Source organism: Dreissena polymorpha, chromosome 5, assembly GCF_020536995.1.
Source record: "Dreissena polymorpha isolate Duluth1 chromosome 5, UMN_Dpol_1.0, whole genome shotgun sequence".
In the NCBI taxonomy this organism is placed as follows: Eukaryota; Metazoa; Mollusca; class Bivalvia; order Myida; family Dreissenidae; genus Dreissena; species Dreissena polymorpha.
This window is the reverse complement of record NC_068359.1, coordinates 40,817,580-40,961,758: the sequence shown is the minus strand read 5'-3', so window position 1 is coordinate 40,961,758 and position 144,179 is coordinate 40,817,580. Positions and strand designations below refer to the sequence as shown.

The 144,179-nt window shown below is 35.4% G+C and overlaps 6 protein-coding genes across 10 annotated transcripts; 3 read left to right on the top strand and 3 right to left on the bottom strand.

Annotated features, from left to right (window-relative positions):
- The first annotated feature begins 13,123 nt into the window (after positions 1 to 13,123).
- LOC127881041 (integumentary mucin C.1-like) lies at positions 13,124 to 22,347 on the top strand. Its single transcript, XM_052428635.1, has 6 exons — positions 13,124 to 13,191; positions 13,292 to 13,373; positions 17,447 to 17,515; positions 17,691 to 17,975; positions 18,287 to 18,421; positions 20,487 to 22,347. The coding sequence occupies exons 2-6, from the start codon at positions 13,301 to 13,303 to the stop codon at positions 20,573 to 20,575; spliced, it is 651 nt and encodes a 216-aa protein (XP_052284595.1). The 5' UTR covers positions 13,124 to 13,191; positions 13,292 to 13,300; the 3' UTR covers positions 20,576 to 22,347.
- An 18,488-nt stretch (positions 22,348 to 40,835) lies between these two features.
- LOC127831178 (uncharacterized) lies at positions 40,836 to 44,644 on the top strand. Its single transcript, XM_052356172.1, has 3 exons — positions 40,836 to 40,919; positions 43,175 to 43,292; positions 43,548 to 44,644. The coding sequence occupies exons 1-3, from the start codon at positions 40,836 to 40,838 to the stop codon at positions 44,642 to 44,644; spliced, it is 1,299 nt and encodes a 432-aa protein (XP_052212132.1).
- Positions 44,645 to 53,060: 8,416 nt separating this feature from the next.
- On the bottom strand, positions 53,061 to 70,221 carry LOC127831177 (protein NLRC3-like). The gene is made up of 6 exons (XM_052356171.1): positions 70,215 to 70,221; positions 69,637 to 69,803; positions 68,250 to 68,976; positions 54,896 to 55,161; positions 54,261 to 54,490; positions 53,061 to 54,150 (listed from the first exon to the last, which is right to left on the bottom strand). Exons 1-6 carry the CDS (start codon positions 70,219 to 70,221, stop codon positions 53,625 to 53,627), a joined length of 1,923 nt encoding a protein of 640 aa, XP_052212131.1. The 3' UTR covers positions 53,061 to 53,624.
- Positions 70,222 to 79,866: 9,645 nt separating this feature from the next.
- LOC127881026 (uncharacterized) lies at positions 79,867 to 111,648 on the bottom strand. Of its 5 annotated transcripts, XM_052428607.1 has the most exons (4): positions 111,445 to 111,648; positions 101,436 to 101,499; positions 92,725 to 93,941; positions 79,867 to 83,038 (listed from the first exon to the last, which is right to left on the bottom strand). In XM_052428607.1, exons 3-4 carry the CDS (start codon positions 92,861 to 92,863, stop codon positions 80,814 to 80,816), a joined length of 2,364 nt encoding a protein of 787 aa, XP_052284567.1. In that variant the 5' UTR covers positions 92,864 to 93,941; positions 101,436 to 101,499; positions 111,445 to 111,648; the 3' UTR covers positions 79,867 to 80,813. The 5 variants fall into 5 exon arrangements, with proteins under 5 accessions (XP_052284567.1, XP_052284566.1, XP_052284569.1 ...); XM_052428606.1 differs by lacking the exon at positions 101,436 to 101,499; XM_052428609.1 differs by lacking the exons at positions 101,436 to 101,499; positions 111,445 to 111,648 and adding an exon at positions 96,723 to 96,843.
- A 4,850-nt stretch (positions 111,649 to 116,498) lies between these two features.
- LOC127881034 (cyclin-dependent kinase 20-like) lies at positions 116,499 to 131,741 on the bottom strand. The gene is made up of 11 exons (XM_052428621.1): positions 131,574 to 131,741; positions 124,893 to 124,993; positions 122,905 to 122,978; positions 122,612 to 122,651; positions 121,970 to 122,158; positions 121,353 to 121,474; positions 120,892 to 120,954; positions 120,546 to 120,597; positions 119,452 to 119,523; positions 118,410 to 118,565; positions 116,499 to 117,244 (listed from the first exon to the last, which is right to left on the bottom strand). The coding sequence occupies exons 2-11, from the start codon at positions 124,971 to 124,973 to the stop codon at positions 117,056 to 117,058; spliced, it is 1,038 nt and encodes a 345-aa protein (XP_052284581.1). The 5' UTR covers positions 124,974 to 124,993; positions 131,574 to 131,741; the 3' UTR covers positions 116,499 to 117,055.
- Positions 131,742 to 131,779: 38 nt separating this feature from the next.
- On the top strand, positions 131,780 to 143,926 carry LOC127881032 (formylglycine-generating enzyme-like). The gene is made up of 8 exons (XM_052428619.1): positions 131,780 to 132,385; positions 135,108 to 135,182; positions 135,370 to 135,452; positions 136,469 to 136,591; positions 137,389 to 137,503; positions 138,003 to 138,119; positions 140,716 to 140,775; positions 141,333 to 143,926. The coding sequence occupies exons 1-8, from the start codon at positions 131,939 to 131,941 to the stop codon at positions 141,450 to 141,452; spliced, it is 1,140 nt and encodes a 379-aa protein (XP_052284579.1). The 5' UTR covers positions 131,780 to 131,938; the 3' UTR covers positions 141,453 to 143,926.
- The last annotated feature ends 253 nt before the right edge of the window (positions 143,927 to 144,179 follow it).

Genomic DNA, 144,179 nt, shown 5'->3' with positions numbered 1-144,179 from the left:
AGTTTCTAATTATTTCAGAAAAAAATCTATTTGTAACGTGTGCATCAATTCGCTATAAATCGAGTCGATTGGAATATTCCACATTGAACACGTAAGGTTGCACATTCGTTGGTTAAACAGTTTACATCCCATACAACAATCCAAACAATAAGTTACCAGTAGAAATCCATTTTGGAAAAGACAAAAGAACGTTGTACACAAATTTAAGTATTGGCATTTAAAGTATATTTGACAAGATGACATAGTTTTTAAAAGGCAAGCGACCAAGATTCTAGCTCAGCCTAGAAAATGTTAAAATAAACATTCTGACCAAGATTGATTTATAGATTCCACATATAGAGCGGTAACAACCAAGTTTTTCTAAGATTTGACCTCGCTACCAAGTTTTGGAACGAACGTTACAAAGATAAAAACTAGGCCAAAATAGTTTCAAGATATACATTCTGACCAAGATTGATTTATAAAGTCGGACTATAGAGCGGTAACAACTTAGCTATTCTCAGATTTGACCTCGTTACCAAGTTTTTGCACGAACTTCACAAAGATAAAAACTAGGCCAAAATAGTTTCAAGATAAACATTCTGACCAAGTGTCATGTAGTCATTGGTACACGATACACGTAGACAAGTCCATTTAATTTGCATTGCGATATTGGTTTCCTTATTTAATTTTAATACGACGTTTTCCAATGTTGCTACAATATAACAGCAGGACCCTTAACGGGCCTCTTAATGTTCGTAATGTACAAGATAACAACAAGACCCTTCACGGGCCTCGCCTGCGGCAACCAGCAATTACGACTTCTCTGTACAGCGGTCAATCGTGGACTGTCCTCCTTTATTTAATACAATTAGTGACTGGTTAAATACCCATGATACACAATACGATAGAATGTAACATCAGGAAAAGTTCAGCTAAATACCAAAGGAGTGTAACTAATAAATTACATTTTGGCCTTTCTGCTTGACAGTACATGGGGAAGTCGGCTAGGAAAATAAGTACATAACTTGTCATAAGGTCACTCCATTTAATGATTGCTTATTTAAACATAAGGCCACACCATACAGTTGTTCTTTTTGTAAATAAATAGTTGTTCTTATGTTCAATTGATCATGTTCAGATATTCGTTACGTTACTCCATTTTATACATAGATGGTGACGTCACTACGTTATTGTCACCCTTATACTAAGACGCATCACATTCCCCTGGTTTGGTGAATTATTCCTCCGCCAAATAAGTTCTGCGTAGGAATGAAAATGTTAATAATAAAAGAAAAATCATTTTTTTATTGTGTGTTTAAAACGGAATTTTGTTTAAAGAAATGTTATGTAATAATGTTTAAATGTGATTTTGAATCTCTATTAAGACTGATAGCGATTATCGGAAGCACGATTACCTGACCTACTTTCGCTTTTACTTTTCACTCGTTAAAGAAGTGCTTCCCACAATTCCAGTAAGACCGGTGTGTACACAATGTACGTTACTCAAGATTTATCAAGATTGAGCCATAAATAAGGCATCAAGAGTGGTAACATCGTTTTTCTAAGACTTGACCTTGTGACAACAAGCTTATGGTAAACTTCAGAAATATTATCAGGGGAGACATTCTTGTCAGGTAGTCTTTTACTTAATTAACATGACAAATGGCCTCTACAATACATGACAATACCTACAATACAACATTTTTCACACTGCATAAATCACGCTGCAGTCAGCTGGTGTCACCAAATTTGAACGGTCAATGCAAAGTATTTGTGGTTTAATCGGTTTAAATGTATGCCAAATCTCGCACTAAGCCCGCACATGTTCAAAAACCATACAGGCGTTAATTAACATTAGCCTCGTAGCATATAATTGCAAGAACAAACTTTAAATTAAAATTTATAGAAAATATCGATTGTATACCATAGCAATTTAATTACTCAATAGTGTGAAATTCATCACAGAAGCAGGATAATATCATTCTAAGTGTAAGCTTAATCCACTCAATACGCTTCGAACTGTATACCGTTACAGTATAAAAAAAATTGTCCTAATTTTAGGTTATGCTAATAATCGTGTGTGCATTAATATAATGACATTACTTTTTTATATGACATATACACGCGGCACGAATACTAAAAACTCTTAAGTCGATGATAGCGTACTTTTGTTACCGGTCTTTGTCTGTCGTCCGTCCGTCGTCCGTCCGGCCGTCGTCCGTCCACATTTGTTCATAAACACTCTAGAGGCCACATTTATTTCCGATCTTCATGAAACTTGGTCATTAGATTTGTCCCAGTGATATCTTGAACGAGTTCGAAACTGCGTCATGCTGGGTCAAAAACTAGGTCACTAGGTCAAAAAACAGAAAAACCTTGTAAACACTGTAGAAGTCACATTTCATGCCCAATCTTCATGTAACTGTGTCAAAATGTTTGCCTTAATGATATGTTGATTGTGTTCAAAAGTGGTTCCGGTCTGTTGAAAAACATGGCCGTCAGTGGGCGGGGCAGTTTTCCTTATTTGGCTATAGAAAAACCTTGTAAACACTCTAGAAGTCACAATTTATTGCCCAATCATCATGAAAGTTGGTCAAAACATTGGTTTTATTGATATCTCGGACGAGTTCGAAAATGGTCCAGATTGGTGAAAAAAACATGGCTGCCAGTGGGCGGGGCATTTTTCTCTATATGTATATAGTGAAAACATGTGGACACACTAAAAGTCACATTTTTGGTCCAATTTTCATGAAATTTGGTCAGAACATTTGTTTCTTTGATATGAGAGTTGAGTTTGAAAATTGTTCCGGTCAGTTGAAAAACATGGCTGCCGGGGGGGGGCAGTTTTTCTTATTTTGCTATAGAGAAACCTTGTAAACACTCTATAGAAGTCACAATTTTTGCCCAATCATCATGAAAGTTGGTCAAAACATTGGTTTTATTGATATCTCGGACGAGTTCGAAAATGGTCCAGATCGGTGCAGGTTTTTTTTTTTGGCCCGATTTTATAGCCAATATTCGGCTATGTTCCCAATCCCAAAAAGTATACTTTTTTCCCAAAATGTGGCAAAAAATTCCCAATGTCAAAAAAAAAATATTTTTTTTTTAGAAAGAAGTGTCTAATGCGTATTTTATCTCAATTTTAATTCAATTACAACTTACAAAGTATTATATGATTTCGTTCTTTTAATTTGAATGATTATAAAGAGTTATATCAAATTTAGTATTTCCCTAATCAGTGGACTTTTCGTGTGGAAAAAAAAATCTAATCAATTTATTTTCCCAATTTCATGAAAATGCCGATAAAATTACCAATACCAAAACCAAGGGCTATCTTTCCAAAAAGTGAAAAAAAACCTGCTGTGAAAAAAACATGGCCGCCAGTGGACGGAGCATTTTTCTCTATATGTATATAGTGAAAACATGTGAACACTCTAAAAGTCATATTTTTTTCCCAATTTACAAGAAAATTGGTGAGAACATTTGTTTTCTTGATATGAGAGTTGATTTCGAAAATGGTTCCGGTCAGTTGAATAACATTGCTGCCGGGGGGGGGGCAGTTTTCCTTATTTGGCTATATAGAAACCTTGTAAACACTCAAGAAGTCACAAAGTTTGCCCAATCATCAGGACAGTTGGTCAAAACATTAGTTTTATTGATATCTCGGACGAGTTCGAAAATGGTCAAGATCAGTGGAAAAACATGGCCACCAGTGGGCAGGGTATTTTCTCTATATGTATATAGTTAAAACATGTGAACACTTTAGAAGTCACATTTTTGGTCCAATTTTCATGAAATTTGGTCAGAACATTTGTTTCCTTGATATGAGAGTTGAGTTTGAAAATGGTTCCGGTCAGTTGAATAACATAGCTGCCGGGGGCAGTTTTCTTATATTTAGAGATCACATTTTTTGCCTAATCATCATGAAACTTGGTGCAAAGATTGGTTTTATATATATCACATAATTAATGCCATAATTATTGCCCTTAGATTGTCCAAATTTTCACTATATTATACAAAATCGTTGTAAACACTCTAGAGGTCACAATTTTGTTTAAGATTTTATGAATCTTGGTCATAATAGTTATTTTTGTATGCAAAGTTTGATGCTTGGTAAGGGGGGTCAACTAAAAATATAGATCACCAGACCAAATCTTACAAAAAACAAAAAACACTCAATAGGCCAGAGTTTGGGTTCAATAATTATGAAACTTGACCAGGATGTTTGTCTGGACAATATCTAGGTCAAGTTTGACGTATGGTAAAGATTGAATGAACCGACTCCTTTCAGGTGAGCGAACTAGGGCCATCTTGGCCCTCTTTTTTTGTGAATTTACCATAAAGGTAACGGTCTGCCAATTCCCTCGCACCGTTAAGCAAACACAGAATCTGTTCACGTTTAGGTAACATGAATAAACCACTTGCAATATAAAGGAAACATAAAGCATAATATATTTTATGAGGTCCGAAAAGACGCGTACACGACCATAGTTCTTTAATTATAGTATGTGTTCAAAATTGTCAATACCGTTTTAGTCAAAACCGTTCAATGACTCAAATTATTGGAAAGAGAATAATCAAAAATTACAAGTGCAACTTCATAATTAACAATTGTTTCACGATGACTCTCAAACTGTCACAAATTATGTGAAAAAATAGTAATATAGATTTCAAAATATCAGCTGAAAATATATATGAAATGCTAAAATTGAGATGTATTGTAGTAATGTAATTTTATTTATGCTGTTGTTTTTTTTAATTCAAGCACATACTACACTTAAAGGTACGTCTAATGCAATATTTGTTTCATAGTTTCTCGATTATTTATCATTCAATTTCGTCAAAATTTTGAATATGAGCAGATTAAACATATTTTTACGTCTTAAAAACACATTTTACTAGTAAAGATCATTACTATTTCGGATAGTGTTTATGGCAGAGCTAATATTAGAACAGATATGTTGTATCATATGAAAATAATATTATTAAAACGAAAAGCGATATTGTCCGCATACTTCCATTTGCATACGCGCCATAACGAAACCACACCGGCACGTGGTACATAAATTAATGAGTCATAAATGATTGATTTAAAGCAATTTTATAGAAAATATTCTCAAGCAACAATAAACGAAATGTCAAGTTGACAGCTTACGTCGTTTTAAGTGTTTTGAATTATAAAAAGAATGCGTTTGAAGTACCTTTAAGTGTATTTCAGAAATTCACCCAAATATGGGATGATAAATCATAGCATTGACATCAAGCTAAGCAAATCTTCCAACAATTTACAATTTGTCTAGGCGCTGTAACGGGATTTTGGGTTCGATGCAGCGGCGTTTCGAATCGCTAAAAGGCATAACAAAGTGTAGATAACATGCACAATCGAATAAAGGGCAAATACATTAACAATTAGAAGCAATCTAAATGTGCGTTGAACTACATACCAAAGTGAAAACGTTTCCAAACTGTCGAATTGTTTTTTTTTTAAATGACGCATCGCTTTGACAGTAAAACTTGGTTAAATTACGCATTAAAACGTTTTCTATTGGCTACTCATAGAGCCGGTAAACGGGGTTTACATAGGCTCGAGTTCGGATGTACAACATGTCTCGATGTCGGTCCGCCATTTGCATAATGCCGTTTTTATGTCGAAAAATGTATGCTATGGTAATTATGATGATTGTATCAACTGTTGTGATTTCCTGCCTAAATATGTATGTGTAGTACTGTATACTCTGTGATATATACATTTCTGATTTACAAAAACGACACATGTGTTACCTGTACAAAGTTAGTATGATTAGTATAATATAAAATATATATAGGGATCGGTATCTGGTAAATCCGGGCTTAATGCATATGCGTAATGTCGTCCCAGATTGGAACAGTTAAGAAAAGACTTCTATTTAAAAAAAACTTCCATAAAAATCGAAAATATAAGTGTTAACTTTTGAGAAACTTCATTTACATAGTTTACATTGGAGAAACTAATACAGAGAAATGTGCGGGAATACATTTTTTACGTAGCACACTTGCAATATACAATACACTTGACAAATAACTCAGGTTATTTTTCACATCGAGAAGCACTCAAAGTAAACCTTTAATTTTCAAACCGATTGTCTGTTTTGGCGACTGTGTTCTCAAGTGAGATTAAAAGTAAAACTCGCATATCCTGTATTGCTCAAATAAATTGATGTATCGCGTTTTTTTTTTGTAAATGATTACTTGGATCGAGATTTTAATGGCTTTTAGGGCCACTAAACACTGTTGACTTTCTGCATAAGGTGCAGAAGAATGAGTCATACCTTTAGATACAGAACTCAAGTTTAATATTCTCGTTCTTGACTACTGTCCATGGCCAATGCACATGAGAAGTATCAAACCAATCGGTCGATTCGTTGACGAGTTATTGATTAGAAACGATTTTCCCACGTATTGTGACAGTGACCTTGACCTTTGACCTAGTGAACCCAATTTCGATAGGAGTCATCTACTGTCCAAGTCCAGTGCACATGGGAAGTATCGAGCCAATCGGAAAATTTGTTGGTGAGATATTGATCGGAAACAATTCACACTTATTGTGACAGTGACCTTTACCTTTGACCTAGTGACCACAATAGCAATAGGGGTCATCCAAAGCAAATGCACAAATGAATGCAATGCACATAATATAGAACCATCGGACTTCTTTATGTGATTAATTCTAGAAACTTGATTGATTTCAAATGGGATATCTTTATATGAAAATGGTCGGGCCACTTTAAATTGAACATTGAGTTACCTAAGATACATACTTTATTTAACGTTACTCCAACATATAACCAATAAGGAACATGAGTTTAATCAAGGCATCTGTAAAACAAATACAACAAGTATAATTAGCATGTGTTTCAGTAATATCGGCCCTCTTAATAAATGCATCTTAATATTTTAATTTAAAAGATTAAAAACAAGCATGTTTATATGTCAATCTATTATTAAATGTGTACTCTTTGACGCAACAGCAGAAACTGCATTTAAAACGTAAATGTTTTGTCAAACTACTGTGCTTGTTCCATAAATAGTTGCTTTAAAAACGAAACGCTTTCTCATGTTGCTCTTTATATATCTTTTCAAAGTTGTCAACAATAAGCGGCTTATATAACATTCGATTAAGCTACTAATAAACCATTAACAAACTTACACAATAATGTGTAACGTAATTTAAAATTCATAGTATCACTCTGAAGTTTACATTACCTACTTGCCAAAATAAAGGTAATCATTGCCGTTATTGCCATTAATAAACAGTAAATACATTAAAACTTTTTTTAAATCACGTGGATTCGTTCATTTAACGAAACAATGAGGAGGGCCGATACTATAAGAATAAGCACTACACGTAATTCATGTAAACGTGTTCATCCTTAAAGGATTTAAATCAATATTTGCATATAATACAGCTGTATATAGACTTTTTTCACAGTTTGACAGTTTCATAAACAAGTTCTGTTAATTATCTGATAAACTGACCTTGAAGCTGAATATCTATTTAGATAAGAAAAATTAAAATATGTAATATTAAACCTAAAAAGAAATTCAAACAAGAGGACTAGGATGGCCCTTGGTCGCTTACCCATTCTTTGTGAAGAGAACGCTTTTTTCGAAATTATTTTGCATAATATGTCTATGTTAAGCATGTGCCATGAGGCGTAGCCACTTTCAAATCCCCATGGTTAATTTGGACAAACTTTGTACGGTTGTACGTACCAATCAGTAATTTTCTGTGTATTACGGTTCCAGAAAAATACTTTGTTTATATCGTCTAATTATCCCCACGTTTTTTTTTATAAATCGTGGGGATATTGTGGTTAGCTCCGGCGTCTGTCCGTCCGTCTGTCCGTCCGTCCTGGTCACTATCTCCTAATACACTATAAGCACAAGAACCTTGAAACTTACACACATGGTAGCTGTGAGTATATGTGCGACCCTGCACTATTTGGAATTTTTATCTGACCCCTGGGTCAAAAGTTATAGGGGTTGGGGTGGGGCCGTGTCAGAGATTTTCCTGCGACCGCGATTCGAAAAAGGCTCATAACTACTGTGCCCCTTCAGATATTGCTTTCATATTTGGTATGCATGTGTATCTAGACAACACCTATCCATGCGCATACATTTTTTGTACCCCTGTAACCTTGACCTTGAACGTGAGGTCGGTTTTCAGGTTTCGAATTCTGCGACCGCGACTCGAAATAGGCTCATAACTACTGTGTCCCTTCAGATATTGCTTTTATATTTGGTATGCATGTGTATCTAGACTACACCTATCCATGCGCACATAACTTTTATCCCTATGACCTTGACCTTGAACTAAGTGTCAGTTTTCAGGTTAAGAAATCTGCGACCGCGATTCAAAAAGGCTCACAACTGCTGTGTCCCTTCAGATATTGCTTTCATATTTAGTATGCATGTGTATTTGGACAACAACTTCCATGCACATGAATTGTTTTACCCCTGTGACATTGACCTTGAACTTGCGGCCAGTTTTCAGGTTCTAAATCTGCGATTACGATTCTAAAAAGGCTCATAACTACTGTCTCCCTTCAGATATTGCTTTCATATTTGGTATGCATGTGTATCTGGACAACACCTTTCCTTGCGCATACAATTTTGACCCCCGTGACCTTGAACTTGAACTTGAGGTCAGTTTTCAGGTTTCTAAATCTGCGACCGCGATTTGAAAAAGGCTCAAAACTATTGTGTCCCTTCAGATATTGCTTTCATATTTTGTATGCATGTGTATCAGAATAAACCCTTTCCATGCACATAAATTATTTTACCCCTGTGACCTTGACCTTGAACTTTTGGCCAGTTTTCAGGTTTCGAAATCTGCGACCGCGATAAGAAAAAGGCTCATACCTGCTGTGTCCCTTCAGATATTGCTTTCATATTTAGTATGCATGTGTATCTGGACAAGACTTTTCCATGCGCATGAAATTTTTGACCACTGTGACCTTGTTCTTGAATTTAGGTTCCGCGTTTAGATTTTGAAATCTACCACGTTATCTCCGCCGTCTTTCCGTCCGCCCGTCCTGGCCACTATCTCCTCCTACACTATTAGATCTAGAACCTTGAAACTTACACACATGGTAGCCATGAGCATACCGTATGTGCCACAGTGCACTATTTGGAAATTTGATCTGACCCTTGGGTCAAAAGTTATGGGGGTTAGGGTGGGGCCGGGTCAAAGATTTTGATTTATTTTTTTAGGTTATTTTACATTTTACATTAAGTTAACTTCTTCATTTCTACACCCATTTACTTCAAATTGATACAGAATATCTCTTATGACAATACGGTCAATCTCAAGTATGCATGGCCCCATTACCAACCCTGTGGCGCCCCTGGTCAAACATGCGGCGTGGGGATACGCGTCGTCCTCTGCCGCGCCATTTCTAGTTAAAATGTTGACTCCATTGGCGTGTTCAGTTTACACAAATGCTATTTTAAATCGAGTTTGAAAGATGTTCAATTTCTGATGCCAATAATCAAACAACAAAGGTTTTGAGTCTTGTGGTTCGAAAATAATACTTTTATAAATAACTTTTTTTAAATCAACAAAACATTTTACCTTAACCGCGAAGGCAATTTTGTACCAAGGTCATATCTGACGAAAAACCAAATAATCACAATTAGATGTTTAAAATAAAAAAATAACCTATGAGCCTTTGGATTTTATAATACATTGTATAAGGTCCTATTTTTAAAGCACATGTCATGCTCAGGTGTACCAACTATGCAGAGGATAAGAACGATTTGAACAACTTCATTAGATGGTCATCCATTATCATTCATGTGCTTTGACGTCAAAATATGTGCAGTGCTATATGGGGAGACGTCGTTTAAAATCAAATCGAGATGAAGCATGAATCGACACTTAACAAGCGATGGATAAACAGATTGAACACGGATGAGCTTATAAGATTTTGGTAAACATCTGTTCCACTGAGAACACTTGCAACGCTTATCCAACAAACAAATTAGCCTCCAGTGTGACGACATCATTGACTTTCATTGATGTGTTTTGGTTACATGCATTTAGTTCAGGATGCTTCAAAAATGAAATATCAGAAAGTAGGGCTCACACGGGTCAAAAATATTATTCGGGTCGGGTGGGATCGGCGGGTCAAAATTTAAATACCCGAGAAAATTTGGGTCGGTTTGGGTCAGATGATACATAAGTTAATTAAAATAAAACTACATTAATTGTCATAGCATGTTTTAGCGTTCTTTTATATTCAACTGTTTGTCAAGTATAATGTTTAGAATATTATACTTTTTATTGTTTTGATTTATTTAATTATGAATGAAAAACTGAACTGCATATAACCATTTATTATGTTTAAACAACGTTGTTGAACATAATCAGCAAATGTTAGTATTACTTGGAATAGCGATCAAAAGTGTATGTATCGGAAAAAACAACCTGTCGAGCAAAATTAAAGCTTGTCTTATTTTGAGGAGAGAAGCCAAAATTACTTTCACTTTAAGCTCTAACTGCCTTTTCTAATTTGAAGTCGATATATTTTATAAGACAAGCTTTGTTTTTTTAACATCGCCATTTTGGGATGTAAATAACAAATTAAACTCGACGAAAATGCTTTTGGTGCGTCACTTCTATTCTTGTATGACTATTTATAATAACAACAATCCTTAAAAATGATAAAGGATATAATGTTTTCTTCACTTGTTGGAAATAGATGATTTGACTACACGTTCAACATGTTATCTTGTACTTTGTAGATTGCGACCCGAACCGGTATCGTTTGCAGAAACTTTGACCCGGATCCGCCGGGGGGGTGCCCGCGGATTCGGTTTTTTGTCGGGTAACCGTTTGAGCACTATCAGAAATGTATTTTCCCTTACCAAGCAGAGATTTAAGGCCCCGCAAAAACAGTTAGATGAGGACTTTGTAAAATATGCTATCTGTATCATGGGCAAAGTGTTGATGAAAAACGTATACCAGGACACCAGAGAAGTCCCCTACCCCAAAAAGAGGAAATAGTAATTCGGTCTCAGTTCTAAGAGCTAATTAATATTTTACTTGCTCTCTCGCATAAGTACCCCTTACTTATGTCGTAAATCAGCAGAAATAAGCACACCCATACGTATGTAGGTACATGCAAGCATAGCAACTACTCAAAAGACAATGAATGCATAAACAAGATCTATAAATCGTACTTCGAAGTGTGCTTTACTTATTGAGTGCATTGCAAAACAAATATCACCTTAAAAAGTTAATTCCCCGGGCATTGTTATATATTTACTGCTGTTTATTTATCGCATAACCAATTATACTTAAGTTGGCACATGAACGAGCATGATGGTTTTAAAACAGAAAAAGGAACAAATTAATGCCATCTAAGATTTATATTCAATTATGACATATAAAATATATTACCCTTAAACTGGCCCTCATGTGTCTGTCTCTAGTCTGGTTACATCATTATCTACGAAAACACTGTACATAAAATATTGCAAGAATAAAACTGTCGTCTATTCGAGTACATATAAACTGAGTTTTCACAATCCAATATTAAGATATATGTAATGTTTCAATGCGAATACTTTGCTTTACCATTTTGTTGAGGTCGACGAAAGGTTTAGTAGAATAAATGTAACTATTCGTGAAATTGCCGATTAAGGATACGGTAACATTACGCTTGATCATTTAACCGGAACGACATGATATCCCGTCTGGTATATTACATTACTTGAAAAAAGTTCATATTTTCAGTATATTCGGTAATAAAATTTCGCGATGTGAAATCGAAAGTACATTGCGAAAATAGGTGACATATCGATATACACACTATTGATAACGCAAGCAGATTGATCATTTTATATATATATAATATATACAATTCACTACGCATGCACAATTTGCACTTCTGGGTTTACCACGTGATGATGATGATCAATCTACTGGCGTTAACTGGTAGTTACCTGGTACCGGTACCCAGTAAAATTTATTACCGAATATACTAAAAATGTTCATATTTTCAGTTTATTCGGTAATAAAATTTCGCGATGTGAAATCGAAAGTACATTGGAAAATAGGTGACATATCGATATACACACTATTGATAACGCAAGTAGATTGATCATTTTATATATATAATATATACAATTCACTACGCATGCACAAGTTGCACACCTGGGTTTACCACGTGATGATGATGATCAATCTACTGGCGTTAACTGGTAGTTACCTGGTACCGGTACCCAGTAAATTTTATTACCGAATATACTGAAAATATGAAAACTTAACAACTGTTTTCAAGTAATGTAATATACCAGTCGTGATATTTTAATCAATATAAACAAATAATTGTAAAAAAAATACGGTATTTTACAACTTTTCTTTTCTTCGTCGTCGTGGTTGACGGTACCTTTAAACAAATTTGCTATAAGTAAGTTTTTTAAAGACTTGTTCTGTCTACAAATTTGGTTTATATTGCAATGCTCGGATTAGAAAGCTCATCGATTTTGCGACCTAAACATTAAGACGAGTATCTGTAGTTGTTGCTTTGTTATTGTTTTCGATAAAACATTTGCTCTGCATACATATCCAAGCATTTTATTAAATAAATGTGAAAACAAATACCAACAATGTTCTTTTTTGCGACCAAATATGATAATATACAAATAGTTTTGATTCTCTGTATTCCTTTTTTATATTCCATTTTAAAATAAATACAATTCGAATTACAACCTTTCACTCACGGTACATGAAATAATTAAATCAAATAGTTACACGAACATATTTAATTATAAGAGATCAACGGTGTTCTGTAATCAACAACATTAGTAAGTTAAATTGGCATTAACCCGACCAACCCCCCACTGTAACCCAACATTAAGTCATCGCAAAAAATTAATATATCAAAAGTTTCATCAAAAGTTATCCAATAAAAATAATTTATCGACCCGAATCCACGTGTCTTACGCCGCCTCCCACCGTACCCATAACTTATAACATGAATTTTCAACAGTTATTTATTACCAATAATTGCAGCATTAATAAGTGCTTCCCCTGGCTTGTAAAACGACCGCTGAACAGCTCCGTAAACATCCTTGAAACTAATAAGAGTCGCCAAAAAAAAAACGATTTAAAGACTTATTTCTCCAGATACTTCGCAGATAACTGGACGAGGTGTTGTGATAGTGAGTCGATTTTCTTCTCTTCTTTTAATTGGAATAATAATTAAATAAAAAGAATATTGAATTGGTTTAATTGCGTGAATATATACCGTATTTTTTGCAGGAAGTCACCATGATTCCACCGGCGTTCTTGGTGGCGTTTGTATTTCTTTCTGGTTGCTACGTTGTACGATGTGAGGTGTTTGGTAAGGAAGTTTAAGTAATTTTAACTTAGGCTTAACGGTTTAACCATACTGGAAGTACCGAATAACATATCCGATCACATTAATGATCCGAGCGCACGTTTCGGATAAAACAACTAGCTGTCAAATAAAAATCTCGTCAGGAAAACGATGGCTTGTTTATTAGTTTATTTAAGTCTCATCCACAATTAATCATAACAATTATTATTACAATAAATGATGCATAACATGTATGAATGTGGCCATTCTTTGCGAATTATAAGAGACTATCAGTATCACAATCTCATAAAAAACTGACATAAAATACAGCATAACATAATATAATACACTTATCAAACTTAAAAGTACATGTATATGTTTAAGGTTTTATAATTACGGTATGATGTTCACTTTAGAAACTATACTAATGTATTTACATATTAAAAAACTATATTTATTTCTGCTAATTAAGACATTTAGGTATTTGTCTAAAATGGTATTAAAACATGGCATTTACAATGCTTCTTACCGATAATTAAGACCGAGCGGTTGGAACACCTCGACAAGCTAAAATCAAAGTGGCGTCTCTAGATTATGCGATATTCGCGTTAATTTTGGTTAACATTTTGTGGTGTTTCAACCCTTATAAATAAATTACAGGGTTATTCATCGTTTTTTTAATTTTGAAAATAGAAAACAATTCTATTTCAAATAGCATATGCTATGAATGACGGGGATTTCGGTAAATTAAATAACATGTTCTCAGACGCTTGCGTGATTACAGAAATCCTTATTGTTTCCGTGTGTAATGCTGGTATTATCAGTGAATCACATTTCTAAAATGGTATTTACCGATTTTATTTCCAAAAATATTAACAAAACTTGTTTTTAATTGTATCTGCCAAGAAATATCGATTTTGCAAAGTTAAACATGCTTTCCGACGCTATCCCAAATGTTATTTAACGTGAACGTGATATTATTTATACTAAACATTCCTTATTTGATATATATCAATCGTTTTAATGGAAAAAGTTATTCAACCAATCAGTTAGGTCATTTTTTGTAACAAATTGATGTTCAACAATGGTGATTTTGGTAATTCTACATATTTAAGATGCCACTCGCAAATGTCGGGTACCGACATCCACTAGGTTACTACCTGTAATGGTTGTTGACGTCGCTCTGGATAGCAGCGACTAGAATGTAATGCAATTTTTTTTCGCTTATAGTTATTTTACTGATCAATGTATATATTTTTGTTTTAAGAATATCTTGCATAGTGGTGATTTTTTGTGTAAATTGGTGTAAATAAGTACTGCATTTGTGCCTTTTACATCAATTACAACGTGTATTGCCAATGATGCAAAGCTAATTGTTTTAATTAATAACTGATCCACAACTGATCACAGGGGAAAGATCACAGGGACTGGGCAAATACTGGAAACTTTCTGGTTTTGTATAAAAACAAAACATAATCAAACTATATTTATTTTGTGTTTTTTCTAATTTGCTTATTTAGTGGAGAATCAATGTAGTACGATATTTGACGACCCATCGCGCAAGCAAGTTTATTAGAATGCTTAGTGGTACGAAAACGTACAATGTATTAGTTTATTAAAAGGCATATAGTAACGATCGCTACACACAACTTCACCAAATAGCAGTACATAAATTATGTCAGCCGGAATAGCTCAGTTGGGAGAGCGTTAGACTGAAGTTATTTACGCAACAATTATCTAAAGGCCCCCGGTTCAATCCCGGATTCCGGCACGAACGGAACAGCTCAGCGGCCGACATTTTTTTCAGTCAGGTAAATAAATATAATAAAGCTTTATTTTATGTAGACATTTTAAATCCATTTCACTTCAATTGGACATTTTTATTAAAATTAATGGATGCCGCGTGGTGAAAACGTTAATTAAAATTTCTTACATCACTTAAATATCTTATAAAAAATACACGTGTTTTTATATTAACAAATAAATGCAAACAACACATCAATTATCCATGTATTTTTATGGTTGTCTATCATAGGCCCTAAGTACTATCCCTACCACATAAAGAGCGCGAAGCGCGACACGTATTATTGATTGTTACAATGAGTTGCGATAAAGGAAGCAGCCACTTATCAAGGAGGAGCTGTGTCCCAGCAACCCGTTTCCCTAGAGTCAAGCACTCCTCGGAGGTTTTTTTAAGAACCACATATAGAGCGCGAAGCGCGACACGTATTACTATCCAGGTGGTATGGGCCCTTTAGCATTATCCGACCATTACGTCCATAGTTATCTTCCTTAGATTTGAGAAATTTTGAAATCGTTGTTCGAAGTCAAAAATTTTCATCCGATTGTTCCCAAACTTGCACAGGTTTTTTTTTTATAAATGAGGACCCAACCCAAACTTTCTATATGAGCAATATCGGACCATAAGTCAAGAATTATGTCTCTTTGAATTTAAAAATAAAAGTGAAAAACTGCTTGGTTAGGTGATTATGTCAACATTTTTCATCAGATTATTTTCAAACTTACAGTGTCTTTATATCAATGAGCATGTTTACCTCATTAAAAATGAGAAACATCGGGACAATAAGTCCAGAATATTTTTCTATTAAATTTGACAAAATAAACAATGTCCACTTGTTTAAAGATTTCACAACTTTCGTCTGAATCTTTCCAAACTTGTTATGTGTTTTTATATCAGTATTACTCGAACCCTATTGAAAATGATGAATATCGGAGCAATAAATCTATTATGATCTTTTACTGAATTTCAAAGTATTGTGAAATGCAGCTTCTTTATGCAATTTACAGTTTTCATTTATTTTTTTTCAAACTTTTACAGTGTTTTGATATCAATGAGTACTCAACCCCTATCGTAAATGAGCAACGTAAGAATAAGTTCAGAATCATCTCCCCTTGAAGTTGAAAAAAAAATGAAATTACGCTTACAAGATGAAGCAGATTTTTTAAAACCTACACAGTTCTGTTCCACTAATGAAAACTGGACACGGATGCCAGTAAAAAAAAGGAAACCAATGTAAATAAAATGAACTATGAAATATTTGGGAGTTACAACACCAAATCATAGATAATGGTTATATGGGGGTTATAACACAACATCATAAATAATGGTTAATTGGGGGTTATAACACAGAATTGTAGATAATGGTTATACCAGTGTCTTTTTCTATTTTGTTTAAAATAATCGGCCAATATATTAATATTTACAGTAGAAAAAAAAATCGTTCCATGTAACTTCATTGAGTGCCTTTTACACTGAAATTCCCGACGCCCTTTGATGCTTTGCATCAATACTAATCTTGTACTAGTCATAAATAACAATTATACAGTGGTATTTGCCGGTTTTCATTATAAACAAAAAGAACACAACATTCTTTGCACTTGTTTCTGACAAACACTAGCAATACATCATGATTTCCGCAAGTTCCGCAGAACGAGTACCGAAATAAAAAGGTATTACAAACTAGTTCAAACATACGTAAAACGGATATTTAGTTATTCTAAATAGCTGCCACTAGCATTTGTCGCGATCAGATTTCGGTTTCGGGAACGGCATAAAGAAAAAACGCCCACAAGTAATCAACCTGGATACTTACTGTTCGAGTAACATAAAACAGATTGACACCTTTAAACCAAATTTCATTTACATGTTTTCAAAAAAATAAAAATAAACAAAATCGTACCCGTGGTAAAAAATGTGAAACTCAACATTCAGCTTGTCGATCAAAATGGCGGCGGAGCCGATGGCATGCGGCTACCTGTTTTATCGATTGATATTTAGATAAGATTTTGATTGACAAGTGGCGAGATAATAATTCGCCATTTAAGACTTGCAATATTCCGTACTTCCCTACCCCTCCCCCCTCCAACAACAGCAGAAAATAAGAAATGGTATTAAATAAGAAAAAAGATAATTTACTCCAAACACATTATGAAGATCCAGCTGTCAAAGCCTACGTTGGTAGTGTATGAATATTGAGTCCGACAGAGCATTTCTTGAAAATTTTATGTTAACTTATTGAGCAATTAATGACGATATTTATGGACCTTACTGTTCATTCCGTATTACTTTATTTCAGAATCATGCAATGCAACGATAGCATGTGCAGATAATACCACAATTTGTGAAAAAGAAGTCTGCCACATACGTATGTCTTCATAGTTTATATACCTTTTATCAAGCAGTAAAATAAATAAATCAGTACATTTACAATACAAAATTTGCAATTCGTAAAATAGCATTTTCTTCGAATGCTCGTTAATTAAAATGTGCGACATTTACATTCTGGTACAGTATGTATGAGTTTTTACACACATGTTCAGAGGCTGGTAAAGAATGCGTAAATGAAACTACAACAACAACCGTCGCAACAACTGTTACAACTGCACCAACAGTTACTACGGCATCAACAGCTAATACGGCATCAACAGCTAATACGGCATCAACAGCTAATACGGCAACTGCACCTACTGATGCAACTACAACTACTGCGTCAACTACACCTACTGAGACAACTACAACGACGGCGACAACGGCACCTACTGAGACAACTACAACAACTGCCGCAATCACAACTACTGAGGCAACTTCAACTTCTGAACAAGCAGGTCTTTAAGTTTAATACTTGTCATAATATCGGTGCTAAGGTATGACAAAATATACAGTCATGCTAATGCTTATTCGCTATGATTGTTTTGGATACATTGTTAAACCTGAAGCGTTTAAGATAATCAGAAATTATGGCAAATTTTAAGTGCAAATGAATGCAAGTTCTCGTTTGGCATTAAGTGCGTTACATTAAGAATATATTTTCCGTTTACACAATGCTTATAGCACGTTGCTTTTTCGCTGTAAGACGAATGCATAAATAAATACATAATCTTATTCAATAAAAATAAGTACTTGTACAATGCTTCAGCGGGCAGAAAACGAAGAAGGCGCAGTACAGACCGTCAGGAGTGTGTTTCAAACGCAAGTTGTGTATCTGGCCAAAACAACAAACTGGTGTGCGCGTGTAATAATGGCTATACTGCAGATAATGGAAAGTGCAAAGGTAGAGAAAATACTTACAACGCAATACTTGTCTACAAAGAACGTATCGCCGGTTTCTTTCCCGAAATAATGCCTAAATATACACATGTATTAAATAATTCATAGTTTCACTATTGACTCACATTCATTTTACAGCAATAATGACACGATCATCGTTAATGAAAAATATAAACAATGTCAAAACAATTCCCGAAACAAGGTCTCAATGAGATTCGAACTCGCGCATTCGAACTCATTTTCATTCATAACAATTTAACTTAAGGGGTGTTGCTGCAGTTTTGATGATTTTTTTCCATCTAATAACTTTTGCTCAAAATTTTTATTCAAGTACTACATACAAATACTAAATGAAAAATGCAATAAAAACATAGGGACTATGGATTTTATTCACCATTATATAATATGTACTTTTTCATTAAAACTGAAAAATCTCTAATTGCATAATAATGATTAATAACCTATGAAATTGGAAACATGTAGAGATTATATAAGCTAATATATATCATATACCATTTTAGTAAACCACAAACAACCAAAAAAATGGAGAACACAAGTTAAATTTTAAGAAATTTAATTTTTTATAATTTTTATGTCACCCAAAAAACGTAATTTTTTTACTATTTTTACCACAAAAATGGAATTTAAAAAAGTTCTATCTAATAACTTTTTGCGAAACTTCTCAAATATGTTCATCTATGTATTGTTATCATGAAACAAAAATAAAAAAGGGGGTCACCGCACTTTTAACAGAGATTTTTTTATTTAACCATCCCTACCGTCTTGAGTAAAATTTCACAAAATACAGCAATTAGGCCAAACCCAAGTACCAGTACATACATTGTTAGAAATATGCATAAACATTAGAATTTTTTTTACAATCTGAACTGGGATCACAACAGCTTACCAAAAGACATTGATAAAAAACAATATTTAATCACAACCATAATACCATTCAGTATCAAACTCGACCTTAATCATTAATATCTTACATATACTTGTTCACAGATTTCGGCTTGTTTTGGAGTTTGGGTTTAGATGCTTTAAATTGATAAATTTAAACGACATGACTAAAAAGCTCAAGTATAAAACAAGAATGAAATTAAAGAAATAAAAAAAAGTAAAAAAAAAAGTTTACCCCACCTTGGATCGAACCACTGACAATTGAATTATGAACCAACTCGGTCATTTCTGATGATACTGACCACAAGAGTATTGAGTTGTGATAATAGCATCATCGGTGTTGCTATAAATATATTATCGGTTAAATAAACTGCCACAACACCCCTTAAATAACTTAATTTATAACGAAGTTCAATTTAGTTACCATTCCAGGAGTATGAGTAAGGAAGTAAGGTAGAATACGTAGCATATGTATAACCTAGTTATATCGTGTGTTGATCTTGAATCATGACCATTATACAGGTTCTAATGTAAGTTTCAAACGGAGACCTTGAGAAATTAAAAGAATTTTTCAATTTGAAGTTAAATGTGAACATGTACATGTAATTAGGAGTATAACTATATCGACAATAAATATCGTGGTACTGATACTGATTTTATGACATTTTGACATTTCATTTTAAAACATAAAATCTCTTCAGCTTCAAATTAGACACCTTTTTAATACAATATGTTACCTGTCCGTGTATCATAATGTACGTTTACAATGTACTGCTGAGTCAAAATCAAAACTTAATTATGGGAAATATGGTACTTTACTAACTGCTTATTCGAAGTTTCAAGTGAAAAACGTACGTAGTATTGAATTTTTTATCGGTCGCCGCCAGGGCAAGCAATATCTGTAACTGTTTCAGTTGTATGCTCTTATATTTTATCGTTCATGTTTTATTTTTTAATAACATTCAAACAACTTTAAGGTTATGTATATATGTTATGCGCGTATGTTTAATTTTTTATGTAACTTATATTTACAATTTTCAAATCATATATGCATTTATAATTGCCAATTATTAACGTAATGCTCAAAATCTGAAACGTAAAATGCAAATGCGATCGAGTAGTTATCTTTATTTCAAAACTATTATTAACATTTTTTTTTTAATTAGCTTCAGATCCTTACAATGGTGAGGGCTCTTTGAGAGGAACGCTACTTTCAGCTGCCATGGTGACGACATTGATTATGTGTCTCATATAGCAAACCCGTTTCCCATGTTACCAGGATGCAGGATCTACGGGAATCCCAGGGGCTTACACACGGGCTGGACAGAATGAAAACACACCGTTAAGAACATTATTTTTGCAAATAATTCAACTTATTGAAATATGTAAGCAAAAATCTTTAACGCTGAAAAGCCAGTTTTTTCTTGAAGTTTGTGCGGATATCTTAAGATTTTAGAATACATTATTAAAAACGTCTGAAATCGGTTCCAAAATTTCCCGTTGCGTGCAGCAAAACGGTTTAATGAATGTTGCACACATCGAATTGTTGGCCAAGATCACATGATTATCAAATGAAGTAAGTCTGGTGTTTTTCACATTGCCATAAGTCGCATAAAAACTGTCTTCTATTCACTGGTTGAAATTCTTGAGAAAAATTGTTAAAAAGTTATTTTTGTAAAAAGCCGCACTTATCAGTGTGTTTACATCCATGAACATCCATTCCTGAACCCCATAAAGCCACGTGATCCTGCACCCTGGTTACAGCGGACAACCGATTCAAATTCACGCAAACCAATGAAAAACAATCATCTCACAAACGGATAGTATACTTTGAACGGTTCGATTTGCACATGATTTACGCTTGATCTGGTTTTGAAAGTGCGTGTGCCATGTGTCTACAGTATATATCTACGAGAATGTACGTGTATGGGAGTTCCGGTTGTCTGCGCAAGCCTGATGAAGCTGTAATGCCGACCAACTGGCAATGCTTGGTCAATCGGAACAGGGTGTTTTTTTGTAGGCACTTGAGCGCCACTTTTGGCCGGATTCTTTATTTAACGAATAAAATAAGAGATATTAAAAAAAATGTATTCTTGTATATTCGACTAAGATATCCTATAATTTTCATTGTAATTGTATGTAGAGATTAACAGTTTACTGCCTGGTAGTTTTGTAATATATCAGGCGAATAAAAAACAAGATGTGTTTTGAAACACTATGCCCCCCATATGTTTGACCTTTTACCTTGAAGGATGACCTTTACATTGACCTTTCACCACTCAAAATGTGCAGCTCTATGAGATACACATGCATGCCAAATATCAAGTTGCTATCTTCAATATTGCAAACGTTATGACCAATATTAAAGTTTAACGCAAACAAACCAACACACCAACAGAAAGGGCAAAAACAATATGTCCTTAAGACTGGGAGACATAATAATGGAGAGGCTTGCCGAGCCGTTATTTTATTCCTGTCGAGCGAGATATATTACAAAACGACAAGGCAGTAATCTGTTGTTTTTATTTCTTTTATTATACCTCTACGTTCCACTTTTTATAAGAAATAGGGAATAAAATCACTACGACGCTGCATTTTTTGCGGGAATGAATATGAATGTTGACGTTTGTTCATAATGACGCCACGAGGGTTTGAGCTTAATATTTGTAAAATATGTTTTTTGCTGTTAATGTTGCTTTTTGTGTATACAATATATAACATCTTGGTATCAAATTGTTTGTTTTGTTGAATCTGATTTTATTTAACTAAAAATGATGACTTTATAGTTCATTTCGAGTAACATGGCGTACCTCCAAAATTGACTGATTATAAGCCGAGCCGTTATTTCATTTCGTGCCGAGCCTGATATATTGCAATAACATCAGGCAGTAACCTGTTTTTTGTGTTTAACATACCTCTACATTCACGATTTTAAAGAAATAATGTAAAAATCGCTAAAAAGCTGAAGTTTTAGCGGGTAAGAATATGACTTTTGTCGTTTGACGTGTTAATAATGACGTCATGAGAACGCGCTTAATATTTATAAAAAAATGTTTTTGCTGTTTGTGTTGCATTTTGTATTCAAAATATATATCATCTTGGTATCAAATTGTTCGTTTTGTTGATTCTGATTTGATTTCACTAAAATGATTAGTTTATAGTTGATTTTGAGTAATATGACCATCCTCCACACATGACTGATTGATATACGAACTTCTTGATGACCATGATTTAAAAAAATATATCAAGTAACGTTATATCGGATTTGTTTGCAGATTAAAGGTGCTGAGTTTGGATGGTTGGAGATTTATGGTCTTGCGTTTGAAAAATTGACATGTTTAAGTCTTTAGCTTGCGTTTGAATGATTAATGTTTTTAGGCATGAGTTTGAGGCAATAGCCGTTTTGGAAGTATTAATTGTTTGACGATTGACGTTTTCAAGTCTTTGGTTTGAAAGGATTGTCGTTTTTAAGTCACCCCGTGCTTTGCATTGACCGTTCCAGGGTGGTGACCCCAGTTTTATTCTACTAGGTGTGTATGTTGTTTCGTATTGCGCTGTTTTGTACGGTTTTGGCATAAAGGACCACGAAATTGTGTATAATGTAATATGGTTAATGTGTTTAACATACCTCTACATTCACGATTTTAAAGAAATAATGTAAAAATCGCTAAAAAGCTGAAGTTTTAGCGGGTAAGAATATGACTTTTGTCGTTTGACGTGTTAATAATGACGTCATGAGAACGCGCTTAATATTTATAAAAAAATGTTTTTGCTGTTTGTGTTGCATTTTGTATTCAAAATATATATCATCTTGGTATCAAATTGTTCGTTTTGTTGATTCTGATTTGATTTCACTAAAATGATTAGTTTATAGTTGATTTTGAGTAATATGACCATCCTCCACACATGACTGATTGATATACGAACTTCTTGATGACCATGATTTAAAAAAATATATCAAGTAACGTTATATCGGATTTGTTTGCAGATTAAAGGTGCTGAGTTTGGATGGTTGGAGATTTATGGTCTTGCGTTTGAAAAATTGACATGTTTAAGTCTTTAGCTTGCGTTTGAATGATTAATGTTTTTAGGCATGAGTTTGAGGCAATAGCCGTTTTGGAAGTATTAATTGTTTGACGATTGACGTTTTCAAGTCTTTGGTTTGAAAGGATTGCCGTTTTTAAGTCACCCCGTGCTTTGCATTGACCGTTCCAGGGTGGTGACCCCAGTTTTATTCTACTAGGTGTGTATGTTGTTTCGTATTGCGCTGTTTTGTACGGTTTTGGCATAAAGGACCACGAAATTGTGTATAATAAAAATGCAATACTGCTCCAGCAGCTGGAGTTTCACTTCTTTATATTGCGTTTGAAATGATTGCAGATTTAAGGTCTTGAGTTTTAGTGGGATCATATGGTGAGACGATTGTTCACTTTTTGATAAAAGCAACAAACTTGGCACATTTGTAGATCAAAGTATGTTATTCAATTTTAGCTATGGACCCATCTCCAAATTTCAAAATGGCCGCCATTATCATGATGGCAGATTTAAGGTATTCCGTTTGATATGCTTGACATGTTTAGGTCTCAAAATTGAATGGTTTCAGATTCGAGCTATCAAGTCGGACATGTTCTGAAAACGTTTTGGGTAATAATGATTGCTGTTTTAAAGTCTCGAGTTCAAATGATTGCAAATATAGGGCCTTGAGTTTGAAATGAGTGTAGATTTAAAGTCTTGAATTTTACATGATAGGAGTTTTAAAGTTTGACATGATAGCGGTTTGAAATGATTGAAGTTTTAGGGTCTCGTGTTTGAAATAATAGCAGTTCAAAGGTTTTGAGTTTGCAATAAAAGCAGTGTTAAAGTCTTGAGTTTGCAATTAAAGTAGTTTAAAGGTCTTGAGTTTGAAATGATTTAATTTAAGGTTTTGAGTTGAAGATGATTGCAGTTCTTAAAACTTGAGTTTGACATTATAGCTATTTTCAATTCTTGAATTTGATATGCCAGGTAACAGAAGATGTAAGTTCTTGAGCTTAGAGTGATGTTGGATCATTGTGTACAAAATGATTGCATCAATATGCATGAAAATGATGTACAACATTATTTAATTAACAAAAATAACGCACTCAAATGGGCGTGATTTCACAAACTGTGTCAAGATACAACTTGCGAGCAAACTGTTAAAGGTTAATTTGATATCACCATGATAAGTAGATCTTACGTTTAAAGACTATACTCACACCAGTCATGGCACATGATGTGCCCTGTAGTTGCCGACATTCAAGATTAGTGGGCCAAATGCACTAAGGCGTTCACTGGAGACACCGAAGAACATGACTGTTCTGAGTAGGCATTATCCACAACATTTCTGAATTGACTTATAAAGAAAACTTCCCGAACTCTCGATAAACATATTTTAACCCATTTATGCCTAGCGTCTAAAAAAGGCCTTGGCAAACAGCGTAGACCCTGATGAGATCATGCGGCGTCTCATCAGGGTCTACGCTGTTTGCTTAAAGGAATTTCTGTAAGAAATATTTTAGATATGAAAATAAATATACTAGACATCCCTAATTTTGGAAATAAATTGATCCAATTAAGAAGGATGGGAGAGTCCTCTAGGCATAAATGGGTTAAACAAACCACTACATTTCTTTAAATCAGCCAACGTACTTGAACATCACATGTTGTTTTCGTTCTAGCATGTTTCTCGATGAGCGGGTCAACACATGTGACTTTTAAAGTGTTTGAATAATTTTATTATAGCCACATAATGAAAACTGCACCGCCGCATAACGACCGTGTTTTAAAATACGTAAAACCATATCTCACTCGGCGGAAACAGCATAAGAACAAATCATCTGACCAAGTTGAATACAGATTGAGCAACAAATGTGACACGCTTTAACAAGCTCTTTCTTTCATTTGACCTAGTTTGTGACCTTTCTTGGCCAAGTTACATCTGAAATCATTAGGACAAATAATCGAACCAAGTTTAATTAAATGTGGTCTCCAAAATGTTCAAAAGCATTTTGTTTCATTTTGACCTAGCTTCCCACCCCAGATGACCAGTTTTGAAATCGGCCGACATATCATTCGACTTATGTTGTTACACAGTTTTATGAAGATGTGCCGTAAATGAGCTATGTAGTTTTCAGAAGCGTTTTATTCATTTTGACCTTGTGACCTAGCGTTCTACAAATCGTAATCCATTTTCGAATTCGGTCGATATAGCATTGAGACAAAAGTTCTGACCAAGATTTGTGAAGATTTCGCAATAAATGTGTCCTCTTAAGTGTTTAAAAGCCTTTCCTATAAGTAAACGTATTTTTTTTGTTACGTTGAGCTTGTCGCCGTTTTAACAGTATCTCAGTCATATCGCGAAGTTCAGTTAAGCAACTCACACTTTTCTTTCTTATGTGATCTGGTTTACCAGTTTAAGTGCACGTAGTTACGCCCGTACCTGAAAATTGACCTAATTGAATCAGAGGTAAGATGGATTGTATGACCAATCACCACACAACTAATGTGGCGGGGCCGGGGATCGAATCCGTGATCCTCGCATTTTTTAGTACAGTACTCTTCCAACTGAGCTTGTCGACCTGTTAACTATTTGTTGATACCACGTGACCCACGTGATCTTGTTCTGCATTCGGCGAAGATATCAAGGAAACACATATTCTGACCAAATTTGTGATGTGTGGGCAATAAATACAATGCATATATATAAGAAACGTCTACAGATATACTTATTTGTATATAACGCCACTACAATAGGGAGTGTTCGGTTAAAGTTTAAAATAATGCTTGCATATTATACATTTGTAATAATATTATTATAAATAATGAATCATTTTAATAAGTGTTGTTAACTACGCAATGATTTTTTACTTCTACTTCTACTTTGTACTTCCTACAGTCAATTGCTAACTATTACATGATGGCTTGTTATAGGCAGATATGGACACTGTCAAGTCCGTTTCCTGGGAAGAACCAGTACATGGTGTCTATGGAGGAGATATGTTGCCAGGCTGGGTTGCATGGGAATCTTGCGCACAATTTTTAACGATCGGTTTTTCCTTGTTGAGTAAAAGTCCAAACGAACAATAAAATACAACACACATATAGGTATTAAATCGTTTTGAATGTATCGCTTTCATATTGATGCACTAAACAGCGTTAAATTTATTAACATTTGCAAAGACACTTCATGCTCGCATTTGATTTGGTATGTTGTCAAAATCACGTTGAAACACAAAAGGGAGATCACTTTCAAAATATTTCGGACAAAATGTGTACGAGTTATTTTCAAGGAACCTGTGTGTACTTTCCGAGCACATGGCTAACAACAGCACAGCAACATGCTAACGTCACTGATTATTATTGTGAATGTCATTTTTTGCAAAACTTTATGAAGCGATCTATAAGGGTTGTAATCGTTTTAGACCGTAGGGTTTCTTTGTTTTAAGCGTTAAAGGCACGAAGTTCAGATATTTATTAAGACAATATCAAAATTTCCATTTTAAGAAGACTAAGAACGAAACAAATTATTTTGCAAAATTTTACATAGTTCCGATTTGAGTAACCAACTTAAACTATTCATTGTTTGCTCGTTTGTTCATTTTGATTTATTTCGCCGCTGTCAATAGTATTTAAGTCTCTTTTATGAGTACATTGTGCAGCTCAGAGTTCTTCCGGTTAACCGCAATTTTAATGTAAAAAAAATATGTCTCATGTATGACTATAAAATGTAGTTCAATATACCTGATACATCGTAACAAAAACAATATCATCGACATCAATTGGCGCGTCATTTGTGGAGAAATACTGAAAACAAAAACTTATCACAACAAGAGGGCCTGAAAGGCCCAAAGTCGCTCACCTGAAACACAGTGGAACTGACCTGCTCAGTGCAGCCCCAAGATATCATTAGAAAAATGTTCTGACCAAGTTTCATGAAGAGTGAACTATAAATGTAACTTTAAGAGTGCTAACAAGGTTTTACTACAGCCATATTAGGATAAATTCCCCGACCCATGGCGGCTATGTTTTTCAAAAGACCAGAACTATTTTCAAACCAATCCAAGATATCAATAAAACAAATGTTCTGACCAAGTGTTATGAAGATTGGACTATTAATGCGACAATTAGAGTGTTAGCAAGTTTTTACTATCGCCATATAAGGAAAAATATCCCGCCCCCTGGCGGCTATGTTTTTCAACCGACCGGAACCATTTTCGAACTCGTCCAAGATAGCATTAGAACAAAGGTTCTGGCCAAGTGCCATACAGATTGGACAACAAATGTGACTTGAAGAGTGTTTACAAGTTTTTACTATAGTCACAAAAGGAAAAATGCCTCGCCCACCTGGCTCCAATGTTTTTCAACCGATCAACACCATTTTTGAACTCTTCCAAGTAATCATTGGAACAAATCTTCTGACCAAGTTTCACGAAGATAGGACAATCAATGTGGAATCTTAAGTGTTAACAATGTTTTACTATTGCCATATATTTAGCCTATAATGAACTATAAATAGCGCGACAGAGGCCGACGCGTATCCCCACGCCGCATGTTTGACCCAGGGAGTGCCCTAGGGTTGGTAATGGGGTCATGCATAGTTGAGATTGACCGTATTGTCATAAGAGATGTTCAGTATCAATTGGAAGCAAATCGGTGTACAAATGAAGAAGTTGATGTAAAATAACATAACACAAGAGATGTGTTTGTCAGAAACACAATGTCCCCTACTGCGCCGCTTTGATTTTTTTAAGTTATAATTTGACAGGTTCACCAATTACCTCCCTTTAAAGCTTATTACTTCCCTTGGATTTGCTTTTTTAACTTTGACCTTAAAGATGACCTTGATCTTTCACCACTCAAAATGTGCAGCTCCATGAGATACACATGCATGCCAAATATCAAGTTGCAATCTTCAATATTGCAAAAGTTATGGCCAACGTTAAAGCACATAAAATAAAAAAAATGAGTGAAAATCTCTGACCCGGCCCCATCCTAACCCCCATAACTTTTGACCCAGGGGTCAGATCAAAATTCCAAATAGTGCAGGGTCGCACATATGCTCATAGCTACCATGTGTGTAAGTTTTAAGGTTCTAGTGCTTATAGTGTAGGAGGAGATAGTGGCCAGGACGGACGGACGGACAGACAGACGGATGATCTGTTTGTGTTTATTTTTGCCAGAAAATAGATTATGTTGCTAATATTACCGATTAAAGTGCCGCCTGGATTCCGGGCGGCACGTTTCTATGACATATCTCGTTACCAGCTACAAATCCCAGCGACTAGGAGGGTCAAACGCTGGAAGTTGGATTATTGCGACGTCATACAAGTAATACGGCCGGGCCGAGTATCAACCCCGCGATTCATTGGATTTTTTGTCCAACGCTCTACAACAATGTTAGCCGGCACGGATTGACTCGTGAATTAAGTACATCTTTAAGCACATGTTCCTATTGGTAATACTTGAACAATTTTTATGTGAAACCATTATTATTCGTCAGGCATTACTTTTCGTCTAGTAGTAGTATAATGACTGTATTCCTTGTAACCTTGTGTTGCATCAGCACCTCATCTTGATAAGTTACAAGATATTGCAAACAGTCTGGTTGACATCTCAATGTGAAACTTACGCTTTTGCCTCAACAAGTAAGGTCGCAGCTTACGTTTGATTGCATCTTATGTCGTTTGTAACATCGTCATATACGCATTTGATATGCATGGCTTAAACGTGTTCGGATCTTTAACACGTGTTTCTTAAGTTGTGTGCAAACGTATTTTCTGATCGAAAGAAATTTGCAGAAATTATTATATTATATATTATATTTCAGCACGTCAATTATGACATTTATCCTTTTTTTTGTGTGTTAGCGACTTTCAATCCCGCCAAAACTGCAGATAGGCAATGAGAGGCGGTAACATGACACGTATGTACCTATCTATTGTTTTTAACTTCTCGTGTTGGCGCTTCTCATTTGTCGTTCTGGCGTGTTGGCGAGTTTGAAAGGGGCCAACATGTCGTTCTTTCGTGTTGGCGTGATAGTGGGTTTACAATGCATCATCAAAGCGATAACACACAACCACAAGAAAGGAAAATGTCATATGTGTCGTGTTGGTGCATTTAATAACCCATTTATGCCTAGCGTCTAGAAAAAATTGCCTTGGCAAACAGCGTAGAACCAGATAAGACGCCGAATGATGGGGCGTCTCATCAGGGTCTGCGCTGTTTGCTTACAGGAATTTATGTATGAAAAAGTTTAAATATAGAAATAAATATACTAGACACCCCTACCTTTGGAAATAAATTTATCCAATCTAGAAGGATGGGAGAGGCCACTAGGCATAAATGGGTTAATTGATCTTTAGTGCTGGTGTGTGTGCGTCTTTCAACGTTATAGATTCGTAAGCATCCGTGTACAGCAATCTGGGTGGTTTCCGTGGAGGGTCAACCAGTTTGCTCGAAGAAACGTCAGTGTTGTCAACTACATTCGGTAAACTGACGGTAACGTGAACACCAAAGCCACAGTCCTCGATGAGATTTTCCTCCTACTTGTGACCCTGAGACTTCCTTGAGCGGCGCGTTGAAAGCGATCTCCAGAACTTCAAGTATTTCTCATATGTCTCTTGTTCTCTTCTAATTTTGCAATTGTGTCATTATTATTCTTGTTCGGCGTTGATTTTGGAAGATCTGAAAGTAAAGGAGAAATACATTTCAATAGATTTGTGCATGTTCTGTTTTACGACCTTAAAAAATAGAACATAACACGCTTAATAAAACCATAATCAGCTCAAATATTTGCTTATCTCAATGGCTATGCCTTATGCCAGGTGAAGTATCCTTCAGCATAAAAAAGGGGATGGCAAAGCGAATAGTGTTGCAACACCAACTGATGGATATACATCGACAATATAGTTGGCTTTGTTAATAAACATAAGCGGATACAATTCCTCATCGAAACCACATGTAACACAAAACAACAGCACAACCTCATGATTCATTTTGTTGCGAACTTCTTTTTTATCAGGCGTTTCCACCTGACTGCCAAGCAACAATTACTTTTTCTAACCAGACCCATTGTTCCTCGTGCATGCACGTGCACGCGTACCTGTCATTGAAACGCTCTACGTATCGCGGAAAGACGACATGCCAGATGGCGCTTTCTTGGAAAAAATTGAAATCATACATTTGCTGCATTATTTATATGATAAGTACCATTAACCGAAGCGATGTAATTTGTATTATATTCTTCTCTATGGCTCTATGGTTTTAATATGGAGTTTCCCGTTTTTATTTGAATACAAATTTTTCACTAGGGCTATACGGTCATGGAGTCTCCCGTTTGTATGTGAATACAAATTCCATGTATCATGCGTTGCCTGCATAAAAGCAGACACAAAAGCACATATGAAAACTCTTACTACAAACATGATAAACTGGCATAATATTTATTTATCGGCGTGTCTGCACATTAATCCATATATTTGAAACGCATATATTGACTTTTAAGTTTAATTATCCTAAGGGATATTAAATGATTATATAATTATAATCAGAGAGTTATATTGAAATTAATAGTGTGCCAAGTATATTTCCCATTCTCTTGAAAAAGAGCGCTGTGTTTCAAACGTGATTTCCGCATCTAAACAAATACAATATCCGCTTCTAGATGAGAACACGAATCAAGTTGCACCGAGGCACGCATTCAATTATTGTTTCACGTGTTAAACAAGTCACCGTGACAAAGGTTTTGAATGCTTCACGCATTCTACGCATTCTACGCATTCCACCCTAGATCGCCAAAAGAGAAAATAAACAACAGGCGTGCAATATATTTAACTGTAAGAGTTCGTGATTTACATTAGATAAAACGTGTAGCAGTAACAAGTCGTCAGGAAACATAACCAAATGTGAATGACAATTAAAAGCTTCTTGTTAAATCCCAAATTCATTTATAAATTATAATGTTAATGTATACAGTACAGAAACAAACAGTTCAATAAAGTTCAAATTCTAATTCAAACCACGTCTAACCACTTTAAATTAAATAATATTTAATAATGTTATATATGTACACTTTTCCAATTATTATAATATTGAACTTTAAAACGCATTCATAATTGCGACGTCATTACGTCACATATAATCACCGACGTCATATAAACTTCATCACTTCGGAGAATTGTTCAGACATCTAGCTCTATGTTTATCTTAATCATAAATATTTAATATTCGTCAGATGAATTTCAATGCATCGTAATTTTCAATTTATTGAAATACCCAATAAAGACATTCATGTTCATGCAATAAAGCATACATTACCAATGTTGCATATATTAAAAGCAAAGTGCAAATGGATTCGACATCCTATTTGCCCTTAAAGTAACTTCAGCTTTAAAGAACCGTAAAATGTCAACTTATTTACAGAGTGAACAAATCGTGATAATTTTTAATGTCAAAACACAAAAAGTGCTCAAGACGCTTCCAATTAAGCAAATTAGCTGTAAGGAATATAAAGCCCTTATCTTAGTACTACGCAGAATGCATTCTAATTTGGTCAAACACATGCCTTGAAAATACTCTAATGGTAAAGTAGTTATTTGGTACCGTATTACTGAACTAGCTAACTGGTTTTGGAGCCCTGATGTATTTGCAAACATACAGCGTGCATGTTATAACTGAGAAGTAACATCGATTTAGCCGCGGTCTGGGAAAACTGGGATTAACTGACATTTTTCATTTTTTGGAAGGCTCTTATAAACGAAAAGCCAGTCTAGGCGGAAAACTATTGCGTACCAAAGGGGTCGAAACTATAACTTCTGCTGCAGCAGAAAAAAAGATAGATGCTGCTCGGGCAGCAAATTACTGCTCGAGCAGCATATTTATTTGCTGCAGCAGAAGAATCCTGCTCGACCAGCATTTATTTTTCGATTATTGCATCAGCCAATCAGAATCAGATTACACATAGGCATAAATCATGTAACGTTGTTCCAGAGCAATTGATCAACCAAATTTGCATGTTCCTACAAGACTTATAGATTTTAAAGCTTAATTATTATTTTATGAACAATTGCGAAAAAAAGGATGAGAATTTAATAATAATTGTTTGAAACACAGATTATGAGTTTGTTGCAGTTTTTCTAAAGTTATTGTCAAGTCTATTTCGTTTCCGTAGAGGTAGCTTATGTCGTCCGTTTGTAAGCTCAAATTTGATTGGCTGACGGGTTCCAGGGCTTATTCTTAAAATTAATGCTGGTCGAGCAGGATTTTTCTGCTGCAGCAGAAAAAAAATGCTGCTCGGGCAGGAATTTTGCTGGTCGAACAGCATCTAGATACTGCTCGAGTAGCAAATATGCTGCTCGAGCAGTAATTTGCAGCTCGAGCAGCATTTAAATCATCAGCAGCAGCATTTTTTCTGCTGCAGCAGAAGTTAAAGTTTCGACCTCTTTGGTGCGCCATCGTCTTTGATAAGCCTGAGCGGACTCCAAATGTTAATCTGGGGCGACAATTTACGTGCATGCATCAAGTCAAGTTTTCCGAGAACGCGGCGCAATTATGCTTTTTTATACCGAATTCACGCTATTTCCAATTCATGCAGTATGATTCAATGTTCAAAGACATACGGTTTTATATTCGGACTCAGCACGCATGAATAATATAGCAATACAAATTAAGAAAATATAACACAACTTATTCATCATGTCATATACATATATTAACGCTAATTGTATGTACTTTTAGTGGAATAAATGCTCGTAAAGACAAAGGCTTAGATTTAAAAAAATTATGAGTTAACATGTACAGCGCAGGACTATTCCTAAAATGTTCATTATTTTTCGCGTGACATTGTAATACGATATACTATATTAAATTGCTCGTATCCGCAACGATGCCGTTACACATTTTCGAGCACGAGAAAATAATGCAAATGTCGGCATGTTTGCTAATTCATATCTCCAAGCAATAATGCTTACGTTAACCCATCGGAGAGCCAGATGCTTTTGTGTTTCAATAATCGTGTCTATTTCAATGATATCTGTAAATGTTAATGAAGAAACTCGTGCTGTTGTGGATATTGATTTGACGATGAAGATGATAATGATGATGATGATGAAGAAGAAGATGATGATGATGATGATGATGATGATGATGATGATGATGATGATGATGATGATGATGATGATGATGATGATGTTGATTTTGATGATGATGATGATGATGATGATGATGATGATGATGATGATGATGATGATGATGATGATGATGATGATGATGATGATGATGATGATACTGATGATGATGACGATGACGATGACGATGACGATGACGACGACGAAGACGACGACGAAGACGACGACGAAAACGACGACGACGACGATGATGATGACGATGATCTGTGATAATATAGCTGTGTTTTTGTTGTTACGAAAACGATGACTGTAATGATGCTGAAAAAATCAACTCTTTCTTTCAGAATCATAGCTTTCAAAAAGATAACGATCATTGCGATCGTTTTTGTTTTATTGTTCTGGCAATCGATGTAGGCTACGTCGATTTCAATCAAGGTGAAGAGGGAAAAGAGCGAGAACAAGGAGATATATACACTTAGCTATAGTCTAGTAGGAACGGAGGTCCACGGTGCATGATTGGAACCTTTTTTAAATATGCTGATGATGTTCTACATTGTCTTTGGTAAAAGAAAATGTTTGTTCCCAAGAAAAATTTCATGCCCACGGGGTCTAAATCCAAGATGACCGCCAAGATGGCCGACCAAAAACATAGGAAATGCCGTTTTCTCGCAAATGACACAAACAACATATATTTTATGAAATATTATATATTTATATCCTATTGTCCCATAGGTGTTTATAAATGTAGTTAGGATAAAAATTGTATCTAAACTGTTTTTTAGATACAAATTGAAACATGTTAAAAGGACAAAAACGCATGTTTTTTTTACCTTTTTTTCATTGATATTGTCATTTTTTTCATACAATGTTTAATTTTTCACCAAAAAACTTATTTGTTAAATAAAAATAATATGTTCTCAATTGCTTAAATTAAAAAGCTTACCAAAATCATGGAAAATATATGTTGCTTGTGTTATTTGCGTAAAAACGGCATTTCCTATGTTTTTGGTCGGCCATCTTGGTGGCCATCTTGGATTTAGACCCCGTGGGCATGAAATTTTTCTTGGGAACAAACATTTTCTTTTACCCAAGACAATGTAGAACATCATCAGCATATTTAAAAAAAAAGGTTCCAATCATGCACCGTGGACCTCCGTTCTTATAGACTACTAACACGTGTAGCCGGTAAACGTACACGGACCGTTAACAATTGAAAGACTTCTCCACACGTGTCTCGTTAGTTCGGCCACGCTTCATCAAATTCACTTTTCTGGAAAGAGGTAGAAAAACCCGAAATAACAGACTCGATTAGGACAATCATAGCGGTAACGATTTCCCCTAATGTTACATATCCTGTAACAGTGCATGTAAAAAACTTTATCGTATAATGGTGCTAATATGCGGTAGATTCGGCGGTTCGCTGTACTAGTGTCATATTGAAAGTTCAGTTAGCATGAAATGCTGAATTACATGGCATTCACTGGGAATGCTGATTACTTGTTATTATACTAAGTTGTCAAAAAATATAAAGAACTGATGTTGGACATCGTTTTCGTTATCTACTCTCTTGCTTTTCAGAAGGAAATACTATTCGACATTCGACATACGTGTTTTAATGACATCTGTTACATGAGAATAAATTAACACAGTTACATAAATATGCACATCTTTTTGTTTGGCCTCAATGGGTGATGCTATCATATCTGTCTATACGCGAAAAACCTAATTATAAAACAATAGAAACAGTTACGGTCTGTAAACATAATAATTATGATCCCAATCGTAACCTCATTGGTTTTGGTTTATGTTGATAACAACCCACCCGACCTCATTAATGCTAGCATACGTAGATACAAAAACAGCCTCATTAGTTCAAGTATTCAAGGATAACATTCCCTTCATGTTTCTAGTATAGAGATGGATAACATCTCCCCCCCCCCCCTTTGTAAGTTCTAGAATACCCACCCCCACACACACACTCAACACTGGCGATCTATGATCGATCCTTCGTGGACAAAGTACTAATATCCTGATTTGAATATACCATCTTTATGCGTCAGTGCATGAAATGTGTACATACTGGCATAGTAAACTGCATTGAATATAGTGAATATATTAAACTGAAATGCACTAAATTTATATTTTTACACTTAACTGCAATATACAGATTTTATTTATTGCGATTATTTGCACTGAATTTGTGTGAGTCAATCTTGAAAACAATGGTAATTGAAACCTTTAAGCACAAAAATAGTCAATAGATACGTATACGAAACGAATGATACATTGTAGGTAAAATAACTATACTATATACTAGGGATTCACGCCAGATGTATAAAGGCAGTGTCAACTAATGAGCACCGACGAGTATTGGTGTATATAATATTTATCATACCGCTGCATTGATATCTGCCTGATATAACGTTGCATGATATATTTTTATATCAGTGAAACAGAAAGTTCTTATATCAGTCGATGATAGGAGGTAGGTCATATTACTCGGAATCATCTATAGATTAATCATATTTAGTAAAATCGAATCAGATTCAACAAATTTAAACAAAAAATTTGATACCAAGATGTAATATATCTTAAAAACAAAATGCAACACAAATAGCAAACAAAACATGTTTTACAAATATTAAGCGCAAGTGCTCATGTCATCATTATTACCACGTACAACGACAAAAATCATATTCTGTCCCGCTATAAAATGAAGATTGTAGGCGATTTTTTTTCATTATTTCCTTAAAATCGGGGACGTATAAGCATGATAAACAGAAAAGCGTGTTACTGCCTGATTTTTAGTTGTGAGCGTTAGCTCACAACTAATGTTACAGAGCAAGTTTTGCAAGTCAGTATGCGCTTAGCTACGCTAAGAACGATAACCACAGCCTTGTGCACTACCTGCAGTAAAATTATGCAGACGACGAATGCTAGGAGCGTCTTCTCTACTACGCTAGGAACGATAACCACCGCATCTGCCTGTTTATAGTTCACCACTGGTACACTGCAGTGTGTGTGTGTGTGTGTGTGTGATCAATAGTGTTTAACAGCTTGTAAGACGACATTGGCAAGTATAGTGTTTATCATTGAAATCTGTACATATTGGCTGCTTTCAGGGAAAACGGGGCTTAATGCATGTTACATAAGATTAGCCTGTGCACACTGATTAGCCTGTGCAATGCGCACAAGCTAATCAAGGACGACACTTTCTGATTTTATGGTGTTTTTCGTTTATAGAGAGTCTCTGGTACTGGGATGACAATTAATGCATATGCATTAAGCCCTGTTTTCCCAAAATGAAGCTTTAATTATCTTTTTTATTAATGATTTGAAAAAAAACAACTCATCTTGACCTTTGCTTTAAGCGACACTCTTTATAAATTAGAATGGGTTGTGTTCATTTCAAACTTGCGAAATAAAAGCTTTAACATAATTTTGCAAACTGAGTTGCGTCTAAGATTATACATGACAACAGCGACCAACTTCAGTGCCTTCAGCGACACGTTGACAGGTTGTCATTTTTGACAGTTCTACTTTCACTTTCATTTTGTGATATTCATTATCATCAAACTATTAACAATTATGTGGTTGAGAAAAATATCGCCATTGCTTATTTAATATATTTTCTGTACATTTCTTCAATAAACTTACATCAATACACGATTTTCTTCGTTAATTCAAACATTCCTGAAAGGCTACCGCTTTGTTTAAATATTTCGCTTATATTTTGACACGCGTAGGTACGACCGCAACACCGCTTTCGAAATGTGTATTCATACTATTGCCTTCGAGATATTTATCCGATGTTTGGCGGAAAGGGTTGAGAATGTGCGAATGGCCATTAAATTGCATTTACTTCCGGTATTGTCAACAGAAAAAAAACGCTATGTGAAATCACCTGTGTAATCGTTAACTAAAGAAGGCCTGCGGCCGAAATATTTAATAAAAGAGTGACTGTATCAAGTTTTAATAATTTCCTCCCTCTGGAGATCCAATATATAGAGTGTAAAGTAATTTGTTGTTTTTTTGTTATTAAATATAATGCTAAAACTTAAATCAGTGTTTGAGTTTATTTCCGCAAAGGACTTAGGAGTATTACACAGTAAGGTAAGGAACTTCTTTTGTGATTTTTTTAATGTGAAAATTAAAAAAAAAATGTTTCAAGCCCCATTACTTCTCAAAATCAACGAAAATTTCGTACAATATTTCGTAAAATAAAGTTAAACAATTAAAAATCAGTGTTCCGTATGGCAATTGACGATATTTCAACGCAAGATGTGGTCTGGTAAAATAGATGTTTGTAGATACCAAATGCTCGTTTTTATTATTGTTTTGCATAGATGATGAAGAAGAATAACTTTTATTTCGACAAATACATACGGAATATCACGCTAGTCGATTGTTCCAAGAGTTTGTATCACTCGAGTGGCTTGTGTGATGACGTATCACACGAGAGGCGGAGACTCGAGTGTGATGCGAAATAGCACAAGCCACGAGAGTGATACAAACTCTTGGAATAATTGACTAGCGTAATATTCCTTTTATTATATACAACAACTAACGAAAACAGTTAACAAATGTATTTTTTACTTTAACAAAACTGACAAAACAATGACTAAAACGGTACGCCATAGTTTTTAAAGACGCGTATGAATACAGTTTATGTAAATGAATGTGTAAACATTCGAACCGGGAAAACACAGGTTTCCGACAAGCTTACTTTAATGCCATCGTTAATCCAATTTTTATAACAATTAAGTTGACAACTTTAATCCTATGTTTATAACAAAACCGTTTAAACGATATGCACTTCCATTTCTATCTTCCATGTCTTTATCGAAACTTAATTTAAACCACACTATTTTATTGTATTCCTATCGAAATATACATTTACGCATGATAAACACACACTCCAAAATACGTTTTTAGCAAATAGTTTACTGTTAAAAAACACCACGTCCGACAGAGTTTCGATAAAACTATTGTGTTTTGTCACAGAAATGACGTCACACGATGAACTACGTAATATATTTCGTAATATAAAATATTTCCATTTTCGGTGCGTGTAATAATGTGACGTCATAAAAAGGGGTCGAAGTAGTCCGGCTAGTATGGTAATACGGAATTGAAACAGCGAGTAGCGTAATACGGGATTTTTTATTTCAACGATTGATACAACCTGTATTTTGTTAAAAGCATTAAACAGGCATATAATAAATATACATATTTACACAGTTGAAATAGACCTTTATGGTCCTTGTTCAACACATATCTCATATCACATATCATGATGTAATATTTATATTATATTATGGTCCTTGTTCAACACATAACACATATCACATATCATGATGTAATATTCACATTATACTATGGTCCTTGTTCAACACATAACACATATCACATATCATGATGTAATATTCATATTATATTATGGTCATTTTCAACACATATCACATATTATGATGTCATATTCATATTATATCATGATCATTTTTCAACACATATCACATATCATGATGTAATATTGAAATAATATTATGGTCATTGTTCAACACATATCACATATCATGATGTAATAGCCATATTATATAATTGCCCTTGTTCAACACATATCACATATCATGATGTAATATTCATTTTATATTATGATCCTTGTTCAACACATATCACATATCATGATGTAATATTCATATTATATTACGAGAACATACGTACAATAATTCTAAGGTGATGAGACTTGAATAAACTCATCAATGACCCTGTTATCATTTCATTTCATTTTGATTTCCCGCAATGATATCTATTCATACGACACATAAAAACTTACAGATTACCATTTTAGTGTTTGTATGTCGTATGAATAGCTTTATTAGCGGGAAATTAAAATGGAATTAATTGTGTCACAAATAAATAAAAACGAGCATTTTGTATCTACAAAAATCTAAGTAATCATACCACATCTAGCGTTGAAATTGTGGCAATTGCTATAAGGAACACTGATTGTTTAGGTGTTAACTTTATTTTACGAAATACTTTACGAAATTTTCGTTGATTTTGAGCGTTATAGAGGCTTTAATGTACATTTGCTACCATTGCAACCAAATTATTCAAATGATAACATTGTTTTGTTTGTGCATTTTGAACACAATCTTAAATCAAAATAGTCACATGAATATATTGATCAATTATGAGATAAATTATCAAACAATATAAATAAAAATGAGAGTGTTTTTATACTAAATTTAGTGTGTTTTTTCGGACAATTAGCGAAATCGTGTATGTGTTCAGACATCAATATATCGAACTATTCAAGACTGGCACGTGACAATTTAGATTTACAAACTTTTCATACATGACTGCAGCAGCTCAAGGCACAAAAGTGTGTTGCTATATTGATACCATAACAATAAATACCACTGTAGCTTTAATACCTCACAATACAGTGTGTGTGTTTTTTTCATAAATGATCTTTCTTACGGGAACTTCAATGTGAACATCAATGCATAAAAAAACTTATACAGAAGGAGTAATCACGTGACAAAGAAGATGGCGACGTTCATATCGAAACAAGTATTTTTGCCGTCTTATACTCTTTATTAATTGCATGAATTGTTAAATTGCCGCTTACTTCCCAGCCATATCTGAAAGAAAGCGATTAGCGTTTGTATCGTATAAATTTCCGCTATGTCTCAACTTGCCTTATTTCTTAACGGTTCACAAAAGTACAGCTCACGCAAAGGAAATTCGCAGCAAGTAAAGCGTAGATAAAGAGCAAATACGAATATTCGAATATTAATCACTTTCTTGCTGATATGATTGGAAAGTGAGCGGCATTTAAACAATTTTTATAAGTAATAATTGGTATAAAACGGCGAAAAATATCTGTCTCGACATGGACGTTGCCATCTTGGGTGTCACGTGATTATCCCCTCTGTTATAGGACATTCTGACTAATCTTTGACTTTTTGTTTTCAAATAATGAGAGTAATAAAGCTCTCTTTTTTTAAACATGTATACACATATTGAGTTTCTTGTTTATATCAACATATGTCTGCAAATTGAGCGTTAGATCTATAAAAAAAACGAAACCATTGGTATGTACCCTCAAAATATTTTTTCAAAAAGAAAGATATTGAACCAAATAAATATTAAAGTCTGTAGTTTTTTTAAAGAATTATATCCAGACCAAGCATTTAGTATTGATGCAGATATTCCAAAATTTATGTAGGCATTAAATAAAAAAAATATCAGACCATATAAGACACAGTGCAAATCTGTAACATGAAATTATAAAAAAATACTACCTTGTTTACAGAGGGCATTACTGAATTGGTCTTCTACTGTTTGGATTCCGTTCTCGCGATGGCGTGCGCCATTCGAGCCGTTTGCGAAAATAAAGAAAATTTAGCTCAAACAAAATCTGATTTGCGAAAATGCTACAATCTCGTAAGATTTTCGTAACAACGTCCTCCATTTTGAATATGACAGGTTTTCTATGTGTTTTTCTTTGTTCCAATCATAGCGTTCGCAAATTAAACAGTATCGGCAAAAAGTTGTATAATACACAGGTGTGTGTTTCTTCAGTACTATGGGATTTTAAGGTTTGTTTGAGCGCATTTTTCACCAAACTGTGCACTTTTTTTAGATAAAGTGATATTATGGGCATCTAACAGTTTATAGGTGTCTATCGCAACCGTTGTTTATTTTTTTGTGTTTTCCATTCATATACACGTATATTTGTTAATGCAGCATCAACAAACTAAAACAATATCCCGGAAAGAGAAAAATGATGCATTTGAATATCAACCGTACTGTCTTTTTAACAACTGACGGCAAATAATTCGATTTACAGTGTGAATCTTAATTGAGTTTTAGTGCAGATTTGTTCATACGACACAAATACACTATTTTGTTTTACGGATCATTTCGGCTTACAGGACCCACCAGTCATGTAAAATATCGAATATAATATATATTTTTTTTACAAACAACTGGAAGCATGATGAGTTGCAGATAATTGGTCAGTAACCATATTTTAACTAACTCTTTTCAGCTGTTAATTCTTTTTAGCTCAATTCAACAGCGAAAAATGCCCATAATATCATTATAAACGATCTCATTTGTAACATCTACTTGGACAAAATTGTGTATTATATTGAAAATAATTAAAAAAATATATAATAGAAAACTGGACGCGCACCCATTTTGTTTTAATTTCTACTGGATTAAAGATAGAGAGATATTTCCATGCAATTATTTTCTCGCAGTTCGTTTAAAGGGGCCTTTTCACGCTTAGGTAAATTGACAAAATTGAAAACAATTGTTTCAGATTCGCAAATTTTCCTTGGCGTTATTATATTTGTGAGGAAACAGTAAGACTGAACATTAACCATGCTCTTAAATATCCATTATGTGCATCTTTTTACAATTTAAAAACCTGAAAATTATAAAGCGTTGCAACGCGAAACGATTGAATAATTTGGAGAGTTCTGTTGTTGTTGTATTTTTTGATACTACGAGGATTGCGTAATTAAAGTAAAGAATACATTCTGAATGGTATGATAGCGGATGGTCTAGTGGATAGAACGGTAGACTTTTGCTCCATGGATCCAGGGGTCAGTGGTTCGAGCCCCGTTGAGGGTTACTTTTTTAATTCTTCAATTGTATTCTTTTTTTACTGGAGATTTTTAGACCCAATGTTAACATTTATCAATATGAAGCATTTAACGACAAACTTCAATACATGTCAACATATGTGAAAAGGTCCAAACATTTATCAAAAACAGTTTCCTCTCTCTTACAATCTGTATACTGATTGACTTTCGAAAACGATAGATCTAGAATCAATCAAATTGCTTGTTTCATTTACAACAAATCGGCAATCTGCTTTTACATTTGAAATATGATGTCAATAACTTGATTTACCTACATAAGAATTTTTAAAAGCTTATCACATGTATTAACAAATTGATGTTCCTTTCCAAAATTGATTAAAGAACACAATTTATCTTATTGTATATAATTATCTTGGAACCATAACTGAAGCACAGTACCAATATACAAAATGTTGTACATAATCCTCATAATTGTTATTATATAATATCATGTCAAACAGTATGATCGAGCAATGGTTTGAAGCCTAATATAAATAGTTCTTTCTTCCAAGCAGATGCTATATTTGGTTTTGAAAGATTCTCGATATAAAGAGTTCCTGTACACAGAACAGAAATTAGTTAATTACCGTTTATTTTTTATGATCGCGATTAACTTTAAAAAAAATTTCTTTATCTACAGAAACAGACGCATTTCTGTTTATTGTGTTTTTATCGTTTGTTAAATATGTGTTAAAACATGGATTATTTCGCTGGAATAACAACGTATCACGTCACAAAATGACGTCATTTAGTTATATTGAGTCAGCCATCACTCGCGGTTATAGTATATCATTGAAAGTCGGAACCGTTTTAGCTGTTTTTGTTTGTGTAAAATTACACACAAAAATGCACACACAATACCAACATATAATCACTGATATCTGAGAAATGTATATAAGGCTTAGTGTAGTTATTGTGGTACAGACATCATGGTTTAATTTTAAATCATATTATCATTTTTATCAAGCCGTTATGGACATCTTCTTGCTGTTGGTGCCTAACTTATCATTTATCTCTAATAAGGAAGTTATTATATTTGCTTTACAGATGGACATGGTAAAATCGGTGCGTCCGTATTTGAAACCATTGTTGGCTGTGGTGGCGTTTTTGCTCGTGGTCCTCTACGCAATTTCCGGAAGAAATGCGGTGTGCTATCATTTGCCGGGTATATATTATCACTGTAATACTTCGCAATTGCATACAATAAAGAATATACTATCGCTAAATTAACTTCATGGAACTCATCCAGATATATGCTGACCCTCAGGTGCATTTTCCTTTATAGAATCGGTTCCGAAAATTGAAGAAAGTTTATAATCCCTTCAGTGTTGTTCTTTTCTCGTCAGATTCCAAAGTACGCGTGTGTTTTGCATAAAACATTCTGTTTTAAATCTTGTGTAAAATAGCGCGTTTTTTTCAGGCCTTGCAATAGACTTGCATCAGCATAATGACACTTCTATGGTCAGTCAATTTCAGGAACTGGAACGAAGGTCAAGGCATTTAAGCACGTCGTGTTTCAATAACGATTTACTCAACGCAACTACAAGAGAAAAGAACGCGCGCATGTTTTTTCATTCTAAGGTCTACAATGTCGCATATTGCAAGGTACCAAAAGTCGGGTCCACTTTTTGGACTCTTTTATTCACAATTCTTGACAATGGAGTCAATTTTGGCAAGAAGCTTTTAGAAGAGAATCGAGATTCTATACACAGGAGACAGTACACGTTTTTTTCGTCATTCGAGTACGTAAAGAGTCAACAAGACCCAACAATTCTCCCAGCACGTGACCCATATTCTCGGCTTTTCTCTGCTTTCATCGACAAAATCTACTTGCCAGTAAGATTAAACTATAACTACGTCATCTTAAGCATTCAAAACAAATCTGTGTGCCCGACGAATGTGTCTTTTCAAGACTTTCTCCAATGGATTGTAAACGAAACGAAAGCAGGCAAATCTTCAAATCAACACTGGGCACCGATTTATACTATTTGCGGATCTTGCGAGATTAACGCTCAATACGTTGTAAAACAAGAAACATTTGCAAAAGACATCGACGTCGTTTTACAGAGGCTTAACGTCTCCTCCGAAAAATACGACTTCATCATGAATACGCTTGAAGGAACAAGGATTCAGTCATCCTTACCGGGGATTGTAGCCCAAATTTTTGAAGGGACTTCCGGGTCCAATGTGAGACGTTGTATGCCATGGGTGGAGGTCACACGGAGGATATGGCACTCTTTCCAGATACAGGGCTACATTCGCGAGGACCGGGGTTATCCTCAAGGCACGTTCGATTCCATTGGGGACAATTTATCTCCGTCCCTAGTATCCGATTTAATTTTGGCGGAAATATTCAAGTATCCTATGCCGTCGGAAGAACGTCAAATACAACGAGAAAATGCGTTGAAAAGAGCGTATGAGGGCGTCCGCAAAGATGTGGTTGATGCGATCATAGACGTCTACGCTTTGGACTTTTCATTATACGGTTATTCTAACTTACCGCCAAATGAAAGATAAAACGATCAATATAATTCCTCTGGTGTGAATCAAAATATTTTCAGATTATTTCTTCAATGTGTGAGACATTATATGCCAACAAATAGCCTTAACTCAAATGTTTGTTGTTCTTATATGCATGCCTTTTAACCTCCGGATTGTATGACGATATCGTGTACATGTGTATACATGTACATTTATTTCAGTATAATATGGAACTTTTCGTTGATTATGTATTTTACATAAACATGCGTTGGAAAAAACTATCAAAAATACATATTAGCGAAATCGAATTAAATTAATTAACAATCAAACGAAATAAGTGCAACAATCGTATGTTAATACTGGGATTTTTAGATCTACTTGAACATGAATGCGTGTTTATGTGGGCGGCTTATCTATGACGTACCCTTGTCTATTTGGTATGCACGATTGTGTATACATATTATTAATAAAACATACCTTCGAAAGTACCATCGAATGCACTTGTTAGCGGACTAGAATCACAGGTCCATTTAGGTCGAACATGACAACGTTTTATAGTTCATTGGCTTCAAGTATTATTATTATTATTATTATTAATTATTATTATTATTATTATTATTATTATTATTATTATTATTATTATTATTATTACAGCTTTCTAGAAATTTCAAGCAATTATCATCGTAACTGAATCTTTCAAGTCAAATAAAAATATTAACATGCATCAAATAATAATATTTGTTTATTTACTTCAATTCAATATAATGAAGCGCATGTTTCAAGGGATATGTAGAAGACAATACAATCCCTATTTGTTTCCATTGATTAAAGAACAAACGTTTCAAGGAAGGTCGCCGTGAGAATGAAAACCTCACAGCAGTATTAATCCTTATTGGTTTACGATTCTTTTCTCGGAACTAGTCTACTGTCTCATGATGCAATAAACATTTCAGCAACGTCTTTTATAAAGTATATTATACGACTTATTATTTATTTTGTGATTATATAATTGGCTATGACAAATGCAAAAGTAATATCATAATTTTTAATTTATTAATTTGTTATAAGAGAATGAACATTAATAACAAGAAATTTATATTTACTGCATAGAAAAACACACAAGCGAAAAACATGTATGTTACAATTGAATAAATCATTATTATTTACATATACGATATCAAGTGTATGAAACCCTAACTAAAGGTTTAGGTTATTTCGAACTATCACTTATGGTCACTTGTTGTGCATATAAAAACCGTTTGAACGTAAAAATAATTAAATGCGTCAAATCATAACAAATGCAAATTCTGTTTCGTAGAATTGTCACTGTTTTTGCTGTATGTTCGATCTCATACGAGCCGCGTTCTGAGAAAACTGGGCTTAATGCATGTGCGAAAAGTGTCGTCCCAGATTAGCCTGTGCAGTCCGCACAGGCTAGTCAGGGACGACGCTTTCCGCTTTTATGGTATTTTAAGTTTCAAGGAAGTCCCTCCTTACCGAAAATCAAGTTTAGGCGAAAAGCGTCGTCTCTGATTAGCCTGTGCGGACTGCACAGGCTAGTCTTGGATGACACTTGACGCAAACGCATTAAGCCAAGTTTTCTCACAACAAGGCTCATCGTTCGGAGGCTGACGTTTGGTCAGCGAATTTGATACTGAAAGGGAAAACTAGAATGACCAGACTATTAAATCAAAGCGCTGTTGGCGATGAAGGCCTGGGGCTAGATTTAGTGTGGCGTAAAATGCATTCAGGATGTTTAGTCCGAATTTCTCCCTTTGTCCGAATGTATACGGATTGACCCTAGCGTTTGAGCGCAAAAGCTCTGAGACTATAAAAAAAGACAATATGTGTGTATATACTACAGTGTACATAGACAGGTGGAGGACTACACGATACTGGTGAAGGAAACGATATCCTTTTGTTCAACTCTACAGATCTGATGGAGGTTCGTCTACATTGGCGGTGAAGATATACAACACCAACAACAACACCAACAACATGGCCTAAAAAAACTGTTATTGTTGGCGTCAAATTAATACATCATCTTTAATAGCCTAAAATAGCTTTCTATTACATAATTTACAGATCAGGAAAACACTCATACTTCATTTTTAATATGTATACAAAAGAAAATCCACTTACCCTGATACAGATCGGTGTACTGATTGTGTAATTTGTCTCACGTAGAACTTTTCGCGCTCGATTTGCGCGCTCGATCTGCGCAGTGAAATACCATATTCGGTAACTTCGTCTATTTCCGGGAATGATCGTGAATATTTGTTTTTTTGTTTTTTTCTGGAATGTCTTTTTAACGCAAAATAAATTAACAATATTTTAAAATATGTTTATAAATACCAAATATGATTCTTCAAAAAATGTCTCAGAGAAAAAATCTTCTTACTGTCTCCGTAAACACTTGTATCTTTTCGGCCTAGACCGTCAAGTAAGGAACTTATTCTCGCATGAATATGTAAGCAATAAAAACAATGTCGTAGCCAATGTTTAGCAATTTGGCTTCAATATATTGTTTTTTCACTTTTTATGACACTGTCATGTTATATAGTGATGTTCTGTATTTCCAAGGCGGGTAATTGAGATCTGCAAAGAACTTCTTTTAGTCCGCATGAATTAAGTGGTAAATCGGACTTTTGGGAATTTGGTTTTTGGCAGCCAGCCACTTCGGATAGGCTCAGAAAATTTGTATCATTACTGTGGCCTTGGGGCTACGCCGCAAGGCGTGTTGAAGGTTCAATAATGTAATACTGATACGATACTTTTCCGAAATCGTGTCTAATGGACATTAAGCCGAAACAAAAAAAGTCGCGCTGAAATCAGTCAAAATTAATACGATTTTATACTTATTTTTCGTATTGTATTGTATTTATAATCGTTACTAATAATGCATTTGGAGATAATTAAGAATACGCCGTTTGCACTGGTTAAATGTCAATAGTTTGTTTTTCTTTTGTACAAAGTTGTCGGTTTCTACCGCCTCCGATAGCTACCTTAGTTTCAGTGTCAATATGAGTCGCTTTCTGAGAAAACTGGGCATAATGCATGTGCGTAAAGTGTCGTCTCATATTAGCCTGTGCAGTCCGCACAGGCTAATCAGGGACGACACTTTCCGCCTAAACTAGATTTTTGCTAAGAAGAGACTTTCTTTACACAGAAAATATCATAAAAGCGGAAAGTGTCGTCCCTGATTAACCTGTGCAGACTGCACAGGCTAATCTGGGACGACACTTTACGCCAATGCATTATGCCCAGTTTTCTCAGAACACGACTCATATAGTCGTAAAGGTTACTTCCGGCCTGCGTTGCGTTGTCCTCCGACACATACGTGTACACGGATGATTGACGCCTACCGAGATCACGTGGTTGCGTGGATTGGTAGATGTAAATCTAAGTATGGAAAAATCTCTAGTTCAAACAGAAAACAATCGAGGATAAACGTGGGTCAGGGCGCAGATCTTAAGCGGAGCGTTGTGGAGAACTCACACAGCGTATTTTTATTATCGAGTTATTGACCAAATCTTTTTATATTTTTTTATGACAATTTATTGTTATAAATAAAATGTAAATACATTACTTTTTTCTTTTACATTTAACTATTTAATTTGTATTTGCATTGTTTTTATCTTTCGTCTGCGTTTGAGGCAGATTGAAACTGTCGGGCGGTTTCGGGACAAGACATTCTCAAGCACGTTCTTACGCGTACTAAATAAATAAACGAAATGCTTCTTTATGTAAGAATGCGTTATATAACATAATGCCTGATACTTTGATATAATTATGATACTCATCAATAACCCCCGATCCAATGTACACAAGTATATGTTGTTTATTTTTGCAACAATAAAGAACTTATGTATCCTCGTACCCTTTGCATCTTGGAAATCCACTTATTTTTTTTATTTCCATTTTAATAACATTTATAGGCGTTTTAGTGTACGCCAATTTATAAAGGAATAATTAAGATCCATAACGTATGTTTTTAATACATCTCAAGTAAAAAATATATATCAATTGTTAAATGCTTCACATTAACGTTCGCAATTAAAGTGTATCCGATTGCTTTTATTTATTAGTTAATTTTATTGCTGTCGGAGATACTTCAGCGTTGGTGTTCATGTCAAGCGCAAAACAGTCCCGAACAAATACAAAATTAAAAATAAAAACATACATTGAAAGGCGCATTCACCATATTTTCCACAATTAAAATTTTTCTTAATTTATCATAGTACCTTACAGAAGCAAACCGTGCCATCTACGGCGTAATGCGGCGTACCCGGTAATCAAATATCGAATTAAACAGTATGCGAAATGTTTTAGCTTGAAAAACGGGTTAACTGCCACATGATATACAGCTCAGCATGGGTTAAACACCTACGCCGAAAAATGGAACCCTGTGCAGTCTACTGCGATGTCAACGTATTTGCAATGAGCTTTTATACATGATACTGACTTACAAGAAATTGATATTTTAAGTGATAGCTAAATAATGATAAACGTTATAACATTATGGCATAACCAAATATACACGGCCAAAGATGTTAAGAATTCACTATTAAATAATCAAAATTGTTGCCGAATGGGGACCTACCATACGATTTTATAAATATGAATCATACATTTATATTACTAGTACTTTACATCAATATGTAGACCTTATAGAAAGTTTGTTTTGCATTCTGTAGCCGACGTAAACAAAAATGTTTGAAAATCGATCCAAGTTCATTTTATGAAGAACATCTTAATCAAACCACAGTTAAAACAGAATAGAAGGTTCGCCTCTATAAAGATTCTAACAAATCTAACTTGTGAATAATGAAGGAGATCATGGGCAAGCGCGTCTACATTAATTTGATGCACTAGCTACAGATAGCTAATGACATGCTAAACATCAAAAGAACACACACACGTTTTTGTTTTGTTCCCACGAGAGTATATCATCAAGATTTTCAAGGGAGTGGAATGCGCGGAATTCCGAATTGTAGATGTTTGATGAAAATGATGTTTGGAAAAATGTGATTCACAATTATCACGTCGACTGAAGCTTGCACTGATGCGGATTATGGTGCACTATTGCAAAGCAGTTGCAGTAATATTCCAGCTGACATTCGTAGTGTGCATCTGGCAGGAAGCCATGGATGCATTGTAGCGGCTTAATAAAGAACACTTTACGTCCATGCGAAAATATATAGTAAGAATCTGAGTCGATCGCTGAGTGTTCAGTATTAAGAGGTACTAACTGGTATTGTTGTTACCTACATATATATCCTTTTTGATTTGTAATCTTCAGTCTATGACAAAACTAGGATTCCGAATAACAGAATACATTAATGAGAGGAGAAAGAAAATCCAATTATTTAAAGAAAATGTATAAGCATACCAAACGAGGTCAAATTTACTACGACCATGTGTACCACCAACTCAAATTGTACGAAAACTTAAAGGAGTCTAGAAATTTAAATACATTTAGAATGCAACAACTTCAACGTGTTAAGCTTCATAGAGATGCGTTATATATAAAATGAATATCGGACCGGTAAGTCAACAAGTAACTATTTATAATAGCAACTACTTAACCAATGAAATCGTATTTAAATGTTTGACTACAAGAAAATAAACGTTATTCATAACAATTAAAATAATTTCGTCCATTCATTTACGTTTCGATGCACCAACCAAATGAATATGACACCACATGTTAAAGTTGCGTGGAAATGAATAAAAATACCATTCTGCATATTGGATTATAACATGACAATATATTCGCTTAATTGATTCCAATGGGCTCTGCTTTGGAAAGTGGACATGTCGATTATAAACATATTCATTTAAACTAAACTGCAGCAGATTTGGGTCCCTTAACTCAAGTTTCAAAATCAAATTCAATTATGTTACCCTACTCTGCGACTATAATGTGGCGACTTTAATATAATGTAGTATGACCATCACTACCAAACAATTATTCGTTTTTCGTGTCTCTGCAATGAAATTCGTAAAATATAGGCCTTGCACACATACCTATAATTTAAATCAATCCACAATCAAACATTACAACAAACAAGGGAAATTCCTTATAAGACAACACTTGAGAACATGAACCTGTCAAAACAAACACACTGATATTTATATACTTCTACATGATTTACTGCTCATATACCAGATATTTAATGACCATCCTTCTTTCTTGACATATTAATACCTGCTGTTACAAATGACCTGACTCAGTAATTGCGTTTGTCCGACCACTTAATAGCTGTCTGTACATGAAAATTGAATATTAATTACAACGCAGCCCTAGAGATAATATACTGACCAGTGTAAACTCAAAAAAGAGATATAAAATATAAAGCCCGACTCTTTTCGGTAAACATGACAATTGAGGAATTTTAATATTTAAAAATAACTTACTAACGAGCAACTAGCAATAACTGTGTGATAAGTAAACGTACCAAATCATAGCTTTAACAAGCGTTAGGCAACATTAAACATCATTTCAAAACATGGTTAAGTCCAAATAGCAACAGGAGAAATATGGAGCAGTCTTTATTGTAACAAACTAAATGGAATTTCGTTGATAATTGAAAAATATGTTTCTGGTGAGAACTGCGGGAGTTTAAGAAAAAAGGACACTTACATGCATGGGCTGACAGGTTTGTCTGTGCTCATACAAAACCAGGCAAAACGTTAGAAATAAGGACATGAAAGCGATGGAATTACTTCGTCGTTTATTGGCATCACATTTGTGCTGGCTTTAGCAGTGGTCAGTATCAGTTAATGCACTTGTAGTCTCAGTATTCAAGTGGGATTAAGTTAGACTACAGGGGCTATGAATACACATAAAGGTTCCACAACACATAGCCGATAGCGAGACACCAACGTCACTTTGTAAGCATTGCCAATTATGGCATTTGTCGTTTCTTCGCGTTATCGAAGTTAAAACGCGCCAAAACACAAACAGCTATATGTATTAATATGGATAAGTTTAGCCATTCAAAAGATAACCTTATTCGGATAAAGATAACCGAAGTCAAATACCGTGGCTAAAGCGTATCTAAAACTTAACCAAACATGCACCTGTTCGGATAACGATTTTGTTATATAATTGCTGACCAAAAATATTTATCTTAAAATTGAAGATAACCAAACGTAATCCGCTAGTTAAGAGTTATACAGATTTATACAATGGGCACCAGCTGGACGAATGAAACGCGGTAACACGACAAGTGTGTACCCATAATTTGTTTGCGTGGGCAGCCGGAACGACGTATAAACGCGCCAACACGACCAATATGATATTTTGTTGTTCTTTCGTGTAGTCATGTTGGCGACAGAAAGTCACATGTCGTATTTGTCGTGTTGGCGCGTAAGTGGTTGTTCTTTTGAGCTTGATTGTTGGCAACTTTTAAACTCACCAACACACAATAACGAGATATTATATGCGCTTACACACCAAAACTTGTTGAGTTGGCGCCTCTGATTTTTTGCTTTGGCGTTCACGCAAACACGAAAGAACAATGTCATAATTGTCGAGTTTGCACACGAATGTTATGGAAGAAATGAAACACCAAAATTAGGGAATTTACTTGCAATTTTGATGCATATAAAATAAATCCTCGTGTACCACATTCAGGGTAACTATTACAATAGTCGACAAACTTTTGCTTCTAATCAAGTATGAAAAATAACTAAAATTTTCGAAGAGTGGCGTCATGGAATTCCTAGAATCAAATACAAATGAGGTTGTAATAGACATCCTAATACATAATTACGAAACAATTGGAAACACCTGTTTTATTCCAGTAATGTTCAGGACTTTACAATATAGCGATTAACGTGATGTCACAGTTAAGTTCTATGAATTGATCGGATGGGATTCTAGTAAAATCGCAACACTGTCAATCCGTAAGTACATGAATGTATATCAATGACAACATTATTCAGAAAGAAACCGGTAATTTTACCATATCGAAATAAATCAATTTGGCATAGACAAGTATACGATTGTTTACAATATTTCATAAATGCTAAGTAGCAATAAGAAGTTGATTTTTAATTGATCATTTATAATAGAATCATGTCTACTGAAATGCTCTATATCAAAATGTTATGTACAATTGCTGAACATTTAAATTAAATGTTACAATTGCACACACTCTGATAACAAAAAAAAACTTAATATAGCCAATGGGAATCACAAGTACAAAAATCAGATGCATTACAGTGACCGCAATGTATTACCTGTTTAGAAAGGCAAGTTAGTATCGTCATAGAGGAATTGACGGTATAAAAAGAATGTCGGTTGCCTGTTCGGGTCACACACACACATAGATCACATAGATATATCTGCAACTCTACTAGATGAATGTGGTTCATCAAATGCGTTCCCCAACAGCAACAGTTTTAGTTTTGAATTTGATGATGTTACGATTCGAATGCGGTATTTCAAGTTGTCTGACGTCGCTTCCGGGTCGACGTGTTCCTTTCCAAGGCGATTATAGCAGAGCTTCAACAGTGATAGAGTTGTGTTGCTTTCTAAAATATTCAACAACTTGGAGAAGCCGTCGTTCGATATGCCGCACATATTTAAACCGAGAGTTTTGATATGTTTGTTTCTGACCAGAGCATTGGAAAGTTTCGCAATTCCTTGGTCCCAAATGAAATTCACACTTAGATCTAAGTGACGTAACGATTTGTTCGTTAAGATGACGTCAGACAAAATCGAACATCTGGTGACAGTTATACCACAATTCTCTAGGTTAAGGTCCCTCAAGGAAGAATCGTCCTTCAAGTTAGTAAGTAACATGTCGGCCCCGGCATCCCCAATGAAGTTTCGACTAAGATCCAGTTCTGAAATCACTTTCCTAATTTCGATACCTTCCAAAAGAAGACCACATCCCATCCAAGCGATATTGGAACTTCGCAGACGTAGTTTCTTTAAACAGCGATTTTGTTTCAACATATCCCTTAAAGCCACACACCCACTGCCGCCAATGTCAATGAAACTTTAATCTAGATCCTCCAGACCTACATTTGTACGTAAAGCGTCCGCCAAACAGTTGACGCCATCAGCGTCGATTCCCGTAGAGGACAGGTTCAATTGACGTAACGTCTTGTTTGACGTTAACGCTTTGACAAGATGTGCAGCGCCTTCGTTCCCGATATTGTTTAAACGCAGATCTAAAACCCGCACGGAGTAATTTTCCACAAGGGCGGCGCTTATATGCGACATGTCCGTGCCACGAATGTGCGTTTTCCCGATGTGGAGTTCCAAAATACTGTCATGTGCTCTTAGGACGTCGGCAATGGCCTTCGAGAGACATAGCGCGTGACCCGACACAGATATGGTAACCATTGGCAACCCGTTTATGATAATGTCTTCACTAAATACACTAGACGCCTCACTGGAGAGAGACTGGAAAGAGAGTCGTGAATTCCTCTTGAACGATAGAAGGTCCCTAGAGTGTCGTTTGCTTTCTGTGTTTCTCAGTTTTTCCAACTCGACCACAGATCGAATTTTGCCGGTGTCCAGACTGTAATATACAACGAAACCGACTTTTCATCATCCAATATGGGCGATGACTCTGGGCCACCAGTTAGCACCTCGTATATGACGTCATATATTGCACGCATGGCGTCTTACACAGCTGCGACGGTTGTGAAATCAGCAACGCTCCTAAGGATATCACAAAACTGTAAAAACGTCGGGTACTCCGAGTCCATCACGGTTTGCACGACGCTTTCAATAATGTACCGGCTGTCCACAGGATTTTTGTAGATATTCAGCGCCTTTGGATCGAGTAACTGAGTTTCTGCTAGTTTGTCGAGTATCATGAACGGATCCACCTTTTGTCCAAGAAGTTCGACGGAACTCTGTTATATGAGGACATGGCGATCTTTAGCACTAATCTCAGTGGATTTCTTTCTGGATTTCATGACAACCTTTCTAGAACGTTCAGGCGAAACAATTTTTATTTTCCCGCCAGTGATTGACTGTTGGCGCCTCTGAAATGTGGACGGCAAATAATAGTTCGGAAGCGAGTTCGTTGTTGAGGAGGCTGTCCGCGGACCGAGAGCCGATTTTGGCGGTAACCTCGATGGCGAACCCGGTGGAACACTGATAAAAATTCCAGAAGAGTCAACACTTTCATATTCTTTCACAATTTCGGTCTGTGGGGAACTCACAATGTGTGTGCCACTCAGCTGCCTCGGGAATCCGTTCTGATAAATCGGAGCCGTCGTCATGGTGATTGGTTAATCAGCATCATTGTGCAGCACTCTGGGCGGTTTCAGTGGAGGGTCAACCAGTTTGCTCGGAGAAACGTCAGTGTTGTCCACGACGTCCGGTAAATTAACGGTAACGTGCACACCAAAGCCACCATCCTCGATGGGTTTCGCCGTCCCATTCTGAAGCAGAGACTTCCGGGAGCGCCGCGTTGACAGCGATCTCCAGAACTTCCATGATTTCTCGTGTGGCTCTTGTTCTTTGCCAATGTTGGTGCTTTTGGCGTTATTATTATTGTTCGGCGTCGTTTTAGGAAGATCTGAATGTACACACAAAAACAACATAGATTATTGTATGTTCTATTTGTACTGCTCTAAGATATGGACGCATGCACATTAAAGATGAATAAAACGCTTCATAAAATCATAATCAACCCCAACATTTCTTAATGGCAAGGATAATGCATAATGCCAGGTAAAGTATCCTTTAGTATACGATAGCAGGAGATGGGAAAACCAACTGATGGATACATCGACAATCTAGCTGACTTTGTTTATAAACATAAGCGGATCATTTTTCACTGGAAAAGCTAAATTCCCTAATGTCTTAGTACAGGATCATACCAACACTTAAAACACAAAAACCAGAAGAACTTAATGATTCATTGTTTACCGAAATTATGTTTTATCTGGAGTTTCCACCTGACTGCTAAGCAACAAGGACCATTTCTACCCAGACCCATTGTTTCTCGTGCATGCACGTGCACGCGTACCTGCTATTGAAACGCTCTCCCGTATCGCGAAAAGACGACATGCCAGATGGCGCTTTCTTGGTAATGAATTGAAATCATACGTTTGCTGCATTATTTATTTGATTAATACCATTAACCGATGCGGTGTAATTGTTAAAATATCCGGCTATACGGTTATGGAGTTTTCCGGATTGTACTTGATTACAAATTCCGGTATCATTTGTTGTCTACTTGTACTTGAACACAAAGGCGCCGTTGAAACCTCTTCCTACAAAAATTATGCTTCGTTTGCACAACATTATTTATCCGCGAGTCTGCACATTAATCCATATGTTTGAAACGTACATATTGATATAACGAGTATGCCAAGTATATTTTCCCTCTTGTTGAAAAAGAGCGCTGCGTTTCAAGCGCAATTTGCACAAAGCGGGATTCTTGCAAACAATACAATATCCGCTCCAAGGTGAGAACACGAATGAAGTTGCACCGAGGCACGCATTCAATTATTGTTTTACGTGTTTAACAAGTTACCGTGACAACGTTTTTGAATGCTACACGCATTCTAAGCATTCCACCCTAAAGCACCCATACTCAAATTAATAACAAGCGTATATCATTTTAACTCCCAGAGCTCGCTGTTAACATGGAAACATGTCAGTCACCAGGCGTCAGGAAACACAACCAAATGTCAGTGACAATTTAAAGCTACTTGCTAAAATATTATGTTGTTGTATTCTGTAACGACAAAAAAAGTAAAATCACGTCTAAGCACTTACAATTAAATATTCTCGTACAAGTCTCTAAATATAATAAGATTGTACTATAAAACGCATTTATAATTGCGATATCATGACGTCATATTATATGTGGCTTCGGTTCTAAGACCCCTGGCCTAATTTTCAGGATTTTAAATTATTTGGGACAATCGACACCACTGTTAAGTGTACAATGTATAAAATCACTTCTGTTTGTACTTTAACAAGTACCATAATCACTATTTCTATATTGAAAACTGCATGATATATTATATGTGATATGCCCTTGTGGTCATTAAAAGAAATATAAACAAGTTGATAGTATATATTATTATTTCAAAACCCATTTTCGCGCGCCAAAGAAAGAAAACTGGTTGGCTCAAAGAAATTTTGGGCCAGCGCTAGCCCTGCATATATAATCATAAACAACATCACATCGGAGATTTGTTAACGGCTGAATGTTAAAGTGGTTAGTCTTAAATTATCAATATAGAGATTAATAGGTTAGTGTTGATTATAGATCAGGTTTATCATGTGAGGCTTAGAAAACAAAAAGCACGAGCCTTGGCGAGTGCTTTTACGTTTTCGTGCCGAGCATGATTAACCTGATCTATAATCAACACTAACCTATTATTCTATTCATCCCACTTTTTATTCAGTAAACTTTTTTTATTTAAACAAAATTAGTTTTCATGAGTGTTTGTCGTTCTTTGATAATGACTGTAGTGTAACCAAGGTCAGTATATTACTCCGCGTTCCCAAAAAAAAACCGCTGATCAAATAATCATTTTTTTTAATCAGAATATCGTTCTGTAACAAAGAGTCGAGCGTTATTAATTACAATTTTAATAATATTGAATTGCAAATCTTAAAGTTTATAATATCAATATGACATTAAGTTGTTATATACAAGGAACTACATTTGTTTACAACGTAGCCTAACACCACACACAATTCACTTTCGATATCAAACTATCAAGTCGATCACGAGGTGCACAATATTTGCTTCTTTGTTATAATATGTGTTTATTTCGTGACAAAATAACAAAGATTACTTGGATTTAAGCTAATTATAACCATTAACATTTTGAATGTGGAAAGTGGCACCAAAGAATTGTGAGGCAAAGTTGTTCGAACTAGAGAAAGACATTTGCTGGTGAAGTGACTGGGTGGGGCGAACATCAAGATCAACTTGTTCGACGGTAGACAGTGGTTGTCTAGGCTGCATTTCGGCCATAGTTTCGGTGCATGAAGGTGAACAATAGGAATCTGTTGGATTGCTACATTTACTGGACTGAGCAAGAATGTTTGAACACTTTTGCTGCTGTTCAACGGATATGTTGGAATAATTGATTATGGACTGGACATTTTTGTGCGCTGTTATGGCCATGGTCTCAATGGGTGGAATGTTTGCATTTCGAAGTTTTTGGACCAGGAATTTGCGAACTGAGTGGTTCGTTATTCTCTTGTGCTTGAGAAAGCCATGGCCTTTAGCATCTGACCTAGCTTGTTGACACCCAATTGATGTCGCAAGAACCACTGGTACGCGGTGTCATGTGTGCGTATTGCCAGGTAGAAAGGGGGCTAACTTGAAGAAAAATCAGAGGGACGCATATCCGAGTACAGCTTGTAAATTAACAAAGGATTTCTTGGTCCAGACGATTGTTTTCTACGGTCAAAGGAGAGCAACTCGAACTGACTTTTTCAAAGGGGAGCAACAACAACAGAACCTATTTGCAAGATAGTGTTAAATTTACATAATACTATAGGTTTTAACGACAATAAATGACAACAAACACGTTTTTTACCACTTTTCTTTGTTTTAAGGTCATTAATATTGACAAACATTTGAGATTGTTTTTATTATTGATGAACTTGGCAAGTAAAAGGTCGCCGTGGTGTAATGGATATGGTGTCCGCCTAGCGACCGGGAAGTCACGGGTTCGATCCCCACCGTGGGGGCGTTCTTTAGATCTCCCCCAAAGACACCAAGTACTGGTTCTAGGCCCAGGAAACGGACTCGAGAGCGTTTATATAAGTCTAAAGCTTTCGATGCATTCGAGCTAAAATAAATAAGTTTAAACTAACTAAATACAGGTGACGAGGTGCGTGGGAAAAGTAGTCCCGGTTCGGCAGTTGATGACGTCATTTCGTGCCGTTGATTATAGCTGTGTCATTGATTATAGATGAAATTTAATCAATGAGGCTTTAATCAACCGAATTCTCTGTAAAAGTTGAATAAATGTCATTTTCGATATGTTGGTGACATATTATATTTATAATATAATATATTTATATTGTATATGACAAGTATGTTGATGCAATATTAGGTACTTTTTGCACACTTAACGCAATGTACAAATGAATTCTCCACACAATTTCCCCTTAAAGTAACTGTAGCTTTAAAGAACACAAGAGCTTGTCACAGTAGTGCCAAATCCCCGCCGAAATGTGTTTGCTTGTATGACAACATTTGTTTTAGAGAGTAGAATAATATTTGTAAAAACAAATTAAGAGAGATAATGCATTATGCTCCGGACAAAAATTTACTTTGAAATTAAATAAAGGGATATAATTCAAACACTAAGGAAGATAGAGTTATGGTTCTTAGTCACTGCACTTCTCCTACTTGCCAGCTGTTTAAGTTTGAAGTTTCAAGTAAATCCCTTCAGTTGATTTAGAGTTATGCTCCGGACAAAAATTTACTTTAAAATTATATAAAAGGGGAGATAATTCAAAAACTAAGGTAAATAGAGTTATAGTTCTTGGTCACTGCACTTCTCCTAGTTGCCATATGTTTATATTTCAAGTTTCAAGTAAATCCCTTTAGTAGATTTAGAGTTATGCTCCGGACAAAATTTACTTTAAAGTTATATAAAAGGGGAAATAATTAAAACATTAAGGTAGATAGATTTGTGGTTCTTAGTCACTGCACTTTTCCTACTTGCCATCTGTTTATATTTCAAGTTTCAAGTAAATCCCTTTAGTAGATTTAGAGTTATGCTCCGGACAAAAATTTACTTTTAAATTATTTATTAAAGGGAAGACAATTCAAAAACTAAGGTATATAGAGTTATGGTTCTTAGTCACTGCAATTCTCCTAGTTGCCATCTGTTTATATTCTAAGTTTCAAGTAAATCCCTTCAGTAGATTTAGAGTTATGCTCCGGACAAAAATTTACTTAAAAATAATATAAAAGGGATATGATTCAAAAACTAAGGTAGATAGAGTTGTGGTTCTTGGTCACTGCACTTCTCCTTGTTGCCATCTGTTTATATTTCAAGTTTCAAGTAAATCCCTTCGGTAGATTTAGAGTTATGCTCCGGACAAAAATTTACTTTAAAATCATATAAAAGGGGAGATAATTCAAAAACTAAGGTAGATAGAGTTGTGGTTCTTTGTCACTGCACTTCTCCTAGTTGCCATATGTTTATATTTCAAGTTTCAAGTAAATCCCTTTAGTATATTTAGAGTTATTCTCCGGACAAAAATTTACTTTAAAGTAATATAAAAGGGGAGATAATTTAAAAACTAAGGTATATAGAGTTATGGTTCTTGGTCACTGCACTTCTCCTAGTTGCCATCTGTTTATATTCTAAGTTTAAAGTAAATCCATTGAATAGATTTGGAGTTATGCTCCGAACAAAGTTTCATCCGGACGGACGGACAGGACCAATTACTATATCCCCTCCGAAATTTTCGTCGGCGGGGATAATAAGCGCGTCGAAATAACGACAGAATTAACAAATCGCGATTAATTTACAATGGCAAAATACAGGAAATGCTCAAAAGTGCCCGCCTCCAATTAATAAAATAGTCTACCGAGTACATAGTGGCCGTAGCATAGTTCTATGCAGAATTCCGTCTGATGTGATCAAACGCATGACGTGATATAACTCTGGTGATGGAGGGGGTATTTGGTACTTAGGTAGAGTAGAAAATTAAAATTAACAAACATTAAATGGCTTGAGTAAACGATTATCTGCGACGATGCTTTTCATAACCACATTTGCCAGCACGAGAAGATAATGAAAGTTACTAGCAACGTAGTTTCTGGAAAAGATCGATTTGTATCGCGAGAAATTGACCCCAAATGAAAACCGCGCATTTAATTGGATGAACACAGAGCATGTCATTAACTGGAACGTTCCTAAATGGTTTCTCTGTGATATTTAGCTGGCTTAGTAAAAGTGCTTCACGTCCGTTTCTGTTTTGAACATGGAAACATCTTGCTTCTTGTATTCTTATAACTCAATACTTTATGAGAAAAACTACTGCAATAATGCTGTTGAAACATCATGTCAACATGCATGTACATATGAAATGATTCAACAAGATTTGAACGCATGATTACCAAAAACGAACCAATTTGATGAAAAGCAGCATTAAGCGCAGATTTATTGCGAAAACATAAACCTTCCGTGGATTAAACATCCTAGCCGTGTCTGTAAATCATTGAGAAGTGTGTACCGACCAGCAAACGCAAACATGTTTGCTAATTCATATCCCGAAGCAATCATGCTTGAGATGAAAGAAAGATCTATGTATGAACGCCTTTATGTGTAACTAACCGATTAGAGAACCGGGTGCCTCTGTGTTCCTGTAATGCCTTGTCGGTTTCAAGGCTATATGTTATATATGTTAATGAAGAGACTCGTGCTGGGGGGTTGCTGCTGCTGCTGATGATGATGATGATTTTGTTGTTTTTGATATGATTATGATGATGATGAAGTTGTTATTGATGATAAAGATGATGATGATGAACTATAATGATATAGTATAATAGTTATGCTATTGTTCATTTTCCCGGCAAGTGGTTGAAAAACACGAAATTATAGACTCAATTAGGCCAATCATGGCGGTATAAACGATGTCCCTTAATGGAGCATATCATGTCACAGTGGATGTATTATGCTATAAATATAATAATGGTGTTCATATTCGGTGGATGAGGCCGTTCACTGTACACATGCCATACTTAAAACTCAGGTAGCATGAAATGCTAAATATCGTTGCATTCGAATATAATGGTGATAACTTGTTTTTATATTCACCTTGTCATATAAAATACTTTAATAAAATAACTGATATTGGACATCGTTCGCGTTATGAACTCCCAAGCTATTCAGAAGTAAATAATAGCAAACATCACGTGCGTTCATTGCATGTATTACTGTCTTGAGAAGACATGAAAACGTTAAGAAGCATCTTTTTATTTGGCCTCAATGGGTGTATGGCTGATATTATATCTTGCTTAAGGCGAAAAACGTAATTAACGAAAAATAGGAACAGTGATGGTCTGTACACAGACGATCCCTCTTGAAACGTCAGTTATGGTATACGTAGATTACACCCCACCCTGATTAATTCTAGTGTACATAGATTACAACCCCAACCCCATTTGTTCTAAATTCTAATACACGTAGATAACGCGACATCCCTCACAAGTTCTACTATACGTAGATAACAACCACCAACCCATCCCTCCGCCCAACTGTATCGAACTGTTATCGAACCTTCATGGACGAAATTATAATATACAAAATATCCTTCATTTTAGAGAAAAAAAGTATTCGTCAGAGCACGAAAAATATTTATGCATTCTTATTTGCACAAAGGCATCGAATTATACTGAAATTTAATAAATTTATATAAAGATCTATAGATTGAACTGTACTATATGTATTTGTATATATGGCGATTATTCGCACGTGCATTTTATGAGTCATTCTTATGCACAATGATAAATAAAACCCCTCAGCAAAACAATAGTCAATAGATACGTATACGAAGAGGCATGAAACGGTGCATGGATAAACCAGTGATTCAAGTCAGAAAAATAAAAACATGCCAATCAATGAGCACCGAAGGGTATTATTAAAATCTATTATATATAATATATATCTCAGATACCTCACATGGCTGACATGGTATTACATTGCAAGATTAGGTCCATTCTAACAACAAATGTCAAGACGCTTTGACAGCTCTGTTCTACTGGTCTTCGTTAAGACAATAGGCCCTATTGTATCGCGTAATCAAATATGTGTCATCGCGCTTTTGTGTCTTACGTACCAGTACTTATCAAGTATACTTAGTCCTCCCTCCAATTTATCGCTAATTGGTATATCTTTTATATGTAGACAATCGTACTTTACAATGTATTTAATGGATTTATCACTCATTAGCGATGCGAATGTAGACCTGTTTAACAAAGAGACAGGCAATCTTGTTGAATGTACGTGAATGTCGAATTTAACATCACAAGCGATATATTAGATCTCATAAACCTATCGAAATTGAAACATTGAATAAGTAAGTGATCAATACAAGTTAGTTTCGATTTCAGGTAAATACTTGCAATGCATTTCACCGTTATCAAAACAGTAACATGTATCATTAGTGATTTCATTTGAAATGCGTACTAAATAAAATTAAAGACAACAGTTTTCGGATAATCCAAACTGTTTTTCCAAAATAAATGTCAGTACATTTTGAACTGTTCACGCTTTTTGAGAAACCGGATGGTCAGCGTCCTTTATTTGAAGCAACATATGAGTGTATTGCGGGCAATATAATCAATATACGCGACATTATCTATTTCCAACTACATGTTGACATTATGACTATAATTAAAGTGATATTATGGTCATCTAACAGTTTATAGCTTAGGTGTCTATCGCAACCGTTGTTGTTTTTTTTGGGTGTTTTCACTTCATATACACTTATATTTGTTAACGCAGCATCAACATACTAAAACAATATTCAGGAAAGAGTAAAAAAATGCATTTGAATATTAACCGTACTTTAGTTTGACAACTTATCATGCATGTAAGATGTGAACCTAAATTTAGTTTTAGTGCAGATTCGTTCATACGACACAAAGACACAATTTTGTTTTACGGATCATTTTGGCTTAGAGGACTGGGTGAGTCATGTAAAATATCGAATATAAATATATTTTTAATAAACAACTAGTAGCAAGATGAGTTGCAGATAATTGGTCAGTAACCACATTTTAACTAACTATTTGACCTATTAATTCTTTTCAGCTCAATTCAACAGTGAAAAATGCCCATAATATCACTTTAACAAGACATTCAAATACATGTAGTTACCACGCAGTATGCGAAGAAGCGTAGAATAATTTATTCACGCTGTATGCGTTATTTATCGTGTTAACTCTATACGTAATTGATGGCAGGTAGACATTAACCTAACTAACCAGCAGGGTATGATTATTTGCCAGAAAATTTTGGTCACCTCAACTGTGAGACTCGATACATACATTTATAACGTATTTGACATGTGCTCGAGTTAAACCAGGGTCCATTACAAGTGAAATATTAACCAACAATTATTTTGAGGTTATGACCACATCGAGTTCGATATTGAATCATCAGATAATAATATTGAATTTTCTTTATGCGGCTTTTGAGACTATTCTCGGACCAACCATCTGTTTCAATACCAAGTCAGTTACAATACGAGCAACGGTTGCAGCTGTCCGCCTATAAACATAATTAGCTTATAAAATATACATGATTGCATAACAAATACATAAGGCCAAATATCTAAAGAATCCATCATTAAATAATAAAATAATAAAAATGTGTGCCGAATGGTAACCTAACATACGATTCATTTAACAATTCTTTATGCTAATACATTACTTGTATTTTACATCAACTTCTACCTTTATGGTAAGTTGGTTTTGCATAATGTGGCAATTGAAAACACAAATTTTCGAACAGCATTCCAAATTCATTGCATAAAGAAATGTCAACATAATTACAGTTAAATCAGGAAAGAAGTTTCCCACTCTAAAACACTCGAACAAATCTAACTTGTGAATAATGTATGAGATCCTAGACAAGCGAGTCTACATTCATTGGATGCACTAGATACATATATTGCTAATGACATACTAAACAATGAAAGAACTCACTAGCGCAAACTGAACAAGTTTTGTATTACTCCTGCGAGAGTCTATTCCCAGAATATCAAAGGAATGGAATGCGCGGAACTCTGAAATAGGTGATGTTTGATGAAAATGACCTTCGGGAAAAAGTGATAAACATATGTCATATGGACTGCAGCTTGATGATGCTCTGATGCGGATTATGATGCATTATTACATTTTTTTGCAGTTGTATTCCAGCTGGCGTTCGCAGTGTAAAACTGGCTGGCATCCACACAAATATTGCGGCGGTAGATAAAGTGCAACTTACATGTGTACGTCAATGCGAAGAAACAGGGGAAGAAAAACGAGTCGGTTGGAGAGTGTTAAACATCAAAAGGTACTAACTGGTAATGTTTTCACAGACATATAGATACTTCTGGATTTAAATCCTCGATTGACAGCCTATGGCAAATCAAGCATGCCGAGTCACCGAATAGATAAAAGAAAGGAAGAAAATCCGAATCCCTCCGGACAACGTATTAGTAGTATACTGACCAGTGTGTACTATCAAGACACGACAACACAAGACACTATAAACGCGCCAACACGACACATTTGACATTTTTTGTTCTTTCGTGTAGTCATGTTGGCGACAGACAGTTCAATGTCGTATTTGTCGTGTTGGCGCGTAAGTGGTTTTTCTTTCGTTTTTGATTCTTTGCGACTTTTAAACTCACCAACACACAATAACGACATATCATATTATGCGCTTACACACCAAAACGTGTCGTGTTGGCGCCTTTGATTCGTCGTTCTGGCGTTCAGGCAAACACGAAAGAACAATGTCATAATTGTCGAGTCTGCACCTGAAAGATATGGCAGAAATGAGCCACAAGAACAGGGGATTTTACTAGCAATTTTGAAGAATATAAAATAAACCATCTTGTGGATTCAGGGTTGCGATTACAATAGTTTGCAGAACTTTTGTCTGTAATTTAATATTATCAATAACTAAAATTTCTAAAATCAAAATACAAATAGGATTTTAATGGATACCAGAATACACGATTACGAAATAATATGAAAAACTTTGTTCATTCCAGTAGTGTTCAGGACTTGACAATATAGCGATGAACGTGGTGTCACAGTTTAGTTTTATGAATATATCGAACGGGAATCTAGTAAAATCAGTGGGTTCGTAACGAAGAACGGACGACACAAGGCTTGACAAATAATTTATATATGAAATAAATATTATAAGAAAACAATGAAGCAAAACAGTTTGTTTAAAACATAAAAATGTTAAAATTGACAATTAAGTAAACAAGAGGTCCCAAAGGGCCCTGGGTCGCTCACCTCAGAGACTAAGATGAAAAGAAACAAAGATTAAAACTCTTCAGCAAATATTTCAAATTATTGGTTTGAGGAGACTGACTTTAACAATAAGGTGTTCCAAAGTATTCACAATATGCCTATATAGAAAATTACCCCACCCACCCTGGCGGCCATGTTTTTAATACCCAGATTGTTTTTAAATATATATATATAAGGAAAATGCTTCTTACATACATATAGAGAAAACTGCTCCATCCCCTGGCGGCCATGTCTTTCCACTGATCACGACCATTTTCAAACTCATCCAATATATCAATAAAACCAATGTTTTGACCAGGTTTCATGATGATTGGAAATACAAGGAAAAAGACCCCCTCCTGGCGGCCATGTTTTTTCACTGATCATGACCATTTTCAAACTCGTCCGAGATATCTATAAAATCGATGTTTAGACAAAATTTCATGATGATTAGGCAAAAATTGTGACTTCTAAAGTGTTTACAAGCTTTTTTTACTCTATAAACATAAGGAAAAAGACCCCCCCTCCCCTGGCGGCCATGTTTTTTTACCAATCCAAACCATTTTCAAACTCAACCGACGTATCCAGGAAACAAATGTTCTGACTTAATTTTATGAAGATTTGACCAAAAATGTGAATTCTAGAGTGGTCACATGTTTTCACTATATGCATATAGAGAAAACTGCCCCGCCCCCTTGCGGCAATGTTTTTTTCATCGATCTAGACCATTTTCGAACTCGTCCGAGATATTAATGAAACCAATGTTTTGAACAAGTTGCATGATGATTGGGCAAAAAGTGTGACTTCTAGAGTGTTCACATGGTTTCTCTATAGCCATATAAGGAATACTGCCCCGCCCCCTGGCGGCCATGTTTTTCAATGGACCAAAACCTTTTTTGAACTCAACCATCATATCATTAAGACAAACATTTTGAAAAAGTTACATGAAGATTGGGCATCAAATGTGACTTCTACAGTGTTCACAAGATTTTTCTTTTTTTACCTAGTGACCTAGTGTTTGACCCAGCATAAACCACTTTCGAACTCGGTCGAGGTAGTATTAGGACAAATCTTCTGACCAAGTTTCATGAAGATCGGACAATAAATGTGGCCTCTAGAGTTTTCACAAGGCAAATGTTGACGACGGACGGACGACGGACAAAAGGCGATCACAAAAGCTCACCATGAGCACGTTGTGCTCAGGTGAGCTACAAAATCAGAGACGCAGAGCCGTTTTAGATAATAGCGATGTGTATGTTTTGGCAAAAGAACCCTATCAAATCATTATTTTGACATTAAATATACAGCGGTAAAATATTGAACATGACATTTGAGAGAAAACTGCATATAGAGCATGCTTGAACTTTTGGAAATTCAACGGTCTTGTGCATTGTATGGCAACGGAAGCATTAATGGTATACATGTTTGCATGTGTTGTACACGATTATGATTTAATATCCACAATAATCATAAAATGGGAAACAGAAATGCATAGAGGTGTGATATTTAATATACACCAATAAAAAATTGAAACCCCTATACAATCGCAACAGTCAATCCGTAAGTACATGAACGTAAATCAATGACAACATTATTCAGAAAGATACCAGTAATTGTATCATATCGAAATAAATCAATTTGACATAGACAAGTATACGATTGTTTGAAATATTAACTATATAGCATTAAGACGCTGTTTTTTAGTTAATCACTTATTATATAATCGTGTCTGAAAAAATGCTCTTTATCGAAAACGCTATGTACTATTACTGAACTTTTTTAAATAAAATTTTACAATTGCAAACAATCTGATAACTAAAAAACTCAAAATAACCAATGAGAATCACTTTTAAAAGACAATAGTACAAAATCAGGCTCGTTACAGTGACCGCAATGTATTACCTGTTTAGAAAGGCAAGTTAGTATCGTCATAGAGGAATTGACGGTATAAAAAAGAATGCCGGTTGTCTTTTCGGGTCACACATACACACACGTAGATCACATAGATATGTCTGCAACTCTACTAGAGGAATGTGGTTCATCAAATGTGTTCCTCCACAGCAAAAGTTTTAGTTTCGGGTTTGATGACGTCACGATTCGAATGCGGTACTTCAAGTTGTCTGACGTCGCTTCCGGGTCGACGTTCTCCTTTCCAAGGCGATTATAGCAGAGCTTTAACAGCGCTAGTGTTGTGTTGCTTTCTAAAATATCCAACAACTTAGAGAAGCCGTCGTTCGATATGCCGCACATATTCAAACCGAGAGTTTTGATATGTTTGTTTCTGACCAGAGCATTGGAAAGTTTCGCAATTCCTTGGTCCCCAATGAAATTCACACTTAGATCTAAGTGACGTAACGATTTGTTCGTTAAGATGACATCAGACAAAATCGAACATCCGGAGACAGTTATACCACAATTCTCTAGGTTAAGGTCCCTCAATGAAGAATCGTCCTTCAAGTTAGTAAGTAACAAGTCGGCCCCGGCATCGCCAATAAAGTTTCCACTAAGATCCAGTTCTGAAATCACTTTCCCAATTTCGATACCTTCTAGAAGAAGACGACATCCCATCCAAGCGATATTGGAACTTCGTAGACGTAGTTTTTTTAAACAGCGATTTTGTTTCAACATATCCCTTAAAGCCATACATCCACTGTCGCCAATGTCAAGGAAGCTCAAATCCAGATCCTCCAGACCGACATTTGTACGTAACGCGTACGCCAAACAGTTGACGCCGTCAGCGTCGATTCCCGTAGAGGACAGGTTTAATTGACGTAACTTTTTGTTAGACGTTAACGCTTTGAAGAGATGTGCAGCGCCTTCGTTCCCGATATTGTTTAATCGCAGATCTAAAACCCGCACGGAGTAACTCTCCACAAGGGCGGCGCTTATATGGGACATGCCAATGCCACGAATGTTCGTTTTCCCGATGTGGAGTTCCAAAATACTGTCATGTTCTCTTAGGACGTCGGCAAGTGCTATGGCCTTCAACAGACACAGCGCGTGACCCGACACAAATCTGGTAACCATTGGCAATCCGTTTATGATAATGTCTTCACTAAATACACTAACCGCCTCACTGGAGAGAGACTGAAAAGAGAGTCTTGAATTCCTCTTGAAGGATAGAAGGGCCCTGGAGTGTCGTTTGCTGTCTGTGTTTCTCAGTTTCTCCAACTCGACCACAGATCGAATTTTGCCGGTGTCCAGACTGTAGTATACCACGTCGAACGAAACCGACTTTTCATCATCTAATGTGGGTGATGATTCTGGGCCACCAGTTAGCACCTCGTATATGACGTCATATATTGCACGAATGGCGTCTAACACAGCTGCGACGGTTGTAAAATCAGCCACGCTCCTAAGGATATCACAAAACTGTAAAAAACGTGGGGTATTCCGAGTCCATCACGGTTTGAATCACGCTTTCAATAATATACCGGCTGTCCACAGGATTTCTGTAGATATTCAGCGCCTTTGGATCAAGTCACTGAGCTTCTGCTAATTTTTCGAGTATCATGAACGAATCCACTTTTTGTCCAAGAAGTTCGACTGAACGCTGTAATATGAGGACATGGCGATCTTGAGCACTAATCTCAGTGGATATCTTTCTGGTTTTCATGGCAACCCTTCTAGATAGTTCAGGCGACACAATTTTTATTTTCCCGCCGGTGATTGACTGTTGGCGCCTCTGAAATGTGGACGGTAGAGAATAGTTCGGAAGTGAGTTCGTTTTTGAGGAGGCTGTAAACGCACCGGTAAAGGATTTTGACGGTAACCTCGATGGCGTACCCAGCGGAACACTGATAAAAATCCCAGAAGAGTCAACACTTTCATATCCTTTCACAATTTCTGTCTGTGGGGAACTCACAATGTTTGCGCTACTTAGCTTCCTCGGGAATCCGTTCAGATAAATCGGAGCCGTCGTCACGCTGATTGATTCATCGGCATCAACGTGCAGCACTATGGGCGGTTTCGGTGGATGGTCAACCAGCTCGGAGAAACGTCAGTGTTATCCAAGACGTCCGGTAAACTAACGGTAACGTGCACACCAAAGCCACCATCCTCGATGGGTTTTGCAGTCCCATTGTGAACCAGAGACTTCGATCTCCAGTACTTCCATGATTTCTCGTGTGGCTCTTGTTCTTTGCCAATGTTGGTGCTTTTAACGTTATTATTGTTGTTCGGCGTTGTTGTAGGAAGATCTGAAAGTAAACAAGAAAAAAAACATAAATTAGTATATGTACTATTTAACTGCCCTAAGATATGGACGCATGCACATTGAAGATGTTTAAAACGCTTCCTTATACCGTAATCAACTCAATCATTTCCTGATGTCAAGGATAATGCATAATGGCAGGTAAAGTATCCTTCAGCAAACAAACGCAAGGGATGGGAAAAGGAATATTGTGTGACACCAACTGATGGATACATCGACAATATAGTTGGCTTTGTTTCAAAACATAGGCGGATCATTTTGTTATTGAATATTGAAAAAACTAAATTCCCTACAGGATCATAGCAACAGATTTACACAAAAACCAGGAGTTTCTATCTGACTGCCAAGCAACAAAGGTCATTTGTATCGTTTCTTGTGCATACACGTGCACGCGTACCTGCCATTGAAACGCTCTCCTGTATCGCGGACAGACGACATGCCAGATGGCGCTTTCTTTGCAAAGAATTGAAATCATACATTTGCGGCATTATTTATTTAATTAATACCATTAACCGATGCGGTGTAGTTGTTAAAATATCCGGCTATACGGTTATGGAGTTTCATGGATTTTACTTGATTACAAATTCCGGTTTCATTTGCTGTCTGCTTGTACTTGAACACATAGGCGCCGTTGAAACCTCTTCTTACAAAATAATGCTTCGTTTGCACAACATTTATTTATCCGCGAGTCTGCACATTAATCCATATAATTGAAACGCACATATTGATATAACTAGTGTGCTAAGTATATTTTCCCTTTTGCTGAAAACGAGCGCTGCATTTCAAACGCAATTTGCACAAAGTGGGATTCTTGCAAACAATACAATATCCGCTCCAAGGTGAGAACACGAATCAAGTTGCACCGAGGCACGCATTCAATTATTGTTTAACGTGTTTAACAAGTCACCGTGTTAACGTTTTTGAATGCTGCACGCATTCTAAGCATTCCTACCTCAAGCACCAATAAGCAAATTAACAACAAACGTATATCTATTTAATTATCAGAGCTCGCAGTTAAATTGGAATCAAACCTCGAGTCAGTCACCAGGCGTCAGGAAACACAACCAAATGTCAGTGACAATTTAAAGGTACTTGCTAAAATATAATGTTGTTGTATACTGTAAAGAAACAAAACGTTAAATGACGTCTACGCACTTAAAATTAAGTATTCTCGTACAAGTTTCTAAATATTATAAGATTGAACTATAAAACGCATTAATAATTACAAAAACAAGACATAACATATAATCATACGCATCATCACATCGAAGATCTGTTAACGGCTGAATGTTAAAGTGGTATGTCTTCAATTATCAATACAGTCAAACCTGAGAAAAGCGGTCAGTCAAGGGAAATGACCAAAGTGGCCGTTGTCCACAGGTGACCGTTGTTTTCGGATCACAATTTTTAGATGGTTGGTCAGTTGGTAGTATTGCAACGTCGTTACCCCACCCAGTCTTTGCATACAATGTGAAACAAAGGCTCATTGCCAATAACTAAGCATAGTAACATAATTAACTTACATTGAATAATACACAATACTATCTTATAAATTGATTTCATTTAATATTGTTAAACTAAATCAATGACTGTATCAATGCTAGTATAATTGTTTACTCATACATCTCGTTCATTTGTAAATAAAGCTTGCCACGTGCTATTGATGACACGACCAAACAAGTCTAAAAAGCGGATTCGCTGTCATAAACCGATAGTATGTTCATTCAGTAAATCCAACAGTTCGTATTAAATTTCATTTGATTTTACAGTCAAACCTGAGAACAGCGGTCAGTCAATGGAAATGACCAAAGTGGCCGTTGTCCACAGATGACTGCTGTTTTCAGATCACAATTTTTTAGGTGGTTGGTCAGTTGGTAGTATTGTTACGTTGTTACCCCACCCAGTCTTTGCATACAGTGTGAAACAAAGGCTCACTGACAATAACTAAGCATAATAACATAATTAACTCACATTGAATAATACAGAATAATATCTTATACATTGATTTCATTTCATATTGTTAAACTAAATCAATGACTTTATCTATGCTAGTATAATTGTTTACTCTTGCATCTCGTTCATTTGTAAATAAAGCTTGTCACGTGCTATTGATGTCACGACCGAGCAAGTTTAAAAAGCGAATTCGCTGTCATAAACCGATAGTACGTTCATTCAGTAAATCCAACAGTTCGTATTAAATTTCATTTGATTATACATGTATGTCATTTCCGATAGATTGGTGGCATATTATATATAAAATATATAATATATTATATCATATAAGACAATTATATGTATGCAATATAAAATACTTTATGTACACTTTAACGGAAAGTACAAACGGATTCGCCACACAATTTGCCCTTAAAGTAACTGTAGCTTTACAGAACATGAACACGTCAACATAACACCAGAGTGAACAAATGGCGAATAATTTAAAATGTCAAAATACAGGAAATGCTCCAAAGTGCCGGCTTCCAATTAATTCAAAAGGCTACCGAGCAAATAGTGCCCTTATCATAGTACTATGCAGAATTCCGTCTGATGTGGTCAAACGCATGACGTGATATAACTCTGGTGATTGAGGGGGTATTAGGTAACTCGAGAAGAAAATTACAAGAAACAAACATTAAAAATGGCTCTTTTTAACGATTTTTCTGTAATGCTTTTCATAACCACATTTTCTAGCACGAGAAGTTAATGAAAGTTATATGCAGCGCAATATCTGGCAAAGATCGATAAGTATCGCGCAGAAATTGACCACTAATGAGAACCGCGCATTTTATTGGATGGACACAAAACATGCCATTAACTGGAACGTTCCTAAATAGTTGCTTTGTAATTTAGCTGGCTTAATGAAAGTGCTTGACGTCAGTTTCTGTTCTCAATTATAACATATCTTTCTTTTGTATTCGTTTAAATCAATACTTTCTGAATAAGACTACTTCAATAATGCTGTTGAAACATCATGTTAACATACATGTACATATGAAATGATTCAACAAGATTTGAACGCATGATTACCAATAACGAACCAATTTGATGAAAAGCCGCATTAAACACAGATTTATTGCGAAAACATAAACCTTCCGTGGATTAAACATCCTAGCCGTGTCTGTAAATCATTGAGAAGTGTGTACCAACCTGCAAACGCAGACATGTTTGCTAATTCATATCCCGAAGCAATCATGCTTGAGATGAAAGATGGAGCTACGAAGGAACGCCTTTATGTGTAACTAACCGATCAGAAAAGCGGATGCTTTTGTGTTCCAGTAATGCCTTGTCGGTTTCAAGGATATATGTCATATATGTAAATAAAGAGACTCCTTCTGGTGGGAATGATGATGATGATGATGATGATGATGATGATGATGATGATGATGATGATGATGATGATGATGATGATGATGATGATGATGATGATGATGATGATGATGATGATGATGATGACGATGTTGACGATGATGATGATGATGATGATGATGATGATGATGATGATGATGATGATGATGATGATGATGATGATGATGATGATGATGATGATGATGATGATGATGATTATGATGACGACGACGATGATGATGATGGTGTTGTTGATATGATTATGATGATGATGGCGTAGTTGTTGTTGATAATGATGAAGATGATGATTATCTAAAATGGTATAGTTGTGTTGTTGTTGTTGTTGTTGTTGATGTCGATGATGATGATAATGATGATGCCGCTAAAATGAAATATATCTTTTGCAATCATTTAAGCTACCATAATGATTACGATGATGACGATCTTTTGTGTTTTAATTGTTATGGCTATCGATGTATGCTACGTTGGTTTGAATCAAGGTAAAGAGGAAAACGGAAAGTACAATTAGGTATAGAGCGGACACGTGCAGCAAGGCTTTTCCACGCGTGTCTTATTAGTTCGGCAACCACGTGCCCTGTTAGTTCGGCCACGGTTCATGGAAATTCATTGTTCTGGCAAGTGGTAGAAAAACACGAAATTAGAAACTCAATTAGGCCAATTATAGCAGTTACGATGTCCCTTAATGATACATGCCCTTATCATGATCATTGTCTTATATTTTATGTTTTATAATGGTGATAATATTCGGTAGATGTGGTCGTTCACTGAACACGTGCCATACTGAAATCTCAGGTACCATGAAATGCTAAATATAATTGCATTAGAATATAATGTTGATTACTTGTTATTATATTCACCTTGTCATAGACAATACTTAAATAAAACAACCGATCTTGGACATCGTTCTCGTTGTCTACTCGCAGGCTATTCAGGAGTAAATAATATCCAACATAACGTGTTTTCATTACATGTGTTCCTGTTCTGAGAACACGTGAAACGTTATGTAGCATCTTTTGATTTGGTCTCAAGGAGTGTATGCTATCTGACTAAAGGCGACAAACGTAATTAACATATAATAGGAACAGTGATGGTCTGTAAACAGACGATCCCTCTTGTTACCTTATTAGTTCTGTATACTTAGATTACACCCACACCCTCATTAGTTCTAGTGTGCGTAGCTTAATTACACCCCCACCCTCATTAGTTCTAACGTACGTAGATTATAACCCCACCTTCGTTGGTTCTAATATACGTAAAAAGCGCGACACCCCCTTATTAGTTCTTATATACGTAGATACAACCACCAACCCACCCCATCGCCCAACTCTGTCGACCTGTGATCGAACCTTCATGGACGAAATTATAATAAAATATATCCTTCATTTTAGAGAACATCTTTATACGTCAGTGCAGGAAAAATATTTATTCATGCTTAATTGCCCTAGAAGGATCTTATTTTACTGAAATGTACGTAATCGATATAAATATCTTAAGAGTGTACTAGACTATATGGATTTTTTATATGGCGATTATTTGCATGCGCATTTTGCAATTCAATCTTATGGAAAAAAAACTCAGCACAACAAAAGTCATTAAATACGTATACAAAAAGCATGACAGAGTGCAGACACGAAGATAACGTCTCTGAACAGTTTTAGGACAAACCAGAGATTCACGTCAGATAAATAAACTCATGCCAAGCAATGAACACCGATGAGTATTATTAAAATCTATTATACTGTATAACATATATAGATCAGATACCTTACATGGCTGACATGGTATTGACATTGCACGATTAGGTTCATTCTAAAAGCAGATGTCACGACGCTCCGACAGCTGTGTTCTACCAGCCTTCGTTTAGACAATAGTTCCATTTGTATCGCGTAATCAAATTTATGTCATCGCGCTTTAGTGTCTTACGTACCGGTACTTATCGAGTTTACTAAGTCCTCCAATTTATCGCTAATTGGTTATCTTTAATACGAAGACAATCGTACTTTTAAATTTATTTAATCGATTTATCACTAAATAGAGACGAGAATGTAGACCTGTGTAACAAAGAGACATGCAATCTTGAGTGTAACGTGAATGTCGAATTTAACATCACATGCGATATATGAGAACTGATAAAAATATCGATTTGAAACGTTGAATAAGTAAGTGATAAATAAAAGTTAGTTTCGATTTCAGGTAAATACCTGCAGTGCATTTCACCGTTATGTTCAGTTGGGTTGAAATGTCAAAGGATTCACATGCATCATGAGTGATTTCATTTGAAATGCGTACTGAATAATGAATATCCAAACTGTTTTTCCAAAATACATGTCAGTACATATGTATTAAAGTTTACGCTTTACGAGAAACCGGACGGTCAGCGACCTTCATTTGAAGCAAACTATGCGTTTATTATGGGCACCAGAATCAATAAACGCGACATTATCTATTTCAAAGTACGTGTTGACATTATGAATATCATTAACAAGACATTATCCAGATATTTACCAGCAGTATGCATAGAAGCGTATAATAATTTATTCACGCTGTATGCGTTATTTATCGTGTAATAACCTCTATGCGTAATTGATGGCAGGTAGACATTAACCTTACTAACCAGCTGGGTATGACCATTTGCCAGAAATTATGGTCACCTCGACTGTGAAACTCGATCAATAAATTTATAACGTATTTAACGTGTACACGAGTTTAACAAAACGCAATTACATGTGAAATGTTAACCAACAATTATATTGAGGTCAATGGCCAAAAGGACAATCTGTACGCATGGAACTTCACATATAGCTACCAGGAAGTGATTCAACTCAGTTATAAAGTACATGTATAAATTTGTATATTCGTGTGTCACTATGAAACACCATTTGGTATTGTCATTGTTGATCACTTAAAACCCAAGACCCCATACCGGATAATGATCAAATTGAGTTCGACATAAAGTCATCAGCTAATAATATATATGTAATTTCCTTTATGAAGGTTTTGAGACTTTTCTCAGACCAACCATCTGTTCTAATACCATCTCATTTGCATTACGAGCAACGGTCGCAGCTGTCCTCCAATAAACATAATTAGCTTATTAATTATACATTGTTGCATAAGGCCAAATATCTAGAGAATTCATCATTAAATAAAAAAAGAATAAACATTGGTGCCGAATTGGGGCCTAACATATGATTTATTTAAGTTAACTATGCTTCATACATTTATATTACTTGTATTTTATATCAACTTGTACCTTCATGGTAAGTTTGTTTTGCATGATGTGGCCAATGAAAACACAAATATTCGAACAGCGATCCAAATTAATTGCATAAAGAACATCTCAATATAATTACAGTTAAATCAGGAAAGAAGTTTCCCACTCTAAAATACTCCCATTCTCGATTATAAAATACTCGAACAAATCTAACTTCTGAATAATGTACGAGAGCCTAGACAAGCGCGTCTACATTCATTTGATGCACTAGATACATATTGTCAATGACATTCCAGACAATAAAAAAACTCATACACGCAAACTGAACACGTTTGTGTCCTACACCCACGAGAGACTATTCCCAGAATTTCCATGGAATTGAATGCGCGGAACTCTGCAATATGTGTTGTTTGATGAAAACGACCTTGGGAAAAATGTGATAAACACTATGTCCTATGGACTGCAGCTTGATGATGATCTGATGCGGATTATGATTCATAATTATACAGTTTTACAGTTGTACTCCAGCTGGCGTTCGCAGTGTGAAACTGGCTGGCATTCATACATACATTGCGGCGACTATTAATAGTGCTGCTTATGTCAATGCAAAGAAATAGAGAAGAAAATTAATATGAGTCGATTGGTTAGTGTTAAACATCAAAAGTTAGTAACTGGTTTTGTTTCACTGACCGATAGAAACTTCTGGATTGCAATCCTTGATTGATAGCCAAATGCGAAACAAGGATTCCAAGTCACATAATACATAAATAAGAGCAGAAAGAAAATCCGAATCCCCCACGGACTATTACCATACTATTAACATACCAACGAAACAAACTTTACACTGACCACGAAGCCTTTAACCTATATTCTACGAAACATTGAAGGAGGTTAGCTTTCAAAACACATGATGTATACGTCAAATTAAATGTCTTAAGCACCATAAAGATACGTTATAGCTTAAAATTTATATCGTAAGTCTACATGTAGTTACTAAAACTGAAAAAAATATATCTAAAGTCTGCATGTAGATACTAAAACTGGCAACGCATTAACAAGAACTGTGTTTAAATGTTTAACAATAAGGACACATACGTTATTTTAAATAATTTCACAGCATTTCGTCATAATATTTACGTTTCAATGTACCTGCCAATTTAATATGACACCAAGCGCTTAAGTTACGTTGAAATGAATAAAAGTACCATTTAGCATATTGAATTACAACATAAAACAATATAATCGCTTAAATTACTTCAAGAGGATTGTTTTGAAAAGTGACAATGTCGATTATAAACATATTTATTTAAACTCAACTGTGGTACATTTGGGTCACTCAACTCTAGTTTCATAATCAAATTATATTATGTTACCCTGCCCTGCAACTATAAAATGGCGACTAATATGGCGTATCATTGTATCAATATAATTTCCAAACAAAAAATAGTTTTGCGTAAGTTTGCTATACATTAGATTTAGAAACATTTTTTAAACATTCGTTAAATAAAGGCCTTGTAAAAATTACTTGAACCTACCCTAAATCAAAGCTGACAACCAAAGATTGAAATTGTCAATAAGAACTCGCCACTTGAGCCACAGAACAAGTCAAAACAGACAAACGGGTATTTCATACTCGTATATGATGTACTGCTCGTATGCCAGATATTTAATGACCATCTTTCTTACTACACATATTAATACCTGCTATAACAAATGACCTGACTCAGTTTTTTTTCCCGACCACTTCATAGCTGCCCGTACGTGAAAATTGAATATTACAACGCAGCAACCCCACAGAGGGAGCGTTCTTTAGATTTTCCACATACACCAAGTACTGGTTTTAGTCCCAGGAAACGGACGCGAGAGCGTTTCAAATAAGCCGTAGGCTTTCAATGCAATCGAGCTAAAATAAATATGTTTAAACTAAACTAACGCAGCAACCAAGATATAATATACTGACCAGTGTGTACTTTCACGAGATTTACATTATAAAATCCTATTATTTTCGGTAAACATGTAAGTTAAGGAATTTAATATGATATAGCTTACGTCTATTCAATATATCTTAGGTCTTTTTAATAGACTACTATCGAGCAACCTAGCAATAACTGAGTGAGAAGTAAACGTACCAAAATAGAAAAAAATAGAAATTTGGAGCATTCCTTATTGTGGCAAACTTAATGGCATTTCATTGATAACAAAAAAAAAAACGGGACTCTTACGTGCATGGACTGACAGGTTTGTCTGTGCTCATAGAAAACCACGAATAACATAAGAAATAATGACACGAAAGCGATGGCATTACTTCGTCGTAAATTGAAATCGTATTTTGCTGGCATTAGCAGGGTTCAGTATAAGTTGATGCACTTGAGGTCCAAGAATGCAAGTGGGACTAAGTGAGACTACAGGTGTCGATAAATACACATAAATGTTCCACAACACATAACAGAACGTGGGAAACCAACGTCACCATGTAAACATTGCCAATTATGGCATTAATCGTTTTTTCGCGTTTGCAATGTTAAATCGCGCCAAAACACCAATAGCCAATTGTATAAATATGGATAGGTTTAGCCATCCAAAAGATAACCTTATTCGGATAAAGATAACCGTTAAGTCAAATAACTCGGCTAAATCGTATCTAACACTAAACCGAAACATGCACCTGTTCGGATAACGATTTTTTTTTATACATTTTTTATACAATTAACCCAAACATATATCATAACATTGAAGATAACCAAAAGTTTTCCGCTGTATAATAGTTATCGAGATTTATACAATAGGCTACAGATGGACAAATGAAACGCGGTAACACGATAAGTGTGTACCCATAAAGTGTTTTGCGTGGACAGCCAGAACGACGTATAAACGCGCCAACACGACCAATATGACATTTTTGTTCTTTCTTATAGTCAGGTTGGCGAAAGAAAGTCAAATGTCGTATTTGTCGAGTTGGCGTATAAGTGGTTGTTCTTTTGAGCTTGATTGCTGGCGACTTTTAAACCCACAAACACACAATAACGACATATCATATGCGCTAACAAACCAAAACGTGTCGTGTTGGCGCATCTGATTTGTCGTTCTGGCGTTCACGCAAACACGAAAGATCAATGTCATATTAATTGTCGAGTTGGCACCTGAACGATATGGAAGAAATGAGCCATCATAATTAGGGGGTTTAATTGTCATTTTGAAGAATATTAAATAAAACCTCTTGTACTATAATTACTGTTACTAGTACACTAGTTTACAAAACGTTTGTCTGTAATTAAATATTAATAACAAACATTTTCGAAAGGTGGCGTAATAATATTTCTTTAATCAAAATGCAAATATGGTTGTAATGGATACTCGAATACACGATAACGAAATAATAGGTAAAAACTTTTCATTCCAGTAGTGTTCGGATAGGAATCTAGTAAAATCAGTGGGTTCGTAATAAAGAACGGAAGACACAAGGCTTGAAAAAAATAATTTATATGTTTAATAAATATTATAAGAAAACAATGAAGCAAAACAGTTTGTTAAAAATATTAAAATAATATTAAATTGACAATAAAATACAAAAAAAAAAATCAGAGACGCAGAGCAGTTTTAGTGATTTGGATGTTTTGGCAAAAGAACCCTATACAATCATTATTTTGACATTAAATATACAGCGATAAAGTAGTGTCCATGATATTTGAGAGAGAACTGCATATAGATCATGTTTGAACTTTTGGAAATTCAACAGTTTTGTGCATTGTATGGCAACGTAAGCATTATTAGTATACATGCTTGCATGTGTTGTACACGTTTATGATTTAATATCCACAATAATCATAAAATGGCAAGCTTTAAACAGAATTGCATAGAGGTGTGATATTTAACATACATGCATACAAAATTGAAATCCCTATACAATTGCATCGCTGTCAATCCGTAAGAACATGAACGTATATCAATAACAGCATAATTAAGAAAGATACTGTTAATTTCATCATATCGAAATAAATCAATTTGACGTAGACATGAACACGATTGTTTTAAATATTTAATTATTAGAATTACGACGTTGTTTTTTAATTATTAATTTATTATATAATTGTGCCAACTGAAATGCTCTTTATCGAAAATGTTATCTACAATTGCTGAACATTGTAATTAAATTTTACAATCGCACACAATCTGATACCAAAAAAAAAACTTAAAATAGCCAATGGCAATCACTTTAACAAGACAATAGTACAAAAATCAGACACATTACAGTGACCACAATGTAAAACCTGTTTAGAAGGCATGTTAGTTTCGACATAGAGGAATAGACCGTATAAAAAAGAATGTCGGTTGCCTTTTCGGGTCACACACACACACACACACACACACACACACACACACACACACACACACACACACACACACACACACACACATTGATCACATAGATATGTCTGTAACTCTACTAGAGGAATGTGGTTCATCAAATGTGTTTCCCCACAGTAAAAGTTTTAGTTTCGGGTTTGATGACGTCACGATTCGAATGCGGTACTTCAAGTTGTCTGACGTCGCTTCCGGGTCGACGTGTTCCTTTCCAAGGCGATTATAGCAGAGCTTCAACAGCGTGAGCGTTGTGTTGCTTTCTAAAATATCCAACAACTTGGAGAAGCCGTCGTTCGATATGCCGCACATATTCAAACCGAGAGTTTTGATATGTTTGTTTCTGACCAGAGCGTTGGAAAGTTTCGCAATTCCTTGGTCCCCAATGAAATTCACACTTAGATCCAAGTGACGTAAGGATTTGTTCGTTAAGATGACGTCAGACAAAATCGAACATCCGGAGACAGTTATACCACAATTCTCAAGGTTAAGGTCCCTCAAGGAAGAGTCGTCCTTCAAGTTAGTAAGTAACATGTCGGCCCCGGCATCGCCAATAAAGTTCCTACTAAGATCCAGTTCTGAAATCACTTTCCCAATTTCGATACCCTCCAGAAGAAGGCCACATCCCATCCAAGCGATATTAGCACTTCGCAGACGTAGTTTCTTTAAACAGCGATTTTGTTTCAACATATCCCTTAAAGCCACACACCCACTGTCGGCAATGTCGAGGAAACTTAAATCCAGATCCTCCAGACCTACATTTGTACGTAAAGCGTCCGCCAAACAGTTGACGCCGTCAGCGTCGATTCCCGTAGAAGACAGGTTTAATTGACGTAACGTCTTGTTTGACGTTAACGCTTTGGCAAGATGTGCCGCGCCTTCGTTCCCGATATTGTTTAATCGCAGATCTAAAACCCGCACGGAGTAATTCTCCACAAGGGCGGCGCTTATGTGCGACATGTCCGTACCACGAATGTGCGTTTTCCCGATGTGGAGTTCCAAAATACTGTCATGTTCTCTTACGACGTCGGCAAGTGCTATGGCCTTCGACAGACACAGCGCGTGACCCGACACAGATATGGTTACCATGGGCAACCCGTTAATGATAATGTCTTCACTAAATACACTAGACGCCTCACTGGAGAGAGACTGAAAAGAGAGTCGTGAATTCCTCTTGAAGGATAAAAGGTCCCTAGAATGTCGTTTGCTTTCTGTGTTTCTTAGTTTCTCCAACTCGACCACAGATCGAATTTTGCCGGTGTCCAGACTGTAATATACAACGTCGAACGAAACCGACTTTTCATCATCCAATATGGGCGATGACTCTGGGCCTCCAGTTAGCACCTCATATATGACGTCATATATTGCACGCATGGCGTCTAACACAGCGGCGACGGTGGTGAAATCAGCAACGCTCCTAAGGATATCACAAAACTGTAAAAACGTCGGGTACTCCGAGTCCATCACGGTTTGCACCACGCTTTCAATAATGTACCGGCTGTCCAAAGGATTTCTGTAGATATTCAGTGCCTTTGGATCAAGTAACTGAGCTTCTGCTAGTTTTTCGAGTATCATGAACGGATCCACCTTTTGTCCAAGAAGTTCGACGGAACTCTGTAATATGAGGACATGGCGATCTTTAGCACTAATCTCAGTGGATTTCTTTCTGGGTTTCATGACAACCTTTCTAGAAAGTTCTGGCGACACTATTTTTATTTTCCCGCCGGTGATTGACTGTTGGCGCCTCTGAAATGAGGACGGCAGAGCATAGTTCGGGAGCGAGTTCGTTTTTGAGGAAGCAATCAGCGGACCGATAGAGGATTTGGGCGGTAACCTCGATGGCGTACCCGGCGGTGCACTGATACAAATTCCAGAAGAGTCAACACCTTCATATTCTTTCGCAATTTCTGTCTGTGGGGAACTCAAAATGTTAACGCCACTCAGCTGCCTCGGGAATCCGTTCTGATAAATCGGAGCCGTCGTCACGGTGATTGACTCATCAGCATCAGTGTGCAGCACTCTGGGCGGTTTCGGTGGAGGGTCGACCAGTTTGCTCGGAGAAACGTCAGTGTTATCCAAGACGTCCGGTAAATTAACGGTAACGTGCACACCAAAGCCACCATCCTCGATGGGTTTTGCAGTCCCATTGTGAACAAGAGACTTCCGGGAGCGCCGCGTTGACAGCGATCTCCAGAACTTCCATGATTTCTCGTGTGGCTCTTGTTCTTTGCCAATGTTGGTGCTTTTGACGTTATTATTGTTGTTCGGCGTCGTTGTAGGAAGATCTGAAGATACAAAAAAACTACATAGATTATTGTATATTCTATTTGTACTGCTCTAAGATATGGACGCATGCACATTTAAGATGAATAAAACGCTTCATAACACCATAATCAACCCAAACATTTCTTAATGGCAAGGACAATGCATAATGCCAGGTAAAGTACCCTTCAGTATTCGAAATCAGGGGATGGGAAAACCAACTGATGGATACATCGACAATCTAGCTGGCTTTGTTTTTAAGCGGATCATTTTTTTCATTGGAAAAGATAAATTCTCTAATGCCTTAGTACAGGATCATACCAACACTTAAAACACAAAAACCAGCAGAACTTAATGATTCATTGTTTACCGAAGTTATTTTTATCTGGAGTTTCCACCTGACTGCTAAGCAAAAAAAAAAACAAAGACCATTTCTACTCAGACCCATTGTTTCTCGTGCATGCACGTGCACCCGTACCTGCCATTGAAACGCTCTCCCGTAACGCGGACAGACGACATGCCAGATGGCGCTTTCTTGGCAAAGAATTGAAATCATACACTTGCTGCATTGTTTATTTGATTAATACCATTAACATATGCGGTGTAATTGTTAATATATCAGACATAACGGTTATGGAGTTTCACGGTTTTTACTTGATTACAAATTCCGTTATAATTTGCTGTCTGATTGTACTTTATCACACGAGCGCCTTTGAAACATTTTCCTACAAATATGACTTTTTTGCACAACATTAATTTATCCGCGTGTCTGCACATTAATCCATATGTTTGAAACGCACATATTGATATAACTAGTGTCCAAGTATATTTTCCCTTTTTCTGAAATATAGCGCTGCGTTTCAAACGCAATTTGCACAATGTGGGATTCTTGCAAACAATACAATATCCGCTCCAAGGTGAGAACACGAATCAAATTGCACCGATGCACGCATTCAATTATTCTTTTACGTGTTTAACAAGTCACCGTGACAACGTTTTTGAATGCTACACGCATTCTAAGCATTCCACCCTATAGCACCCATACTGAAATTAACGACAAGCGTATATCCATTTAACTCTCAGAGTTCTTTATTTCGAATCAAAACGCGTGTCAGTCACCGGGCGTTAGGAAACACAACCAAATGTCAGTGACAATTTAAAGCTACTTGATGAGTCTCGCATTCCTTTATAAAAGATAATGTTGTCGTATACTGTACATACAAAAAAGGTCAAAATAACTTTAAAATCTAATTTATATTAAGTCTGAGCACTTAAATTTGAATATGTTCGTACAAGTCTCTAAATATTATAAGATTGAACTTTAAAACACATTAATTATTGGTTGATTATGACGTCACATATAATCACAGACGCCTTATTAACATCATCACATCGGAGATTTGTTAATGACTGAATGGTAAAGTGGTTAGTCTTAAATTATCAATATGTCGTTTCCAATATGCTGTTGACATATTATAATTATATGATATTCATATTATATAAGACAATATTATTTATGTAATATAGAACACTTTTTACACACTTTAACTAAAAGTACAAATGGATTCGCCACAAAATTTGCCCTTAAAGTAACTGTAGCTTTAAAGAACGTGTACGCGTCAACATAACGATTGAGTGAACAAATCGCGATATACTTAAAATGTCAAAATACAGGAAATGCCAAAAAGTGCCCGCTTCCAATTAATTAAATGAACTACGAAGCAAATAGTGCCCTTATCTTGGTACTATGTAGGAATCCGTCTGATGTGGTTTGACCGCATGACGTGATATAACTCTAGTGACAGACGAGGTATTTGGTACTTAAGTAGAGTAGAAAATTAAAATAAAACAAACATTAAATGGCTCTTTTAAACGATTATCTGCAAGGATGATTTTCATAACTACATTTTACAGCACGAGAAGATAATGAAAGCTATTTGCAGCGCTAATTCTGGCAAAGATCGATTTGTATCGCGCAGAAATTGGCCATTAATGAGAACCGCGCATTTATTGGATGAACACAAAACATGTCATTGACTGGAACGTTCCTAAACGGTTTATGTGTGATATTTAGCTGGCTTAATGAAAGTGCTCGACATCTTGCTTTATGTATTCGTTTAATTCAATACTTTTTGAATAAGACTACTGCAATAATGCTGAAGAAAGAACATATGAAAGGATTCAACAAGATTTGAAAGCATGATTACCAATAACGAACCAATTTGATGAAAAGCCGCATTAAGCGCAGATTTATTGCGAAAACATGAACCTTCCGTGGATTAAACATCCTAGCAATGTCTGTAAATCATCATGGAGTGTGTACCGACCAGCAAACGCAGACATGTTTGCTAATTCATATCCCGAAGCAATCACGATAGAGATAAAAGATGGAGCTACGGAGGAACTATGTGTAACTAACCGATCAGAGAACCGGTTGCCTTTGTGTTCCAGTAATGCCTTGTCGGTTTCAAGGATAAATGTTAAATATGTTAATGAAGAGACTAGTGCTGGTGGGGATATTGATGATGATGATGATTATGATGATGATGATGATGATAATAATGATGATGATGATGAAGAAGATGAAGAAGATGATGATGATGATGATGATTATGATGATGATAATGACGACAACGATGACGATAATGATGACGATGATGATGATGATAATGAAGATGATGATGATGATGATGGTGATGATGATGACGACGACGACGGCGACGATGATAATGATGATGATGACGACGACGACGACGACGGCGACGATGACGATGATAATTATGATGATGATGATGACGACGACGAGGACGACGACGATGATGATAATGATGACGATGATGAGGCGGAGGAGGATCATGATGATGATGATCAACATCATCATGACCAGCATCATCATCATCATCATCATCATCATCATCATGGCTTTGTTGTTGATGATATGATTATGATGATGATTAAGTTGTTATTGATGATAAAGATGATGATCATCTATAATGATATAGTTATGGTGTTGTTGTTGTAGTTGTTAATGTATATGATGATGATAATGATGATGCCGCTAAAATGAAATCTATCTTTTGAAATCATTTAAGCTACCAAAATGATTACGACGATGCCGATCTTTTGTGTTTTAATTGTTATGGCTATCGATGTAGGCTACGTTGATTTGAATCAAGGTAAAGAGGAAAACGGAAATAACAATGAGGTTTAGAGCGAACACGTGCAGCAATTCTTCTCCACACATGTCTTATTAGTTTGGCCACAACGTGTCTCGTTAGTTCGGCCACGGTTCATGGAAATTCGTTTTACCGGCAAGTGGTAAAAAAACACGAAATTAGAGACTCAATCAGGCCAATTATAGCGGTTACGATGTCCCTCAATGATACATACCGGAACCCTGTCACAGTGAAGTATTATACTTTATATTTTATAATGGTGATAATATTCGGTAAATGCCGTCTTTCACTCGTGTCATTATGCAATCTCAGTAAGCATGAAATGCATGAAATGCTAAATATAACTGCATACGAATGTTCGCGTTCTCTACTCGTAGGCTATTCAGAAGTAAATAATATCCAACATGACGTGTTTTCATTCCATGTGTTTCTGTTCTGAGAAGACATGAAAACGTTGTGTAGCATCTTTTTATTTTGCCTCAATGGGTGTGTGCTATCTGATTATAGGCGAAAAACGTAATTAACCAACAATAGGAGCAGTGATGGTCTGTACACAGACGATCCCTCTTGTAACCTTATTAGTTCTGGTATACGTAGATAACACCCTAACCCTCATTAGTTCTAGTGTACGCAGATTACAACCCCACCCTCATTAGTTCTAATATACGTAGATGACACCCTAACCCTCATTAGTTCTAGTGTACGCAGATTACAACCCCACCATCATTAGTTCTGATGTAACGCGACATCTCCTCATAAGTTCTAATACAATATAAGTATACGTAGATAACAACCACCAACCCACCCCATCGCCCAACTCTGTCGAACTGTGATCGAACATTCAGGTCATAATATACTAAATAGTTTCAATAAATAATTCAATGTAAAAGTGACAACTTTAAGCGAAAATCAATGCAACATTTTGCACATAGAGACCCCCATAACCATACCTTTTCTTAAAGGCCATTCTAAGCGAAATCGAATCATGCAATAAAAAAGATATGTCATGTTCAAACCAAGAAAGAACTCGACGCTAATCAAAATCGACTGTTTTTGCAACTTTTTTTCCGACCCTTTCTTAATGGAATGTAACCTTTTTCAGTGCAATGCTTTACTATAGTCTCTACGTTTATCATATTTCAGTGATTCAGTAGTGAGCACCTATTCATGCCCTACCACTATCTCCAAACGATAAAACCCGAACAACAGTCTAAAGTGTAAAACATGCCTTCGAGTCAACTATGATACTTTTTTTTAGAGAGTACAGCCCTACACGAAACGCTTATTTAGTATAATGTAACCTTCATGGACGAAATTATAATAAAATGTATCCTTCATTTTAAAGAACATCTTTACAATGTATATGTCAGTGCACGAAAAATATCCATGCATGCTTAATTGTACTAGAGGGATCTTGTTGTACTGAAATGTACTTAATTGGTCTAAAGAGTTTAATATTGTACTATACTATATGATTTTTTATATGGAGATTATTTGCATGCGCATTTTGAAAGTCAATCTTAAGAAAAAAAAAAAACTCAGCAAAACAATAGTCAATAGATACGTATACAAAAAGCATGAAATAGTGCAGAGGCGTAAATAACATCTCTAAACAGTTTAAGGACAAACCAGGGATTCACGTCAGATTAATAAAAGCATGCCAAGCAATGAGCACCGAATGGTATTATTCAAATCTATTATATATAATATATATCTCAGATACCTTACATGGCTGACATGGTATTGACATTGCAAGATTAGGTCCAATGTAACAACAGATGTTAAGACGCTCTGACAGCTGTGTTCTACTGGTATTCGTTTAGACAATAGTTCCATTTGTATCGCGTAATCAAATATATCAATATGTCATCGCGCTTTAGTGTCTTAAGTACCGGTACTTATCAAGTTTACTTAGTCCTCCAATTTATCGCTAATTGGTTTATCTTTAATACGAAGACAATCGTACTTTTAAATTTATTTAATCGATTTATCACTCAATAGAGACGAGAATGTAGACCTGTGTAACAAAGAGACATGCAATCTTGAGTGTAACGTGCATGTCGAATTTAACATCACATGCGATATATGAGAACTGATAAAAATATCGATTTGAAACGTTGAATAGGTTAGTGATAAATAAAAGTTAGTTTCGATTTCAGGTAAATACCTGCAGTGCATTTCACCGTTATGTTCAGTTGGATTGAAATGTCAAAGGATTCACATGCATCATGAGTGATTTTATTTGAAATGCGTACTGAATAAAGATAATCCAAACTGTTTTCCTAAATAAATGTCAGTACATATTTATTAAAGTTTACGCTTTCCGAGAAACCGGACGGTCAGCGACCTTGATTTGAAGCAAACTATGCGTTTATTATGGGCACCAGAATCAATAAACGCGACATTATCTATTTCAAAGTACATGTTGTCATTATGACTATAATTAACAAAACATTCAAATATTTACTGCGCAGTATGCATGGAAGCGTAGAATAGTTTATTCACGCTGTACGCGTTATTTATCGTGTTGCCTCTATACGTAATTGATGACAGGTAGACATTAACCTAACTAACCACCTGGGTATGACCATTTGCCAGAAAATTGTTGTCACTTCGACTGTGAGACTCGATACACAAATTTTATAACGTATTTGACATGTTCACGAGTTTAAAGGGGCCGTCCAACAGATTTTGGCATGTATTGAAGCTTGTCATTAAATGCTTTAAACGATTTTTATTGATAAATTTAAACATTTGAACTATAAATCGCCATTAAAAAAAACAAGAATACAATTAAAAAAATAAATTAATTAAAAGTAACTCTCAACAGGGCTCGAACCACTGACCCCTGGATTCCTGAAGTACTGGAGTAAAAAGCCTCCCGCCAAGACCACTCGACCATCCACGCTCATATTCAGAGCAGATGTATTGTTTAGCTATATAAGCAATCCTCGTAGTTTCCCAAAATATCGAATCGCATCGATACGACGCTTTATCTGTTGGACGGCCCCTTTAACAAAGGGCCATTACAGTTGAAATGTTAACCATCATTTATATTAAGGTCAATGGCCAAACTCACAATCTTTACGCTTGGAACTTCACATTTAGCTACCAGTAACTGAATCAACTTAGTTACCAATTACATGTATACAATTGTCTTTTTGCGTGTCACTATAGCACGCCATTTGGTATTTATGCTCAATTAAAAACAAAGACCCCATACCGGATAATGAGCACATCGAGTTCACAAAAAAGATACTTATATGGAATTTCCTTTATGCAGCATTTGAGACTTTTTTCGGACCAACCATCGTTCTAATACAATCTCATTTGTATTACGAGCAACGGTCGCAGATGTCCTCCGATATACATAATTAGCTTATTAATTATACATGGTTACATAAGGCCAAATATCTAAAGAATTCATCATTAAATAATTAAATAATAGAATAAACATTGGTGCCGAATGATGGCCTAACATTCGATTTCTTTAACTATGCTTCATACATTTATAGTACTTATATTTTACATCAACTTGTTCCTTTATGGTAAGTTTGTTTTGCATTCTGTGGCCAATTTAAACACTTATGTTCAAACAGCGATCCGAATTCATTGCATGAAGAACATCTTAATTAATAGTTAAATCAGGATATACGTTTATTAACTATATAAAATGCTCGAACAAATCTAATACTCGACACAGAGGAAAGAACCCTACTAGCCTAGCTATCGTTCCAATCCTATAAACTTTAGATGCTTGTACATTATGTTGTAAAACACATTATTGAATAAATATGTTTAAACCAACAAATCTAACTTGTGAATTATGAAATCTCATAGACAAGCGCGTCTACATTCATTTGATGCACTAGATACATATTGCTAATGACATACTAAACAATAAAAGAACTCATACACGCAAACTGAACACGTTTGTGTCTTACTCCCACGAGAGTCTTTTCTCAGAATTTCCATGGAATGGAATGCGCGGAACTCTGAAATATGTATTGTTTGATGAAAATGACCTTCGAGAAAATGCGATAAACATAATGTCATATGTACTGCAACTTGATGCTGCTCTGATGCGGATTATGATGCATAATTATACAGTTTTACAGTTGTACTCCAGCTGGCATTCGCAGTGTGAAACTGGCTGGCATCCATACATAAATTGCGGTGGCTAGAAGCTAACGTCAATGCACAGAAATACAGGGGAAAAAATGAGTCGATTGGTGAGTGTTGAACATCAAAAGGTACTAACTGGTATTGTTTTTACTGTCAGATACACACTTTTGGATTTCAAACCTCGATTGACAGCCTATGGCAAAACAAGGATTCCGAGTCACAGAATACATAAATGAGAGCAGAAAAAAATCTGAATCCCCCGGACAATGTATTAAAATAGAAACGAAACCAAATTTACCACGACCACGTAGCCTTCAACTTAAATTTAACGAAGCATTGAACGAGCCTAGCATTTCAAACACAAGATTAAAATATACATTAAATTAAATGTACGCCATAAAGATACGTTACAGCTTAATATATCGTCAGTCTGCATGCAGTTACTTAAACTGGCAACGCATTAAACACTGGAACTGTATTTAAATGTTTTACAACCAGGAGACAAACGTTCTTTTAAATAATTTCAAAGTATTTCGTTAAAATATTTACGTTTCGATGTACCAGCCAATTTAATATGACACCACGCGCTTAAGTTACGTTGAAATGAATTAAAGTACCATTTAGCATATTGAATTACAACATAAAACAATATCATCGCTTAAATTACTCCAAGGGGACTGTGTTGAAAAGTGGCAATGTCGCTTATAAACATATTTATTTAAACTCAACAGTGGCATATTTGGGTTACTCAACTCCCGTTTCATAATCAAATTTAAATATGTTACCATTCCCTGCAACTATAAAATGGCGACTAATATAACGTAACATTGTATCAAGATAATGTCCAAACAAAAAATGTTTTGCGTTAGTTATCTATTTATTAAATTTAGAAACAGTTTTGAAACATTCGTTAAATAAAGGCCTTGTTATGTTGTAAAAATAACTTTTATTTGAACCGACCCAAAATCAAACCTGTCAACCAAACATGGAAATTCTCAATAACAGAGCCGTAGATAACAATAATCTACGTCAATAAGAACTCGCCACTTGAGCCATAGAACACGTCAAAACAAACATACGGATATTTACATACTTGTTCATGATTTACTGCTAATTTGTCAAATATTTAATGACCATCCTTCTAACTTGACATATTAATACCTGCTATTACAAATGACCTGACTCAGTAATTGCGTTTTCCCGACCACTTAATAGCTGACCGTACATGAAAATTGAATATTAATTACAACGCAGCAAACCAGAGATAATATACTGACCAGTGTGTACTATTAATCCAATTAACATATAAAATAAGTTTCTTTTAGGGAAATGTTAAAGTCAATAAAAAATAAAAAACGATATACCTTAAGTATTATAAGTAATAGCCTACTATCGAGCGACCTAGAAATAACTGAGCGAGTAGTACATGTCACAAAAAAGCTTAAACAACATGAAACAACCTTTCAAAACATGAAACCGTTCAAATAGAAACAAGATAAACTAATAGCACACTCCCTATTGTAGCAAATTAGATCTTGTGCATTCATAAAATATATAAATGCAGTCCGCACAGGCTAATATGGGAAACACTTTCCGCCCAAACTGTTTTTTTACTAAGAAGAGACTTTCTTGAAACGAAAAATATCATACACAAGCGGAAAGTGTCGTCCCTGATTAGCCGGTGCGGACTGCACAGGCTAATCTGGAACGAAACGTTACGCACATGCATTAAACCCCTTTTCACAGAGCACGGTCCGAATGTTTTCTGATGAGAATTGTTAATGTTTAAGAAAAACAAGACGCATAAGTGCGTCGACTGACAGGTAGGTCTCTACTCATATGAAACAACAAGAAACATATGAAATAAGGACACAACGGCGAGAGCATTACTAGTACTTCGCCGTATATTGACATCACATCATGTTGGCCACAAGCTGTGGTCAGTATCAGTGATGGCACTTGAAGTCCCAGTATTCAAGTGGGATTAGGTGAGCCTACAGGGTTGGTGATACGTTTGAGTATGCCTTAAGGGTCCACAACACATAGCCGATAGCGAGACATCAACGTCACCATGGTAACGTAAATACAGGATGGAACGAATAGACAGACACTTGTAGCTCAGCTCAAAGTGCTACATCTAATAGACAGCGTTTACAATAATAGTGGAATCTTATTAATATACATCGGATTTACTCACTGGTAACCACCAAAGAGGATCTAACGAATAATAAAATGGGCGAATGAAGGACTTAATCAATATCATCATACATAGTGCTATATAATGTAATAGTAAGTTTAACAGAATAGCTGTATTTTGCATCCTTTTTGTTCTCTATCGTTATAACCTTGTCAGATATAACCCTTGATATCACAATATTCATTCAGAAAAAATGAATTGTCTTACCAACCTGTTATAACCAAGTCCTTGGTGTTGTCCTCGTGCTGAACCCTTTCGTGCTCCACTTTCACGAAAGGGGCTCCATACGGCATGTGATCCTCGTGCACGGGGCTGCGTTGACCGCTCGCGCATGAGAGGGTGCCGCCCATCTCTCAGATGTCAGGAGAAATCCTGCTATAATATCCACTGCCTGATGTCGCTGGACAAACTTAGACGATGCCAACGTGATTAACTTCACGAGACCAATTTAAAGGTCATTTTACACTAAACTATAACGAAATAAATATTTTCAGATAAATATCGCAACACTTACATTCCGGGTATTAACAATTATGGCAAGAATGAAAACTCAAATGTTTAACCGATTAAAATACATAAGCAAGCTTAGTAATAAATCCAGTTCACATCGATTTAACTATTTCATTTCACATTCCACCTCACTGTTAACACCGTAAACCTATCTAATCCTTGTTTACACAGTATAAACATGCAAGTTTCATATTCACAAAACGTTCCCAGATGTAATGCTTTCGTTGATGAATCTTCCAGATATTTAATGCTCCTTTTATTTTGTAGATAATAACATTGCAGTTATGAGTATAGCTTAAATTCGTTCTAAATGTTCATGTAAACAATTAAATACTGCATATCGCCCCTGGAATGCGGTATGCATTGGAGTACGCTATGCGAGCGTTTATCGTGCACAAACATCAAAGTCCGTGTCACATTGTGAATTCAGATGAACGCAATGTTAAACGACGAATCTTTCATTGAACAAGAAGAATGGTCTCTTATTACGAGCATCAATGAGCCGACGAACACAAGTTAATCGTTAATCATAGCTTTCATATACGTTTATGCAGATGCCCGTTTTAACGTTTAATGTTCACTATATATCATAACTCCGATTTGAATACATACCGGTACTTTTCACACTTTTCACGTAATTAAAATGCTCATACGCTATTCTTACAAGCAGCCATACATGTATAACCACACACTTGTCAACGTAAATCCTCTACGCTTCAATAACTAATTCGACGATCAATTTTATTTTCACGGTGAAATTAGTTTCCTTATTTCGCGTCACATTGACCCGACCTCGCACGTTTTTCTCACGCTTGTCAGTCGACGTGTATCTGATCGGTTATACATTTGTATCTTCACTGCAAGTTGTAAATCGAGCACACCCCTGTCTGCATCCACCTGGCGGGAGGCGTGATTGACCTGTTCGATACAACAAACACTACTGATTAGCATGATTGCCTTTGTTAATGATGGACACCCTTGTGTTGCTGGAAATAAATCAAGGAAACGTATGTTCCTTGTTACAGTAGCCAACGGACTATGTGTATTCTATGGCCGTGCGTGCTTCATAAACGGTGCGTACTCAATCAAGAAATGTTGTTTTTGAAGACAGCGAAAACTAGTTTTATTTCAAAGATTAATTCCTTATAAACTAGCGAAAAGCATTAACATGAATTTCATTTTCACTAAATATCAGGAACAGTCATCAAATAATCATGAAAATGATACATGTGAAATTATTTATACGAAAGGCAAAAGTGTACATTATTAACTTGATGTCCTGAAGAAACACTTTAAAGCACAAGAAACTAATACAATCGCCGGAAAGAGAAATCATACAGAATGCATCGTGATTAAGTTTCGATTATGTTGTTTTCTTAATGCATTATTCATCTGAAATGCTTTATTTCAACAATTAACATCCGGGCACAATACAATACATAACTATCCATAGTGACTAAGAAATGCTATTGAAAATTACTATATTACACAAAAATGTCCGCAAAGTCATTTCAATCAATCTCTCTGAAGGAAGTATTAACATACGAGTGTAAGGATTATTCATACAAAGGCATGAATCAAATCAGAAGCATGTGCCACAGAAATAATGTTTTATGGAGATTACTTTTACAAGCCACCGGTATACAAATCGTTAGTCATTATCTGGTATAAACCATACGCACTCAGCTTAAATGGAAAATTAACCAGGGCTGAGGTTGTGTCAATTTAACAATTGCCCCATAAACATCATTTTATTACACACGACCTCGACCTAACAAAAAAACAAAATAACGTACAACATTTGCATTTTATAACAATCTATCTCTTCGTGCATTTCAAATGTTAACTCGATACGCTTGAAAATGCGTGCTTTACACTAAAAATCCGTCTCCCGACGTACTAGACAAAACAGTGTTTGTTTTGAGAATGTTATCAAGTTCAACAAAAACTCTAGCGCATTAAATTGTATAAGTTAACTGTGGGTCTTTGTACTTGCCAGTATGCGTGTACTCATATGATAACATTTAATGAATACTAACAGACAATGGCGTCGACGTAGCTTTTAAACGCATTACGCGCTTCAACAAACCAGCGCGATAAGCAGATACATTAATGGATACTGGACAGCCTAGATAGCTTTTTGTGATCGAGGATATGCTAAAATAAGAGCTGTCGGTGGAGAGCGCGCTCGACTGTTTCACGTTCTTGACAGACTTTCTGGCTTTCTTATGTAAACCAAACTGTTTGTGTGATAGGTTATTTATTTTAGCTATTTCACAATTAAGCATTTTTTTCTAATTTGAAAAACATCAAAAGAGACTCATATAAAGCCTCGATTTTGTGCAGAAACTATTTACTAGTAACTGTATTTGCCAACAGTGACCTTGGCAAGTGTCATTGACCCAGCTTGCATATAGGCAAACAAACTTATCCCTTAACGATTGCTCTTTTCGTTTTCGTTTTCAATAAATCAAATTTAGTAACAGCGACCTTGACCTTGATCACACACATGCCATGCAGTCTCTGGAAAAAAAGGGATATATGTATCAAGTTTCCTTACTATTTCTCAATGTGTTTTCCAGTTGCCAGCACTGGAGTAAAAACACTTCTTCAGTATATTCCATCAGTTAATGTGCCACCACACAATTCATATGTAATATCAAAGCTAGATCTGTATATAGTTAAAGTATAATACGGCATTTCTGTACGATGTTTCAATGGGATAGCCCAATATCTAATTGTGTAATTGAGCGGAAAATGTTTATGTGATTTAATGTAGCTGTATGTCATTAGCTAAATTGTTTTTAGTGACCAAGCGATATCCTATTTTATCTTTCTGTCATTCAAAAGAGGCATTACCATTGACCTTTTGCACGTCACAAACAACACTTAGCCTTTAGATAAAAGGTATTGACACATTTTATTTGATTATAATAACTAAAATAAGTGAGTTATTGAGCAAAAACATTTTTTCTATATTAACTTAACATGTTCTTGACCTTGGCTTAACCTATCCAATATGCAATCTGAAGCTAAGGATAAGTACGAGCTGTAAACGCGTTTACGACTGGAGACAATAACACAATATAACCTTTATCCTAAATATGGCTTTGATACGCGCTTATAATCGTAAACGAATATTATATACCGGTAATGCATACTTGAAGTAATTAGCATACAAGATTTGACATCCCTCAAAGTTGCACTAAAACTTTGAATATTTATGAAACCACAACGAGAAGAATGTACAAAATAACAAAATAAAGTTCAGCAAAATATGCATCTAATATAGTTGGAATCTGGAACAGAGATGTATTGTGTAACGAAAACGCTTTATCTAGATAACTTATAACTGCCAAAAATCACCAGCTAATATGCATTACAATTCTATGACAGTATATGCATTAACCTTATTCAAAAGAAACGTGTATAATATAATTGAAAATAGCCGATAAAGAGTATTCACAAAATTTCCTAAAATGTATCTCACCATTATTCTTGGATAAAATCACTAACTTTGGACCAACCGAGACTGACAAATTATCCAGCAACACGTCCAATACAATATAATTTCAATTAGCACGCAGCAAAGTGAAACATGTTGCATCGATGCTCGACAACAACTCGATAGACAGCTATTTTCTGATCTTAGTATCGTCTGCAATCAATGCCTGACGGCAAGTTCAATAAGATACCCACCACGTGGAAGCTATTTTCATTGCGAGATGACGTCACGGTGATGACAATCTAACGATTCCCACACACGTATTAGATCTACATCATTCTTTTAAATTTGTCACATGGTTTGAACGAAATATTGTGTGTTCCAAGAAAACTAGATTTAAATGAACCTCGGCATACTTACTTACTAGTATCAAGGAACTTACTGTAAAAAACGTAGAATTTAAATGAATAATTCTTTAACAAAACGGTCTTTTTTTACGTCTGTTATCCGTTTGTATATGTCTTTAACATTAAAAACTAGAGATTAGTCATTAATCGACATTATTCCATTTTTCTTTTTTTCTTCTTAGAACTACCATCACCACAGTTGAACGAAACACCTACCGGCACTATAACCACTTATTCACGACTGCGATCCAAGCATGTTCGACGTCTGTATGCCAGATAGTAATGTCTAGCCCAGACAGACAGGGATCAATACTGAGAGGTTACATTCCACTCTCTGCCACGGAATTGCCCCATTAAAGCCATTTAAACAGATGTTTAGTTGATATAAAGATCAATTAATCAATAATTGCTCGAGCCCTTTTGTAATTCCCCGAAGTGATAATCTGTATTGTATGTCCACAAAAACAAGCAAAAATGCAGCAACAAAGAAAACGAACTGTTAAAGGTTTCGGTAAAACTAACGTGTTTTTTTAATTATCTCCAGCTTGAAAGTATACTTATTTAGTTTATTTTCTGTTTGAGAAACCTTGGTCTAAAAGGAAATAAATGAGGGGAGTAATTAACTAGCTGTTGCACAACCATTTGAAACTTGAAATCTGAAAAATTTTAAAATGCACTGATCAATACAGCTGCTATTTGAAGCACGAATCACCTGTTTGCATTACCTAATTACCAACACAATGCATATTTAAAATAAAACACCTTATCAATACAATAAATGACCAAGATACACCCCAAAGGTAACCATTATACATAGTAAGTACACTTTTCATACGAGTATTTCAGATTTCGTCGTAGTATCTCTCACTACGGTTTTCAACAAACGCGTTGGTAAAAATCTAATTCGTCAGCAGGACCGTTGACACCAAAAAATTAACACACAATCGAATACCAGTCACTTATCTTCCTAGCATTTGTTAGTTTCTAAAGCTGCGTAATTATTCTTGACACTTATCGAGAGTACCGAGGCGCCTCTCCTTGTATACGGGGTACAGCTTTAAGACAAACAAGACACCGCGAACAGGGCAAACAAGGGCATTGGTTGTCCAAATAGAAGAGATCACTATAAAGGCTATTGAAATGTTTTAAATATGTTATTTTCGTTTCTGTCGGATTTTCACGTCTGGTATTCTAACGTACATTGTTACGTAAAAAGTAAACCAATTACCAGCATAAATGGGTATACGACCCTAAGGCAATATAGGAACATGATAGTCCATCGTACCAAATAACGAAAACGGAGACGAACACAATTTGAAAACATCAAAGCTTTTTATTCTGATAGCGTAAAATAATAAAAAGATACTTAAAAAAGAAATGTCGACTTCACGTGACAAATAGGTAGAACATGTTCGAAATTCGTTTACTTAAACAAGTAAAAAGTAAACGCGATATTGTCGATGATGCAATCTCACATTAGCAGTTCAGAGTGTAATGGAAATTGAACTATCGCTTTGAAAACCATGTTCGCACATTATAGCGACATACGCCCATATTAATGGCAATTTCGATGATGCATTAAGAGTGTTAACAAGAGGCTTCGCTTGCATTGTTGGCTTGAACACGAAAGTCATTAACAACAGTTAGCAAGCTCAGTGCTTCCAAGCAGGCATTTTGTCATAGTATACCGGTAATTCGAAAATATGTTATCTCAATTTTCGTGACTTTTATACCTAAGCTGCAGGGCACATATAGCTGCACAGTTATAAACTATATCATGTGCATTGTAGTACTGTTGAACAATATTTGAGCAGCGCTCAGGTAAAAAGGAGCTTAATGCGTGTTCATAAAGTGTTGTCACAGATTAGCCTGTGAAGTCCGCACTCAGGGACAACACTTTCCGCTTTAATAGAATTGTTCGTTTTACGGAAGTCTCTTCTTTACGAAAATGCATGTTAAGTGGAAAGTGTCGTCTCTGATAAGCCTGTTAGGACTGCCAGGCTAATCTGGGACAACACTGCACGCAATTGTATTACGAGCCGTTTTCACAGAGTGCGACTGGTATTTAAGATTGCATTTGTTACGTACGTTACTAGCAGTTATTAAATACACGAACTGCTACACATTTACGTGCAATCTAAAGATGGCGGAAACCTTTTTACATAAAACATTCAGCAATCATTCAACATTCTATGCAATTTGAATAATTGTATATATTTTATGTATTTGAAGTATATAAGACCATCAAGATGGTGAATAACAGCAAACTAATGCGCTTTATCTTTAAAATATGACAATATTATCATTGGAACAAAAAGGAAGGAAAAGAAAAAAATCGGACGAAGAAAAACGATGCAAGTAGCACTAAATGGCGAATATTTAACGACCCTGAACTTAGTTCAAGTTAGGTGATGGATGCGCAGACAAGAACATCGACGCAGGCGAGGATACCTCTTACACTCGTTCACATTTTACTGTCGACGTCTATCACGATGGGCGCAATTTGCCGCTATTTCAGTCCCACGATACCCGTACATTAAGCGCGGAAAGTGAAGAATTTATGGCGATTTTATGACCCGACTTTTATTCCTACCCTTTTGCCGACTGTATGACTCATTAAATTAGCTGTTAACTTCAATCGTACTTTGACATATAATTGATTTAAATGAATTCCACAGAATGGTTGATTTAAAAAAACGTTTGGGAACATTTAAAATCATTTAAAATAAAAAGAAGCGTGGTCGTGATATAATTGTTACTAAACAAGACTGTAACGTTTAGCAGATAAAACATTACAAGTACAAATTCTATTTAATTGTAATGAAATGATCAATTTCTTTAAAAAAGAATCTGCTTTACCCCTCTACTAAGTGACTTCATAGAACCAACTTCAAATATCCATTCGCACAATGAAACAATTAACAGACAACGGATGCATTTATTAAAGCACCGTTAACTGTTTTAACTATCCCGTTTTCGACACAACTGTCATGCACACTTCAAAATACACCATGTCAGAGCATAAGTTTACTTACAGGAGTTTAATATTTAAACATTGAGATTAATTCATCGTGAGAGGTAACTTGCTCTGACATACCAACATTTGCCAAGACAAGAGTTATATATAGTCCCACTCTAGATCGTGTAATTAGCCACAGGTGTAAACGCGATTGTTAACATTTCTAATTACCTTTTTCGTTATTCGACTAATTATTATCTACTTCACAAGTCCTTATATCATTGTTGAAATTATATGACGTGTGTTAGATATTATAAAAATGCCTATTCAAAACGCTATCAGATTTTAGACCAAATTTTACGCGCTATTTTATTATCTGCATCCTTTCAGATAAATCTTTATTGTACCTTGATCAAATACGATTATTTGTGTTGATTTTATTTATAAAACAGAATGAGATCGCTCAAAGAACGAAACGATTGTATTATGGTGCTTTCTCAATGTGGAATAAGACATTTGTTCAATTCTTACAAAATAGTTAAATTTATGCAAAATAATAAATGCATTGTCAATAGTAAATTGAAGCGCTTTTAGGAATTAACATGTATTTCAAATGGTTACTGCACAATCCAAGTCTTTGCTTACAGAAATTGGTAAACTTTGAGTCCCCCGATCTGAATTTAATTATCATTTATCCTATAAGATACCAAAGTAAAGCTTTTTTTCTTCATATTTAACGATAAGATGCAAGCTAAACGATTACTAAATTGCAGGATAAAGCTAAATCATTGTTATTATCCCCCGCCATCGGCGCAGGGATATTGTTTAGGCGTTGTACGTCCGTCTTTCCGTCCGTCTTTCCGTCCGTCTTTCCGTCCGTCCGTCCGGAGCCATATCTTGGAAGTGCTTTGGCGGATTTCATTAAAGCTTGGTATGAGTATATATATGGATAAGAGGATGATGCACGCCAAATGGCGTTGTACACCATCTTGTAATAACGGAGTTATGGCCCTTTGTATCTTGAAAAAATGCTTTGTTGAGTGTCAAATATAACACTTGTGTGTCCAGAAGCATATTGGCGGGGGATATCAATTAAAAGAATTTGCTTGTTATATATGTATTCAGATGCAGGAAAAACACCGTTTTATGAACACCCGTGCCAAAGAACAAGTATTGTACAGCGAGTTGATTTAACGGTACAATATAAGTTTGACAATTTTGATGTTTCAAACACAATCTACGATATATTGGGTATAAAAATACCAAACGATGCGCATTTAACATTGAAGTAAATAATTTAGAAGATAGCATCACAATAGCAAAATATAAAATGTTCATTATATTTTGTAATCCTTGTATAATGTCTAAAAGAAGCAAAGACAAAAATTAGTGTAAATTAAGCTATTGATCGGGACGAACATTCCTTAATTCCAATTTCCTGGAAAGTTGACTCCCATAGTTTAAAAGCAGTATTCATTTAAAGTAGTCAATTTTAAATTAAAGTTCATGTAATCGAACATTAAACGGTATATCAAGGATTTAAATAAATAAATAAGAACTTTATACGAGCTTATCAGCGACAACTTAATGCGAAAACTTACCAAGTAACCATGCGAAGTTCCCACACTTTACTCCACTTTTTAGGTCACACACGAAAACTCTGCCCTAAAACGAGCCAACAAAAAAGAAGAAAGTTTATTTCAGTTTAATAATCCGTGTTATCTGTAACTCCATAGTGTACAGCTTACATGTAGAGACATCGTTCAGTTTTAAGACCTCACTTTGTAGAGTAGGCGTACAGGCGCGTAGCTACGGACAAGTACTAAGGGGTGATCTTTATGTTGAACAAGTATTTTATTTTGAAAGGATTCATCGCACTGTAGTGTAATGACATGGGTACGAACAAATGTTTTCAAATAGCAAATGGTTGGCAGATCAGTTTGATCACTACAGCAAAAAAATAACAATTAACAAAAAGTTAAGAAACCCTTTCTGTTATACAAATAATAAACTTGTTCCTAAAGAAGTCGCAAAAAGCGTGCTCTTTTGTTTTTATTTTTACATTTTATCTCATTGCATTTTGATTGTTTAAAATTAATTGATATGAGATAGGATATCTTTTATCGATTTTTCTACAACAAAGATGCCTTCATGGTTCAATAATATGTACTTTAATAATTGTACCTAGGTAAACATGATACCCAATTTAACAAGAGTTGTCGGAGGACAATGCGCTCGAATTTTCTTGTTCTCAACAGACTGTGTAGCGCCTTTTCTAAACGAAACTGTTTGTATAGTACGTAAGGTATTAACTATTTGTCCAACTTCGAAAATATCCGTTGTGGCACTAAATTCTTTTTTTTGTGTTTTTTTTAAGAAACCATTTCATTTTTCTATATTTACTAAAAGTGGCATTGACTGTTGACATTGACATATGAACAGGGCGCTTTGTTCATTTATATCAATAACTGGTATAAAACTAATCAAACGACCGGTAGTTGTGATTTGGAATTGAAAAGCCATTTATTTTGACTAAATAATGTATTCTGAATATGTATATGCAAACATGAATAACGTCGCGTAATCTGCGCAAAAAGAGTTAAAAGGTTTTTGATTGCAAAATAAAAACTTTGTTGCGCATACACCTATGAGCTATTTTCTATTTTGTAAAACTTTCGTAGCCAACAACAGCAACATTTTGCATCAAAATATCGAATTATGTTAAGTAAATATTTTCTAATACATTATAACGTAATCGGTCAGACGAGTCTTTGGTCGATTTATATGTAGATCGTCCTCGTTGACAGTATGTAATTTGACTACTTTTTTAGAGCGACCTCTTGCAACGTAAGGAGGTTATCGCAGGTGGGACGCGCTTTCGAGCTGATGCTTAGAGATCAATAAGCGAATGATGATAAGTGTGATCAATAAACGTAAATTTCGTCACGGAGACTGGCGAGTGTTGCCATAAAATCAATAAAGGGATTAACACTGTGTAGTAGAGTGTTGCATCGCTGTAATTTCTGTCTTTTCTGAGACTGAGTGGGACAAACTGCATCTGGAAGGGACGAAAACTGCCACTTATCACAACAATCATCTCGCTCATTGATGATAGCTGTTAAATCATTGACAAATACACGACATTCAAAAATTTTAATGCGACTTTGTCGTTGTACCAATTTAACTTTGTATGCAATCTATTTTTTTTTTATTTTAAAGTCGATTATTTAGGATTTCGAATTTAGGATTCAAATATTTGGCCGATTTTCGAATATTCGTTCCCATTCCTACTAATAAGGCATTTATGAAGACAGTTTCAATACTATAGCTCAATGCGTTATTGCTTACGGACGCTCTTTTTTGTCATTGGACAATATTGTGCCATCGATGTGAATCTTTTTGTGTCAGCTGTTATAAGTTGCTTATAATTCATCATAATATATCTTTAAAAAATACATAGTGGAAATTAAGTTTACTTCTTTTCAGATTATAAAACATTGATAATAATACTAATTTATAAAAATAACATAAATAACAATAAACATTCATAAGACACATTCACAAAATTACTAATAAACCTAAATTTTTTACCAATACCACACCAACAACAACTTGTTATTAAATTATTATTATGATAATCATAATAACGCGCTACTCACCTGGATTGCGTACTGAATATGGCGCGCAGAAAATATATACACATATTGAACGGCTGTAGCTTATTTCTGCTGAACAAAAAAGAAAAAGAAACTCAACGAATTGTGCAAATATCGTTGGCCGTTTTCAATGTCTCAGTATTTACAGTAGTTTCGTAGCGTTGTAATTTGTACGGTATTTGCACACACTGCAAAGGCACTAATGCCATTTTGATTGATGTTGCGATGGATTTTCGACATCAGTCGCTTAGGTGGATTTTATTAGGTATTTATACGAGTTTGAAGCAAACATGTGACGCAATAAGCAACTAAAATGTTACGTCGAAATCAATGTATAAACGACTAAAGGTAACATGTGCGTTTCGTTTTATTAGTAAACCGGTAACCAATTTTAAGTTTGTGACCGTATTTAAACGTCTAACTGTCGCCACCAATCTGTACATCACAACATAACAATAAATTTAAGTCAGTAGTGAAATTGTCTCCTCAAAAAAACACGCATTAAAGGTCATCATGCACATACGTATATTTGAAAGCAGGTGTTAATAAGCAATACGGCGATCCTTAAAATCAACGTTTACATCTTTAAAACTCTTAATCGGCTTTTAAACGTTATCGACTAACCACAAATTAGAGACCGTCGATCGTTACCACTCATTTTAAGCTCATATAAGCGCCAAAAGTTGGCAGATTTATTGTAAGAACAGCAGTAATTAACGATCCGAAATCCAAACTTCCTTTTAAATGTTCAAAATGTTTGTGTTAAAGCTTAATTCTCACCGTACCCTGGATTTAAATACTAGTTGTTTCAATCACCCATTAAACAACAGGAATTCTTTCAAATGCAGTATTTAAATAGCACAGTCAAGCCTTAAAATCAATGCGCACCGATAGTATGACAATAACAATTCTGAAAATGTATACAACAGACGACAACATATTGACCGAAGCTGATTCATAATGACAAATAAATTGTTTATTTCCACAAATATAATTATCAAACAAGGTCAGAAATATAAACCCGTCATAAAAAACGGATCCCATGGGATGCCCTTTTTGGCTCGTTATCGTAATTTACTGCCATTTTATGGGAACAAAGATAACTGGAAAGTTTTGATGAGGTTTGGTGAAAAGTAAATGGGTTAAGAGAGCTGAAGGGGCGACTTGTGTTTTTGAATGCATAAAGGGCAATAACTTTGTAGCGCCTAGTGCTCAATCTCCATACACAATTGTCGGCCCATGTTCGTGAATTTAATTTAACCGTCGTGCAAGAGATGGATGCGTACTGACTTTACTTATCATCGACCTCGGCCCCTATTTTATGTGAAAAGCATTTGCATAAAGTTTGTTAGAGATAAAATGAGAGAACTTTAAATAAAGGGCAAGAACTCTGATTTGCCTGGTACAATTTCACTGGTTATCGAGTTTAGCCTGCATTTATGTAAAACATATTCCGGATTAATTTTTACAGAAAACTGCTTTTAAGCGCATTACGCGCTTCAACATAAGTTAAGCATATTTGAAAAAAATGAAATTTGAAAAAAAAAATCCAACGAGACACATATTAAGCCTCGATTTTCTGGGGAAACTTTGTATCTGAATTTCCGAACAGTGACCTTGGCAAGTGACATTGACCCAGTTTGCTTATAGGCAAACAAACATGAAGTTGTCGTACAATATTTTCGGTATATATTCTGCCACAACGATGGCTCTATTCGTTCTAGTCATCTTAAAACTAAACCAAATTTAGAAATAGCGATCTTGAACTTGATCACACACATACCATGCGCAATGTCTGGAAAAGAAGGGATATATTTATCAAGTTTACTTACTATTTCTCAATTTATTTTCAAGTTTGTAGTATCGAGTGTTAACAATTCTTCAATATATCCTATCAGTTACCGTGCCACCACACAATTCATATGTAATATCAAAGCTAGATCTGTATATACGGCATTTCTGTACGATGTTTCAATGGGATAGCCCAATATGTAATTGTGTAATTGAGCGGAAATTGTTAATGTGATGTATGTAATTGCATGACAATAGCTCATTTGTTTGAGTAACTTAGCGAAATCCTATTTTATCTTTTTAGCAACAGTGTCATTGCCATTGACCTTTTGCACGTCACAAGCGACCCTAGCTTCTGGATAAAATGTATTAACACATTTCATTTGATTACAATAACTAAAAATAGTGAGTTCTTGAGCAAAGACATTTTTTTCTTGATTCAATTACCATGTTTTTGGCCTAACCTATCCAATATGCAATCTGAAGCTAAGGATAAGTACGAGCTTTAAACGCGATTACGACTGGAGACAATAACACAATATAACCTTTATCCTTAATCTGGCTTTGCTACGCGCTTTTAATTGTAAATGAATATTTTATTCCGGCAATGCATACTTTAAGTTATTAGCATACAAGATTATGACACCCCTAAAACTTTGAATATTTATGAAACCAGAACGAGTAGAATGTACAAAATAACAGACAACAGCATAAAGCCCAACAAAATAATTTTAAATATGTATATAATGTTACTGTCATCTGGAACACAGATGTATTGTGTAACGAACACGCGACATGTATATCTGGAGAACTTATAACTACCAAACATCACCAGCTAATATGCATTACAATTGTATGACAGTATATGCATAAACCCTATTCAAAATAAACCTTAAAACAGATAATATCTCATTATTATTCTTGAATAACATCACTAACTTTGTACCATCCGAGGCTGACAAATTATCCAGCGGCACGCCCAATAGAAACTCATTTCAATTAGCACGCAGCAAAGTGAAACACGTTGCATCGATCAACAATTGCTACTCGATAGACAGCTACTTTCTGATCTTAGTATCGTCTGCCATCAATGCCAGACGACAAGTTCAATAAGATACCCGCCACGTGGAAGCTATTTTCATTTCGAGATGACGTCTCGACGATGACAATTTAACGATTCCCACACAAGTATTACATCATTCTTTTACATCTATCACCTTGTTCAAACGACAGATTGTGTGTTCCAAGAAAACAAGATTTAAATGAACTTCGGCATACTTACTCATCAAAGAACTTATAGTAAAGCAAACCCGTAGAATTCAGATGATTAATCCTCTAGCAAAACGGTCTTTTTTACTTGCCATTAATCGACATTATTCCATTCTCGTTTGTTTTTGCTTAGAACTGCAATCACTACATTTGAAAAACTCACCTACCGGCACTATAACCACTTATTCACGACTGCGATCCAAGCATGTTCGACGTCTGTAAGCACGATAGTAATGTCTAGCCCAGACAAACAGGGATCAATACGGATAGGTTACATTCCATCCTATGCCACGGAATTACCCCCATTAAAGCCTTTTAAGCAGATGTTTAGGTGATATGACGATCAATTAATCAATAATAGCGAGAGCCCTTTTGTAATTCTCCGAAGTGATGATTGTTGTATCTACTTACAACATCAAACATGCGACAACAAAGAAAACGAACTTTTATATTTATAATTAAATAATTTAAGTTTTGGTAAAAATTGAGAACTTTTTTTATCATCTCCAAATTGAACGTATACTTATTTAGTTTATTTTCTTTTTGAGAAACCTTAGTCTGAAAGGAAATACACTATGGGAGTAACTAGCTAGCTGTTGCGCAACCATTTGAAGCATGAATTCTGAAAAATAAAAAAAAAATGCACTGATACAACTGCTATTAGAAGCACGAATCACCTATTTGAATTCACTGAATTACTAACGAAGGGCACTTTTAAAATAAACCACCCTAACAAGACAATAAATGACCAAGATAAACCCCAAAAGTAACCATTATAAAAAGTAAGTACACTTCTCAACGTGTTCATACGAGTATGACACATCGGTCGTGGGATCTCTCTCTACGAATTTCAACATATGCGTCGAAAAAAATCTAATTTTTCAGCAGGAACGTTGACACCAACAAATGAACACACAATCAAACACACTGGTCGCGCATCTTCATAGCATTTATAAGTTTCTAAAGCTGCGTAATTATTCTTGAAACCTATCGAGAGTACCGAGGCGCCTCTCCTTGTAAACGGGGTACAACTTTTAAACAAACAAGACACCGTGAATAGGGCAAACAAGGGCATTGGCCGTCCGAATACACGAGATCACAATTAAGGCTTTTGAAATGGTTAAAAAGATGTTATTTTCGTTTCTATCTTACGTCTGGTATTCAAACGCGCATTGTTACGTAAAAAGTAAACCAATATCCAGCATAAATGGGTATACGATCCTAAGCCTAAGGCGATAGAGAAAAATTACACTCCACCGTACCAAATAACGAATTGGGAGACGCATACATTTTGAAAACATCAAAGCTTTTTATTCTGATAGCAAAAAATAATAAAAAAAGAAAATATTATAAAGAAACGTCGACTACACGTGACAAATAGGTAGAACATGTTGAACATGCTTTTACTTAAACAAGCAAGAAGTAAACGCGATATTGTCGATGATAAAATCTCATATTAGCAATTCAGAGTGGAATGGAGATTGAACTATCGCTTTGAAAACAATGTTCGCACATTATAGCGACATACGCCCATATTAATGGCAATTTCGAGGATGCAATAAGAGTTTATACAAGAGGCTTCGCTTGCACAGTTGGCTTGAACGCGAAAGTCATTTAATAACAGTGAGTATGCTCGATGCTTCAAAGCAGGCATTTTGTCATAGTATAGCGGTAATTCGAAAATGCATTATCTCGGTTTTCACGATGTTTTATGCCTACGCTGCAGGGCAGGAATAGTTGTACAGTTTTACAATATATCATGTGCAATGCAGTACTGTTGTGCAATATTTGAGCCGAACTCTGGTAAAAAGGAGCTTATTTCAGGTTCGTATAATATTCTCCCAGATAAGCCTGTGAGGTCCGCACTTATGGACAACACTTTTCGCTTTAATGGCATTGATCGTGTAAAGGATGTCTCTTCAAAACGAAAATGCATTTTAAGCGAAACGTGTCGGTCCTGATAAGCCTGTGAGGACTGCCAGGCTAATCTGGGACGACACTGCACGCACTTGTATTACGAGCCGTTTTCCAAAGTGCGGCTGGTATTTAAGATTGCGCTTCTTACATCAGTTATTAGCAAGTCGCGTTTAATACACGAAATGCTGCACATGTAAGTACAATATACCGATGGTGAAAACCATTTTACATCAAACATTAATAACTCGTGGAACATTCTTTGCAATTCTAATAATTTTATTTGTTTTAACTTTTTTAAGTATGTTAGACCATCATGATGGTGAATACTAGCTAACTGATGCGCGTTATCTTTAAAATATGACAATACACTTCAACACCGTTATTTCGAAGTCGTCGGGACCGTTAAAAAAACTTCGGATTAACGATAATTCGAAATAAACATTTGACAGAAGACTTCTTTGATTCTGTAAAAAATGAAACGTTGTGAAATTCACATGGTTCGGTTACACGCTTACTGAAAAGCGTAAACTAGTCAGATAGCAATAGATTTCCACTTGTAACAAACGGAGGAATAAAACGATTATTTTTCTTGTTTTTATTCTTGTCTTATTACAGAACATATGCAATATAATGAATAGCACAAATTATCAGACATACATACATATTAATACATTTTCGGAAATAAATTAACATTTTTTAAACTAATACGCGATGTCTCTCTGAACACCGGCGTTCGCGCACATGACAAAGGTGTAATTATCGGCTTTTGACGAGCCACGACAAAGGTGTGAAATTACGCTCAGTATTTTGCAGTTTTGACTTCGGATTAAAGATTGTTAATAAGGTGCGAATTATAGTGTTGGGACCGACTGAATCACTTCGAATTAACGATTTCTTCGGTTTTAAGAAGTTCGGATTAACAATGAAATTTTACATTAAACAAAGAAGAACCAATATCGGGACCCAAAAAATACTTCGAAATAACGGTGACTTCGGATTATCGGTGTTCGAAATAACGGTGTTGAAGTGTATTATCATTGGAGGAACAGAAAAAAACACGGACGCCGAAAAACTAACCTAAAATCCACGTAGGACTACATGGCGAATATTTAACGACCCTGAACTTAGTTCATGTGAGGTGATGGACGCGCAGACCAGAAAACCGACACAGGTGAGGATACCTCTGACACTCGTTAACATTCTACTGTCGACGTCTTTCACGATGGGCGCTATTTGCCGCTATTTCAGTCCCACGATACCCGTACATAGAGCGCGGAAAGTGAAGAATTCATGGCGATTTTATGACCCGACTTTTATTCCTACGCCTTTGCCGACTGGATGACTCATTAAATTAGCTGTTAACTTAAATCGTAATTTGACATATAATTGATTTACATGAATTCCACAGAATGGTTGATTATTGGGAACATTTAAAACCATTTAATATAAAAAGAAGCGTGATGAGAAATAACTATTACTAAACAACACTGTAACGTTCAGCACAAAAACATTACAACTACACATACTATTTTATTCTAACAAAATGCTAAATTTCTGGAAAAAAATTATGTTTTACCTCTCTATTAAGTGACTTCATATAACCAACTTCAAATTTCCATTCGCACAAATAAAACAGTTTACAGACAACTGACAACTGATGCAGTTAATAAGCACCGTTTACTGTTCTTAAAACAGAAACTATCCCGTTTTCGACACAACTAAATTGTTTAACTGCATGCACTATTCAAAATACACCATGTCAGAGCATACAATGTAAGTTTATTTACATGAGTTATATATTTAAACATTGAGATTAATTCTTCGTGAGAGGTAACTTGCTCTGACATACCAACATTTGCCAAGAGTTACATGTATATATATATCCTCACTCTATATCGTGTAATTAGCCACAGGTGTAAACGCGATTGTTAACATTTCTAATTACCATTTTCGTTATTCGACTAATTATTATCTACTTCACAAGTCCTTATATCATTGTTGAAATTATACGACGCGTGTTAGATATTATAAAAATGCCTATTCGAAACGCTATCGGATTTTAGACCAACATTTACGCGCTATTTTATTATCTACCTCCTTTAAGTTAAAATCTTTATTGTATCTTTATCAAATACTATTATTTACATTTCTTTAATTTATGAACCCGAATGAGATCGCTCAAAGAACGAAACGATTGTATTATGGCGCTTGCTTAACGTGGAATAAGACATTTGTTCAATTCTTACAAATAAAGCTAAATTTATGTAAATAATAAATGTATTGTCAAAGGTAAGTTGAATCGCGTTTAGGAATTTACATGTATTTCAAATGTTTACTGCACTATCCAAGCCATTGCTTTTATAAATTGGTATACATGTACTTTCAGTTCTCCGATCTGAATTTAATCCTATAAGCTACAAAAGTCAAGTTGTTTTCTTCAGTTTTAACGTTAAGATATAAGCTGAACGATTACTTAATTGCAAGAAAAAGCTTAATCATTGTTATTATATGTGTATTCAGGTGCAGGAAAAAACTGTTTATGAACGCCCATGCCAAAGAACAAGTATTGTAAAGCGAGTTGATTTAAGGGTACGATATATGTTTTTGAATGTTGATGTTTCAAAAGCAATATACGATATGTTGGGTATTAAAATACCAAACGATGCGCATTTAACGTTAAAGTAAATAATTTAGACGATAGCATGACGATAGCAAAATATTTTATGTATTTTATAATCCGCGTATAGTTTCGGAAAGTAGTAAAGACAAATAAGTGTTAAGCTATTCATCTCTAAGACAGGTACGAGCATTCCGAAGTTCCGATTTCCTGAAAAGTTGACTGCCACTATAGAAGTATTACTCATGTAAATTAGTCGATATTTAAAGTTCACAAAAGCGTACATTACATCAAGGATTGAAATAGATAAATAAGAACTTTATACGAGCTTATCAGCGACAACTAAAAGCGAAAACTAACCAAGTAACCATGCGAAGTTCCCACACTTTACTCCACTTTTAAGGTCACACGCGAAAACTTTTCCCTAAAACGAGCCAACAAAAAAGAAGAAAGTTTATTTCACTTTAATAGTCCGTGTTATCTCTAACTCCAGTGTACAGCTTACATGAAAAGACATCGTTAAGTTTTACGACCTCGCTCTGTCGGGTAGACGTACAGGCGTACAGGCGCGTAGCTTCGGACACGTACTAAGGGGTAATATTTATGTTGAACGTATTTTATTTGGAAAGGATTCATTGCAGTGTAGTGTAGTGACATGGATACGTAAATATGTTTGCCTTTTAATAGCAATTCGTAGCCAGCTCTTTTTGATTAAGTGCAAAAAAATATATAAAAAGTTTAGAAACCCTTTCTGTTAATAATAATGAAATTGTTTCAGAAGAAAACGCAAAAAGAAGCGTGTTCTTTTGTTTTTATTTTAACGTTTTATATCATATTGTTTTGATTGTTTAAAATTAATTGAGATGAGATATGAGATAGTATATGTTTTATCGATTTTTACTACAACACAGATGCCTTCATGATTCAATAATATTTATTTTAATAATTGTATGTATGCATACATAACACACAATTTAACAAGACCTGTCAGGGGACAACGCGCTCGAATTGTCTTGTTCTGATCAGAGTTTGTGTGTTCCATTGTTGTATATTTACTTAAAGTGACATTGACTGCTGACATAGACATATGAACAGGGCGCTTTGTTATGTTCATGTATATCAATGCATAGACTAACCAAGCTTCCGGTAGCTGCGAATGGAATTTAAAAGCCATTCAATTCGTTTAAATCATGTATTCTGAAAATTATATGCAAAGATATAAAACGTCACGTAATCCGCGCGAAAAGCATTTTGATTTTTTAATAAAAACTTCGTAGCGCATAGAAATGTGAGCTATTTACTATTTTTAAAACTTTCGTAGCTAACAACATCAACATTTTGCATATTTATATCGAATTACCGTCATGTCAATTCAATATTTTCTGTTTGCAAGAGAAACTGTTATATATTTATTGCGTTATCGTTTTAATGGGTCAGTGGCCGATTCATAGACCGTCCACGTTGACAGTGTGTAATTTGACCGCTTTTTGGAGCGACCTCGAAAGCAGGTTGTCGCAGGTGGGACGCGCTTTCAAGTTGATGATTAGAGATCGATTAGCGATTGATGATAAGTGTGATCAATAAACGTAAATTTCGTCACGCAGACTGGCGGGTGTTGTCATATAACCAATAAGAGATAAACGCTGTGCAGTGAAGTGTTGCATCGCTGTAATTTCTGTCTTTTCTGAGACTGAGTGGGACAAACTGCATCTGGAAGGGATGAAAACTGCCTATTATCACAACAATCATCTCGCCCATTTTAAATGCGACTTTGTAGTTATACAAATTTAACTTTGTATGCAATCTATTTGTTTATATTTAAAAATCGCTTATTTAGGATTTCGAATTTAGTATTCATATATTTGGCCGATTTTCGACTATTTGTTCCAATTTCTACTAATAAGGCATTTATGTAGAAAATTTCAAAACAATAGCTCACACTTTTATTGAGTACGTACACTCTTTGTCGTTCTTGGAAGCTCTTGTGTCGTCGATTTGAATCTTTTTGTGTCAACTGCAAATAGTTGCTTACAATTCATCGTAATTAATCTTTGAAAAATATAAAGTTGAATTTAAGTTTAGTTCTTTTCATGATCATATAAATGCTAATTTATAAAAATAACATTATTAATAATACAAATTCATAAAAACATTAACAATAATACTGATACAACTAATAATATGACTAATACTACACCACCAACAACTTATAATAATAATAATAATAATAATAATAATAATAATAATAATAATAATAATAATAATAATATTAATAATATTAATAATAATAATAATAATAATAATAATAATAATAATAATAATAATAATAATAATAATAACTATCATTACATGTATATAATACAATACAATACTAATAATAATTACTTTAATAAAAATAATTACAGAACAGAATATAAAAATCTGATAGCATGTTGAATAGCATTTATATAATATCTTACCCGCGTGGTATAATTTCAACAATTACATAAGGACTTGTGAAGTAGATTATAGAACAGAACAGAATAACTCGCTACTCACCTGGATTGCGTACTTAACATGGCGCGAAGAAAATGAATACAAATATTGAATGGCTGTAGCTTATTTCTGCTGAACAAAAGGAAAAAGAAACTCAACAAATTGTGCAAATATCGTTGGCCGTTTTCAATGTCTCAGTATTTACAGTAGTTTCGTAGCGTTGTAATTTGTACGGTATTTGCACACACTGCAAAGGCACTAATGCCATTTTGATTGATGTTGCGATGGATTTTCGACATCAGTCGCTTAGGTGGATTTAATTAGGTATTTATACGAGTTTGAAAAAAACATTAGACGCAGTTAGCAACTAAAATAATGCGTCGAAATCAATGTATTAACTACTCAAGTTAACATGTGCGTCTCGTTTTATTAGTATACCGGTAACCAATTTTAAGTTTGTGACCGTATTTAAACGTCTAACTGTCGCCTTCAATCTGTTCATCAAAACATAACAATACATTTAAGTCAGTAGTGAAATTGTTTCCTCAAAAACAATACGCATTAAAAGTCATCATGCAAATGCGTATATTTGAAAGCAGGTATTATTAAGCAATACGGCGATCCTTAAAATCAACGTTTACATCTTTAAAACTCTTAATCGGCTTTTAAACGTTATCGACTAACCACAAATTAGAGACCGGCTATCGTTACCACTCATTATAAGCTCATATAAGCGCCAAAAGTTGGCAGGTTTATTGTAAGAACAGCAGTAATTAACGATCCGAAATCCAAACTTCCTTTTAAATGTTCAAATTGTTTGTGTTAAAGCTTAATTCTCACCGTACCCTGAATTAAAATGCAAGTTGTTTCAATCATCCATTTAAAACAGGAATTCTTTCAAATGCAGTATTTAAATAGCAAGGTCAAGCCTTAAAATAAATGCGTACCGATAGAAAGACACTAACAATTCTGAAAATGTATACAACAGACGACAACATATTGACCGAAGCTGATTCATAATGACAAATAAGTTGTTTATGTCCACAAATATAATTATAAAACAAGGTCAGAAATATAAACCCGTCATAAAAAACGGATCCTATGGGGTGCCCTTTTTTAGCTGGTTATCGAAATGTACTGCCATTGTATGGGAACAAAGATAACTGGAAAGTTTTGAGGTTTGATAAAAAGTAAATGCGTTAAGAGAGCTAAAACGGAGACTTGTGTACTTTTGCATCCATAAAGGGCAAGAACTCTGAAGCGCCTAGTGCTCAAACTCCATGCAGGGTTGTCGTTACATGCTCTCACGTAAATTTAATGTAATCGTCTTGCGTACTGACTTAACTTATCATCGACCTTAGGACTAATGAAATCTTAAGGACGATGTGTCATCTTACGAGGCTTTACACAAGTATGACTATAGCATGCTTAAAAAATAGGTTAAACTTGAATGCCCACAATAGTTACAAAAGTTAAGTAATGATTGCACAAACACTAGTCAAGTTATTGTGTAAGTCTAATTGTGAACTTTTTAAGGGATACATACCTTAAGTACAATATAGCAATTGGTTGAATTTCATGTCATACCTACCAACACAGTTGCACACAATATTTTAAAGTTGTCTACACAAGACTTATCTGAACTTGGTCTATTTTCGACGCAAAACATTGGCTGTAAAAAGAAGACCCGTGTCCATACATACGAATGCCCCACATTCCACTTTTGTCTCAAAACTACACTTATCTCAATTAAACGCCGTTTTACGGCAAAATTTGACTTTTGAGCTCTTAAGCGTTATCTTGACCTTTGAGAAAGGGAGACGGATGATGCACGCGACATTTGTAACATGAATAACAAAGGACACGCTGTTTAATGGCTTAATTTGACATTTTAAATCCAATTGTGACTGTTGTAGTAGGGAGAAGGGTGTACCACGCGAGACGCCGTTTCATAAAAATTTACATTTTCCAAGTTATTTTTTTAAATGTATCAAAATATGGCTCAATTATGGCGGAGACAGGAAAATTTGTTCAATGACCAAACTGGCCTTCGACTTCTTAGAGTGGCCATTACCTCTGAAATAAAGAGACGGGTGTTACACGCATGACGTCGTACGATAGTTTATATTTGAGTAAAGTTAAGGCTAAAAAAGGATTTTTTGGACGGACATCGGGGCGAACGGACGTCCATAACTCCTAAGAGCCTGGCGAGATTTAGATAGTTATTGAACATGCCCTCCGTTATATGGTAACAGACATTTTCAGAAAGTTTCGTGACGATTAGATGATAACTGATACGAGTTAGAGAGCGGAAACCAACAAGTGCGGACGGTTAGTGCGGAAACTTCGGGGGAATCATCAATATTGGCTGTTTATACCGCCAATTCATTGGTCAGATTTGCCGCACGCAAATACGTTACATGAGAACAGTCAATTTACCACACATCCAATTTTATTTTAATCAGATTTTAGTTAAAATTATTATTAAGGTTAAATCCACATATTTTACGACAAAGATTGCTGTTTTTGGAAAACACTATTAGTTAAATAGGACATTATTATAAAATAAATTGATAACTTCTGGCAGGAATTTTCACCAATTAAGTCAACACAACGTTAGTCTGCGCCTTATGCTCGCCTTTGATGATATCGAAAATGGAATGAAAGTATTTTTATTGCGATCAATGGCTCCTAAGTTTGGGGGACACATTTCCGGGAAACAACTCATCAATTTATTCTGGTCCAAATTTTAACGCCGCAAACAGTGACCCATAATTATGTCGTCGATAACTTTCAGCAGTATAGTTAATTGATGCCTTATTTGATAAAAAAAGCTGCTCTGTCAAACGTTTACAACTATTTTAATAGCGTATGATCTTAAAAGAAGCATTATATTAATTCATTTTATACATTTACACAACAACAAAAAAAACGTAACACACCTGTCTGCTTCTTTATTATAAATTTAATGTATATCACAGATCTACCGGTAACACAAAATGTTCATGTCATACAAGTACATAATAAGGTGAAATACAATCAACGCTTCTTAAATATGTCAATCACATTAAGGAAATGCACTCCCGAATGTAAGGTTTGTTATTTCGCCGCAATCGAAGTAACTTATCGGTATTACCGTAATATAAATCGTTCACCTGAAGCTCTGAGGCAAACAAATATCATCAGGTCAGGGTTTTTTCATTAAAATAAGGCAACACATTTCTCTTTCAAAATCGTTTTCAAAACTATTAATCAATCTATATCGGAATAAAATTTTCCACTTATTAATTCAGCCTTTATAAAAATATACGAACATCAAATTGTGCTTCACTAGTGAAAATGCGATCCCAAACGATGACAAACTACCAATATCTCTAAAAGATCGCATTTCCGTTACAAGCTCGAGCCTATTTACATTCCTTGGCCATGGTGATAAACTAAAGTCTATACCATGTCTAAACTCAAACCACATTAATTGCAATAAAACGGAAAGAGATCATTTAATTTTCACGACATGTGGCGCCAGGAGCTCTGGGTCAATGCAGGACTTGTCAAGTGGGGCCTCTATGTTGTACTGGTGCGCGTTCTGCCGCCGCTGGAGTCCGCGCTGGCTGCGCTGCGGGATCGGCAGCTCTGAGTGGTGAGCCGGAAGTGGTTCCGTGAAGAAATATGGATGCACCAGCGCCTGCACGTATAGACAAAGGGGCAGTTTTACAGAACTGCGGTGGACAGGGCTTGCATATGGCCATAGAGAATGAGTATACATGTACATACACACCAGAGGGTGGTGTGACAGAACTGCAGTACCGTAGACAGGGCTTTCATAGGGCCTAATGAAATGGTTATATTGTGTACTCTTGTCAGATAATCAGTAACTGCAGAAAGTGAAACACTTAAAACTTAACATCATTGCGAATCTGTGGTGACCTTAATCACACTGTGTCTTAATATGCGTACAGATGTTTACACCAGCTATTAACGTGTTATTAAGGTTATGCAGTGACAATAGACATGCGTCAGTAAAAAGGATGACTTCAAATTCTTATTTTGTCTCACAACACCATGAATAAAATAATCCAAACTTAAATTGATGTAAAAAATGTGACATTACTTCTGATATGCGGGAAACATCAAACGCGTAAGTTCACGTGATGGTGCATATTTTTGTAAAGTTTTATCATTCAAGCATCCATAACTAAAAAAATATGAACAACACGAAATCCCAAGGATGGAAGGATGCACAAGGGCTATTAAAATGCATTCCAAAGTTGGAGCATAAACAAATCAAACCGAATTAAAAGGTTACCATGGTTATTTTAACAGTTTATATTTTTCCACAAAAAAAATGATTGTTCCAGTGACACTGTCTTTGTAGAGTAGAGCAATGGATGTGTCTGGATTAAGATTTTAAATATTTCTTGTACAAAAAGCTCAACGGAACAAGCAAAAAATGGATACATGTAATATACTTGTCTGTTAGGAGCAATATAACAAATTTTAAAGCCCTTTTAACTAGATAATGAAAACAAAATATACAACATGGGAAGTTAAGCAGCATATTTAAACTGCTACTGCAGTGAGGATTAGCGTTCGAGCTTACATCAAAGAATCCTTGACGTCTTTTTATAGTCCAGAAGTGCATAACATTAGAATTAAATAACAAACAAAAATATTCAGCAAGCTACTTGAATCTATAAATAAGGTGGTAATTAGTATTTTGTCTCTTCAAGTATTGAAAGAGCATGCAACTGAAGGTAAATTGTTAAGATCTACCCAAGATACATGGTGAAGACTGCAAGCACCTGAGGCCAAAAGGTTCAGATTTTCCCATGACACATGATGTTAAGTACCTCCTTGGCTGATATCCTGTTTTTGGACTGGTACACAAGGAACTTCTTCAGGAGGTCAAGGGCCTCCAGGGAGGCGTCAGGCACCACCTTCTCGAACGGCACCGGGTGAGCCTCAGGGAACGTGATCTTGTTGTAGTCCGGTAACTCGTGCATTCCCTGCCGGCAGTGGTATTGACAGATGAGGATTGTCTCATTATACTTATAGTTAGATAGCCTATTTCATATTGACAAATAAAGCTTGCCTAACAGTTAGATAGACATTTTTTTACAGATTGATAGACAATTGAATATTGACAGATAAAAAATTTCTTAAAGTACTTATACTTTTTCATATTGAAAGATGAGCTTGTCTTACAGTACCATAGATGATTTCATATTGACAGTTTAAGATAGTCTTAAAGTACCAGAGACGATTTCATATTGACATATGAAGCTTGTGTTACAGTGCGATAGATGATTTCATATTGGCAGATGAAACTGTCCTCACAGTTTGTTCGAAATGTTTGATGTTTGTAAACCGACGATTTCATATTGACAATAAAACTTGTCTTGTAGTAGGATAGACAATTTCATATTGACAGATTTAAGTTTGTCTCACAGAACAATAGATAATTTCACATTGACATATGAAGCTTGTCTTACAGTACGATCATTGTCAAGCATTTTCTTTTTATTTCCCTAGTGACTAAGTTTTTACACCATCATATCTAGTTGTGTATTCAACTGAGACTTGAGCAAAAAAGTTGTGTGCTTACTTCTTTATGATAAGAATAAAATATAGCCCATATATGGAGTGTTACTTTAAACCTACTTATTTAAGTCAGATTGAATAAACAAGCCTTAGGGTTATTGAGATGCTTTTGAGTCTGTTTCCTGGGTATAACCAGTACTTGTAATCTTAAGAATATTCCTGCATCCGACATTGAACCTAGGACCTCCCAGTTGCAAGGCACGCACCATTTCCACTATGACCAGGTGACCTGTGTCTATATAGAGTGTTCATAATATAACTGTTAATGACACAATTGCTAGCCATACATACCGGCCATATCTTCTCGTTCGGTGTCCCCAACACTCCCTGTACACAGCACAGCTGCTTGATGTCATTCTCCCCCTAGAGAGAGAAAGAAGACTTATTGAAGTACCTTTAACAATCTGCTTATACTGTTCATTAATGTTAAAGCTCAGCAAATCCTCTTTGTTTTATTTATTATATCAAGCTACAATTCCTATGATATTATATCATGCTACAATTCCTATGATATAATATCAAGCTACAATTCCTATGATATTATATCAAGCTACAATTCCTATGATGTGTTCTATGCATTGGGCATGATATAAATGGCAAGTATTTTATACAAGAAGCACTTAAGGAGCAGAGTAAGATATTAAAATGTTGATTTTAATATTTATCAAAAAGAACTTTGTCAGGATAGAAAACTAAATTGCCATTGTAGAGAAACACACAGGCAGACATGTTTTGCATGACATTCTTATTTGAATTCAAGCTTGGTCAGCTATGTTCAATGCTAAATAACTCTGGAATGTGTAGATATATATTACTCGGGATGAAAAACATTGTCTTGCACATCTACATGTACGCTTAATGGTAATGAGATATTTGTTGTTTCAATGAAAAAACGTTCAGAATGTGGAAGACTATAACTCCACAAACTTTTGATGACTGACCTTCCTACATACTGACATACAGACCACTAGAGTGACTCCAATCAACCAAATATCAGACCACTAGAGTGACTCCAATCAACCAAATATCAGACCACTAGAGTGACTCCAATAAACCAAATATCAGACCACTAGAGTGACTCCAATCAACCAAATATCAGACCACTAGAGTGACTCCAATAAACCAAATATCAGACCACTAGAGTGACTCCAATCAACCAAATATCAAAACTTGTTTTAATGTGATTAAACTACAATTCTAAACAGTTATTTTCTTAAAACAATATATACAAATGTCAGTTTTAAGGTACACCAAACAAAATATTATCAGGAAATACGTGCGACTGAACTTATTCAATAACTTTTATAAAACATGTACAAGGAAAATATACATTAAGTACAAACCCACCATCTGGTGAGCTAAAACTGTGAGCAAATGAAACATACTGGAAAGAGTGGTGAATTGTTCAGCAGTTCTCCAAATATACAGCCTACTGCCCTGCAAACAGAAGGTTTAAGATACTGTTAGAACGGTCTAGAGATGTAGAATAGATATTCATACATTGTTTACAAGGACAAACTATTATTGAAACATTATAAACACAAACCAACACCTAATCGTTTTTAAAATGCAAGACAAATAACATGATCTGTTAATTTCGCTTATTTTTTTTCAAAATTGAACGAAATAACATAATAAAATTTGTTCAAACCAATAATTTGATAACTAATTCATACAGAGATCGAACATAATATCATGCAAGTGATAACTTAAAGGAATAATAGAACCAACCATAGGTCGACTCCTTCATCATACTTCCTTGCACCATACAACAGTTCTGGGGCTCTGTACCATCTTTAATAAACAAATGGCATAGAAATACGATTAAGTGTACACATCACTTATGAAGCTTTTCCACAGAAAAAAACTGAATATTAATAAAAGATTTGAAAGATTGTTGAAAACTATTATCTTACAGAAAATGACTTAAAATTACTACACTGCTTATCAAATAAACTTTAACCACATTGATCATCATCATCATCATCATCATCATCATCATCATCATCATCATCATCATCATCATCATCATCATCATCATCATCATCAATCAGCAGCAGCAGCAGCATTATCCTCCTCCACCACCTCCTCATCATCATCATCATCATTGTCAACGTGATTGTCATCATTTTCCAAACCACCACCACAATATCCTTATTTTGCTATCTATGTCTCTATGTAACGCCCATTACCGAGTGGCCACCTGATGGCTGTACAGTCTGTTGCCCTTGTTCTGGAAAACTCTCGCCAAACCAAAGTCAGCAATCTTCAGGTGTCCCGTAGAACTGATCAGAAGATTGGCAGGCTTAAGATCCTGAAATAGCAAGGCACAAACTGCCTGAATGATTTAAGCTATGACACAGTATAACTCTACATGCTCTTGTATTTTGTGGATCAGCAACTTTTTATTATTCAATCAATTAATTTCAAATTAACGCAGGAAAACTTTATGGCATGAACAAACATTTTCTTTCACATACTTAACAAGTCATTTTTATGACAATTTAATAATTTTCATAACATTGAGTACAAGTATGTATTGATTTTTTAGTGTTATGCATAAAACAAAAACATAGCCATTGATACATGAACATGCAGTGATGCAATAACACTTAAATCAATGCATGTAGGTCTAATTTAGTAAATATCCCATTTTTAATTTACTTTGCCATTCCTCTATGCCCACCTGGGTAAAACAATTAAAATTGAGGCCTTTGAAATTTTCAAGTGGTCTGTGAATTTTTTCCCCTCGTACGCCAGTCTGGCCTGTAAATTGCGAGGGTCTTCCCCATGTCAGAAATATCATTACCCTGTGCATAATGTTGTTCTCGTGACAGAAAGCAACCCCTTTCAGCAGCATGAGCATGTAGGATTTCACCTGGGCCTCTGTGAGGGGCTTATCTGAATTGCGTATAACCTCAGAGAGGTCAGAGGGCATGTACTCAAAGTCCAGCACAAGGGAGCTGCCATGAGGGAACACCTCTCGTAGTTTCACAACCTGTAGGAAGGTTAATTTGTTATTAAACCCTTTACAACATAGATACATATTTTGACGCATTTGTAGTCCCTCAGGAAGTTACATCTAATCAAAGACCTTTCTAACTAGATTCAAGCTTTAAAGGCTTCATTTTAAACCCTAAGATACTGAAGAGCAGCAAACAGCATAAAACCTGAACATATTGCGAGTTACTCGTAGGCTGTTCTGGTTTTATGCTGTTTGCACATAGCCATTTTCACTTTGCTTCTAAGTGGGAAAGGGTTAAATCTTTGACAAATAATCAAACGTTTACATAAAATATCTAAGCTTTCCAACAGGCATTTATTAATAATACATATACACAATATAATAAAATTTCTTCACAATACATGTATTATGGCACCTTCTACAACTTTCATGTTTTAATGTTGTTACTGGACAATCTATAAAGCAGAAATAGAACTGAAGACTTACATATGGATTGTCTTCTATCTCTTGTAAAGCTTTTATTTCTCTAAAAAATAAGACATGCTGTAAACATATGATGTGAACCAAAACTTCCAATTAATTTGAAGATAGAAAGCAGTAACAAAGGAATTATACCATCAATATAAAGTCTAGAATTGCAAAAACAAAAATTGAACCATCCAGATTTATTTAGTAAAAACATTTAATTGTTTATGCAGGTATATTAATTCACTAAAATATTTATATTAACATGATTGATAATTTGAAATTGTAAAAGCAACCAAAGTAAGTTGTAAAACCTGAGAGCAGTATTTGGTATACCATCCTCCAGTTTACGCAATGGGATCTTTTTCAAGGCAACAACTTCGCCACTCTGAAATGATAGGTTACATAAAATCATGATAAACAAATGGCAGCAGTTAAAGCATGAGTTTTTAACATACAAGACGAAAAAGAACATGCTATAAAAAAGTTTGTTTTTATCCTAAAACATGACATTGATAAAAAATCTGTAAGCATCTAATGTTTAGGCAAGACATCTAAGGCCTTTAGATTGTCAATTTTGTACATTTTCATCTTTGTTTTTATCTTTTATGTATTATTAATGCATATAATTAAATGTTCCACAAATCATGTGCACTTAATATTTCTCCTTAACAACAACCCTGTTATAGTGAGTAAATAAAGATTTTTAATAATTAAGTTATATCACTTTTCATATGTAGCATAAATTTATAGTAAAAACTGTTTGCATAGATGGCCTGCAATTAAAGCAGAGTAGTTGGAGGTTGTCATTGGTGATGGCTAAATCTTTCACTTGCGATTTAATTTCATGATTTGCACAGTTTTGATAAAATATCTGTACCAGCCCAATTGGGAAAAATGAGCGCAAATAACCATTTCATTGTAAAAACCCATGGCATGAAATCTTCAAATTTTGGTATTTTAAATTGATTGGTAATTATTTGCACAAACGCATTTAAATATTTTTCCCTGATTGTCAGTACTCATTTGGGACTGATACTATTCCTCAAAGACACTTAACATTTACATATATTATACTGAGACCCTGACTGATACATTTCTAGGGACTCTTTTGACACTGACTCAGGTTGGTCATCATCAAAAGTTTTTATTTTCTTGAAGCCATACCTTGACAACGGCAGGCATCCATAAGGCTGATGTCCTCCTTTATTTTTGTTGTACTTTTCAATATTGTGACTCATTTTATTTACAGAAACGATTCTTTTAACCAGTAAGTTAAAAAAAGAGTGGTGAAAGCAATAGAAAATTAACAAGAAAATGGCCTGATTGATCAAACATGCTGTGTTTTTTTTGCCAGAGTACATGGAGAATGGTGCTTGTGGTTACACACAACTAGACACTTGTATTTGTTCTTTTGCCAATGACGCAATTTTGGAACAAAATTTACACAACTTTACTTTGTGCAGGAATTTTTAACGTTGTATTTTTTTCCTGACAGTTTTCAGGTTCTTTATGAAAAAAAACACAAAACTATCGCTGTTAAAATAAGATTAGTGACTCCAAAGCAAAACTAACGTCAAAAAGTAAATTTGTTTATTTAAATGTGTTTATATCCAAATGATAGATGAGAATTTGTTTACAACTGTTAACTTACAACAGTTTCATGTGCATCAGTTCGCTGTGATGTAATGGATATGGTGTCTGCCTAACGACCGGGAGGTCACAGGTTCAATCCCCACTGTTGGAGCGTTCTTTTGACCTCCCCCAAAGACACAAAGTACTGGTTCTAGGCCCAGGAAACGGACTTGACAGCGTTTCAAATAAGTAGTTAGTACTTTCAATACAATCGAGCTAAAAAAAATAGGTTTAAACTAAACTAAAAGTTTCATGTACATTAACTTAAGTGGACTTTGAAATCAACATTATTTAATAATATCTCTTCCAATTTACCAATAGCAATTCTGGACTGCATTTCTACATCATACTCAGAAAGTGTTACATTAAATAATTATGGGCAACTCTCTAAAAATACTATGTAAATGAGAACGAGTTTTTATTTTGCTACCCAGCAGTATGCTACCAGTATATGTTTGCTTTGCTAATGTAAGAAACACATTAATACCCCAAAGTATAATAAATGTGAAGATTAAAACAAATTCAGGGTTAATTTTTTTTTAATAAGGTCATTATTATTAGGCTAAGTTTTTTTTTCAAACGATAGCTATTGAATTAAAAACAAATATTGTCATTATGGGAAAAGAATCTCAAACATGTCAACCACAGCCCTAATAGATTTGCTTACCTCAATGTGTTTTGCTTTTAGAACGATCCCATGGGCTCCCTCTCCAATTCGTCCCAAGATTGTATAATGTTCCATCACCATTTATGCTAACACATGCTAGCCTGCATACAAGACTTAAATATTAACTATGATGTATTAATTATAGTATTATAGTAATGGGTGCTGGACGTTTCGTGCCACTACCAGTTCGTGCCACTGATATTTGTGTAGGAGGGCATTGTACGTTTCGCCCAACTGATAATATATAGGCGGATAGGTGTGAATAATACCGTATAGAAGGTGTGAATAATAACAGCAAACTTTCGCACCTTTGATTGTAACATCTGTTCAATGTTAAAACAAGATTGTTTTATTTCATGATTGTTTAAGAGTCAATTTACATGCTTAATACAATACATTAACAAAAATTTACATAAAACATTTTCAAAACATTGACATTAACCATAACCAAAAGTGAATGCATACAATCATTTTAACAATATCTAGATTTATTACATAAATATATTAAAACATTTGCAATAAATTGACATTAACAATATCAGAAGTGAATGCATACATACATTTTAACAATATCTAGATTTATTACATAAATATATTGAAACATTTGCAATAAATTGACATAAACAATATCAGAAGTGAATGCATACATACAATTTAAAATGTTTTAATTCACATATACAAAAGTACATAAATATATAAACAAAAATACAACAGCATACTATCCTTTCCTATACATACACAAATCAGATATACAATGTATTGCATTTCAGAAGTCATCATTGTGAATTTTGTCCATGGTTGTGCTCGGTCCCAGCCCGATGATATGGCTGCACGCTCTCAGGAGTTCAGTAGTTGTTATGTCATTGTCTTCATACTTCTCCCAGATCTTGAAGAGTCGCCCGTGCACTTCTTTGAATATTTTCCGGTGTACCCGAGTCAGGGCTTGTTCCGACACTAGGCGGATTGTTAGATCCACTGTTTCTGCCTCACGGCACAACTCGAGGCACGTAAAACCCTAGGTCGCACTGACCCCAGTCTCACACGACAGATGCTGCCATCTTTCACATTCATCGCATGAGTTGGCTTCATCTTCTTCACCAACATTCTGTGCACAGTACACACAAGGATATTCGCAAGCCATTACTAGTTTTGTGAATTCAACAAACAACACACATTTTATACTATCAATAAATCATTTTGTTTTATTTTTACAAACACATACACATGATGCATAAAAAATAACAACACTTTATGTTTTATATTTATTGAACATAATGAACTATTTACAAATATTTGTATAATAAGTTAACAACAATAAATCATTTTATTTTTAGTTATTTATTATTATAATTGTCAACATTGTTGTAATTTTCAACATTAATATACACTCCAATATCATTCACACCTATACGGCATTATTCACACCTATCTGCCTATATATAATCAGTGGGACGTCTACCTCTTTTCAAAATGATCCAAACTCATATCGACCAATAAGTCTAACATCACATGCAGGTAAATTACTAGAAATAATGGTCAAAAATAGATTAGAACACTTATTGGAATCAAATAACATACTAAACCCCTTCCAGTCTGGCTTTAGGAAGGGGCGATCTACTCTTGATCAGCTAGCTAGATTACAACATGATATTCTTTCTGCAAAAAATCAAGGGCAATCAGTATTAGCAATTTTTTTGGACCTTCAGGCCGCCTTTGATTTAACATGGACCTTCGGCATACTAAAAAAGCTAGCTGACTATGGAATCACTGGATACTGTTTCCACTACCTCAGAGCATTCCTAGAGGGCCGTAAAATCCAGGTCAGGGTCGATGGGGAGTTATCAGAGGTAGCCATAACTGACCGCGGAACCCCTCAGGGGTCCGTAATATCCCCAACTCTGTTCTCCCTCATCGTAAACGGTCTACCTGATGCCGTAAAAGACTCAGGAATGGTTATCTCCCAGTTTGCCGATGACTCAGGCACTTGGTTAAAGGGGTCTAACATGTTACGCCTGCAAAAGAGGGCTCAAGCAGGCTTAGACTCCATATGGAAATGGGCAATTGAATGGGGATTCAAAATTTCTCCAACCAAAACAGTAGGAGTACTATTTGGCGAACAATTTCAGCACTCTTTGGACTTAAATTTAGGCGGCACCAAAATTATCTTTGAAAAAGTGGTGAAATTTCTAGGTATGTACCTAGATAAACAGTTAACTTTTACTCACCACTTCAAATATTTGGCAGAAAGGTGCGAAAGGGACCTAAATTTAATGAGAATGTTAAGAGGCACAGGTTTCGGATCAGATAAAAATAGCCTCTTAACACTCTACAAGTCCCTTATACGTCCAAAGCTAGATTATGGAGCCCAAATCTATGCATATGCTAAGCCAAACGCCCTAAAAATGGTTGATGCCATTCAACACAAGGCCCTAAGGATAGCTCTGAGAGCCCTAAACTGTACACCGGGTGCACTGCTAGAGGAGGAGGCCGGTGTGTTACCTCTTGACTTGCGTAGAAAACAACAGTCCCTCAATTTCTGGGCCAGGGTTAAGTCTCGGCATGGTTCAAACCCCGTAAACAAACTTGTCGGGACTGGCACCTTCGTCAAGGGGAAAATACTTAAGCGTAAGCATGTCGCCCTACCTTTTGGTGCGAGTATTAGGACCCTGGTTGAGGATGCCGGTCTCGACAAGGTACATGTAGCAGACCTGAGGCCCTCCAAGGCCCCCCCCTGGACGCTTGGACCCATTGATGTTGACCTATCACTCTCTAATAAAATAACGAAAACTGACTTGCCACAACACATCAAGTCAGAAGCTCTCTCTCTTATAGATAATATGTATGCTGAGCATCTAAAAATCTACACTGACGGCTCCAAATGCCCTAACTCTGGTTTGGTAGCCAACTCTTTTGTAATCCCTTCAAAAAACATTAGTAAAACGCACAGGCTCAGCAACAATCTCTCTATTTTTACAGCAGAACTTTTGGCAATTAAATTCTCTCTGTGCTGGATATTGGTCAATAAACCTACTAAAACTGCTATTTTATCAGACTCAATGTCATCTCTTGAGTCCATAAAAAACAGAAATAGCAGATCTAGGCCTGATATTTTAGCTAGCATTTTGGAACTTCATCAACAGTGCCTAGATAAATCTTTAAAGGTCACATTAGTATGGTGTCCAGCACATGTCAACATCAGTGGGAATGAACAGGCCGACAGGGGGGCCAAAGAGGGCCTCTTGAGGGGGGCCGTAGATGTTGGGGAACCCCTGGCACCTTCTGAGATCTACTCCCTGACAAAGAAATTTGTTTTGGGCGAGTGGAATCTCCGGACCGACAATTTGTCTTCCCGTCGACATACTTTTACTAGACCTGCGAAAACCCTCAGGCCGCCTGACAGATACTCAGCAAGCATTGTGCTTGACAGAGCCATCACGCGCCTGAGGATGGGAACCACCCTATTACCCGGTGGCGCAGGAAAGTATGTCCTCGGTATAGACCCTGCATGTCCTAGGTGCCAGGAACCTCTCACTGCGCCCCACATGCTGCTACACTGTCCTAACCATAAGGCGCAGAGGGACCACCTTGAAGCTGCATTGCACTCCCATGGACTAGTTTTTAACCTTACCAACGTGCTAGACCCCAAGGGAGCAGCTAGTGGCCCGGTCTTCTCTGCCCTCGCCAAATACTTACTAGATTGTCAAATAACTGACAAAATCTAGGTCATTGGGGGAGGGAGAGCAGCCAACACCCACCTAATTATACAGTCTTGTGACTGTTTTCTTTTAAAAATGTGTAATCTCTGCACAAACCTGATGTAATCAAATAATTGTGTTGGATTTGTGGCGCTTTTACACAACCTTTATTTTAGTTTTTAATGGGTTTATTGTTCTACCCCGCCCTTTCTAAATCAGGCCAATGGCATTGACCTGGTCTTCTTTATTTTAATACATTTTTTATGAGAGCATGACGTTAGTCCACCATTTACATTTTTCAGTTTTTTAATATAATCATATTTTAGGGCATTTCTTACTACAAGAAAGGACGAGGCTGTCCAGTAACCTGGGATTGTTGGCTGCATTGCACCCCCTCCCTTCCTCTTTGACACCCCACCCTTTCCCCTTCAAACTCGAAGAACCATGTCGGACTGGAGTGCACGGTGCAGGGCCTTATACCATTATAAACACCTATTTAGCCCTATTTAGGACAAAGTATTGTCGACCTTGTTGAAAGTACTAATCTTGTACCTTGGAGTACATTAAGGATTATTATAACTGCTATCTTGTGTAGCAATTTCCTTATTTTTGTGAAAACTGCTATTTTATATAGCAAATTGCCTTAATTTTATTATTATTGCATTAACTCATGTTAAAATTGCTACTTTTATAGCAAATATCCTAATTTTTATATTAAATTGCTATTTTATATAGCAAATTGCCTCGGTTTTACTGTCTAATTGTCATTTTGGATACCATATAAGGTACTTTAGTATTATTTCCTCCAATGTTATCATCAGTATACTAATAATATTGGATAGATTAGAGCTTTTAGGGTTTATCTTAACGTATCTAGGTAATATTTGGTCTTTTTACCATTTTACATCTTACCATTATCAATTTTCCTTCAATAGTATACAAACTATTTTTCATTTACCGTGCACTCCCTCTGGTCCAGGGGAAACAACCATTGTAGACTTCATCATCACAATTACCTCCCTTAGTACAACTGAGTGACACCACCCCTGCTGGCTCTTCTTTTCCCCCACCCACATCGGCCTACACTTCCATAAAATCTCTCCTTCTTTCAACCCTCCAGGGTGGCAACATGTATTTTAAATATATAAATGCATATAGTCCTGTACATATTGTAAATAAGGTACATCTTGTACAAATTTAGCTGTCTGTCTTATTTTTAACTGTAAAGTACATTGTCTTACCCTTAATTTTTATGTGGCCCTATGAAGGTGACCGTTTGGAGACACGTAAGTTATTGCCCTTAACATATAAGGGTTTATTACTAAACCCACTTTTAAATATTGTTTTAATGCCACTCTGGGGGGATCTCTCTTTTCCATAGCCCAATCCTCCTTAAGTTCCATACAGACAGGGTCTTATGTTGGAGCATTACGGCTATATTCCCTGTCTGCAAGTGTTCAACATTGAGCCACATACATAAACTTGTACTCATTAATTTTTTATCAACTCAATACTCAATTGCAATATTAATATATAATTGAGAGTTACACACTCTATGTGATATCATATATTGTCTTTTTTTTCCTTTCCTTCTCATATAATTGCATTTGCACATGCAACTTCACTCTACATTTGAGAGCTGTTAAATCAGGCTCTGGCATCCCTATTAATAAATGTTCTTAGATATAAACATATCTCTCTTATGATTAGATCTTGTTGTTTGGCGCTTAGTTTAAACTTTAAACATACACATAAAAATGGTACTTGACTATGCATGTAAACATATTGTGGCAATGTTCAACCACTTTGTGATCTGGAAAACCCTCAAATATTATTATTTTGTTACACAAACATATTACACATCTGTGTATTCCTTTTTCTATAATTAATATATTAAAATAGTCCTATTTGGATTCAAATTTTTAAACCACAGATCACAAAGTCTAAAGACTCCAACAAACCCATTGCAGTATATACTGAACAGTGGGTCTGGTAATGATGCTGCCACATACAACAGTATGTGTGTTTTCACCATCTTTACTTATAAAAATTGGGCTATTCTTTCTCTCTCTCCTCCTTAAAAAACAATACAAAGAATAACATACAATAACAACATCATATGAATGATATAAATTAATAAAAAGTACAGTAACGTAACAAAAACATAGTAATCTAATACTATAAAACAACTCCAAGTTCTTTTGGATTAACTCATTCTTTTTCTTTCATTTATATTTTTGCATATAAACCATTATTGTTTACATTTTTCTTAAAAGTACAAAGTCAGCCGTGGGAAAATCTATTTTAAAACGGATTGACCTACTGGCAATCCTTAATAAGAAATTTCGGCCAATCAGCGCCATCGTTATATAAGCGCATCAACCAATTAAAACGCCGCTTTTTTAACCGCGTTAGGCCTATTCACTGTATAGCACTGTGTCTTTTTAACGCTTCATATAAGGGTTATATATTTTTAAACCAATAGATTTTTATTAAGGCACCGCACCAACACTGCAAAGTTTTATATTTATACCAATGGTACAGCCCAGTAAAATCGGGCTGTCCATTGTATGGCCGTTTTCGGCTTTTTATGCAGAGTTCTATGTTAAGCAGTGTGCTCGGGCAATGGTTTTCAACCGAAGTCCCGAGGGTAAATAACCCCATTAGTCAGTACCTCTTTTCAACACAAATATCAGTGGCACGAACTTGTAGTGGCACGAAACGTCTATAAACCATAGTAATAGCTATAACAGAACTAATTAATTTGAGTTTATTGCATTTTTGTTCATTGTATTATACAATAAACACAATTCCAATTAATTTGAGTTCATTTTAATTGTAAATCATCAGTTATGTATGAATAGGATTTAAATTTTAATGAGGGTAAATAAACTGTGTACGGCGCTAACTGAGGGAGCAAATTATAATGTATGTCCGAATAACAACATCCGAAATACGTTTGTATTAATGTAACACAATTATTTACCTTGTCTAAGAAAAAAAAGGCAACGATGACAAAATGCAATGGTATCTGCGCCCTTCAACAGACAGTTGGTTATGTAAATTTCAAATGAATGCTCTTAAATATGTGTTTTAATGACGTTAACAAACGTGTTGTTATGTTCAACAATAATGTATTCGTATTTGTTGTTGTTGTTGTAATTCAGCGAACTTTAACGTCGCTGTCGACTATGCTGTTTGTTGGCGATGTTCATCGTGTACACATCGGTATTAACTGATAACGCAATGACGTTTCCACCTTAAGTTTATTTATCTCATTACAAGATATTTCTTGTTACTGATCAGTAACGTTATCATCTATGATATAGTATATTGAAAGCGGCTTATAAGATGAGATTGGTAAGCTGTCATAATAAAATGGCTTCCGGTTTCGTGGCAGGAATTTTAGCAGTGGTTTTTGTGATTTTACTGCAAGCACATAGACTGTCATGCGAATCATGTAGTTCAGAAACGTGCAATAAAGATGCGGAAACGAAACCCGAAGGTGGCTGTGGCTGCTCAGTCAGTCGGAAGCAGGCCGAGGTCAGTCTAGACGAGAGGCACGTACATGAACAGGCTAAGTACACTGACAATGTGGAGATAGAATTCCAGAGAACTTACCAAATGGTTTTGATTCCTGCAGGGACGTTTACAATGGGGACCAACCAGCCTGTGTTTGTGGCAGACGGTGAGGGACCTGCAAGGAAAATGACAATCAATGAATTTTATCTAGATAAATATGAAGTTAGTAACGCAGAATTCCAACTGTTTGTAAAGAATACTGGATATAAAACAGAGGTAATACCAAACATTCCAAATACTGTGTGCTATATATAAACATTTTCCTGTCAGAATATATAAAATAGGCTTTGATTATAACTAATTTATGATAACAATTATATTTCATTAATACAATAAAATGTTTATTACATTTATGGCAGTCAAATATGTTCTAAGTGTTTTATGAACAGGTTGAGATCAAAACTATACTGTATGTGAAATAGATACAATAAACAGATACACCAGGCTCAAGCCAAGGGCGTAGCTAGGCATACGCAAATACGCACGTGCATACCCTGTTTGGAAAAAAATACAAAATTTAAGTGATCGAAAAATGCAACAAAATGTGATGCCTTACCCGGGTTAGGCATATTTTTAAAGCGAGAGATGTGTTTTCATATCGAAAACACTTAAACTGTCTTAAATTTTGTTGTTTTTTTTCGACTTCATAGAATACGCAAGATTTACCATTTGCGAGGTCACGTTTCTTTTGGTGGTGACTATACATAACATTATTATCGACACTGCGCTCTATCATTAGTTTTCTACTATATGTATTTGAATGGATTGTTTACGAAGTGGGTGATTTTAAGAATGGCTGCTAATTTGATGTCGCCCCCGGACAGAGACGTTTCGACGGAAAATCAGACCAGCCAACATCCAGTATAGATAAAGTACAACTGTTGACTGCTGACTGGAGCAATGTTCATTTGTATAAGTTCCCTGTTAGGTAGGTTAAATCTTAGTGTACTCTGTGCATGCAAATTCATGAAATTCAAAATCTTTTCCAAATAATCATAATTTTGTAAAATACTGAGGTATGACAGTTCCAAATATAGTTGCTATGTTCTGGCAAAGGTTTAAATCATCAGAAACGCGTTACTATATTTTATGTGCACAAATTTGAAATGGGTCATATTTTTAGGCTAGCTACACCTCTCACCAAAAATAGCGTAACATGTTATTGATCTTATTTTGTTACCAATCATTATTTTCATTACAGAGGTTCAAGATCGCTTCAACCGAAATATTTCAAGAACTATTCCTGGCTGCGGTACTCTGATAAGACCAATGGAGTGTTCTGTGCTCCTTGTTACCTATTTGCTGGTGATACTAAATACCCCCATTTGATCAGGCAGCCATACCTGGATTGGAGCAACGTGTCTTCCACTCTGAAGAAGGACGAGAAAAACCGTGACCATATTGCACCAGTAGTAAGGGTGGACGATTTCTTAGCAATTGAACGAGTTAAAAAGAAAGATATTGAGTGTACCTTAAATGCAAATTACAACGCTCTTGTAGAGAAGAACAGAAAAATTATTGTAGGCATCGTGGATCTAATTGTGTTGTGTGGAAAACAAAATATTGTTTTACGTGGCAGTGACGATGAGGAAATGGGAAATTTCAGAGCGTTGTTGAAACGGAAGGCAAAACTTGACCCTATCATGAGAGAACACCTAGAATGCGGAGATCGTAAGACAATGTATTTATCCCCACAGATCCACAACAAACTGATTAAAATATGTGTATCTATGATCGCGTCAGATATTGTCAAAGCATGCAACAAGTCGTTCTGCTTCGGAATCGTGGCGGACGAAGCCACCGATGCTGCCACTATGGAGCAAATGGCTCTCTGCCTTCGATTTTACGATGAAGAGAAAGCATGTGTCCGGGAGGAGTTTGTTGGGATTGCTGAGTGCAAGTCTACCACCGGCGAAGCTCTGGCTAATGCCTTCCTCGAGAACCTTCAAGCTCTTGGAGTAAACATTCAGAAAATGCGCGGCCAAGGTTATGATGGTGCGGTCTGTTCGGGAGGCAGAAGGGGGTCCATCGTCGCGAGAGCTGTTTACTTTAATTGCATGTAATACAGGATACCTTGCATTAATTAGAATGTAAACAGTTTACGTGTATTTTAAAAGTAGTTTGCTATAGGTAGAGAATACAAGACGAGATGTAAGTGACTAGAGTTATCGAGTAAATATGATAGACATAGTTGCTATCTAAAAGATGGTTATGTTGCTTTATAATGTCTCTTTTATTTGTGTTTTAACAATACAAATTAAGATTTAGTTACTTTTATCCAAAAGTGGTCATATTTTATACCATACCATATCATGGTTTTATTTAGACATACATTAAATGATATGCCCCGAGATAATTCTAGAATATAAATCTTCAAGCAAAATCGCATGTTTTAAAATCGAAGATAAATGGTATCATATCAGAGTTTATCACGCCATATTTTGATATATATTTTCACACTATGATATGGTCAGAAACCTCTCTAGAATGAACGTACGGCTTCGTATAGATAAAAAAAATTGGGGGGAGCATGCCCCAGGACCCCCCTAGCATGCCGTTTGCATACTAAAAAAATCAGTCCAGCTATGCCCCTGCAAGCCATGATATGTATACTGGGAATATAACATGAATGTGTTGTTCGAATTGGATGGCAAGAGCTGATTTAGTGACATATTTGATAAGCCCACGATTCACACCACTTCAACCATATATTCCCTTTTCTATATATTTTCTTACTACATTAAAATCAAAAGTACATTTTTGCCATCCCCTTTGAAACGGATTTCATACTAAGATAAAAAAATCCTATCTGATGTTCTGTGTTTGATACCACAAATATATTCAGTCAGATAATCTATAGGTATATAATAAATCAAAGTTTTTTGCCCTGGTTTTTTAAGATCATATAAAGCTTTGTTTTTTTTATTCATTCAAACAGGCAGAATCGTTTGGAAACTCATTTGTGATGGAAACATACCTGGATAAAAAGGTCCTGGAAAAAGTTACACAGGCAGTAAGTTAAATAAGTTAATCAGATGATTTTTTTTCAAGATAATAAATACAAAATACTTTCACTCATTTACAGTATCTTAGTTTTCGAAAATAATATAATGTATAACAATATAATTCACTTCAATATTTTTTTTATTTTCTGTAAGCATTGTTAGTGAAGTACCTGCAGTGCTCTGTGTTGTGTCCAGGTAGCAGCAGCCCCCTGGTGGCTGCCAGTTGACGGTGCTGATTGGAGACACCCTGAGGGGCCAGACACCAGCATTGAGGACAGGTAGTTGCTTCCAATATGGCTCAGTAGCAGTGGATTTTTTAATGTATTTTCCTAGATAATCTAAGCTATTTTGCTTAATTTTGTAAAATAATTTAGTCTTGAACCATTTCTGATTCAGTTGTCTGGGTAGAACTTGTACAGCTTCCTTGTTAAAACCAGCACTTAATGTTTTTATGTGACCATGTGCACAAACTCTGAATACTGAATAGCATTTCTGATCTAAGTAGTTGATGTTGGTGTTTGCTCAGTAGACTTTAATGCTTTACATTTGCTGGCAATGCAGACGATGATCCCATGTTATGTCAGTTGGACAAAAAAAAATTGAATCAAACTATAACTTTGCTTGAAAAGATTAGCCATTTTTCCCTTAGAAATAATGATAGCTTTATCATTCATGCTATTTTATGATATTAATTTAGTATCTGAAAGTTGAGTCATGATGAAGTAAAGCTAGTCATTTTGTTTATTTTATTTTTTTTTGCCAAAAAAATCTTTAATTAAATAAATAATGTATTTTATTTGTACAAAAGTAGTTAACATTTGTTTGATGATAAAAAGTATGTAAATTGAGTGAGCACAAATTTTATTCAGGAATCACACAAATATAAGTATGCCTATAATTGGACCCAATTATTGGGACTCAAGCCAGCACAGGTACTTAAAAAAATTGTGTTGGTCCTTATATATATAACTCTTATTATATATATAAGGACCAAACAATTTTTTTTTCAAGTACCTGTGCAAGCCAGTCTGTTTAGAATGCTGCAAGTTTTTAGACATTGAATTCAGGATACTATATGGAATTTATGGGAAACACACAAAACGAGTAATTAGTACCTAAACACAGTGGTAAAACTGATAAATTGTACCACTTTGCCTGTGTTTTGAATTTTAATAAAAAGTTCAAAAATATACATGAGATGCAAGTTTCATTAAAATGGAGAAAAGTTATATTGAGATGACAATGACAATAGCCAGTTTTCAATATTTAATGTACATTGCTTTGTCCTTAATAGAATGGACCATCCAGTGCTGCATGTGTCATGGAACGACGCAGTAGCGTTCTGCAAGTGGGCCGGCAAGCGCCTACCCACTGAGGCTGAGTGGGAGTTTGCATGTAGAGGGGGCAGGGACGACAAGTAAGATGTCTCGTGTAGCCAAAGTCTCTTGATTGTATCTCCTAGAGTTAACTGAATTGTTTGCATGTAGAAGGGGCAGGGACGACAAGTAAGATGTCTCGTGTTGCCAAATTCTCTTGATTGTATCGCCTAGATTTAACTGAATTGTTTGAATGTAGAAGGGGCAGGGACGACAAGTAAGATGTCTCGTGTAGCCAAATTCTCTTGATTGTATCTCCTAGATTTAACTGAATTGTTTGAATGTAGAAGGGGCAGGGACGACAAGTAAGATGTCTCGTGTAGCCAAATTCTCTTGATTGTATCTCCTAGATTTAACTGAATTGTTTGAATGTAGAAGGGGCAGGGTCGACAAGTAAGGTGTCTCGTGTGGCAAAAGTCTTTTGATTGTGTCTCCTACATCTTACTGAATTGTTTGGGAAAAAAAGACCTGCGTGAGATCTTGAAATAGTGTATTGAGTTTGCATAAATTGATGCATATTCCATAGCCTTCATTCAGATTGGTGATACCTAACACAAACTATATAACCAGAGCCTCAGAAGTTGTTTAAAGATGTCAAAATTTAGAAAGAATCTGTTGTGAATAAAGTTGAATATCAGCCAGTTTTAGAAATGTTACAAAATTATATTAGTACAAGTATACAATTGCAAACTCCTGTAGTAGAGGCAGTTCAATAAAAGGATTTAGATTTATGTTTGCAATTTTTGCTAAATTGCATGTGTTTGTCTCAAAGTGTTTAGGTATTTGTATGATGTCTCAAACTTTTCAAATTTAAGTATAAAATTGTTTATAAATACAGGTTATATGCCTGGGGAAACAGCGAGAATCCAAAAGAAAAGCACTGGATGAATATCTGGCATGGAGAATTTCCCAAGGAAAACACAGCAGACGATGGTTACACTGGATCTGCACCGGTAGTGATTGGTTGTGATTGGTTGTTTTATTTGAGCCTCGCTCTGGAAAAACTGGGCTTAAATCATGTGCGTAAAGAACTGGCCCAGGTAAGCATGTGCAGTCTGCACAGGCTAATCAGGGACGACACTTAAACTTGATTTGCATTGAGCACAGACTTTATGGGATGATACTTTTCACACATTCATTTATCTCAATTATGCCAGAAGAGGCCCTTTTTATAGCAGTGAACTTGAAATCTATAAGCATAGAAATTCGAAGTTCACAGTGATTATCAAATAAGCAAAAAGAAACACCCGTATATTATATGAGGAATATTCATGAATATTCACACATTTATCATTATTAATGCACAATGGCTAGAACAGCATTATCTAAAGAAGAAAATTGAAACATGAATTCATACCACGACTTATATTCCTCGATGCACCATGATCACTGTTCCATGGCTTTCACACTATCATTCACATCTTGTCATCATGTTCTTTTATTGTCACCCAGGTAACAGAATACCCAGAGCAGAACAAGTTTGGTGTGAAGAACATGATCGGCAATGTGTGGGAGTGGACCCAGGACTGGTGGGAGACCAGCCACAACACCACACCCAAGAACAACTATGTGAGTATCTGTATATGAGTCTTGCTGTGTGAAAATGGGGCTTAACGCATGTGCGTAAAGTGTTGTCCCAATATTAGCCTGTGCAGTCCACATAGGCTAATCAGGAACAACATTTTTGGCTTTAATGATATTTTTTGTTACAAGGAAGTCTTTTCTTTACAAAAATCCACTTTAGGCAGTGGTTGACGGACTGCATGGGCTAATCTGGGACAAAACATGCATTAAAGGGGCCTTTTCACAGATTTTGGCATATTTTGAAGTTTGACATTAAATGCTTTATATTGATAAATGTAAACATTGGATCTTAAAAGCTCCAGTAAAAAATCAAGAATAAAATTTAAAAAAGGAAAAAAAGTAGCCGGTACCAGGGCTTGAACCAGTGACCCCCAGAGTCCTGGAGTTAGTCTATTCCGCCTGGTATACACAGTTTCAGTATTTTATACCTTATATAAGCAATCTTCGTAGTTTCGTAAATTTAAACGACAACAACAGAACTCTCCAAATTATTCAATCGTTTCGCGTTGGAAGGCTTTATAATTTTTAGGTTTTTTAAATCGTCAAAAGATATATAAAATGGCTATTTTATACTATGGTAAATGTTCAGTAATACTGTTTCCTCACAAATATCATAACTAAAACGAAAATTTGCGAATCTGAAACAACTTTTTTCAATTTTGTCAATTTACCAAACAGTGAAAAGATCCCTTTAAGGCTCATAAGCATTTTGAAATGCTATTTTGACCTGCTGATGATATGAATAGTTTAATATTTACTATCAATTTAAAAAAAAGCGTTGTAACAACATGGTAAAAATATTTAAATTGATTATACAGTTGTTTTTTTTACTTATTACTGGTGCTGTGGGTAATTCTGTAACTGCCCTAAAGCTACAACTCCTTCCATATATGCTTTTTGAAAACGATGATTATATTGGTATTTATCTTGATTAAATTAATAATACAGACCCGTTCCTTAACAACACTGACAACTTAAAGTCTTTATACAATGTTTATTTCAATATTTAATCAATTTGTGTCTATTACCTCAAAAGGTTAAAAATGTAATGTAGGGGAATACATGTTTTATAATGAGCAATTGCACTTTTGAGTCTATGCATTACACCACTAAGATTATTTTGTTTTATGTGAGGAAATTTGTTGTGTTTATGTTTACACTTTAATGGGAAAAAACGCAATTAAAGGGCATAGTGATGGTCTTTTTTTATGGCAGACTTTAGATACTCTCAATGTTATATGGATAAAATTGTGAAGAAACAATATATGTAATACCCATATATAAAAGGACCCGCAATAGCTTTTTGCGGTTTATGTTAATCGGATTTGAACGCATGCCTACTAACATAGACTACTTCATTGATAATATAACTACACTACAGTCATGTTATGGATAGTGCGAACGCCTAAAGTGCTACTTCATGTACATTTCATTCATTAAGATGTTACTACTGCATTTAATAAATACTTATTGAAAGATAATCTTATGTATGAAAATATTAAACCATATTAACTGGCAATACGCCCTTTAAGCAGTTAGGTAAACTTAGTATACAAATCAATTAATTTCCTGGGGCTCAAAAAGCACATTAGTAAGACCTCCATGCAGGTAATACATTTTAGAATTCTGTAAAGAACAATCTTGTAGGTATTAAACAAATGTTAAAATTCATTGAAACACTGAGGAAACAGCACACTGCTAGAACTCATTGTTAAAGTTTAATCTAAGACAGTGCTTGTGTTTAAGAAGAATCAATAGGCACCTTTACACTGCTAACCACTACTTTACAGCATGTCTCTTTAATACACTACAAAGTACCGTAAGTTGCAGCGTTAAGCTTGCCCCAATGTATAACATGCATGCGATTTTTATGCCCCCGGTAGGGTGGCATATAGCAGTCGCATTGTCCATCCGTCAGTTTGTCCGTCTGTCTGTCTGTCCATCTGTCTGTCTGTCCATCACACTTTTGCATTTAGGTTTCGAAAAATGCTCATAACTTCTATGTCCCTTCAGATGTAACCTTCATATTTGGTATGCATGTGTATATGGACAAGGTCTTTCCATACGCACACAAATTTTGAAGTTAAAAAACTTGACCTTGAACTTAGGGTCCGCGGTTTGGTTTCGAAATCTGCGTTAAGGTTTCGAAAAAGCATTTTTCGGGGGCATATGTCTTCCGATGGAGACAGCTCTTGTTTAAAGCCAAAATGGTAAAGTCAAACAAATATGTTGGTATTTTAGTTTGAAAATTCAGTAGGATTTGCTTTGAATAATGAATAATTATCCAATACAAGCAGTTTAAGCTTAAAAATAGGTTGGCACACTTGGCACGTTAAAACTCATATTTTTCTCTATTTACCCCTTTAATTTTGATGATTACTTTTCCTTTATGCCAAAAGGTTAAAATGTAGCCAAAGCAATCCAGCAAATGTTCATTGAACCTAAATTGTTTCATGCAAAATTTTTGCTCAGCGTTTTACTTTTGTTAAATTATCGCGTTAATACCATAAAAATGCTACCGATTTTGGCACCAGTTTTGCGGGGATTAAAAGGCAATAATTGAAATTTGTACGTGTTACAGAAGGGACCAGCCTCAGGCACAGACAAAGTAAAGAAAGGAGGATCTTTCCAGTGTCACAAGGTAATCTGTTTTACACGTCAGATGCCTTATATCGATGGTTTGATATAGGACAGTCTTCCATCAATGTTTTTATACCCTCTGTTACAAAGCAGGTGGGGTATACTGAAATAACCATGGACATCTGGATGTCAGTCTGTCTGTTGACACAAACTTCTCTTAAGGCGTTCTCCAAAACTTTTCAACATACAACATTTAAACTTGCCAGGAATTATTCCTTGTTCTTTTTTATGCATGCACAGTTTGTATAGTCCTACACTAACAAATTGCAAAAGGTATGCCCCTTTTTTAATAAAGGCATTTTCTAACACATGCTACATATTATGACCTGCAGCATTGGTATTGTGACAAATTCTAGTTTCAGATTGTTTTAAGAAATTGCATAATTTTAATATTAATACTAATTTTGATTTACAAAACAATGATGAAAGGTTCATTTTTAGGATGCGCTGTGTACTAGACCCAAAAATGTATGTTATACATTATTTTAAATATTTTTATGTCAAGCACAAATAAGATTGCCTTGTAATTTTTATATATGTGTTGCTGATGTTTTCCAGTCGTACTGTTACCGGTACCGCTGTGCAGCCCGCAGTCAGAATACTCCTGACAGCTCTGCACACAATCTGGGCTTCCGATGTGCTAGCGACACACTGCCAGACTATCTCAAGAATTCCTAGTCAGTAGTGGTTTGTCAGACTGTTGTTCATATGGAGACTTGTGGTGCTACTTATGTACAAGATTTTCATGCTTTAACTAATTGTTCTGTTTTATGATATGTTATTATCTATTTTTTAGTATATAATAATAATATAGACAATCATTCATTGTTATGCTCCCCCCCAAAAAAATTTTGGGGGAGCATATAATCGCCGCTTTGTCCGTCCGTGCACAATTTTTGTCCGGGCTATTTCTCAGCAACTAATGACCGGAATTCAATGAAACTTTATTGGAAGCTTCACTACCAAGAGGAGATGTGCATATTATCAGCGGGTTTTGGTCGGATGATTTTTCACAGAGTTATGGCCCTTTGAAATTTTCCATTAACTGTACATATAGTGCATTTCTTGTCCGGGCTATTTCCCAGCAACTAATGACCGGAATTCAATGAAACTTTATGGGAAGCTTCACTACCAAGAGAAGATGTGCATATTATCAGCGGGTTCTGGTCGGATGATGTTCCACAGAGTTATGGCCCTTTGAAATTTTCCATTGTACATATAGTGCAATTCTTGTCCGGGCTATTTCTCAGCAACTAATGACCGGAATTCAATGAAACTTTATGGGAAGCTTCACTACCAAGAGGAGATGTGCATATTATCAGCCGGTTCTTGTCGGATGATTTTTCACAGAGTGATGGCCCTTTGAAATTTTCCATTGTACATATAGTGCAATTCTTGTCCGAGCTATTTCGCAGCAACTTATAACGGGAATTCTATGAAACTTTATGGGAAGCTTCACTACCAAGAGGAGATGTGCATATTATCAGCCGGTTATGGTCGGATGATTTTTCACAGAGTTATGGCCCTTTGAAATTTTCTATAAACTGTACATATAGTGCAATTCTTGTCCGGGCTATTTCTCCCCAACTACTGACTGGAATTCAATGAAGCTTTATGGGAAGCTTAACTACCTTGAGGAGATGCGCATGTTATTTGTGGGTTTTGGTTAGATGATTTATTTAGATAGTTATGGCCCTTTGAAATTTTTAATTTTTAAGTTGCTAAACCATCCATCGTATTATTTTGTCCAAAGTTATGCCCCTCAAGATGTTTCCTTTTATCTGAATATATAGTGCAATATTGTGACAAAAAAACCTTTGGGGAGCATCACCCGTCTCCGACGGTTTCTTGTTTTGATAGTGATTATGCCTTTTTTGTATGACATTTTCACAAGTTGTATTGCACTTTTTACACATACATAAAAAAGTATTAATATTGGTGTGTATAATTAAATTGTTGCGTTAGTATTTTTGATGTAATATACATGTACAATGAACTTCGAACACAATTCAACATAGAACAATCCTTAAAAAGTATACTGATTTCAACAGATTTGATTATGATATTTCTGAATGTTGTGCAGTACATGTATGTGTTTGCTATCAGTACAATTCTGAATATTTTAACCAGGTACCAACTTAGTTTAAAACCCTGGTTATAAGATAGAAGTATTGCGGGCTGGCGGCATCAGACTGGTAGTTTCTGTTTATGAACTTTAGTGTGCATTAACCAGTCTTGATGAAACTTTGGATACAGCAAGCTTGCATGTAGACCTAGCTTAGCGTTGTATTAGGGGCATGTAATTTCAAGGTCACTGTTACTAAACTATTATTAGTTTTGATGTAGAAATTGCACTGAAATTTTGTGTCGGGGTTGCTGAAATGGAGACCTAGCTTGGGATTGCTTTTGGGCAAGTAAGGTCAGGGTCACCTCTATTAAAAAATAAAAAACTATATAACTAGAGTTAGAATAGAGGAATTGCCATGAATGTTTGTTTGTAACTTACTTGTATGAATTCTAGCATGGGAGATCCTTTGGGGCCAGTCAGGTAAAGTTAGCTTACATGTATATCTAGCTTGGGATCTCTTGGGTCAAGCATGGTCAAGGTCACAGCTTTTTAAAATAGAAAAACTATCCACCAAAAAGCAAGATTTGTTTATGCTGGTAGTGTTGTGAGAAATTCAAGGTCACTCCCATTTACAAAACTGTTGTTTACTAGATCTACTAACTTGCCTTTGGTGTGGAGGTATTTACCGGAAATTGTGTATGGATATACAAACCTATTAAAGCTTGAGATTGCACAATGTTTTTAATTTAATGTATGCCTTAAACTTTGAAATCCTGCATTTATTGGCATTACCATGTGTATTGTTTTGTACATTTAAGGGCGATCAGGTTCAATTTTATAACTACATTTACACTTCATTTTATGTCTAATCACCCTTACATATAGTCTAACATTCTGAGCATTGTATTTCCACTTCATTTGTAAGGTAACTTACAGGGAGAGATCTTGTTCAGTTAAATCTAATGATTTTAAAAGCAAATTTGCAGCAAAGGTCACATCAGTCTTTGTTCATTTTAAATATTGATTGTTAATTTAATTACAATTGTTTAATTTAAGCTTGATACCATTAAAAGCTTTTGGCTTACAGAGACTTTTTCAGGTTCATTTCCTGAAAATAATGACCAGGTGTTGGAAGGTTTTGAAAATGCTACCTCAGCCAGGGTCAAACCCAGGAATTTCGGGTGTTATGACAAACACCAGTTCCATTTCACCGCTGCAAACTCAAACTGAGTAAAAACAATTAACATGTCAAATACTCAGCACATTATATATAGGTAATATGTAGCTAAAATCAGCTTTGTAAGAAAAAGTGAACTATTTAAGGATTGTCTTTCTAG

What these genes read in the sequence shown, in the direction of transcription:
- LOC127881041 (XM_052428635.1), top strand. Translation starts at nt 13,301, where the DNA reads ATGATTCCACCGGCGTTCTTGGTGGCGTTTGTATTTCTTTCTGGTTGC. An exon ending in TGTACGATGTGAGGTGTTTG is followed by an intron (nt 13,374 to 17,446) that starts GTAAGGAAGTTT and finishes ACTTTATTTCAG; the next exon opens with AATCATGCAATGCAACGATA. An exon ending in AGATAATGGAAAGTGCAAAG is followed by an intron (nt 18,422 to 20,486) that starts GTAGAGAAAATA and finishes TTTTTTAATTAG; the next exon opens with CTTCAGATCCTTACAATGGT.
- LOC127831178 (XM_052356172.1), top strand. Translation starts at nt 40,836, where the DNA reads ATGGCGTGCGCCATTCGAGCCGTTTGCGAAAATAAAGAAAATTTAGCT. An exon ending in TGCGAAAATGCTACAATCTC is followed by an intron (nt 40,920 to 43,174) that starts GTAAGATTTTCG and finishes TTTGCTTTACAG; the next exon opens with ATGGACATGGTAAAATCGGT. An exon ending in GGTGTGCTATCATTTGCCGG is followed by an intron (nt 43,293 to 43,547) that starts GTATATATTATC and finishes CGTTTTTTTCAG; the next exon opens with GCCTTGCAATAGACTTGCAT.
- LOC127831177 (XM_052356171.1), bottom strand. An exon ending in CTCCACTGAAACCGCCCAGA is followed by an intron (nt 54,491 to 54,895) that starts GTGCTGCACAAT and finishes CTCATATAACAG; the next exon opens with AGTTCCGTCGAACTTCTTGG. An exon ending in TTCACAACCGTCGCAGCTGT is followed by an intron (nt 54,151 to 54,260) that starts GTAAGACGCCAT and finishes TGTATATTACAG; the next exon opens with TCTGGACACCGGCAAAATTC.
- LOC127881026 (XM_052428607.1), bottom strand. Translation starts at nt 92,863, where the DNA reads ATGGGCGGCACCCTCTCATGCGCGAGCGGTCAACGCAGCCCCGTGCAC. An exon ending in CAAGGACTTGGTTATAACAG is followed by an intron (nt 83,039 to 92,724) that starts GTTGGTAAGACA and finishes TTGTATCTTCAG; the next exon opens with ATCTTCCTACAACGACGCCG.
- LOC127881034 (XM_052428621.1), bottom strand. Translation starts at nt 124,973, where the DNA reads ATGGTGATGGAACATTATACAATCTTGGGACGAATTGGAGAGGGAGCC. An exon ending in AGCCATCAGGTGGCCACTCG is followed by an intron (nt 120,955 to 121,352) that starts GTAATGGGCGTT and finishes TGTTTATTAAAG; the next exon opens with ATGGTACAGAGCCCCAGAAC. An exon ending in GATGAAGGAGTCGACCTATG is followed by an intron (nt 120,598 to 120,891) that starts GTTGGTTCTATT and finishes TTCTGTTTGCAG; the next exon opens with GGCAGTAGGCTGTATATTTG.
- LOC127881032 (XM_052428619.1), top strand. Translation starts at nt 131,939, where the DNA reads ATGAGATTGGTAAGCTGTCATAATAAAATGGCTTCCGGTTTCGTGGCA. An exon ending in GACACCAGCATTGAGGACAG is followed by an intron (nt 135,453 to 136,468) that starts GTAGTTGCTTCC and finishes TGTCCTTAATAG; the next exon opens with AATGGACCATCCAGTGCTGC. An exon ending in CCACACCCAAGAACAACTAT is followed by an intron (nt 138,120 to 140,715) that starts GTGAGTATCTGT and finishes TACGTGTTACAG; the next exon opens with AAGGGACCAGCCTCAGGCAC.